The 110,535-nt window shown below is 43.1% G+C and overlaps 2 protein-coding genes and 1 pseudogene across 8 annotated transcripts; 2 read left to right on the forward strand and 1 right to left on the reverse strand.

Moving 5' to 3' along the window:
• The first annotated feature begins 3,879 nt into the window (after positions 1-3,879).
• SLC17A4 (solute carrier family 17 member 4) lies at positions 3,880-24,793 on the forward strand. Of its 2 annotated transcripts, none has more exons than XM_051855979.2 (12): positions 3,880-4,691; positions 11,984-12,174; positions 12,886-13,119; positions 13,210-13,297; positions 13,686-13,772; positions 15,922-16,040; positions 16,160-16,318; positions 19,139-19,271; positions 19,351-19,498; positions 20,322-20,412; positions 22,140-22,283; positions 22,382-24,793. In XM_051855979.2, the coding sequence occupies exons 1-11, from the start codon at positions 4,607-4,609 to the stop codon at positions 22,272-22,274; spliced, it is 1,470 nt and encodes a 489-aa protein (XP_051711939.1). In that variant the 5' UTR covers positions 3,880-4,606; the 3' UTR covers positions 22,275-22,283; positions 22,382-24,793. The 2 variants fall into 2 exon arrangements, with proteins under 2 accessions (XP_051711939.1, XP_069930445.1); XM_070074344.1 differs by having other exon boundaries at positions 12,055-12,174.
• SLC17A1 (solute carrier family 17 member 1) lies at positions 20,963-70,617 on the reverse strand. Of its 6 annotated transcripts, XR_011388412.1 has the most exons (14): positions 70,246-70,615; positions 68,591-68,674; positions 65,916-66,088; positions 59,649-59,882; positions 59,478-59,565; positions 59,072-59,158; positions 56,405-56,523; positions 56,150-56,311; positions 54,282-54,414; positions 54,043-54,190; positions 44,741-44,831; positions 43,656-43,792; positions 36,675-37,948; positions 35,932-36,193 (listed from the first exon to the last, which is right to left on the reverse strand). XR_011388412.1 is itself a non-coding variant. In XM_051854151.2 (13 exons), the coding sequence occupies exons 2-12, from the start codon at positions 68,616-68,618 to the stop codon at positions 43,658-43,660; spliced, it is 1,398 nt and encodes a 465-aa protein (XP_051710111.2). In that variant the 5' UTR covers positions 68,619-68,674; positions 70,246-70,615; the 3' UTR covers positions 20,963-20,981; positions 43,656-43,657.
• Positions 70,618-82,084: 11,467 nt separating this feature from the next.
• Positions 82,085-100,432, forward strand: LOC100349588 (cofilin-1 pseudogene; annotated as a pseudogene).
• The last annotated feature ends 10,103 nt before the right edge of the window (positions 100,433-110,535 follow it).

Here is a 110,535-nt window from a genome sequence, read left to right on the forward strand (position 1 = left end):
TTTTTTTTTAAATGGATTTGATTTATTTGACAGAGAGTTATGGACAGAGAGAGGGAGTGACAGAGAGAAAGGTCTTCATCTACTGGTTCACTCCTGGTTCACTCCCCAAATGACCAAAACGGCAGAAACTGGATTGATTCGAAGCCAGGAACTTCTTCTGGGTCTTTCACGTGGATACAGGGGCGCAAGCACTTGGGCCATCTTCCACTGCTTTCCCAGGCCATAGCAGAGAGCTGGATCAAAACACGAGCAGCTGGGACTCGAACCAGCATCCAAATGGAATGCCAGCACCACAGGCAGAGGCTTAGTCTACTACGCCACAGCACCAGACCCCAAAAAACAGCTTCTTGCTCAGTCTCTTGGATCGGGTCTTGTCCTTTCTAGGCCATGGACCACATGGCTGCCGAAGTAAATCCAGTCTCCTTGTAGACTGGTGTAGTTCTTTGATTTCATCTCCTACCATCAGTCTCCTCACTCACTCTGCACTGGCCACCCTGGGCTACCTTCTGCTGCAAAACCCATCAAAATCATCCCGGTTGCTTTTGCTTTGCCTGGAATGCTCTTGCCCTACAGCTTCCTTCAGCTCGCTCCCATTTTCAATTGATGCCAGTGACATTCAGTGCTATTCTTATATTTTCTTTGTAGAAAATAGCATTCTTCCTCCATTCTTTTCTTTTTAAAATTTTTTAAAGATTTATTTATTTATTTACTTATTTGAAATGGAGAGAGAGAGAGAGATCTTTCATCACTGGTTCACTTCCCAAATGATTACAATGGTTGGAGCTGTATCAGAAGTGGGGCAGCCGGGACTTGAACTGGTGCCCATCTGGGATGCTGACACTACAAGCGGCAGCCTAACTCACTATGCACAGCACCGGCTCCCAGTCTTCCTTGGTTCTTTTCATGATGTGTGCCTCCTGGCACTGTGACCATGGGAGCACGTATTTCAGGGAGTCCTCCACTGCCAACTTCCACTGCTCTCATTAACTCCAGAGAAACCGTCGTTTCTGGTCACCAGAAGAGCCGCCAAGTGCTTCTCTTGTAATTACAGTCATGTGTCGCTTAACCCTGGAGATAAGTTCTGAGAAATGCATCACAAAGTGATTCTGTCCTGTGGGAACATCACAGGAGCACACTGACACAAGCTCAGATGGCTCCATCACCAGGCTGTGGGACCACCGTCAGGTGCGGCGTCTGTTATTGGCCCTGGTGTTGCTATGCGACTGTATGGAGGCCGGGCGGGGGTGGGGGAAATGCCATTTAATGAGAACTGGGACCTCAGTCACCAGAACAAAGAGCTATGAAAACAGAACATTTCATTCATTGAGACAACAAATGTTTCCAGGTTCTGTGAATGAACCTGTAGTCCCTGAACTCAGGTAGTGGCACACAGGAAGGTGCTACATGGTCCAGCTCCTGGATACAAGGTTACCTTGAAAGCTCACTTTTCATTCTTGGGACTGGTATAATATTTTGAACTCAACTGATTGTCCTGAGATATGGACATAAGTAACCAAATTATTTTATAGCAGAAAATTCAGTCCCTTCCTTCTACAGCTTTCTTCTCAGAGTTACCAGAACTGCCCTATTTCAATAAACATTGGTTTTGGATTTTAATTCAAATTTCAGTTTATTTATTTATTTTAAAATATCTATTTATTTGAAAGGCAGAGTGACAGAGAGGGGGGAGAGACAGGAAAGAGGGGGGGGGAGAGAGAGAGAGAGAGAGAGAGAGAGAGAATATGAATCTTCCATCTGCTGTTCACTCTCCAAATGGCCAAAGGGGCTTGACTGCAATTTCATCTGGGTCATTTTCCACTTCTTTCCCAAGCACGCTAGCCGGGAGCTGGATCAGAAGCAGCGCAGCCAGGACTTGAACTGGCTGTGCCACAGTGTCAGCCCCTCAGTTTATTTTCTGACTTTGATGCAGACTGAAGGGTTCCATGGTCTAGCATCTGTGTTTGCAGCGTGTCAGTGAGGCTACTTGTCTGTTCGGTGGTAACATACCGATATTAGTGCCGGCTGCACGAGACACTATGCACTGTTTCCCTGAAGAATCGACGTACATCTTCTTCCATAGTAGTAGAAGTAGTACTACACAGAAAACAAGTGGAAAACGATTTTGTTTCCCCAGCCACTCCTGCCCCATCCTCACTTCTCTTACATCTGCTTGGCCCCATAACTTCTCCCATCCTGAATCAGAAGCTGGAAGTCTACGGGTCACTTTTCAGTCGCGGAATGATCTCATTGTGTGATGAATGGGTCCAGTGTGATGAAGGGTCCAGTGTGATGAAGAGTCCCGAGCTCCAACTTTTCGTCAGCGCAAACTTCTCTGCTTCCCCAGCTCGGATTGAGGCAGGGAACGTGGCTTGGTCTGGCCTCTGGTTCCTCTCCCTGCCAGTTCCACGGCCATCCTCTTGCCAAGGCCACTGCCCCTTCCAGGCCTGGTGCTAATGGGGGTGGGAGACAGAGCGGCAGTAAGAGGCAGCAGGTGGCTCTCCTTGGTTGGAACGCTAGTCACCTGGCCCTGGAGCAAGCTGGGCTGCGTAGGTGCTCAATGCTGAGTCCTTTCAAGTCTCCTCCTGGGGATGTCACCTGTCGTTCCCATGTCCCCAGTGCTGTGTTTACTGACCCCCTCCTGTCCTCCCTCGGCTGTAGGGCACCAGGACCAACGTGGCCCCGCCAGTTATTGTGGGAAGGATTTTTTTTAAGATTTACTTAATTGTTTATTCTTTGAAAGGCAGGGCAACACAGAGAGGGGAGGGGAGACAGAGAGACAGCAAGAGTGAGAGCAAGAAAGAGAGAGTGAGATCTGGGGACTCCATTCAGGTCTCCCACGGGAGTGCAGGGACCCAACTTCTCAAATAATCATCTGCTGTCTACCAGAGCCTGTGTCAGCAGGCAGCTGGAATTGGGAGCCCAGCCAGGCCCGAAACCCAAGCACTGTCACATGAGGTGTGGGTGTTGCAACCAGTGTCTTAACCACAGGCCTTCCACCCATCCCAGAGGCTTGCCACTTCCACCAGTGAAATTCCATGATATATTATTTTAGATGACTTTTGTGCTTTTTGTATCATTTAGTATTCTTATGATATGTCTAGGGGTAGCTTTCATTTCATTTCTCTGGCTTGAGACCCACTGGGATGCCTGAACCTGAGAAATCTTGTGTTTCATTTATTCTGAAAACTTTCTATATATTATTTCTTGAAATACCACCTCTCTTTAATTCTCTTTATTTTCTCTTCCTAGATGTCCCATTCAACACACACTGAACCTTTTCACTCCATTTCCAGGTTCTTGACCCTGCTATCATCCCTCATTGTCTCAGTGAGCTTTATTGTGAATGATTACTTAGTGCTACCTTCTATTTCGTCAGTTCTTCCATTAGCCACAGCTAGTCACTTAGTCTCAAACTTCAACGCATAATGTTTTCTCTTGTACTTCAGGTAATCTCTTTCTTAAATCTGCCAGTTTACTGAGATCCTCGGAGTGGTTCCTATGCTATTTTCCAGTCAATTTTAAGCTCACTTATGTAATGTCTTTATCACATTGTTCCTATTTCTGGAAGTGCTCCATAGTCTAATCGTGCTATGTGTTGAGTCTGGGGAATTGCTCTGCATGGATCTCTTCTTTGAGTGCTTGTAATTTGAGGTCTTGAGCTCAAGTTAAGGGGAGCGGGAATTTTGCGTGATCTGTGTTGAGCAAATCACTTGAGGCTTGATTCTTCAGCCAACTTTTCAGCCCAGGATGAGTTCTGAGTGGACAGTGTGATTTCCAGTCCTCAACACCCCATAACACAGTCATGAATTTCAGAATTTGGGGGAGGCTCTTTATTTTCACACTGGAGCTCAAGACAATGTGCACAGCTATCACTGTCTCGCTGCTGCAGTGGGCAGAGCCTCTGTAAGATCTGAACCCCTTCATGGCTTTTGGATCTGTATTAGGACCTCCCTTAAAGTCTCCTTGCTGGCACGAGCCTAAGGCTTCATCCCTCACACCCACAGAGCAATCAATCTCAGTGCCCTGCATCAATTTCATCCATAGCCCAACTCTGGTCAATGATGAGGTAGCACAAACCTCTAATTCTCATAACATCCGTGGAGGTATCTCTTATTCTCTTTGGGTTGAAAGGATCTTTTCTGTATTTTAACTGATACATTTAGGTACTTATAAGAGCAGTTTTTCAGGTAATTGAATCTATTGGAAACTTCCCAATAAAATTTCAAATAAGATTGTCAAATTTTCACATGCAGTTGATACTAATGTGAGTTTAGAGATATCTGAACACAGAACTAGGGGAATCTTGCAATTTATGAAGGCAATATAGACCAGGCCCCTCATTTTGGAGAAGCATGTAGAAGACCCAAGGTAACAACAGTGACCTGTCCCAGGCCACTCATTGATCAGCCAGGATGACAAATTGGATTTCCTGAATCCTAATCCAGCATTTTCTCCAATAAACAGCATTTCCTCCTAATTCGTAGAAAGAAGGATTGTGATGCTGTCATATGAGATAGAGGGTGCTTCACTCTGTGTATTTGCTTTTGCATTTTTAAAATGATTATTTCAGTAGGTAAATGCCAGTCCCCGGGAAGAGAGAACGAAAATGTGTCCTGAAGCAGCTGTCAAGACCACAGATGTTTCTAAGGAGAACAATCAACAAACGACTCAAGAGCAAATCCCCAGGAAAGGTAGTTATGCAAAAGAATCTGGTTGTGGTTAAAACCGGGATCCATATCACCTTGCCTTCCTTTTTGGATGCTACATAGCTTTCCTCTTCCTACTGCCAAATGCCAAGAATCCTATCTGCTGCAGCACATTTTCACTGATAACCATTTTATGCCTCACAAGACACCTTAAATGTATATAGGACAAGTATACATTATGATATTACTTAGAGATGAGAAAAGTTCAGAGCAGATTCTAAGTAGGAACATGGAGAGTGACCTTGGCTTGTCTGACTTCAAGTCCAGGGCATGTCTCATTAGATCTGTCTGCTCACGTTATACCCAGCCAACATGCCCCAGGAAGAACAGACTTTTCTTTTCTACCACAACATAGAAGTCACTCCTCTTCTTCTCATCTATATCACATTTAGTTATTATCTATTACAAGCCATAGAAAACTATAGAAGACCTTATTTTACTCTAAGCCCTTACTGACTTAAACTACACTATTCATTAATTCTCTTGAGTATCTAACCTTTCAAAAGATAATGCCTTTAAAAAATGAAACGATAACCAAGATGGAAAGCTTTGAAATAGTCAACACTTTAGCCAGCTTCTCTAGGGATGTAGGGATGTAGGCATGCCTTTGAGGAAAAAGAGTTCTCCTTATGTCATCCACCAAAGAAGAAACCAGAAGACACCCACTCCAACATGCATTCTACAATTAACCAGAATTTGGCCTACAATCAAAATTTTTCTGGCGGCCACAGCTCAAAGTCTCATCCATCTCTAAGGATTTCAGAGTCTACTTTCTGTATCTGTTTCTCCATCTTTAAAAATGGGATGCTAGTAATGTAGGATAAGTTAGCTGATAACAGTAGCTAATGCTGGCATTAAACGAGTTGAAATACAAATACATAGAACAATAACTCACATAGAGCAAGCACCCTATAAACATTACCTATTATTGACACAACTCACTCCATACCTCTCACACCATACCACTCCTCAGCCCACTTTCTGGAACATTCATTTACAGTTTATCTAAAATGGGACTCCTATTGCTTCTTGGCCTTTTGGCTAAGATCAAGTATAAAATGGGACTCCCAAGTGGTCTTTCTGGTTTCTTCCACTGTCTTGTAGGACATCTGCCCCACCACTCTGTTCAGCACTCTGGTGACCACTCCAGGAGCTGAAGCAGACAATGCCTTTGTAAACCACTTTACCCAAGCCTGCTGTTAAAAATGACACCGGGGCCTGTGCCATGGCTCACTTGGTTAGTGCTCCGCCTGCAGCACTGGCATCCCAGATGAGTGCGGGGTTCTAGTCCCAGTTGCCCCTCTTCCAGTCCAGCTCTCTGCTGTGGCCTGGGAAGGCAGTGGAGGATGGCCCAAGTGCTTAGGCCCCTGCACCCGCATGGGAGGCCAGGAAGAAGCACCTGGCTCCCGGCTTCGGATCAGTGCAGCGCCGGCCGTAGCAGCCATTTGGGGAGTGAACCAACGGAAGGAAGACCTTTCTCTCTGTCTCTCTGTCTCTGTCTATAACTCTACCTGTTAAATAATAAAAAAAAAAATGGCATCATGCTAAAAGCAGTCACACATTTTTTGGCAAAGTTCATCCTATCTGATAGGACAGGACCACAGCTGCTCCTCAAAGTCTCACCAGATTACAGTGTTGCATCTCCAGGTATTACTTTCAAGTGCTTAAGAATAAACCCTGCTGTTTCATCAGTTGGTGTCCAACATCATTATTCCTCTCAGCTCTTTGGCTCATAGTCACTGGGCACTGGGATGTTCTCCACATAAGATCCCCTAAGGCACGCTGGGTTTTCTCAGGGTATAAGAGCCTCCCACCCCCACCCAATGGCTACTGTCATCTTTACTTGGTACAGCTATTTCAGAGATACTGAGAGAACCAAATTGTGGTGTCCTATGGAATGTGGGGGAAATGCCCCTCTGTCATTATAGTGAGTCACCTGGTCACATCATGGAGTTATTTCTGCCATCATATCCCAGAGACCCTGAATAAAAACAATTGCACCTTTGGGTTCTGCAGAGTGTCAGTGGCCTTTCTTGGGGGCTGGCACCACGGCTCACTAGGCTGATCCTCCACCTGCCACGCCAGCACCCTGGATTCTAGTCCCGGTTGGGGCGCCGGATTCTGTCCCAGTTGCTCCTCTTCCAGGCCAGCTCTCTGCTGTGGCCCGGGAGTGCAGTGGAGGATGGCCAAAGTGCTTGGGTCCTGCACCCGCATGGGAGACCAGGAGGAAGCACCTGGCTCCTGGCTTTGGATTGGTGCAGCGCGCTGGCTGCAGCGTGCCAGCTGTAGCAGCCATTTGTGGGGTGAACCAATGGAATAGGAAGACCTTTCTCTCTGTCTCTCTCTTGCTGTCTAACTCTGCCTGTCAAAAAAAAAAAAGAATTCATGGAGCTCATGAGCTTTCTCCCAGAGGCCCATGAGCTTCTGAATCTATCTAGGTTCAACCAGAAAACAAAACAGAACAAAACAAAACAAAGACAACCAGAAGCCAGAAGCCATTCTAGGTATGTCAACAAAGAAGGTATTTAATATAGAGACTGGAAGATTCCACAGGTCTGGGAAGCAAAATTCAGGTTGGTTACTTATGGGAAATCCATAAGTACAGGATGAGACATCACTAAAGCGGATGATTTTCAGGAGGGTGTTCCAATGTCACAGGCAAATATACCATGTACATGGTCATTGATTCAAACTTACCTGCCAGCAACTGCCTCTTGAGCATGATGCTTTCTCATTGTGTTCAGCCTTCTGAACAGATGTCCTCATTAGTAGAATCTGACAGTAGAATCTACTCACATGGTGATTGATCTGAGGATTGTAGCTTCCCAGGGCTTGCCCCTCTGATACTATGTGGGCTGTAGAAAGGTCGGTGAGACAGAGAATCAATAAACAGTTTCAAGGCAGCTTCCTTTCTTCCTATAAAAACCCTCAACAGCTTTTCAAAAAAGCACCTCCAACTGGGAAATTCTTCCCACTACACACTATGAACTCCAAGGGTTACTGACAGATTTCACACTCTGGTTGGACTTAGGAGAGGAGGCAAAACTCTCATCCTTAAAGCATGGTACAAAGTTAGAGAAAGAAAGAGAATGGTACTGTGAACCTTCAGTTCATGTCCCCAGCATGGAGTAGAAATATCTAGAAGCTGGACAGACCACAGATCAGGTGGTTCTACACTGCTGGGTAGTGCTTACCTGGTCTCATAGCTCATCAGCCTCTCTAAGCCAACTTGGTATTGTGTGTGTGTGTATGTGTGTGTATGTGTGTGTGTGTGTGTGTGTGTGGTGGGGAGTACAGTGCAATGGAGCAGAGGAAAGCATGTGTGCCTAAGAAATGAACTTGGAAATATGGAGGGCTTATCCCAGAATTCTAGGTCATTGCAGAATTAAAATGGAAGAGTAGTTAGCCACCCTTGAATTGATAACAGAATTCCATGACACCCTCTTGGCTCCCACCTGATGCTTCCTGCCAGCCACATGCAAACCATCAGCATCGCAGGGTAGCCTGGCCCTAAGCCACCAAGGGTGCCTCTGGACACAGGTTTCAGTAGGGGCAGAACAAAGTCACGCATGATTGGCTGATTAGCCCTTACAGGGGTAGACCCCAAAGGACCTACATAAACACCCATAGCGAAAAATAAAAGGGAAGGCATGTGTTAGACAAAAGGGAGATCAAGGAGCACACCTGCATTCATACATTGCAATAGCTGCTGCCTACAAGTGCATGCTCTATGACAGGCATTGTTTGCATTTTGTGTATAGCAATGCCATTGAATACTCAAAGGAATTCTTAAGGAAGGTACTGCTAGCCTTATCCTCATTGCACAGCAGCCAGACCTCAGGCACAGAACAATTAAGGAGCTCATCTAAGTCATCCAGGCAGAGAGGCAGCCCTTCCAAGATGCTTCCCTGGCTCATTATATGTGGGAGAATCTCCAATTTCTGAAATTTCTCAATAACAACAATAATATTAAAGCTCAGAGTGTATGAAGTAAATCATCAGGGAAAAGGAAGAACTTTATTTATATAGAGATGAGAAGGGGAACTAAAGAAGAATAAACGTCACCACTTAATTAAAATTGGAATTAGACGCAGCAAGGGGAGAAATTATTGCTATGAAGTCAAATCAGGGATGTAGAGCCAAATCTTGAAAAAGTCGTGGAAAATGCAGGCTTAAAAATACTGGATGAGGAAAACAAAGATTAGAGAATAAATGAAAACTGGTTAATGTAGCGTCCAATTCACTGAGTCTGCAATTTCAAGATAAGTGTGTAGAAGAACTAAATAGACAGCTTACATGTAGAAAATGCATGAATCGTATACAAGAATTGGTTCCTTAGGAAAGAAGATGCCACTCATAGCAATGAAACAACCTGCCATTCAGGTTAACCAGGCAGAGATTAAACACAACCAAACTTGACAAAATAAGAGACAGAAAGATTTAAAATGTATGCTAATTATAAGGAAACATAAAGGAAATGAATTTCTAGGAATGATGGCTTATAATAATGTAAATTTAATTAAAGTATGTAACATAATTTAATTAATGATTAGATATGTGATAGCTGATATAATTTGATTATAATACAATTTTCTAGGAATCATGACTTCTAGAATTTATAAATTTGAATAAAGAAAAATAAGAAAAATTTTATGGGTCTGAAAACATGTAAGAAATCAAAGAGGTTGTCAAAAAGTTGTCCCTTTCTAAACAGACAAATTATATCTTAGTAATTTAACTGGAAAAACTCTATGAGACTTTTAAGGAGCAGAAAATGCCTATGTATCTTGTGCAGAGGAATTTCAAATGATTTATGTAGATCCTTCACCTTAAGATTTGTCTGGGCCAGCGCCGTGGCTCACTAGGCTAATCCTCCGCCTTGCGGCGCTGGCATACCGGGTTCTAGTCCCAGTCAGGGCGCCGGATTCTGTCCCGGTTGCCCCTCTTCCAGGCCAGCTCTCTGCTGTGGCCAGGGAGTGCAGTGGAGGATGGCCCAAGTGCTTGGGCCCTGCACCCGCATGGGAGACCAGGATAAGCACCTGGCTCCTGCCTTTGGATCAGCATGGTGCGCTGGCCGCGGCGGCCATTGGAGGGTGAACCGACGGCAAAGGAAGACCTTTCTCTCTGTCTCTCTCTCTCACTGTCTACTCTGCCTGTCAAAACAACAACAACAACAACAAAAGAAGATTTTTCTGACGAGAAAAACACCAGGCAAATCCCCACTGAGGGGCCTTGTACAAAATACCTGTCTGTACTCTTCCAAACTGTCAAGGTTCATCAAAAACCAGGAAAGCCTGAGAAACTGTCACAGCCAGGAGGAGCCTATGGGGACTTGGCAACTAACTGCAATGCGATCCCAAAATGGAATTTTGGAACAGAAAAAAAGACACTAACTAAAAACTAAGAAAAAGCTGAATAAAATACTAACTTTAGTTAACCATAATGTCAATGTATTTGAGAATTCAATGATTCCATAAATCTAAAGCTGTTTTAAATGATAAAGTTGTTAAGAAAACAGGAAATGGTAATTGCCTAAAATATTTTGGGTCAGAGATTGAGGTGGCAAGCTGGTAACTTTCTATTTTTTCCAAAGCTCACATGGCAAGAACAGCACATGTACACACACATATAACACAAACTGTATGCTTATAATTCTAGCTAATGTCAGAGCAAAATAATTCACTTTTTTTTTCATTGAAAACAGCTAGTAAGACTAAGGCATCATTCTAAGGATGCCATGATAGGCAGATATCTATAATAATTGTTGCAATGAATTTGCATGAGCTGGATCAGTTGTGTCCTGAGACACAGGTCATGAACCTGTTTTTCGGGTGAGAAACAGAGGCAATGGAAGCTCAGAGACTTGCCCAAGAACACACAGCTGAAAATAAAGCACCTAGGATTGGAACACAGGAAACGGACTCTAGGACTGAAATGCATCTGGTAAAACTCATGTAATCTCCTCAGATATTTTAGAACAAGAGGATAATTTGATACGATTAAAGCGTGTCACACAAAAAAACAGTAGCATACCTAATGGTATAATGTGAGATGCCTTTCTAGTAAATTTCTGTACCTAAGGACTGTCACACTCATCATTCCTATTTAATATTGCTTTGAAAATGATAAAATTACTGAAGTGAATGAAATAAATGTTGCAAATGGAAAAAATTATTTTAAATCATTATTTAAATCATAATCATTCCATTATATGTAATTTTAAATTATTACTATTAGTCAAAATCCACAGGGGAAAAACCCAGTTACAGAAACAATACAAAATAACATAAAACTTGTGTGGAACTTAACTGAAGAGAATTATAAAATTTTACTGCGGGCAAAGCAAAAGCATTGAATATCTGGGTAGGCTAGGAGAAAGCAATACTATAAATGTGGCAATCCTTCTTAACTTAATTTGCCATAACAATAGACATTGATCAAAAATCCAGGGTAAATTTTTGTAGATGGGGTGCATGGGCTCCTAGAGTTAGATGCCCTTAGATTTAAACCCAAAGTGAGGGTTGGCCAATTCCTAGAACTCAGCAAGAACATCAATACACAGAAGGTGCAGGGCTGGCCCCTCCAAGTGTGACCAAGGACTCTGATCACATATTAGACATATTATCCATCTTCTCTGCAGGGACAGGCAAGTAAGCCTTGCAGCTGTTGTCAAACCAATGCGAATATGCTACTCAGTCACGAGGACAGCCCCAGAGCTCTGATGGCACACTGGCATGCTTTGTGCAAGCTTGGATTGCAGTATTATGACACTGAAATACTTCTACCATCTAACTCTAGCCTATCTTTCAAGTTTCCTCTCCTACAGGCCTCCAGCAAGTTAATCTTCCATGTTCTTGTGTTACAAATGCCACTTTGTTACATCCCAGCTGCCCCAGCAAGGCGCCTGGGAATCATTTTCAATCATCCTCTCTCTTTTGCCCTCTATATTCAATTAATCACTGTTTCAAGTCTTTTACATCTGTTTCTTCCCATTCCCATTCTCATCAGTTCATCCCTTGGCCCTGCTGGGACAGCACTGCCTTCATGCAGGCTCTGACCAATCACACAGTCTCTGTAGAGGAGTGCTTGCGGGGCGGGAGAGACTATCTGCCTCAGCTCCTCCCAGGGGGCAGGTCCACCAGACACTAGGGGGCGATATCTGCTCTCTCTATATTTCTGCTTCACACACAGACACCAGTCTTCTCCCTCTTCCAGACTGGGTAGGGATTGGGAAAAAGCATTCTGACTTAAAGACTTGTTGTGCCTTCTGGTTTCAGGTTTTTGTACAGTCCGACATGGCCTGGCCTTCATCTTGCATTTCTGTAATTTTTCAATCTACGCCCAACAGACGAACCTGAGCATCGCCATCACAGCCATGGTGAACAACACGGCCCTGCCCAGCCAGGCCAATGCCTCCTTGAGCTCCCAGGACAACTGGAATGAAACGCAGACGGAATTCCAGGCAACAGTAAGTTTAATGAGGCTGTGAACCCTTCCTCGGATTCAAATGATTTGACTTAAAGGATTGTTTTACAAAAGAGTGTGAATCATTTAACCAGTGAATATTTATGAAGAATAAACTATGTGTCAGGAGAGGCATGAGAACATGCTGTATATCTAAGGAGATTATAACCCGACTTGGTGTATATGAGTGTAACTGGGGCCTATGAGTGATGGAAGCAGGCCATTTCAAAGACATAAATTTTTCTCCTACAATGATGGAAATCACTCAACCTGGGTCTCCCATTTGGGTGGTAAGGACCCAGGTACTTGGGTTCTCACATGCTGCCTCCCAGGGTACACATTAGCTGAGAGCTGGAATTAGGAGTAGAATATCCTCAAACTCAGGCATTTCCATATGGAATGCGAGTATCACAAGAGACATCTTAATTGCTATACCAACTGCCTGCCCCCAACGATGTCTTTTCTTGATAGACTCTCTCTATTTTATGGTTTTATTATGTTTTAACTGGCTGATTATTTGTGTCAGGGTAGTGGAAAAGGTTGTGCATCGTTTAGAGTTTTTTCTTTTTTTAAATGAAACCCATAGATTAGAGGAATTTTAGAGAACTAAAAGGAAAGGAAATTGACCCTCCTCCTCTTTTTGCCTCTCAGGTCCTCACAATAAAAGCTGTCAGCTTCCCAACCACAGACCAGTGAGCTTCTCTTTGTTGTTTAGGCCCCTGCATATGACTGGAGTCCTGAAATCCAGGGGACCATCCTCAGCTCCCTCAACTATGGCTCGTTCTTGGCTCCCATTCCCACTGGCTATGTGGCTGGAGTATTTGGAGCCAAGTACGTGGTTGGTGTTGGCTTGATTGCTACCTCAGTCCTGGGCCTCCTCATTCCACTGGCCGCTGACGCTGGAGTGGCCTGGCTCATTGTTGTTCGCGTTTTTCAAGGCATAGCCCAGGTACCACACTATTTTCCAAGTATGAATGAAACATAGGTTTCGGAATGAGCTCATATTTCTAAGAATGGAATTTCCCTCCCCGCCACCCAGGTTATGGTTTTCACAGGTCAGTATGCACTTTGGGTCAGATGGGCTCCACCTGTGGAAAGGAATCAACTCATTAGCATTGCTGTATCAGGTAATTGACCCCTCACCCTCACCTAATACACACAGTCCAAGAGGATGCAACAAAGACCCACACTTGCTCTAAAGCCTTACCCCAAATGGAATACTTACTGTGTACTAGACATTCTTGTGTTTTGCACATATTAATTTCATTTGAGCCTCAGAACAATCTTTCAATTCAGCTATCTATAAAATTATTTCTGTTTCAAAGACAAGGAATTTGAGACACAAATAGAGTAAAAACGTGTTTCAGATCCCATAGCTGAAAGAAAGAACACGGCTTGAACCTAGGCAGTTGCACTGAAGCTCATACCTCAGTCATGTGTGGCTCAGCTTTGTAGGAAGCATGCAGAGTGCAACGCTGGCCCCTCACCCAAAACATCCTTGCATCTTCTGTTTAGGGGCGAAGCTGGGATCCTTTCTTGTGCTCCTTGTTGGCGGTCTCATCTGCCAGAACCTAGGGTGGCCTTATGTCTTCTATATTTTTGGTGAGTTTGTACTTTCTGAATCTCAGAATTTTATCTAATGATAGAAAATGGTGGGCGTAATTTCTGTGATTCAACTTAAATCCTAATAGATACAGGTGTTTATACTGTTAATGTTGAATGTTCAGAGCTCACCATGTTGTGAGTTTTATGTGTTATAAAATGGCATACAAGTTTTAGTAGCCTGAGTGTGCAGCTAGAATAACCTTATGACTTTGAAAGACATCATAACATTCCTTCTCACTTCTTAATTGCAATGAAAGGACCCTAGAGAAGTTTCTTTAGAAGAGGCTGAAAGTGCCATCTTGGTGGGACTGTAATGTCGGTCATGCTTATTTATTTAGCACAGTGTTTTAAATCTCTCCTATTATTACAACAACCAGCATATCAAGTGAATTAACCTAATCATAGGTTAGATTCTAATGGGTGTAGAGAATTAATCAGGAGAGACTGCAGAACAAGGCAGACCAGGTGAAGCTCAGGAGGGAATATGGTACACAGACAGATGCTGCAGAAAGATTCCAAAATCACTTGGAATATTCCAGAAGCAATATTTCACCACATCACAATTTGACCTTCATTGACCTCTAGTTGGGATCTGTCCAGCAGATTTGGTACAATTTTGAAATGTTTCCTGAAATCCCACCTGCAAATTGCCTGATTCCTGAAATTAAATCCCACTGATATTTTCATTAGGGAGTTGTCTTCTCACATCAATGGTCCCTGTAACATCAGGTCAATATATTCACTAGAAAAAAATCTTTGAAGATTGACTACTACAGTATATCAACCTTCAGAGATTACAAAAATTATTCAAGGAAAGGGCCTTACTGTGTTTAAGGTTTTGAGAAACAGTAAGAAGTACATACAAAATAGAAACTCATTAAGTATTTATTGAATCAATAGTAATGTCTTCCAATCCCAATGAGCACCTTAATGCTTCCCACTTGCTTAAGTTCCTTGATGGCACAACTGTGACTTTGTAGTGTCATATACTTAAAATTTAGCAAAATACATGGTGTATGGTGGCTTCTGGATCATGTTTGTGAAGGAATGTGTAAATGATAAGTTAGCCATATGAAGAGGCCTCTTAAACCTCTGTTAAGATTTTAAAAAGGGAATTTAAAAGAGATTTATTTATTTATTTGAAAGGCATAGTTACAGAAAGAGTGGGACATACATACATACACACACACACACACACACACACACACTTTTGTTGGCTCACTCTCCAGATGACTGCAACTGGGCCAAACCAAAGCCAGGAGGACTTGGGCCATCTTATGCTGCCTCCCCTCACATATTAGCAGGAAACTGCATTGGCAGTGGAGCAGCTGAGATTTGACCTGACACTCATATGGGATGCCAGTGTCAAAGGTGGCAGCTTAACCTGCTGTGCCAAAAAAACAATCCCATAAAAGGGAATTTTAAGGTGAGTCATATTTCTACTCAAAACTGCTAATGTTGACTTCCTCAATACTTCAATAATGTATATGTATTAGAGACAATTTCTTGGTTCAGTATTAATTTCATTTAATGTCTGGAAATGATCTGGGTAATCCATTTCACATAATAACATACTGCTTTGAACTCTTAAGTGTTTTTGGGAAAGGAAACAGATATCCAAAGTTTTAATGAGGAAAGAAACTGCAGAAGCATGGGTAGTGGTAGGGCTGCTGATAGGTACTTAAATGTGGTGGGTACATTCAAGCACTTGGGGCAGACACAGTAATAAGTAGTAACAGCGTGTTATGCCTCCAAGAAGGGCATTCCAGAAACTCAGTGGTTTAAGATAGCAATCATTCACTCGCATTGTTCTGTGTAGCAGCTGGGTGGTTCTGCCTTCGGAGTGTGGCATCTGCTTTGGACAATGGATTAGCTGGAGCATGTCCCTCCCAGGGCCAGAGCACTCCCTGTTCCCCTCAAAAAAGGCAATGCTACTTAATGCCTGGGCTTAGAACTGTCCCATTCCATTGGCACAAGCAAATTAGATGGCTGAGACCAAAGTCAAATGGTAGGGGTATCTGACCACCCACCATAGGGCCATGAAAAGATACTATTGCAGGGAGAGGTGGGGTGTAGGAGCCATTCTGTCAACCTCAGGGCCAGGGCTGACTGAAAGAAGAACTTCAACTGGATCCTCTTTTTCCAGGTGCAATTGGGTGTGTCTGTTGTCTTCTCTGGTTTCCTCTTGTTTATAATGACCCCAAGGATCATCCCTTTATCAGCGCGGGTGAGAAGAGTTACATCGCGTGTTCACTGGCTCAGCAGGTACCTGGGCACTTCCTCCCATTTCCCTATGTCTCTGTGTCTGCACATCTCAGTGAAGAGTCCATCGGAACAGAGCTCTTGTCGCTGATGGATGGATACTGATATGTGCTTTCTTCCAGGACTTGCCAAAGAAGTCTCTTCCTATTAAAGCTATGATCAAATGTCTACCACTTTGGGCCATCTTAGTATCTTATTTTTGTGAATACTGGACTGTTCATATAGTAACATCATACTCACCAACATACATCCGCTCTATACTTCAAACCAGCGTCACAACTGTAAGTACAGAGAAAGACAGTTTACTTTGCCCTTGTGTTTAAATGCTTCGTTATATAATCCTCTGTTTTCCCCACGGTCACAAAATCAAGGGATTAGGCCCAGGTCTCCAGGTGGGGCCTGCCACCTGGTTTACTTGGATTCTGGTTGCTCTTAATATGGTTTCCTACTTACTGGGTTGGGACAGTGTGGGTCTAGGCCAGCTTGGTATTCACAGAATGTCATACTTTTAAGGGACCTACACACAAAATTTTATCCTCATTTCAATCAACATTTGGACACAAGATACTGTGCAGATAGCATAACAACAAAAGAAATTCTGCCTTTGAGAAAACTAATGATGACTATCAACAATCTATATTGAAAATAAGACATTATTAATAGGACATAAAGTCCCAAATAGGACATATATAAAAATTGCAGATCATTTTAATATAAATGTTTTGTTCAAGTTTAACATAGAAAAGGTGACATATTTGTAGCTCTCTGAATTTTCATTTGGCTGACAGGAGCCTTTCAACTTCTGCTGGATGGATGTCTTTTTTTAAAAAATTAATTTTTATTTATTTGAAAAGCAGAGTGACAGAACATTTGCTGCTTCACTCCCCCAAAATGGCTGCAATAGCCAGGGCTAGGTCAGGCCAAAGCTGGGAGCCAGGAACACCATCCAGGCCTCTCACACTCTCACATGGTGGCAGCAGCCCAAGGAGTTGGGCCATCTTATACTACTTTTTCAAGTGCAATAATCAGGAAGCTGGATCAGAAGTGGAGCAGCTGGGACTTGAACTGGGACTCTGTTATAGTATGCTGGTGTTGCAAACAGTGGCTTAACTTGCTAGTGACAATGCCAGCCCCTAGATGGATATCTTAAAAGTGGCAAAAAATGGGTCTGGCACTGTGGCTCGGTAGGCTAATTCTCTGCCTGCTGTGCCTGCATCCCATATGGGTAGCCGGTTCTAGTCTCAGCTGCTCCTCTTCCAATCTAGGTCTCTGCTATGGCCTGGGAAAACAGTAGAAGATGGCCCAAGAACTCGGGTCTTTGCCCCAACATGGGGGACCTAGAGTAAGCTCCTGGCTCCTGGCTCTGATCCGCTCAGCTCCAGCTGTTGCAGCCATTTGGGGAGTAAACCAGCAGATAGAAGACCTTTCTCTCTCTTTCTCCCTCTCACTGTCTGTAACTCTACCTCTCAAAAAAAAAAAATAAATAAAATAAAGTGGCAAAAAGTGTATCAGGTGTCATGGCCTGCTAGCGACAGATCACAAAGCCCCCAACTACTACTCCACCCTTGTCTTCTGTACTCAAAGGTAGGCCTCTTACACTGATGGTAACAGAGGGCTGACCTTGGTGGTGGGCAGAGTCTGGGGAGTATGCATGCACAGAACTTTCTGAGCTGAGTTCAGAAAGTCCCAGAGGGAGTGGCTCTGTGTCTGCTCAAAAAGGGTCAGGGCCTGAGCCAGATTTGCCAACCAGGGACTCAGGGGACAAGCCGGCTGACAGGGCTGGACGACAGATATCCTGAATCTCACTGGGGCAAGTGATTTGTGGCTGGTGTGGCACCAGGAAGACCAAGCTGAGGAGGAGGAGGATGGGGGAAAAGGGCCTTAGACTAAGTTACATAAGCTTGATGACCTTGGTACTTACCTGTAGAATGATCCACCTGAACCGGGTGAGGCATTACTCCTTTTGACTATTTGGATTGTACACTGCACAGGATGATCTTTTCCTTGTAATTTAAGGCTAAAATTTTAATTTAGAAATTGAATTGGTAATAACAAGATTCAACATTTAGAAACTAGATTCATAGGTAAACCGTGAAAAAATCTTACTCTCATTCATGTTTTTAATGCTCCTGCTATCCTGGCCCACTCCATAAATCACTCTGAAAATTTCTTATTTTGATCCCTTTTGAGAATGCAAGCACCCATGAATGGTTATTTTTATTTTTCCAATGTGCTTTTTTACGTAGAATATTATATACTATATATACTGATATGTTTTATATATGTGGATACTTCAAAAAGTTCACAGACATGTATTGTGAAAAAACTACACTTGTATATAAAAAATGTTCTTTTACATCAAACTTACCTTTTAATTCTATTTTCCAAGAACTTTTTGAGTTCCTTGGTACTAAGTTTTTGCCATTAAATATGCCATGGAGATCTCTTTATACCCATGCACGAGAACCTTACTGATGAACATTTGCATTGTTTCCAGTCTCTGAGTAATGCCACAGTGAAAACCTTGCTCAGCTGTCATGCATTTGCATGAGCATTTCTGCGGCATAATTTTTGCATATCAGGTTGCTGAGTCAAAGGGTGACTGTCCTATCAATTGTCCCCATATAGATATTTGAGACCTGGCCACAGAACATGCCAAAAACCTCCCATTTTTTTTGCTAGTTTGGTCCTTGAAAAGGCATATCTTGCGATTGTGTTATTTTGCTTGTGTTTTATTTTAAGTGAGCTTATGATTATTTGGTAACTTTTAAATATGTTTAGGAGCCACTTATCTTTCTTTTATCTTCACTTGTGTATATCCTTTGACTATTTTTCTGCTGGTTTTGATCTTTTACATATCTATTTCCTGCTGAGTTTTGGACTTGTAGATAAAGACAACATTTATGTTTTGCAAAGTGAGCTGCACGTGTACGCTTTCTCAGGCACCACGGTTACACTGGCTCATTCCAGGAGCATGGGATTTGCATTAAAAGTGATTTGTATATAAAGAGAAGCCATAGATGTGGACAACCCATGAGAGGTCAGTGCGTGTCACAGTGGGCGGTGAGGGCACACGTATTCACCTCGTCTCTGGTCCTCAGAGTGGGATGCTGTCATCACTGCCACATATCTCTGGCTGTATCTGCATTATCCTTGGAGGTCTACTGGCTGATTTTCTCCTCTCCAGAAAAATTCTCAGACTCATCGTCGTCAGGAAACTCTTCACTACTATAGGTGAGGCTCCAACTGATACAGGGGCGGATGTGAGAAACGCAGGCGGCCCCCTATTCATTCTATTTTTCCTCTGCCTCAGGGGTCCTTGGCTCCTCTGTGGTCCTCGTGTCTCTGTACTGGGTCAAATCCAGCCCCGCGGCCACCATCACCTTCTTGATACTGACTACCGTCTTCACCAGCTTCAATCAGCCAGGCTCCCTCATAAACTTCTTGGATATTGCTCCTCGGTATGGACCCCTTTGCCTCATTCCTACCAGCTCAGTGCCGGTCCAGTAACCTTAAATCTGACATGCAGGCAACTTGAGACATTGTAACACAGGTCACAGGTAATGTCAACTCCAGTCCTACCTCCAAATAATTCCTGCAAGGGACCTGGAGCTGGTCAGTCATGCTGAACTTGGTGTTTCCAGGTATAAAAAGAGAACTCAGCAACCATGTTCACAGCTCAGCTGTGGGAAACACACACTTTCTGTTGAGGAATGTGGCAATCACACAGGACTTGGAGACAGAAAGTATTCATGAGAAGTCACAGGGTTAGCTCATATGAGGCTCCAGTGAAGGGTGAGAACACAGAATCAAAGCAGAAATAGTTACCTCTACTGGAGGTCCACAGAGTAGCCTAAGGCTTCTAACTGTAGCTCCAGGGACCTGTACAGTCTAACACAACATACTTCATCCTTGGAGAAGTAACCACTGAGACATGTGGGAGATACCTTGGTCTCAGCAAGCAAATTTCTCATGCAACAGAGGTTTCTTTATACCCCAAAACAAGGCTACAGAAGCAGGCTCAATTGTAGTAATCAACTATATAAAACAGGTGCAAACCATCATTCTGCATAAACAATACACAATATTGACCAGTTAGGACATATTACCCCTTGGAAGTCTTGAATTTTAGCACAGGATTAAACTAGTCATTAATCAGTACATTTCATTCAGGTTTAACCAAGGGTCCGCACCATCACAGGCTAGGCACAGAGCTGCAACAGAACAACCAAGAATAATCCTCTGCCCACGTGGGAATGTCTCTCTTTTCTCTCCCACCATCAGGTACGCCGGCTTTATCAAGGGACTAATGCAAGTGTTTGCAATCTTAGCTGGAGCCATCTCTCCCACCGTTGCTGGAGTTTTAGTCGGTCAGGTGAGCTTGACATTCGGATGAATATTCAAAAGAGAAACATATAGGAGTCACTTGGTAAGAGTTGGATTAATGATATTTTTGTTATCTCCTCAATGTGCTTCAATGACAACTCAAGAATCTTGAACACTTGACCATCAGCCCCACTTAGAGAAATCATCACATGTTTGGGTGTGGAGTAAGGGAAATGCTGACTGTAAGGAATCTGTGCTTTATGAGTTCTTAGAGGATAAGCTTCATGTGCTCAACACAAGATTTCTAGCAATATTCATGATGTTTCTCCTAGAGTGGACCACCACCCTGGTTTCCGGGGACTGAGGGATTTCCCAGGATTTGGACTTTCAATGTTAAAATATTGAATGTCCAGGCAAAATGAGATGATTTGGTCACCCCATACAGAAACCTGCAAATATTCACAGAGTGAATAAGCCATCCATGAGTGAGGGTGCTGAGCGCTCGCCAGGGTGAAGGAACAATGTGCACTCACATGGAGGCTCGTGAGTGGTCAGTGCGGAGGCTCTTCCGAACAGTGCTGCTTACACGGTGCTTTTCTATTGGCACAGTCTTCCATCCTAGGACATGTATTTTACATAGTCAAAACAAATAAACTCATTTGAGGACTTGAGCATTTCCTAAAAATATTACTGATACAGACTTGAAGAAAGATGTATGTTATAGCCACACATCATTCTTCAACTTTCCTGTGGTTTTCCATAAGTAAATCAGGAAAGGGAGTGTAGAATAACAAAGGAAGGGTATTTCTGAAAGAGTATTCAAGAATGTTTATTGTATTAATTTGAAAGAAGAGATGAGAGAGAGAGAGAGAGAGAGAGAGAAGAGAGAGAGAGACAATTGTCCACAATAGCCAGGGTTGGGCCAGGCCAAAGCCAGGAGCCAGGAATTCCATCTGGGTTTTTTATGTAGATGGCAGAGATTCAACCACTGGAAATATCACCTGCTACCCCCCAGGGTGTGCATTAGCAGGAAGCTGGAATGAGGAGAGAGCCAAGACTCAACCCCAACCACTCTGATACAGGATGTGGGCATTCCAAGTGGAGTCTTAATATTATACCAAATGCCAGTCCCAGAAATTATATTTTTAAATAAAATGAGTTTCCTTCTCTTTTTTGAAACTTTAATTCCCTTCCTGACATTGACTAACACACTGTCAGGAAATTATTGTTTGAAACAAAAATTCTCAAACTGATCTTGCTTTTCCTGCAACTTGTCCATTCATTCATTATGCATCCATTCATTCATGCCACAGTGTTGTGCACTGTTTAACTGAATAAGGAAAGCAAAAGTTCATTCTCTTGTGAAACCTATATTGTAGGAAAGAAATGGATAGCAAATGAGTGAAATAAGTAAAGTATATGGCATATTGAATGATGGTAAGTGGTAAGAGAAAAGAATAGGGCATGTCACAGGGATAGAATTTCAATTTAGATGAGTGATCAGTGTCATTGGAAAATGTCACAATCAAGCAGACTGGAAGGAAGGGAGGGAGTTGGGTAGGTGGGTGTCTTTGTGGGGAGCATTCGGCTAAGGGAACAGCCAGCCCACAGGCCTCATGGCAGAAAGGTACTTGCTCATTACAAGAGCAACCAGGAAGACCCTGGAGAGATAGCTAAGCTGGGGGAGGGCCAGAAGGCTGTGAAGCCACAGCCTTTTGTGAAGCAGAGGCACAGGAATTCGGTGACTCTGAGTAACCTGGAGTTTCCTGCCTCTAGGATTCAGAATTGGGTTGGAGGAATGTCTTCTTGCTTGCAGCTGCCATTGACATTTCTGGCTTGATCTTCTACCTCATCTTTGGCCGAGCACATGTGCAGGACTGGGCTAAAGAGGAGACATCCACCCATTTCTGAGAGAGCCAGGTGAGGGATAAGATCCCGGCACTTTTATTCCCACCCACACTTCCCTTTTGTGCTGCCTCACCAATTTATCACTTAACTGGAGCTGGTGTTGTTTCTAGTGTTTTCCAAGAGAACTTGGCCATGGAATACCAACGACATTGTCATGCCTGGAGATTTTAAAGGAAGAAAAAGGGCAACAGCTCCTGTGTCTGAGTTTCTGTGAGTTCTCCACTCTTTCCACTGTTCCTGTGGTGAAAACATCAGGGGCTGGAAGGACATTTTCTCAGCAAAGCAGAGGAGAAAGCTGGAACCATGGGAGTGGGGACTGAGAATCACAAGGAGAGTGGGGCCCAACCACCCTGAGAGCTGTCATCGAAGGAAAACCTGCAACAAGGGAAAGCATCGTAACTTCTGGAGGCCAAAACAGGCAAAGCTGCTGAGAGATCCCAGTGAGAAGCGATACAAGGCCACTCAGACTTGGCACGGAGAGGAGGCCTAAGTGAAAAATGACAAAGACAGACGGACGATAGCGTGAACTCATCACGACAAGCCAAGTCAGCATTCCTGCAGTTAAGGAGCAGGACCAGGCTCCCACTCTTGCAGATGACTGGCTTTCCACGGATGCTGCTGTGGAGCTGGAGCCACCTCCAGGATGCCTGAGCTACACAGGCACTCTCCCCCATCAGCTCCCTCACTCTGACCTTCCTTCTGGCCAGCTCGACCCCAGTCCCACATCTGGCTTGTGGATATGGGCACATCCTTTGCATCTCAGTGAGTGGACACTATCCAGTTTCTCTCTCCTCCCCTTCATGCTGTCACCCCCATCTTGGGTACCCGTTGCTCCTCTGACTTGGAATCCTACTCACCATCCCATGGGCCTAGTTCAATGTTCACCTCCTTCACCTGAAATGTCTTCCAAAATACATGCAAGACCCACACTGGCTTGAGCCTGTTCCAAATGTCTACAGAGTATGCATGGTGTGTCTGCTTCATTAAGTTCCCATACAGGTAGCATGGGGCAATGCTGAGACCAAACACTAAATGAGTATCAATGAACACGTACCATGGTGGCATGGCAGAAACTACAATCACACACAGCTTCCAGGAACGGAACGTCTCAGGAGGAGAGATGACTTTAATCAGAGGATCACACAAAGGAACGTGTGATGACAGCTGTGGGAAATGAAGTAATGAGGAGCCCTGGGCCAGGAAAGTGGACAGTGAAGGCACTAACCTGAGAGCGAGGGAGGACCACGACCACACAGAGCTGGGTTCTGAAGGACAGCAGTTTCCTGGTGCAGAACATTCTAGAAAGAACGCACAGCACAAGCCAAGGTTTGGTGGCAGGAGAGAGCATCAGATGCAGCCAGAGCACAGAGAGTCAGGGAAGCACGGTTGGTTTGGGAGGAGGCTATAGAAATATTAAGGTCAAGGACACGTAGAGCACCATGAACCAAGAGAAGTGCAGTGGCCTTTATCCCGCAACTAGAGCAGTGTTTCAGCGGGAAAGTACACAGTCAGGGTGTTGTGTTTCAAAATTGCTCTGCACGAGGCAACAGGTTAGAGCAGGAGTCCACAGTGTATTCCAGGAGAGGGATGGCTCCTGGCATGAGGGAGTGGACATGGTGAGGGGTAAACAGAATATCTGATTTATGAGAGAAACCTGACAAGGCTCCAACACTGAGAGAGTAGAAGCTGTCCAGGGCGACTCCTGGGTTTGCTCTCAGGTTATTCCTTTCTGTATCTGAAACTTTACATGGCATTTAAACAAATAGACATTCTCTGGGTTTTCAGTGGAAACACCCGCTTCCATTTCCTACTTAGTCTAATGTGTTTTCACAAGTTAGCTGCAAGTGAGCATTCCTTTACCTAGGCACATAAAATGCATCTTATTCCAGAGAGGGGAAATGCTATCCAACAGGTATTTGGCCAGCTACTGAGAGAAAATTCAACACCTCCAACCAATATGTTCTGCTTTGAGTGCACAGAGTCTATTTGAAGAAAAGATCGTTTGTTTTTCTTTCTTGTGATATGGTCTGTTTTTGGCAAAATCCTTCACAGAAATCTGTGGTTAAATAATTCCCTAGCAGGGTATATGATAATGTCACACTGGAAACTCTGGTCTAGGTAGAAAAAGAAAACAGATGTAAATTCCCAAGTGAGGTGTCAGGGCGCCTTTCAGAGCCTACTCAGAACATGATCTTATTCAGCCACAGGGGTCTAAGAGCTTGGGGTTCAATGAAAGTGAATTTGCCACAGTGTGCACATGGAGAAAGGCTCTGTAAGAATTGAAAAATGTGTGTTTTTTCCAAGAACCAGGAATGAGGCCAAGACATCTACTCTTGTCAGTTCCATTCAGAATTGTATTTGGAGTTCCAAGCAGGGCAACGAGGCAAGGAAAAGAAACAATGGCATCCAGATTGCAAAAGAAGTGTAACTCTACATACAGATGGCATAAGTTTGTATACAGAAATCCATGAAAAAATAATAAACTAGTAGCAATAAACAGGGCAGCAAAGCTGCAGGACACACGGTCAGTCTACAAGAATCAAGTGTATTTCTATGTACTTGCAGTGAGCAATCCAAAAATTGAGTTCAGAAAACACTTCCATTTAAAGTGGGACAAAAAAGCCCAAAGCACTTAGAAACAAACTTAACAAAAGAACTACAAAGTTTACACTCTGAAAACTGTAAAACATTGTTGAAAGAAATTAAAGTCTGCTCAGGCTTCTATAACAAAATACCATTACCTCACACCATTTACAAAAATTAACTCAAAATGAGCCAAAGACCTAAAAGTAAGAGGCAAAACAATAACAGAGAGATGCCCAAGCCATCCATGGCTGATTTAGGAGACATGGACCTCCTGAGACAGAAGCAAGGGCTATGAAAAATAAGACACCAATACCACAGAGGAAACCAAGCCAGTAAAGGCATCCAGAAAGCAAATAGCTAACCATCCCAAGTCGGTGATGGTGGGCTTGTTGAAACAGCTGCCAGTAGACAAGATTCCCACCAATCCCCCAAAGTAAAAAAGTGGAACAGGTGCAAGAGTTAGAGTGGACCCCTTCCAAGCCCTCACTGTAGATGCAGACTGTTCTGAGGGCTGGTGGGAAGACAAGGGGCGATCGTGACAGCACCTCTCCCAGTGGAACCCTCTCCCCTGCAGGCTGCCTAAGTGGACTGATGGCCACATGCTGAGCTTGCTGTTCACTGGGAGCCACCCTGGGACGTGATGAGTCAGCGAAGAGCCTGGAGCAGGAGTTGGAATCCTCATCAGACCTCACTGGGCGAGTTTCTCTGACTCTCACCTCTTTCATGCTTGAGAGCCGTGGTTTCTTTGCCTGGAGGATCTCCTCCTTGCTCCTAGTGCTCTCCGCTCTGTTTATGCCTTTTAAACTTCCCTTCAACGGGTAACTTTTAGGCAAGGTCATATCAGATCTCGGCAGGCTGACTGTGAAACACCAAGCAGGCTGCTGCTTGGCTGAGGTGTTACAGTTCAGACCTGACCAGTTCAGACCAGTTCCTGACCGACCCCATGCACTCCTGCGAAGGAGCCTGAGGACACCCAGGCGTCTCGGATCTGGTTGAGATCTGGAATGCCAGGTCTGAACCAATCCACCCTCTCCCTAGGTCACAAACGGGCTTCTCTGGCCATGGGTAACTCCCCATACATTCCCATGGACTCAACCTTAAAAAACTGGAAAAACGTCATGGAGAAACCTCTAGCTAAATCATAAGTTCAAGTAAAAGGCAGACCTGTGTTACTAGGTGAAGCAATGGGAGACAGACCCAGGGGGCTTCCACCTCTTTGAGGCTGCCCACCCACCACCGGGAAATGAGGAACAGAAGTGCAGGTCTGCTGCCGAGACCTCCGCGGTGGGGAGGAGCCCTTTCAGGAGCAAATTCCAGGAGTGCTCCCTGTTGGTGACATATACTGGCACTGTCCATGTGGTTACGGTGCTGAAGCATACAAAACACAAGAGTTAGGGGGTGTGGCAGCTTCCACTGAGATGTCAACAGGGGCCCTGCGAGGCCAGGCGGAACTGTGCTGCAGGGCTGGTGCCCTGGTGTGAAGCAATGTGTAGTGAGGCTGTGCTGGGGAGCTACAGAAGAAACCCAGCAAGGTGGGACGCCCACCAAGAAGAGCTACAAGCAGCAAGGCAGGACAGCCTGGAAAAAACACGGGCTGCCACTTAGCAGGTTCAGAGAACAGCTCTCACGCCCCAGCCTCTAGAACAAGCTATCGCTTATGGCCCAACTCGGGCTGAGGATGGCACTCGAGGCTACCTTCTAGCTTAGCCCTTTGGAGATGTTTGTTGGGAAGCCTTTCCTCGCCTCTGGTTTCCTCTTTGATCCTCAATATCAAAAAGGACTTTATCAGGTGCAGAAGGCTCTGAAAGAATACAGCAACAAGATTCTTCTGGTGCTAGAATCAAAAAATCATGAGCCAGTCAATCTCCCCCAGGAGATCTATCTTTGTATTGTTTTTTTAAAAACAAACAAAAATCTTCGAGAGAAAGATCTCTCTCTGACAAGTTGCATCCTGAGTGAAGGCCTTATCAGAATTCAATGGTTTCGTGTAAAAGTGCTATTCTTCTAGGGAGTCTAGCCATTGGCACAAGTTGTTGGTGAACCTCTAGCTCCTTGAACTGAATCTAGGGATCAGTTAGCAAGGGTTTTGCTTTCCCTGACTAGGAAAGGACAATGCCTTAACACAGCGGAAGCAGCCAGAGCAGACCCTCCTCTCCAGACCTTGCATAAAGATTATGGGATGGAGATCTCGGAGGGGGTGAAAAGAGGACCTGAGGACTGCCAGCACCCGTGCTGCAGCCCCTAGATGGCAGCAAATTAGAACCCAAAAAGCCAACATGGGACCTTCAGGGGATATAGACAACAATTTGCTCCTTCCAGCTCTGGTAGATACTGAACCAGGTAGACATACTCTCAGACAGGTGCAGGTGGAACCACGCTGATGCTCATCCCAACACCTTGGGACAAGAACATAACACACAACCGGCCTGTAAACCTTCAAGTTTTAGACACTTGGAATAAAGCTATATACTACCATCTCCCTGGTAGCACACTTATTCCGAAGGGAACCATGGTGATCTCTCCTGGCAATTCAGAATTCTACCTTTAGCGCAGTACATAATGGACTTGCTCAGGTTTGGCAACCTAAGAGCCTGTGACATCTGCCCAGGACACGTCCCTCCGCATCACTGTATCTTCTCAAGACCCTGTTAGTGCATGCATTCCACCTGGTAATCACAATTTGCCTCTACCAGTACCTATTCAACATCTTTGTTATCACCCCTAGAACTATTCTCAGTAACAGGAATTTTGTTTGTTTCTTTGTTTGCTTTTAGTGGCCAAGACCATGGTTCTGGTAAGTCTGCCTTGCTGGCTGTGCTCAGAATTTCCTTTGTCCTTGATCTCCAGCCAGAGCTGGTGTTGCTACAGTGAACACTACCAATTGGACCCTCTTCTGTCTTTGAAACAAGGGCAGTGTCCAGGGTGGCTGTCTGGACACTGTGAAAATAGAAAGCACATACTTTGTAAGGGAACTGATAAATAAGAGTTGGCCTTCTTTGGGCTATCTGTTGACAATGTTTGGGGTCTTAATTCAATTTGCTTAGAGCATCTCAGTGATGTGCCCTACATTGTAACTATGGGAGCTGGATGCAACGTGATTCACAGGCGCTTACCCTAGGGACTCTGCAGATGATTAATGAAGCACAAAGATGGTAAGGGTGGAAGGGTGCCATGGGGACGGAGTAAGCTCATAACACTGCCCTTCTGCCATGAGAAAGACCACTCCTTCCTTAGTGGTGGCCTGTGTTAGGCCTCTTGCTCCCACTGCAGGGTAAACATCTTAAGCAGAATCTGATGGGAGGGCAAATGTAAGCCAGATACAGCTGTGGCTTGTGTCCTTGCATTGATGGCCTTATGGAAGGAACACCAGGGAACGCATGTACTCACGAACCAATTGTGCTTGTTTACTGTTTAATGCTGTGCCCTCTAGCCAGGCGGTAAGGATTTCTGACCAGCTGTCTGCTCGTCATCCGTCACACCGGTAAGCAGAATCCAGAATCAATCCACGATTCTCTCCCAAATTTGGAGGTGGTTTCTCGGGCACTAATGAATGATATACACAAACCTTCTGAGACTTTGGGCTCCATAGCATGACAGAGGTTTATCTAACCCCCAGTTTTGGAGGCTGAAAGTCCAAACAGCATGGAGCTGGCTCTGGTGAGGGCCCTCCTGGCAGTATCATAGCACAGCAGAGGGCGTCACAGCAGGAACGCACGTTGAGAGTCGGCACATGGAGAAGAACGAGTGGGGAAGAAGGTGGATGGCTTTGCTCAGGGCCAGCTGATGCTAAGGGGTGCCCTAAAGACTCACAATGGGGTCTCCTTGGCCCCATAGAAGAGTTTAAGAGTCTCCTATAAGCATCAGCTGATGAATTCAACATGGATCATACTCATCCAGCTGTCAGGGAAGCAAGACTCTTTGGCCATGAGACAGAAACAAATGTTGTATTGAATGTCACATTCAAATCAAACTTTTCTTACTGTGCCAAAGAACACAGTTGATTAAGACAACTACAAAAACTTCCACTAAAGTTGAGTGTGAATAGTGGAACAGGTAAGGGCATGCTGCCCCTCTTCTCTTGGTGCTCCAACATAAGTTTATTATGCTTAGTGGCTCACCCAGGGCTGTCCCAACAGCCTAGAGTAAGGTGGCTGGGCTCACGCAGATGTGGTTGTACTTGTGCAGGAGGGCAGCCCAGGTCAGGTGCGGTCTGACCAAGGTGCAGAAGGTGCTGTGCTGGGTGACAGCCTGGAGTGCTGAAGTGGGTTAAAGAGAGCTTCTGAGCAGAGATGTACCTTCCAGTGTAGACATAAGTGCCCCACCAGAGCTGAGGAAGGCAGATGGGTGGAAAAGGATGGTGTCTGGAAGGGAGCACAGGTGAGGGGTGTGGGACTTGAGAGCAGAGACCCTGGGAGCCATGGACATACCCTGGCATTGAAATCTTGGTTTCTAAATGTGATTTTCAAACATTCAGAGCAAACAGAGCCTCTGAGGGAAATGGCTAGTGAAAAATACAAGATAATCCTATAATAATATATTTTGTCAGAAAGTAAGGAAATATTTAAAGAATATCCCAACCTGGGGCTGGCGCTGTGGCACAGCAGGTAAAGCCACCACCTGCAGTGCTGGCATCCCATATGGGCACCAATTCAAGTCCTGGCTGCTCCACTTCCGATCCGGCTCTCTGCTATGGCCTGGGAGAGCAGTAGAAGATGGCCCAAGTCCTTGGGCCCCTGCACCCGCGTGGGAGACCTGGAAGAAGCTCCTGGCTTCGGACTGGCACAGCTCTTGCTATTCAGCCAACTGGGGAGCAAACCAGCAGATGGAAGACCTCTCACTCTCTGCCTATCCTTCTCTGTAACTCTGCCTTTCAAATAAATAAATAAATCTTAAAATGAAAAAAAAAAAATGAATGGTCCATCCTGAGACAAACTGAGCATCAAATTAAATACCGATGGGAAAATATAAACCACTGAATAAAGTAGGAAACTGTGAGTCCATACTGAAATAAACAAGAAATTGAAAGTCTGATATGGATGGGAATATTTACACAGTCCCAAAGTAGCTTCCCACAAAGCACTTATAAATTTCAATGGAACAAGGAATAACTTTGCACAGGAAATACCTGATAGATACCACCCTACTCAAGAGTTAAGATTGCAAAGAGTCATATGAACCAGCACCATAGGCCTCTTGGGAACCCTGGCCTCAGGACACAGCCACACTTGCATGTACTTTGCCTGCCATGTCTAACCTGAATCTAATCATGTGAAAGTATCAGAAAAACCTATCCTGAAGAAGGTTCTACAACATTGCTGACCTGGAACCTTCAACATTCTTATCAAGGTCGAAGAAATACTGAGGAACAACTTCAGAATTAAGGAGACCAGAGACATGGCACCTAACTGCAACATGGGATTTGGAACTGAATGCTTTTGCCAATAAAGAACATAATGACACAGCTGTTGAAATGTGAATGAGCTCTAAGAATTGGGCTGTAGACATTGCCAACATTAACTACCTCAGATTTATGGCTGTTTTGTGGTTATGAAGGAGGACAGATTGTAGGAAACACATCCTAAAGCAACGGCAGGGCAGTAGGCGTGGGTGTCATCATGCTGGCAACAGACTCTGAAACGAGTGAGGGAAAAAAGTTCTTTGTTCTGTTTTTGCAATATTGCAATTTTTTTCAAGTTAAATTGGAATATAACAATAGAATTTCCTTTTGATTACATTCCTTATGCCACATTTCTTCAACTCATTGGCTACGATTTCAATAAGAGTCCATCTCGGGATCTGGTAAACATCTGATCTCTTATTTTAATACTCAGTGAAACCCAGGGTCACGGGTTGGAAGATGATGAAGTTCTCATTCTTATTTAAGTCCTGTCTACAACGTTAACCATTCAGGTGACTCAGCCCCAGGAAGCAAAGCGGTTGCTGTGTTTGTATTAGACAAAGAGCTGCACAAGTCACAAAATTGCATGTCCTGTTTTATCTTTGATACTAAAAGCTTGGAATGAAATATAATGTTCAGTTTTTATATTAAATTTCATCCCAATTTCCTTGTAAGATTAACTTTGTAGGGGCCGATGCTGTGGCGCAGTGGGTTAATGCCCTGGCCTGACGTGCCAGCATCCCATATGGGTGCTGGTTTGAGATCTGGCTTCTCCACTTCTGAAAGATCCAGCTCTCTGCTATTGTCTGGGAAAGCAGTGGAAGATGGCCCAAGTCCCTGGGCCCCTGCACCCACGTGGGAGACCAGGAAGAAGCTCCTGGCTCCTGCCTTTGGATTGGCATAGCTCAGGCTATTGAGGCCAACTGGGGAGTGAACCAGCAGATGGAAGATCTCTTCCTTCCTTCCTCTCTCTCTCTCTCTCTCTTTCTCTCTGCCTCTCCTCTCTCTGTGTAATTCTTTCAAATAAATAAATCTTAAAAAGAAAGATTAACATTGTCTTTGATCTAAAAAGGTTTAATGTTAAGAATGAAAGTCAGCTTTCAGTATTTAAAATATATTAATAAATCACAGAAGAGAAAAATATGAAATCATCTCAACAGAAGCTACTGAAGCAGTTAAAAGTATACCACTCTGGCCCATGAGCTATTTAAGTTAAAGGCTACTGAAAACAACAGGTGCAAGACCACTCTGACTTTGAGCTGTTTCTTAAAAACCGGAGAAGGGATTCTCATGAAAATTGTCCTTGTTCCTGTCATCAAGGAGAAGAAACCTGAGACCTGAGAAATTCTGTACAAATAAGCCTTGTTAAACTAACCCTTATCTTTTTTAGCCACTTCTCTATCCAATTAATTACCCTAACCCAAGCCCCTTTGCCTTATCACAGTTTCAGAGTTTGCTATTTTTGTGCTATCCAATATGTAAGCAACAGACTCTTAACTGCTTCTTTTGGTCTGCACTTCTTTATGAGGACTCCAGGGCCATGTAGAACTTGCACTATGCCTTCTCCTGTTAACCTATTTTATGTCAGTTTCATTCTCAGACTCAGAAACCTAAGGGGATGGAAATGGAGTTTTTCCTTCACTATACCACAAATGCATTTGACAAACCTAAATTTCCATTCTTGGTTTTAATTTTTCAAACTCAAAAGGAACAGAAAGTCAACTCGTTAACATCATAGCTATATTAAAACTGTAAGGCAAAAAGAAATACCAATGTTAACCAATTATTTAAAATTTTTTAAACTTTTATTTAGTAAAATAAATTTCCAAAGTACAGCTTATGGATTACAATGGCTTCCGCCCCCCCCCACCATAACTTCCCTCCCGCCCACACCCTTCCCATCTCCCGCTCCCTCTGCCATTCCATTCATATCAAGTTTCATTTTCAATTATCTTTATATACAGAAGATCAATTTAGTATAAATTAAGTAAAGATTTCATCAGTTTGCACCCACACAGAACATAAAGCGTAAAATACTGTTTCAGTACTAGTTACAGCATTACTTCACATTGGACAACACATTAAGGACAGAGATCCCACATGAGGAGTAAGTACACAGTGACTCCTGTTGTTGACTTAACAATTTGACACTCTTGTTTATGGCATCAGTAATCTCCCTAGGCTCTAGTCATGAGTTGCCAAGGCTATGGAAGCCTCTTGAGTTTGCCAACTTCGATCTTATTTAGAAAAGGTCATAGTCAAAGTGGAAGTACTCTCCTCCCTTCAGAGAAAGGTACCTCCTTCTTTGATGGCCCGTTCTTTCCACTGGGATCTTACTCACAGAGATCTTTCATCTAGGTCCTCTTTCTTTTTTGCCAGAGTATCTTGGCTTTCCATGCATAAAATACTCTCATGGGCTCTTCAGCCAGATCCGAATGCCTTAAGGGCTGATTCTGGCCAGAGTGATGTTTAGGACATCTGCCATTCTATGAGTCTGCTGTGTATCCCGCTTCCCAGGTTGGATCGTTCTCTCCCTTTTTTATTCTATCAGTTGGTATTAGCAGACACTAGTCTTGTTTGTGTGATCCCTTTGACTCTTAGACCTATCAGTGTGATCAACTGTGAACTGAAATTGACTTGGACTAGTGAGATGGCATTGGTACATGCCACCTTGATGGGATTGTATTGGAATCCCCTGGCACATTTCTAACTCTACCATTTGGGGCAAGTCCGATTGAGCATGTCCCAAATTGTACATCTCCTCCCTCTCTTATTCCCACTCTTATATTTAACAGGGATCACTTTTCAGTTAAATTTAAACACCTAAGAATAATTGTGTGTTGATTACAGAGTTCAACCGATAGTATTAAGTAGAACAAAAAAAAATACTAAAAGGGATAAAGTATTAAATTGTACATCAACAGTCAGGACAAGGGCTGATCAAGTCACTGTTTCTCATAGTGTCCCTTTCACTTCAACAGGTTTCCTTTTTTGTGCCTGGTTAGTTGTCACTGATCAGGGAGAACATATGAAATTTGTCCCTTTGGGACTGGCTTAATTCACTCAGCATGATGTTTTCCAGATTCCTCCATTGGTTTTGACTGCCGTATAGCATTTTTTTTTTTTTGACAGGCAGAGTGGACAGTGAGAGAGAGAGACAGAGAGAAAGGTCTTCCTTTTGCCATTGGTTCACCCTCCAATGGCCGCCATGGCCGGCATGCTGCGGCAGGCGCACTGCGCTGATCTGAAGGCAGAAGCCAGGTGCTTCTCCTGGTCTCCCATGGGGTGCAGGGCCCAAGCACTTGGGCCATCCTCCACTGCCTTCCCTGGCCACAGCAGAGAGCTGGCCTAGAAGAGGGGTAACCAGGAAAGAATCCGGTGCCCCGACTGGGACTAGAACTTGGTGTGCTGGCGCCGCAAGGCGGAGGATTAGCCTATTGAGCTGCAGCACCAACAACTGCTGTATAGCATTCTATAGAATACATGTCCCATAACTTCTTTATTAAGTCTACTGTTGATGGGCATTTAGGTTGACTCAAGGTCTTAGCTATTGTGAATTGAGCTGCAATAAACATTAAGGTGCAGACAGCTTTTTTGTTTGCCAATTTAATTTCCTTTGGGTAAATTCCAAGGAATGGGATGGCTGGGTTGTATGGTAGGGTTATTTTCAGGTTTCTGAGGAATCTCCAGACTGACTTCCATAGTGGCTTTACGAGTTTGCATTCCCACAATGGGGAAAGGGGAAAAAAAAAGGAGACATAAATATCAAAAGAGAAATAGCAAAGTTGTAATTGTTTGCAGGTGAGGAGGCTCATCTACCTGCAAATCCAAGAATCAACTCACAGACTATCCTGACAAAGTAGCTTAGATATAGTGAAGTTTTCTGCTAAAAAAATAAATATTCAAACTATATCTTTCCCACATCACAACCCACAGTTGCAACAAAATATAATGGATAAATATCACATTAAGAAAATAAGTGAGTATGTGGCTCTGCAGCTAAGTCACTGCTCGGGATGCCTGCATCCCATACCAGAATGCCTGGTTAGAATCCCAGTTGCTTGGCTTCCAATCCAGCTTCCTGCTAATGCACACCCTGGAAGGCAGCAGGTGATGGTTCAGTACTTGGGTCTTGACCACCCACGTGGGAGACCTGCATGAAATTCTGGGCTCCTGGTTTCAGCCTAGCCCAGACCTGGCTGTTGAAGACATCTGGAGGGAGAGAACCAGAAGATGGAATCTCTCTCTCTCTCCTTCTCCATTTCAAATAATATGAAAATAAATAAAAATGTAGAAAAGAAAATATAAAATAAGAACTTTAGATGTTGTGAGAAAAACACAGGAAATACAGGAAGCATCTGTGACACTCAAAGCAGGAAAAATAAAAGCCAGTGCAGTGGTGCAATCTTAGAATGCTCTTAAAGTGAATTACACTTTGATACACATTTGAATTTCTCCTACACAGTTTTGGTACAATTTCATGCACTTCTCTGGAATAATATTTTCAAAAATGAAAATGACAAAGGTCACTTGAGCTGATATTTAAATATATTCAAAATTGATACCTATAAATATATTAGGTAACAGATCCCAGTAACAACAGACAGTAAATATTAAGTCCAGAAATAGACACAAGTATTTAAAGTGTATTTGATTATAACTTGGTATTTAAAAATTGAATTACTTTTCAAAAGCAATGTTGGAAAAACATCACCTGGACAACAACCCCAAATCTATATTTATGTCATTTAATAAAAGTCTAGAGAACTAAAAACACTAAAAAGAGACCACGGCAGAAAGAGAAAGGTCTTCCTTTGCCGTTGGTTCACCCTCCAATGGCCGCCGCCGGCCGGCGCACCGCGCTGATCCGATGGCAGGTGCTTATCCTGGTCTCCCATGGGGTGCAGGGCCCAAGCACTTGGGCCATCCTCCACTGCCTTCCCTGGCCACAGCAGAGAGCTGGCCTGGAAGAGGGGCAACCGGGACAGAATCCGGCGCCCCAACCGGGACTAGAACCCGGTGTGCTGGCGCCGCAAGGCGGAGGATTAGCCCAGTGAGCCACGGTGCCACACCCACTTTTTGTCTCTGATTTGTCTCTGCTTGAGTTCACATCTCTCGGATGACAGCAAGACTACCCACTGCTTTAATTGGTTGGCACACCCAGTTAAGAAGCCCGCAGGAGATTAAACTGTTGCACAGTCCTGGGTTTGTTCTCCGCCTTCAGGCCACAAGCCACAGGCTGTGATTCTGCCAGAGGGGAAGCCATAGCCCTGTGAAGTGACCAAGTTTACTCTGGTAAAAGAGGCAGAGGGAACATGTCCCCACCACCCATGGACTTTCATGAAACCAAGGAATGTCATTCTCTACTGCTCATTTTAAAGGTGGATTTATTTATTTTTTTGGAAGGCGGAGTGACAGAGATAGAGAGAAAAACACAGGGAGAAAGGGATCTTCCATATTCTAGTTCAAGCACTTGAGTCATCGTTTGCTGCTTCACAGGTGGACTAGCAGGGACCTGACACAGGATCCAGGCATCCCAAGAGGTGGCTTAATCCACTGCACTGCCGTGCTGGCCATTTGCTGCCCTTTCCAGACCCAAATCTGCTCATCAAATTTATACAATGAAATTTATTTATATCAGTGCAAAACAACACGCAATAATTTAAAAGACTTTAAGACCATGCAATTATATCTTTTAATTTACATTACTTCTAACCTGGTATTTTTTGAAAAAAAAATTATTTATTTTGTTTATTTGAAAGGCAGAGAGAGAGAGACCTTCCATCTACTGAGGGTTCACTCCCTCAGTGATGGCAACACCTGGGTCTGAGCCGGGCTGAAGCCAGGAGCTGGGAACGCCATCTGGATCTCTCCCATGTGTGGCAGATTCAAGTACTTGAGCCATTGTCTGCTGCTTCCCAGGTGCATCAGCAGGGAGCTGGAATGCAAACAGAGGAGCTGGGACTCCAACTGCACTCCAGGATGGGAAGTGGGCATCCCCAGCAGCGAGTTAACCAGCTGCTACACAACACAGCCCTGAGTAAGTTTCTTTAAATTCTGTTATTTATTTGCTTGAGAGGCAGAGAAACAAAGACATAGGCATTAACAGAGAGACAGAGCTCCTATCTGCTGGTTCCCTCCCAAAATGGCTGTATTGACTGGGGCTCGGGCTGGGGCTGGGGCTGGCCAAAGCTCGGGCCAAGAACTCAGTCCAGGTCTTGCAGACACCCAGCTACTTGAACCATCACCTTCTGCCTCCCAGTCTGTGTTAGCCAGAAGCTGGAAATGGGAGCAGAGCTGGGAGGGTGACCCAGTGCTCTGTTGTGGGCTCAGGCATCCCAAACAGGTGCTAACCACTAGGCCAGACATTGTCACCCCCCCTCAGATGTCTTTACATCCCCGTTACATAAAACACTGACCTGCCTCACTCCCGCACGACAGATACTCAGCAACACCACAATCCACCACGTCTTACGGCACTGCCGTGAAGAAAGACCATCTCCTCAGCAGTGGCGGTGATGACAACACGACCGGAAGTGGACCGCGGAGAAGTCTATGCGGTGCACGTGTGTAACTACGTCTCAGTCCCCCCGCGGTGCACTGACCACCGGAACCCACGTTCCCCTCCGCCTTCCAGCTCGTGCGCTATCTCAGGAGATTCTCGCACCGGCCACAGCTTGCTGCATCCTAGCACGGGCTCTGCTTAGGCTCCCCGAGGCTCCCGCTGTCCAGCTGACTTCCGGTTTGCCCACTTTCTAGCCTCCTTTTGCGTCTACCTTCTGTGTCATGTCTCTAAATGTCACCATGTCTGAGAGCTCCGTGACCAAATCACCCTTTTTGTGTGCAGGCTCCACCTTAGGTGTCCAGCTACACACCCGTCATCACCCGTCCTCTCTAAACCTGGACGCCTCCTCTGTGTTCCTGACTCGTTTGCCCAGAGAGCCCTGGCTCCTGGGGTGAGATTCCTGACAAGCATCTGCAACTCCACGTGGGCAAAACCCCAATGTCCTTGGCACCCTTTACCCTTGAACACCCTTTAGTTGCCCAAATCTGCATCACATTCTTGATTCTTCTCTTCCTGCACAGGGCACAGTCTCTCCGCCTTATCTGGGCAGCTCCACCTCCACAGTGTGTCTGAATGTGATTGCTTCTCACCGCCTACCTCCATCCTGGTTCACCCTAGTGGCGTCTTTCACTGGAACTCTTCAAATAGCTGCTGTCTGGGTCACCCAGCTTCCCCTTTGCCTGCCTGGAGTCCTTTTTCAGTGGACACAATGGATCCATTGCTTGGTGAGTTACCAAATGATCAACCTCAGACAGGCATTGCGCAGAGGAAAGCTTTATTTAAAGAAGACAGAGGGAAGACACAGCTCCAGAAGAGGAAGTACCTCTTGAGAAACAATTAGGGCTTTTATGCCAAGGGTTAGGGGTAGCAAAAGAGAAGGGAGGGGGGATCCCTTCTTGCTCAAACAACATAAGCAACATACAACTTCCTGCTTTGTCATACATTGTGTGTTCCGAAAATGGTGGCAGTCTCCTCCAAGAGGAGAATTTAGTATTGTAATGAGAAAAGTTCAGCTTAGGTAGCGAAGGTCTGACTCAGACTGCTTTCTTGTGGTGTTAGCTTTCCGTGTTTGGAGTGGTCTGGCCCCTCTGACTGCAATGCTGCAAGAGAAGCTTCCTGGAACATCCTCTGTAAAACAAGCTCAAGAGAATATGTGTTTACACAGTGTCTGAATGTTTACCCCCATGCCAGTGACCCCTTTTTGCCTGGATCTTACTCTTGGTTATGTTTTCACCCTTTCTCTGGGGGTGGCCAGTAGGAAAACAATCAGGCAAGTTACTCCCTACTCACAAGCATCCAGCAGATTCCATCATAAAAACGGAACTGACTTCAAACCCTCTCCTACCATATCCTGCAAGCCCTATAAATCTGTCCTCGACCACTTCCAAATCTCCTCACTCACTAGTCTCCAGCCACACCCCCTGTCATTACTCCCTCTCCAACATACTGAGCTCGCTCCAGTCACAGATTCCTTTCCTTGGTTACTTTTTATGCTTGGAACACTCTTTCTCCTGACTTTGATGAAGCCCTGCTTCTCACCCGTAAAGTCTCACACAGGTACTCTCCCTGAAGTCCTGCCCAAGTGCTCTCCTGAACTGCTCTACCACATAGTGCATTCCGTGTTCTTACTGCTATGTGAGGATACTTAATGCTTTTATTTGATACAGTGATTCATCTCCCCTGACCCACTTGTAAAGCTCTTTGAGGGGCAGAAGTTCTGACTGTGTGTTGCTCACTATTCTGTCCCAGCTTCAAATAAGTGGTTTAAAAATATTTATTTACTATCTGAATGAATATTAGAAAACAGGGTTCCTGGGGCCTGTGCTGTGGTGCAGTGGGTTAAAACCCCAGTCCGTAGCACCGGCATTCCATATGGGCACTGGATTAAGTCCCAGCAGCTCCACTTCCAATTCCAGCTCTCTGCTGTGGCCTGGGAAAGCAGTAGAAGATGTCCCAAGTCCTTGGGTCCCTGCACCCGTGTGGGAGACCCAGAAGAAGCTCCTGGCTCCTGGCTTCGGATCAGCCCAGCTGCAGCCATTTCGGCCATCTGGGGAGTGAACCAGCAGATGGAGGACCTAACTCTCTCTCTCTCTCTCTCTCTCTGCCTCTCTGTAACTCTGCTCTTCAAATAAATAAATAAATCTTAAAATAAAAAGGGGAGGGTTCTTAGTCTGGAATCTTTGAACCTATGTGGGGGCAAAACACCTACCTCTGTATTCCCCTAACCTCTGCCTGAATTTAACATTTCCTGTCATTATGAGTGCAGGCCCAGACCACAGCAGAGGTGGTACTGACAATCGACAGCAGTGGAAGTCACAGTGTTTTCTGATGACACAGCAATGATGACCAGCCCATATTTCAAAATATATTGTCTTCTGCAACACTAAATTTTGAAATTAATCCATTAACATAATAAATAACACATGCATGTGCCCTTTAGTATCTTGAACATGATTTCAGCATAACTAGTCTCCTTTAGAGTCCTCTGCATTATGTTCTGGGCAGTAGCCCTTTATACAGAAGAGGTTGAGAAGTCCTATTGTCCATTTTCACAACTACTGTCCCTGGAACTCTGAAGTAAGTGCAAGACACAAAAACAGGAAAGACTAAAAACTGAAAAACTGCCTCATCTCAAAACCAACAAGGACTATTTGCTAATTCAAAACACTGAGGAAAGGAGAAATTGGAAATCAACACACAGCTACCTGCCAAACTCAGGAGGGAGAAGTCAGCCAGGAGAGAGGTGGGAACGCTCAGGGTCAGTGCCTCCTATCTCGGTGAGTTGAGGCAGGAGGCAGGGAGACATTTGGGAACCAAGGGACCTTTGCAATGCTGGCATCCTAGGCTGGTTGGTAACAGCTCTGGGCTCCAGGAGAAACTCATGGCCGTGACTCAGACCTTTTTCATTTCCCCTTAGCCTCCTACACCAGAGTGGAAAGTTGTAAGGTAACCAACTGGCAACCAAGAGTGGGTGTGAGCATGTAGAGAAAAAATCCTGCTGAGGTGGCAAACTCAATGCCTGTGTCCTGTGGAATGACTGACAGCATGAAGATGTAAGTTGGGAAGCAACAAGCATCCATACACCCAACACAGAGCAATGCCAAGGAAAACCTCACTCACGGGGTTCCTACGTCACCTGCCCTAATTTCTGAGAGGCACATTTAAGGCTTCCTCACAGGTCCTCCAGCTCCAGCCTGATGAGAGGATGCAATTGGTGATCCAGTCAACAGAGGGGAACAAAGAAATTCTATCCACACCATGATGGGAAAATTACAGTGCAGTTGAGCTGGCCCTTGTCAAAGAAAGGTTAAGTAGGAAAATGGAATATGATCTATATTTTGGAAGGGAAAATAAAGCAGAAAAGGTATGCAGCATGTGAATGATAAAATGAACACATTTTCAAAGAGGCAGAGAGTGTATGTGCAATCAAAATTTAAAATATTCCATAACCCTCAGAATTGCCAGAGGGAGACATGAAGGCAAGATTAAGAGCATTTTTTCCTTTAGGGAACATGAAATAAAGTGACAGAAAATGAAGTATATCTGTAAAGATAATAAATGAGGTTGGATCAAACTCTTTTATACAAAGATGAAACAATCTCAAGTGGGTGGAACTCGACTATGTGCCCCTTGAAAGAAACATAAATTAAATGAGTGGGATTTAAGGACAATGCAGAATATTTCAGGGAATCCAAAGCACATACAGAATTCAAGATTACAGGATCAGTATCAGAAAGTGCATTGAAAATCATAAATTGGAAAAGGCTGATACATTTACAAATCAAAAGTCCATTTCCACCTAAAATAACTTGTGAAAAGGATTTTTTAAAATTATAACATCACAATATTCAATAATAAGTGCTTGGGCTTAAAGAGAAATAAATAGAAGGAACACTAATGAAAAACTCTGATGTAACTTTCAGGACTTGGGGCTGGCGCTGTGGCATAGTGGGTAACCCACCGCCTGCAATGCCAGCATCCCAAACGGGCTCCTGTTTGATTCCTGCTGCTCGACTTCCGATCCAGCTCTCTGCTATGGCCTGGGAAAGCAGTGGGAGATGGTCCAAGTCCTTAGGCCCCTGTACCCATGAGGGAGACCTGGAAGAAGCTCCTGGCTCCTGGCTTCAGATTGGTACAGCTCTGGCCATTGTGGCCATTTAGAGAGTGAACCAGTGGATGGAAGACCTCTCTCTCTCTGTCTGCCTTTCAAATAAATAAATAAATAAATCTTTTTTTTAAAATAATAACTTTCAGGACTTAATAGATCAAATATGTAAAGATAAATAAGATTCAGAGACTCTGAATAAAATAACATGATTGCTCAATAGCTGTGCTCAAGTTTGTACCTGGGAAATTGAAGACAAACCTTTGAAAATGCTCAGGGGATATTTTCTAGTGTGGCTTATTCATAAAGACCACTTCAGTAATTTCTACAGTAAAGTGTTCAGGTAAACTCCTGTACTTTTAAACTGTTAGTTACATTCCATTCACTTCAAGTCTACCTTGCTAAACATCATTGATTCCAGACTGAGATTTTTTTCTATTTCTAACCAGCATCCTTGAGTATGCATGCATGCTGGCAAGTTTTGTGAGTGTTCCATTTTGGACATTCTTCATGATGGTAATACTGAGTGGTTTATTTTTTGAGCAATACTAGCAAATTTTTCTCTAAGCATCATTTGGATCATTTCTAACAGTAAATTTTCTAACTGGTTATTTTTCCTTAAGATAAAAAAAATCTGTTTCTTTAATAAATAGGTTATCCAGAAAACTTATTGCATTCACTTATTTCTATGATTTTCTAGTCAACCCACTTGGATTTTGTAGGTGAACAATTGTTTTATCCACTCATGATGGTAATTCACCCTAGTTCCCATGTGTATTCTTCATTTCCTTTTCTTCCACCTCCTCCCTGTTAAGAGAAAACCTCATGGCTTATATTACAGATAAAATGCCACCCTAGGTGTTTACCCACTACACAAACCCTACCTTCTCTCAGCTCATTTTGGACAAACCCAGGTTTGCATCCCAGGCCAGCCCCTGCTCTGGTGCTTGGATTTCATCCCCTCTGCTGGCTGAAATCCTTCAGTTCTCCTCCTGTGCCTTCTCTCCTCTGCTGTGAAGCCTCACTACTGGGCCGAACCTACACAGCTCGTGTGGTGTTGCATTTATCTTCTGAAACAACCACCCACCCCATAACAGAGCTCCCCCTGATTCGACAACCCTCGATGGCTATCGCAGCATTCTCTGTTAATTGGTACAGCAGTGTGTATCCTGGTTGTCTACATTTACTCAGCTCATCTACTCCCTTTGTTTTTCCACTATAAAATAAAATGTAGACACAGAAAATGGCATAAAGTGAATATGTGGCTTAGAGAATTATTATAAGGTAAATACTCTTAATGAAAAGTAGAGTATTACCAAGACCCCAGAAGTTCTCCATGTAGCCCCCCCCAATAGTAACAACTACCCTGATGTTTATAATAATCTCTTCTTCTGTATTTCTTTGTAGATTTTTGTCTGCCTATCTGTCTATGTATCATCTTCCTCCCTGTATGGTTTAGTTTTACCAGTACTTAAAGATTTAGTATGTCTTTTAAGCCTCCCCACCCCACCCGGGATTCCTTTGTTTGTTAAAGAATCTGAATCCTTTGGCTGATAGAATCCTGACACTTTAGGTCTGGGGATGGTATCCTTTGGATCTAGTTCAGTATATTCTCTGCTCGCTGTACTTCTTGCCAAACAGTAGCTGTATCCAGCTGGATTTTCCGAGCAAGACATTGGTGGTGCTGTATTCTTTCACACGGTGCTTTTATGTCTCTCTGCTTGTGGTAGGAATAGCCATTCAACACTCGGGCCTCTTAATTCATGGGAGGTTACAAGAGAGGCATATTCCATGCCTATTCATTCTTATTTATTGTAGCTGAAATAATTCTAAAATGAATCGTTTCCCCTACTGTTTACTGGTCACTAATAGAGTTTGTGTAAGAAAGGCTCAATATCAGATTCTCTTTTGAATACACTTCAATAAACCTTTTTCATTTGACAAACGTGATGTCAGGGTCACCTTTAAGGTGCCTATTGCTCGGGGCCGGTGCTGTGGTGCAAAGGGTTAAAGCCCCTGCCTGTGGCACTGGCATTGCATATGGGCACTGGTTCGAGTCCCAGCTGTTCCACTTCTGATCCAGCTCCCTGCTAACGTGCCTAGGAAAACAGTGGAAGATGGCCCAAGTTCTTGGGCCCCTGCACCCAAGTGGGAGACCCAGAAGAAGCTCCTGGCTCCTGGCTTCAGATTGGCTCAGCTCTGGCCGTTGCGGCCATTTGAGGAGTGAACCAGCAGATGGAAGACCGCTCTGTCTCTACCTCTTTCTGTAACTCTACCTTTCAAGTAAATAAAAGTAATCTTAAAAAAAAAAATAGTCCTAATAAAAATCTTTCACGGTCTAGTTCCTTGGTAGTGCTTGCCAAATTCACTCACACTTTTTTTTTTTTCACTTCTCCTCACTAAGGCTCCCAACTCTTCCTTCTACCTCACTGGATTCCCGTCCCAGTCTTAGTTACAAACTTCTCCTCTTCCTCACCCTTTGATGGTAGGGTCCCAGCCTCCAAAATCTCTATCTCAAGCTCTCACATCTCCCCAGAATTCCAGAGCAGTGTGGGTATGTCCTGTGGGCTGCATGGCCTTTCCGTTAGGATGTCTCATGAGGCCAGCCTCAGCAGGGTCTCCTCCCCCTCTATCCTGCAACCCTGTTCTTCCCCATCCCAGGGCTCATCTTTACCTCCCCCTCTTACGTCGCCAGTTGCAAATATTTTCCTTAATGTGATCATTTCTCACCTTCAGAGCCGTGTATGTTGTTTTTCCTTAGCCCAGTCCTGGATTTCTGCTTTAGCAAATATAAGGTAGAAAATCACGCTTATCACATTAATGATGGACATCAGGAGGAAGATTTTAAACCAGGAAGATTCTGGATCCTGACGAATTAAAATGCAAAGTAATCATAGGTTACTGATCATGCTTTTGCATGTTGTAATATTTAAATATAATGTTAAAATAATACAGACTCAATGCAGATCATAGACATGGAAAATATATTTATAAATAGCTAAAAGGTATCATTTTACTTTACAAAAATAAGAACTTTTGTCTCTACTATATATGCCAACTAAAATTCTATTTTAATCAAATACGAAGTCTACTATACCAGTTTCTAGTAGCTCATAGCTAACTGCTGTACCTTCTTTTTCCATTCTGATTGACTACTGCCAAACTTTCTGCATCTTTTCTACCATTAGCACATGAAGACAGACAATAGGCAGAGGGAAGGTGTACTTTTGTGTTTTACTTGACAAGTTTAACGTATTTCTATATATCATAATTATTATTTTGTTAACGTTTATATTTTTAATGTATTATTTATATTTGACATTGTCATGTTCTCTTTTAAAGATTTATTTATTTATTTGAAAGTCAGAGTTATGCAGAGAAAGAAGGAAAGGCAGAGAGAGAGAGAGAGAGAGAGAGAGAGAGAGAGAGAAACGTCTTCCATGTGCTGGTTCACGCCCTAACTGGCCACAATGACTGGAGCTGCGCTGATCCAAAGCCAGGAACCAGGAGCCTCCTCCCTGGTCTCCCACATGGGTGCAGGGGCCCAAGGACTTGGGCCATCTTCTACTGCAGAAAGCTGGATGGGAAGTGGAGCAGCCGGGACTTGAACCGGTGCCCATATGGGATGCCAGCATGGCAGGCAGTGGCTTTACCCGCTATGCCACAGCACAGGACCCATTCATGCTCTCTTTTGTTTTGTAACTGTTGATTCACTTTGGAGAGATTTGCTGTTGTTTTCCTTTTGTGCCACATCATTACCACTCTTTGGTGTCACAGACCACCAACCAAGCAGATACGCAATCTCCGTTCCTTACCTGATTAAGGAACAATCCAGCCACGGTGGAAGAAGTCATTCCTCCTGTCATCCCAATTAAAGTTGTAACTCCTTTAATAAATACATAATACCTATACAAACAAGAATGATAATACACAGGTGTAAAGTAGTACAAATGATGCAGGAAAACAACCGAATCCATTGAGGTTTCAGAGAGACAACTGATGGTTTTGTGAATTGACCATTTCTGCTTCTCGAATTCCTTTTAAAAATGTCAGAAAATATATAAATATAAGCAACCTTTGAGTTGCACAAAAGAATGAGAAAACCTGACATTAATATAAATAAATCTTAGGAAAATGGGACCCTACTTAGAGTGAAACCTGGCAGAGTCAAGAAACTTATCGATATAGTGGAGAAATTCAGACAGTGGTGTGTTTTGGTAGTGGGAACTGGAATGGAGATAATAAATGTAAGAAATACACATAGCAGACAAATATATGAAAAAAGGTAAATACCGCTAGCCAGTAGGGAAATGCAAATCACAATAAGATATCGCCTCACTTCTGTCAGAATGGCTATTATCCAAAAGACAGAGAGACAAAAAGACAAATGTTGGTAAAGATGCAAAGAAAAGTGAACTGTTGTACATCATTGGTTGGAATATATACTAGTGCAACCACTGTGGAAAACAGTATGGAGATTTCTTGGAAAAACTAGAAATAGACTTGCCATATGATCCAGCAATCCCACTTCTGGGCGTTTGCTCAGAAGACACGAACACACTGTGTCCAAGTGTGTACCTGCACCGCCATGTATGTAACAGCACTACTCACAGCAGCCAAAATATGGAATCAACCAAGGTGTCCATCACCAGATGAATGAATAAAGAAAATGTCACACACACACACACACACACACACGACAATTATTCAGCTATAAAAAGAATGAAATTCTATGATTTGAAGAAAAACGGTTAGAATTGGAGGACATCAAGTTGAGTGAAATGACAGACACAGAAAGACAATATCACGTGTTCTTCATTTTATGTGGGAGCTCAAATTTAACAAAAAAGTTAAAAAACAGAAATGCCTGTATGTATCATTTTGCTGCAAATACACTTTTGTCAAACTTTGTTTCAAATCTTTGTCAAATATCTTTATAAGAATTTCATACTACTGGGGCTGGTGCTGTGGCATAGCGGGTAAAGTCGCCTCCTGCAATGCCGGTATCTCATATGGGCACCAGTTCGAGACCTGGCTGCTCCACTTCCAATCTAGATCTCTGCTATGGCTTGGGAAAGCAGTAGAAGATGGCCCAAGGCCACAAAAGATTCATTCCACCCATGTGGGAGACCTGGCTTCAGATTGGCACAGTTCCAGCCATTGAGGCCATTTGGGAAGTGAACTAGCAGATGGAAGACCTCTCTCTCTCTCTCTCTCTCCCTCTTCTCTCTTTGTGTAACTGTGACTTTCAAGTAAAATAAATAAATCTTAAAAAAAGAATTTCATACTACTATAATTATAATGATTTTGTGAATATTTAAAAATTTATGAGTGATGTTGAATAACATTCCATTTGATTACTGTTTATAGTCCTTGCCTATCATGAACTACAGTCTTTTCATTTTTTATTTGTTGAACACTTTAGTGTAGCATTAAGCCTTTGACTGTAACGTAAATTTAAATTGTGATCTTAAAAAAAGTAAAATATTAAGTGGAAAATTTATACATAGAAATGTCCAAAAACAATATCAAGGGGTCTGTTCATCTGATCTAGTCCCAAGGATTGCTCCCAACACTCAGACAAGGAAATCAGAAACCTCTTTTATAAGCAACTGTGATTGGCTAATCTTGGATGTTCAAGTCAACTCTAGCAGGAAGTGAATTTCAAAAGCAAGGAGGCCACTGGAAAGGATAGGAAAAGGAGCTAAATCCATCAGCCACAAAGAACAAGGGAGTGCTTTTTGGAGCGCAGAATCATAGTGTAATCAAGAAGTGAGTTTAGGGGCCAGCATTGTGGTGTAGTGGATCCCGCTGAGAATGTTCTTCACATCTACAAAAATAATGAGAGTTTGATTTGCCTGTTTCCAATAGATAGATACATAGGTAGGTAGATAGATATAGGTAGATTGATAGATAACGGAGCTGTATTGTACACATTTCTTTTGCCTGGTGTTGTCTTTCTCTCAATAACTTAGGTGTGAGATTCAACCATGATGAATCAAGTAGCTATAATGTATTCATTTTTATAGTTTATTTGAATGCTACAGTTTATATTTGCTGAAAATGTGATCATTTTAATTCTATAACAAAATGTAAAGATTTTAAACAATGCTGCCAAGAATATTCTTGCACATGCATCTAGGTACAGTGTGCAAGAATTTGTCTAGGTTTTGTATTGAGGAGTAAAATTCCTGGGTCATATAGCACATGTGTCTTCAACCTTACTAAAAGTGTCAGACTGCTCTCCAAAGTGATGATATCAGTCAACACTCTCATTAGCAATGTGTAAGCTCCATTTTATTTATAGGACACCAGGTATTGACAGAGTTCTTAATTTCTATCAATACAAATAATATATATAACATACTGTTATATGAGTGTGAGTTGTTTGAATTTCACTGAATTTGAGATAGTTTTATGTGTTTAGTAGTTGTTTAAATTTTATGTTAACTGTCCTTTCAAATCTTTTTCTTATCCTACTATTGCATCACCTCCTTTGAAGAATTCATTTGCGGACAGATGTTTGGCCCAGCAGTTAAGATGCCTCTTAAGACAACCATATCCCACATTGGACTGCCCGAGCCTGAGTCTCAGCCCTGCCCCTCACTTCAGCCTTCTGCAAATGTGCATTCTGGAGGGCTCACATGGGAGACCTGGATCAAATTCTGGACTGAGCTACAGCCTGGTCCACCCTACTATTGTGGGCATTTGGAGAGTGAACCAGCAGATGGCAGATTCTCTCTCTCTCTCTCTCTAATTAATTAATAAAAACACTAAAAAGTTGTTTTTACAGGTTCTTAATAAATTATGGATATCATCTTTTGCTAATGTTATGTACTGAAAATATCCTCTCAAGATATCAAACTCACCTTTTCTATCTCATAATGGTGTGTTTTAATTAAAAAAAGAAGGCTCTGGATGTAATCATTTAAATTTCTCAAACTTTAAGGAGTTATTTTTAATGAAGATGCTTTTTTATTTGAAATCTCCACAACACAGAAATCTTTTATCACATTGAATTGTTAGCTGTGCACATCAGCACATTCCAAGCAGACATTAAGAAATGCCACCTTCATTGTGATCAAAAAACATATTCTGAATGATTGCAATTATTTCATTTTAATTAATCACAGCCTGCTTTCCCACCATTGGCAACTGAAAGGAATGTGAATTCTTCTCTTATTGAGTATAGTATTCCATATTTGTCAATTAGATTATTTAAAATTTTTTTGTCCTAATCATCTATATCATTATCAACTTTTTGTCTACCTACCTTTGTGGAAAAGCTGTGCAATATGTCCCAAACTTTCTTACTTCCTTATGGCTTTATCTAGTTCTGTAAGTTCTCTCAACTCATGATGGCTATTAATTAAAGCTGATTACTGAGTAAAAACAGAAGTGGAATTCTGATATTTTATTTACCAGTATAAAATATCATCTTTTTCTGGCAATACTCCTTGCATTAAGGAGTATTTTTATCTGATATTAACATAGTAATTCCAGGCTTCTTTTGGTTAATTTCATTGTTTTTGTATCCTCACATTTAATGTGTCTATCTTATTGGATACATAGAGCTGCACTGCATTTTTGAATGAATTCAATAAGCTTAACTCTTGGTTGGGGTATTTAGTATGAACTAACATAATGAAATTACTGATATAATCATATTTCTGATTATATTTACCTATTCACTATTTTCTATTTCACCTCCACTTTTCTGTTCCATGTTTTCATTTTTACTTTATTTTAGTTTCATCCATTTTTGTTTCATTTCCTTCTACATTATGGGATGCTGGCACTGCAGGCAGTGGCTTTACCCACTATACCACAGTGCTGGCCTCTCTTCATTCATTCTTATACAACAGTGCTTCATCTTAAAAAAAAAAAAGGTGTATTTGTTTATTTTAAAGGCAGAATCATAAAGAAAGAGAGAGAGCGAGAGAGAATATCTTTCATCTGTTGGTTCACTTCCTAAATGGCCACTAGAGGCAAGTCTGGGCCAGGCTGACGCCAGCAGTGAGGCACTCCTGTACGTGGGCCAGTTTCTGTTGCTTTGCAGGGGCATCAGCAGGGAGCTGGATTGAAGGCAAAGCAGCTGGGACTTGAATATGGGAAGCTGGCATTGCCAGCTATGGCTTAACGCACAGCACCACAACAGAGGCCCCAATCTTTGATTATTTTATTTTTGCAATTCCCATTTATTAATTATTTTATTGGAGTTCTGTTACTAATGTATTCTTTCTGTTTGTTTTTAGATCTTTCTGTTTTATCTTAATTCTTTTTTTAATCTTTGTTTTTTTAAACTTTTATTTAGTAAATATAAATTTCCAAAGTACAGCTTATGAATTACAATGGCTTTCCCTCCCCATAACTTCCATCCCACCCGCAACCCTCCCATCTCCCACTCCCTCTCCCATTCCATTCACATCAAGATTCATTTTTTTTTTTTTTGACAGGCAGAGTGGACAGTGAGAGAGAGAGACAGAGAGAAAGGTCTTCCTTTGCCGTTGGTTCACCTTCCAATGGCCGCCGTGGCTGGCGCGCTGTGGCCAGCGCACCGCGCTGATCCGAAGGCAGGAGCCAGGTGCTTCTCCTGGTCTCCCATGGGGTGCAGGGCCCAAGCATTTGGGCCATCCTCCACTGCCTTCCCGGGCCACAGCAGAGAGCTGGCCTGGAAGAGGGGCAACCGGGACAGAATCCGGCGCCCCAACCGGGACTAGAACCCGGTGTGCTGGTGCCACTAGGTGGAAGATTAGCCTATTGAGCCACAGCGCTGGCCCAAGATTCATTTTCCATTATCTTTATATACAGAAGATCAATTTAGTATAAATTAAGTAAAGATTTCATCAGTTTGCACCCACACAGAACATAAGGTGTAAAATACTGTTTCAGTACTAGTTACAGCATTAATTCACGTTGGACAACACATTAAGGATAGAGATCCTACATGAGGAGTAAGTGCACAGTGACTCCTGTTGTTGACTTAACAAATTGACACTCTTGTTTATGGCATCAGTAATCTCCCTAGGCTCTTGTCATGAGTTTCCAAGGCTATGGAAGCCTTTTGAGTTTGCCAGCTCTGATCTTATTTAGACAAGGTCATAGTCAAAGCGGAAGCTCTCTCCTCCCTTCAGAGAAAGGTACCTCCTTCTTTGATGACCTGTTCTTTCCACTGGGATCTCACTCACAGAGATCTTTCATTTAAGTTTTTGTTTGTTTGTTTGTTTGTTTGTTTTGGCCAGAGTGTCTTGGCTTTCCATGCCTAAAATACTCTCATGGGTTCTTCAGCCAGATCCGAATGCCTTACGGGCTGATTCTGAATGAAATTTTTCTTGATAGGGACTTCTGGGTTAATAATGACTTTCTTTTCTGCATGTTAGAAATAGCAATTAGTTTGCTTCTGACTTATTTTGGTAGTAAAATAAATATTTACTGATAGATTGTCATTAGGATTAATAATATATAAAACACACAGACAATAGAAATAATGATGAAGTAGCTAACCCTGGTACAGAATTTACTATATGTATGTACCCTACATTAACCTGTTGAACCCTCTTAACAACTCTTGAGGTAATCATTCTCTTATTACACCTATTTATAGGTAAAGAAAATAGCACAGAGCAACTAAGTAATTTTCTTGATGTGAATAGCCATGCTGACTTGAGAATTTGTGCTTCTAATTGTTATGCTAATCTGCTTCACATAGGTTTTTGACAAGTGTGTCCATCTACATGTAGTGTAAGTGAATAACTGTTCCTTATGTGTCTGACTTGTGGAGGTCCTTCTCCAGAACCTTTGGCCTGCTGGCTACATACTGTAAAATAACTGAAATCTTTTTTTTTTTTTTTTGATAGGCAGAGTGGACAGTGAGAGAGAGAGACAGAGACAGAGAGAAAGGTCTTCCTTTGCCGTCGGTTCACCCTCCAATGGCCGCCGCAGCTGGCGCACTCTGGCCGGCACATTGCGCTGAGCTGAAGCCAGGAGCCAGGTGCTTCTCCTGGTCTCCCATGGGGTGCAGGGCCCAACCACTTGGGCCATCCTCCACTGCACTCCTGGGCCACAGCAGAGAGCTGGCCTGGAAGAGGGGCAACCTGGACAGAATCCGGTGCCCCGACCGGGATTAGAACCCGGTGTGCTGGGACTGCAAGGCGGAGGATTAGCCTATTGAGCCGCGATGCTGGCCAATAACTGAAATCTTAAAACACCCTTCAGAGCTTGTATTCAAGAAGGAAATGTTTTTAAAACCTTACCTGGTAATAGCAAACTATCCAAAAAAGAAATCAATAAAATAATCCCATTCACAATAGCTACAAAACAAATATATTTAGGGACAAATTTAATCAAGGAGATAAAATACTTGTGTACTGAAGGCTATAAAATATTGGTGAAATAAATTTAAGTAGTCCAAATAACTGGAAAGACTTCCTCTGTTCACAGATCTTTAGGATTAATATTGTTAAAATGTCCGTACTACCCAAAGCAATCTATAGATTCAGTACAATCCCTATCAAAATTCTAATGACATTTTCACAGAAATACAAATCCTAAAATCCAAAGACACTGTTAAAATTTTTCAAATAGCCAAAACAGTCTTGAGCAAGAAGCAAAAGGAAGTATCATATTATCTGAATTCTAAATATACTTCAAAGCTATGGTAATCAAAATGATACTGTAATGGCATAAAAACAGATACACAGACCAATGGAGAAGAACAGACAGCCTAGAAATAAACTCATGCATTTGTGGCAAATTGATTTCTAACAAAGGTGCTGACAGCAACAGTGGTAGAACGGACAGTCTCTCAATAATGTTGAGACAAGTGGATATTCATAGGCAGAAGAATGGAATTAGATCTTTACCTCATACCATACAATAAATCAACTAGAAATGATTTAGAGACTTAAGTGAGACCTGAAATCATAAACTAGAACTACTAGATGTACATAGGAGAGAAGGTTCATAATGCTGGTCTAGGCAGTGCCTTTTGGATATGATCCTAAAAGTATGTGTAACAAAAACAAAAACAGACAAATTGAATTAAATCAAGCATCTGCATAGCCAAGGAAATAATCAACAGAATGAGGAGACAACCTAGAGGATGACAGGAAATATATTTTCAAACCACAATTTGATAAGGGGTTAATGTTCAAAATATATGAAGAACTCAAACAACTCACTAGCAAGGAAACAATCTAATTAAAAATTGGCCAAAGGGCCTGATTAAATATTCCCTCCAAAAAAGATGCACAAATGATCAACAGGAGTATGAAAAAATGTCAAGTATTACTAATCATCGATAAATGTAAATTAAAACCGTAATGAGATATCACTTCATACCTGTTCAAATGGAAGCTATCAAAAATGAAAGCATGTTGAGAAGAATGTGGACAAAAGGGAACCATTGGGCAGTGTTGGTGGGAGTAGAAATTAATACAATGATTGTGGAAACAGTAAGGTGTTTCCCAGAAAATTAAAATGAGAACTACCACATGATCCAGCAATCCCACTGCTGCATATGTATCCAAAGGTAGTGAAATTGATATGTTAAAGAGAAATATGCTCACTGCAGCATTTTTTACAGTAGTCAAGAATCAACTAAAGAGATTCTTAGGAGCCAACTAAAAGTGAAATCCTGTCTTTTGCAACAAAATGGATGCAACTGGAAGTGAAATAAACCTTAAAAAGACAGACACCATATGTTTTTCCTGATCTGTAGTAACTAGTAAGAGTACCTAAAATGTAATGTATAGGTGTGAAATTGACATTGTGAGATTATTTTTTTTTGACAGGCAGAGTTAGTGAGAGAGAGAGACAGAGAGAAAGGTCTTCCTTCCGTTGGTTCATCCCCCAAAATGGCCACTATGGCTGGCGTGCTGTGCTGATCTGAAGCCAGGAGCCAGGTGCTTCCTCCTGGTCCCCCTTGTGGGTGCAGGGCCCAAGCACTTGGGCCATCCTCCACTGCCTTCCCGGGCCACAGCAGAGAGCTGGGTTGGAAGAGGAGCAATCGGGACAGAACTGGCGCCCCAACCAGGACTAGAACCTGGAGTACTGGCGCCGCAGGCAGAGGATTAGCTTAGTGAGCCGTGGCGCCAGCCAACATTGTGAAAATTTTTTTAAACTTTTATTTAGCAAATATAAATTTCCAAAGTACAGCTTATGGATTACAATGGCTTCCCCCCCTCCATAACTTCCCTCCTGCCCGCAACCCTCCCAACTCCCGCTCCCTCTCCCATTCCATTCACATCAAGATTCATTTTCAATTATCTTTATATACAGAATTTGATAATTGTCTACAGCCCTTGTCTCTACTGTTGAGAAAAGGTGTTTTTCTTGTCATACTATCTGTTGAACTCTTTACTTAATGTAGGGATAACCTTACAAGCATAAAGTAGACTGAAAGTAGCTCTTTGTAAAATTAAGAGTGGGAATAGAAGAAGGGGGAGGAAGAAAGGTTGAAGTGTGCGCACGAGGGAGGGTAGAGTGGGTAGTATCACTATGTTCCTAAACCTGCATATATGAAATACATGAAATTTGTATACCTTAGATAAAAATTTTTAAAAAATTTTAAAAAGGGGTAAACGGATAAAGAAAATGTGGTATATATTCTACTATGGAATATTGTTTAGCTCTAAAAAGAAGGAAATGCTGTCTTTTTTGACATCGTGGATAAAACTGGAGTACTTTACTTTAAAAGAAATAAAGGTGGCGCAAAAAGACAAATACCACATAATCTCACACACATATGGAATCTGAAAGAGTTGACTTCATAGAGATAGAGAGTACAGTGGTGGTTACCAGGGGCGGAGAGATAGGATTTAAGGGGTCTTTAGGGAGGTGTTGGTCAAATGAAACAAAATTTCAGCTATAAGGAATAAGTTAAGTAGTCTATTATACAATATGTTGACTAATTAATAATAGTGTATTACGTTCTTAAGACTTGCTAAGAGTAGATTTTACGTGTTCTCACCACAAAAAAGTATGTGAGTTAATATATATGCTAATTAGCTCCATTTAGCCATTGCACAATGCATCTGTATTTCAAAATATCATGTGTGCAGGATAAATATATGCAATTTTGTTAATTAACATTTTAAAAATTTTAAGAAAATCCTACCTGGGAGCAAGATCCAAGGCATTGATAAGTGCTCCTCCCAAACAGAAGCTGCTGCTTGCATTAGCAAGTATGAGAAAAGTGATGGTGCTGTAGAAGCCGGAACTCAGGTAGAGCAGGCACATGCTGAAGACTATAGGCAAGAGAAGTCCTAGGGGTGATGTAGATAACACAGTCAGGTGCATCTGGAAGATGTGGGGGACGTACTCCCCAAGTGCCCGCATAGCCTGGCTATTCCTTACCTATCGCCGTGAAGAGTTTCCGAATGGCAGTTAGGCTGAGCATGTTCCTGGACATGAGGAAGTCTGCTGTGTGACCTGCTATGACACCACAGATCCAGGCAAACAAGTAGGGGAGGCTGGACAGCAGCCCGTTCTGCGGAGGAAACGTTATTCTGAGAGTGTGATCAGTAAACCAATCCTGACACACACCATAGTCCTCACATGGAAATTCAGTAACAAACATGGGGACTTCCATACACACAGAAAACCATCAACATACAACACCAGGGCCGAAGCTGTGGTGTAGTGGGTAAAGCCACTGCCTGCAGTGTCAGCATCCTGTATGGATGCCGGTTCGAGTCCTGGCTGCTCTACTTCCGATCCAGCTCTCTGGTAGGGCCTGGGAAAACAGTAGAAGGAGGGCCCCTGCACCCACGTGGGAGACCTGGAAGAAGCTCCTAGCTCCTGGCTCTGGATTGGCCCAGCTGCAGCTGTTGTGGCCATCTGGGGAGTGAACCAGCGGATCTAAGACTCTCTCTCTCTCTGCCTCTGCCTCTCTGTAACTCTTTCAAATAAATAAATAAATACATCTTTTAAAAAAACATACGACACCAGAATTGCTGCTGCAGCCACACTACAGAGCAGATATCAAAAAATAAGTTTGAGGTTAGTAATACCCAGAGCTGTCACAATCTGTTTTTCTCCTTTTGGTATATGGGACCTGAAAGTGCTGTGGAACACAGAGGAAGACTATGTTAGAAACGAGAAACAGGGGCCCTGAGGAACCTGAGAGGGGGCAAAAATGGTAACAATCGCAAACACACAGAGAGTGCCCACTCTGGCCCATCCTCTGTTAATCCCTACAACAAATCCTTGGTTTCCCCAAAGATGAATCTGACTCATGGAGTACTTTTATGATTCTTACTGTAATGCCAGCCCCTAGGCTGGGCTTCTAGAAGTTTATTACGGAGTGCTCCAAAGTAGCATGCCCAGACTCCATTGCTAAAGGAATCCTGGCTCGTTATTATGGTATCAGAAAAGAGGAGCTTGGAACATCAATAATTCCCAAAATCAGATAATCTGCCATGGGGGCACCAGCCCTTTCAGAGCAAGACCAGGTGTGTGTTTATAGCCCAGGACTCATTGCCTTACTCCAGGAGAGAGAATTGATGGGAGCTGGGCATGGTGGTGGTGGCAGGGGCAGGCCTGGTAACATTCAGGGAAGGACTCCAGTCCCCACTGGGAATGGTGGTGCTGAACCCTCGGTGATACACAGGTGCAATCATTCACTGAATGGGAGGTGGGGAATGTGTGGGAACACGGGTGCACACGGAATGTTGCTGGAGTGTCAGAAACTATGTCTATACCAGCACCTTTTGTTCTGGGCAATATTCATATAAAAATACAAAATTGCAAATCTCCAGGTAAAGAGCACTAGCTAATGGGTGTGTGTTGTGGCGCAACAGGTTAGGTCAGTGCTTGCGACACCTGCGTCCTTATCAAAGTGTCAGTTCAAGCCCAGAAACCCTGATTTGGATCCAGCTTTGTGCTGATGCATCCTGGGAGGGAGTTCAAGTGCTTGGGCCCCTGCCACCCATATGGGAGACCCAGATGGATTTCCTTGCTCCTAGATTTGGTCTGGTCCAGCTTTGGGGTATTTGGGGAGTGAACCAGCAGATGAAAGATCTCTCTCTCTCTCTCTCTCTCTCTCCCCCACCCCATCTCTGTTGTGTGTGTGTGTCTGCCTTTCAAGTAGATGAAAATAAATATTTTTTTAAAAAAAGCATTAGCTAAATGGTATAGGAGGCAAGCAAGAGCTGAGCCTTGGGCCGCTAGAATCAGAGAAAGGAGTAGTGTCCTTTGTAAAGTTGAACAGACCATACACTCACCTCTCTTATGTCAACATGAAGCATGGAGTTGATCAACGTTGGGGTGTATACAATCAACATGCTGTATGTCCATAAATAAGCAAAACAGCAGAAAGAAATAGCCCAGAGTGGAAGAGACTTAACCATAGCCTTGATGGGCAGAGATTGTCTTGTTGAGCTGCCCTGGAAATGAATTCATTACTCATTAGCCAATTAGGACAAGCTGGAAATGTCTCATTTGCAGTAGAATCGGGGAGATGCAATTCTGTGTTCTACCTGCTGGATGAGGGAGGACGTGATGTATTCTTTCTCATGCAGGCTCACGCATGGGTGGTCCTTGGGATCATCATAATACAGAACGAACCAGAGAAGACACACAGCGCAGCCACAAGCACCTGTCAAAGCAGGAGAAGTTGGGGCTGGGAGTTTCTATCTCTGTTGGGTCTTTCTTCCACTCAGGTATTTTCAATGCATCAGTCTGAGAATCTGGACCTCCCCTTTCTTTTTTGAAACTTTGCAACAGGCTCATGGTTTTCATAGTCCTCGTGGTATCCAGTTGCCTCTCTATACGGACTGAATGCTTTAGAAATGGTGGCAGAGTCCTCTGACTCTCCAGATGCCCCAGACTCTGCAGCTTCCCATGATAACAGCTGGCCTCCTTGTTCTTGGACCCTTCTTCAAAGTCCAAATGTGGAGGCAGACACCTAAGTGTCTAAATCACTTTATTAAAATTCTTTTCCTCTTTTCTCAGTAATAAGCAATATGCGTATGAGACACTTCATAGCAACGTGACTGTAGTAGAAGGAGTAGTCCTTTGGGTTTCATGAAAATATGTATGGCACCTGCAATTGCCATGTCACTGTATAGAATGCTACAGTAGGAATACAACATGAACACTGCTGTGGGTTCAATCTTTGATCTGCAATGCTGGGCAGCATTAGTTATTGAGATTTTCTTACAAGGAGCTGAAACCTCACCATCCTGTAGTTTCTGTATATTTGATTTGGTTTGTAGCACAGTAGAAGTGTGCATTTCTCTTCCAGGATAGTTATAGAACATGTCAGCTGCCAAGCTTTCCTTTCCCCTTAGACAGCCCCGGCTTTTTCAGCCCCTGTCTTGATACAGGGCTTATCTCATGCCTATTCTTACCATTGCTTACTACTACTAATGACTGGAATGGTGATTAAGAGCAGTGGAATTTGAGGTTTTCAAATTATCGATCTGCCATTTTCTCACAGTGTGTACTAGATGTCTTCTGTTCGTCCCTCTGGTCCACTCTCCAACCCCCTTCATCCTGCTCTGCCCACTGATGGTTGACTTGAATGAACGTCACCAGCCCATACCCTCTGCTTTCCAGTTGGGTTTGGCCAACAGAAAGCCCAGGGCAGAGAGGGAAGGAAGAGAACTGAGACTGGGCTGTCTTTTAAAAAATAATCACCTCGCTGCTAGGGCAGCTTCCATGTATGCATCTTTTTATGGAAAACAACAGATGCTCTCAGGGAAGCCTGCTCTGTGAAGCTTTCCTTGTGGATTCTGATCATGACTCCCTCCACTGCCCGCTGCAGGGGTGGTACTTTGTCCTTAGGCCCAAGTTTCTTCACCATCCCTGTGGTTCCACCACATGTCAGACCTATCCCTGTAAGTAATCACTTTGTAAATAAATCCTTCTGAACCTACTGTAAGTATGACTTTGAGCAAATTATCTAAATCCTTACTCATTTCCTCACCTCATAAATGGGCATAGGGTCAGTGACGTGGCATTAACATGCAATGTGACATCCCATATGGGCACTGGTTGGAGTCCCAGCCACTCCACTTTTTCCACTCAGCTCTCAATGCATCTGGGAAAGTAGTGGAAGATGGCCCAAGTGATTGGGCCCCTGACACCCATGTGGGAGACCCAGATGGAGTTCCAGACTCCTGGTTTTGGCCTGGCTCAGCCCCGGCTATTGTAGCCATTTGGGGAGTGAACCAGTGGTTGGAAAAGCTGTCTTTCTGTCTCTTTCCTTTTCTCTCTTCATATCTCTCCCTCTCTCTCTGTAACTCTTTCAAATAAATTTTTAAAAATGGACATCATAGCACCCATCCAGCAGTCCCTTAACCTGAAATCTGAAATCAAGATCTGAAAATCAAAAGCGAATTTATAATTCAGTTGTCAATCTCAATTCTTCATAGTTTTTAGGTGCTCCAATTTTCACAAATTTCATTTTTCAATGCAGAAATTAATACATTTGGGGCCAGTGTTGTGGTGTAGTGGGTAAGACCACCAGTGGGTAAAATGCCAGCATCACAGATATGAGTTCCTGTCGTGGCTGCTCCACTTCTGATCCAGCTCCCTGCTACTGCACCTGGAAAGCAGTGAAGGATGCCTCAAGTACCTGGGCCCCTACATCCACATGAGAGACCTGGAAGAAGTTCTTGGATCCTGGCTTCAGCCTGGCCCAGTGCTGGCTATAGTGGCCATCTAGTGAGTAAACTAATAGATGGAATATCTCTCTGAGTCCCTCTCTTTCTCTGTAACTCTTTCAAAATAAATAAATAGATCTTTATTAAAAATTAATACATTTGATTATGGAATGCTGCTCCATATCATGCTTTGAGTATGATATATAATTAGTATACTTATCATATTATCTTCCTTGAGTCTGAAAAATTGTCTGTTTTGATCATCTCTTTCACTAAGCTTCAAATAAGGTATTTAGAGCTATAGTATTGGCATTGTAGAAATGGAAAATTATATACAAAATATGTGTGTAATTTTGAGCATGATCCTTGCCTGTAGAAAGAACTCTGTGAATGCTAACTTCTCTCGCTCCTTCAGTGGAATTTAAGATTTTTTGATATGAACTTCATATAAATTATTGTTAGGTTTTTATTTCTTAAATTGGGTTTTTTCTTCTTAAATTCTAAATCAAAACTGAAATTTTATAGGAAGAAACTCACCAAAAATGTAGAAGACCATGGGCCAGCCCAGAGATTCACAAATGATACCCGTTACAAGCAGGACGATGAACGGACCCAGCAGAAACCCTGATCCAAATGCACAAAGGACACTTTTCATTAATGCAGACGTCTGAAAGTAGAGAAAATGTGGCCTCAACCTGGTAATAGATAATCCCCTGTGATGGATATTTGTACACAGTAGTGCTGGTCAGAAGAAGGAAATAAAATATTTGCTTTTCTCTTTTTCTCTGTTATTGATCTTTCTAGATCATTTTTTCATCTTTAGAGTAGGAAGGCAGGAGGAAGGTGATGTCCGAAGCTCTTGACAATTTAAAACGTGTTTCTACAGCTCTAGAGAAGAAGACAATGCCATGAGATGAAAATGGGACTCAATCATCCATCTCACCTGATAGACTCATAGAGGTAAGGCGGCCTCGCTCCAGGGGAGGAGCCCATTTGACCCATATCTCATGCTGGGCTGTTGTGACTGTCCCCTGGAACAAGAAATATTAGGACGGTTTACCTCTGGTATTCTTTATGAATTTAAGATCTGTTCAGTTTGGCATTATTTTAATACCTGAGTTATTCCTTGGACTACTCTACATACAATGATCCAAGTTTCTCCGACTGCAGCAGCTTGCGGGATGAATATGCTGACCAGAGAACTCAGAAATAATGCAAAGCCAATCAATTTCTTTATAGAGTATATTCCAGAGATGTATCCAACAGGAATCTGAATGAGAAAAGCGCCATAGAAGATGGAGCTAAAGATGATACCCTGGACATCAGGGCTCCAATTATAGACGGGATTCTGAAAGATAAAAGGAGACATGTTGAACCACTTCATATATTCAGGCTTCACTATGATATTCAGAGACTTAGGGAGACTGATCTTACTGCTCACCCCATATAAAGTAGCTCTCCTCTATCTAATATTCTGTGTCAAAAAGCCTTCATTCATCTGTAACACCACTTACGTAGTTATTTTCCTTTTATCACTTGTATTTCCAACTATGGGTTGAGTATCCCTACCCAAAGTGCTTGGGGTGGACCAGTATTATAGATCTCAGATTTTATTTTTGGGGTTTGGAATATTTGCATGTATACATAATTGAATATCCTGCGGATAGAACTCAAGTCTAAACCTCAGATCCACTTATTTTTCTGTACACCTGATATACATAGGCTGAAGTTCATTTTATACAGTACTTTCAAGACAACCGTGTTGGGACTGTGACGAATCACTTAACATCAGGTGTGGAATTTTCCACCTGCAGCATCATGTCAGATTTGGAACATTTAGGATTTTGGCTTGGAGAGTCTTAATTTGTATAATGTAAAGTCCTCATAGCCAAGGCACCATTTGCACCTCCAGTCACTGTCACATCAGAGACATTTCATATTCATTTCTTGAATGTTCCGACCTGTGTGTAAACTCTGCTACAGAGCACTGCAGATACAGAGATGGTTAGTTCCTCTTCGCTTCCTGTAATGCCTCCATTCATTCAAGCTCATTACAAAATGAACTTTTCCTTTTGCCACATTGCTCTCAGAGAGCAAATAGTGGTAGAGGGAACCAAGAATTCCGTTTCTGAGTTGTGGAAATAACTGAACAGGACAGCAGAGAGTTAAGATCATTTCCCTTCCTTTCCTTGGCTCTGATATGGCTTGATTTTCCCCGGAGTGAATCCACTTGTCAATTCCATGTTAGAGGGCCTTCTGTCATTCTGATACATTATTAAAACTGATAGAAGAACTTCCGAACATTGAATTTATATCGGAGCCTGCATTTGTTTTTGGGCTCACTGAACAGGAGAAACCTTAATGGTAGTCAGTGAGGACAAGGTATAGCTTCTTTGGAAGTGTTCAAGATAGTCCCTTTCTCTGAATTTTCTCTGTTAGCTGCACAATTAGAAGGAACATAGTGACAAATGAAGGGCTTTGTTGAATGAGGAGTGACATTGCTGGGTAGTTTTCTGGTTGAATATTAAATGAGGAAATAGGTCATAATACATGTATTCTCTCATCATACTGCCTTATGTCCATTTCATGTCTCTGTCACCCTATCGCTGTGACCTGTAGACGATTGTTTTGAGGATGTAAAAGGATTTGCATAGAGCATTCTGGGAAGAGAGCTTCTCTAAGGATATTGAGCCATGTGCAGTGAGGCACTTCTACATGTAGCCAGGTGACAAGTGACACGCTGGCTCTTTCCCATTGTGACAGAAGGGACCACCCAGAGGATGAAGCAGAATGTTCTGCCAGGTTTTGTTGGTCAGTTTTGATGTTTACTTATTTATATTTGAAAGGACAAGAGAGACAGAGTAAGAGAGAGAGAGAGAGAGAGAGGAAGAGAAAGAGAAAGAAAGAGAAAGAGAAAGAGAAAGAGAAAGAGAAAGAGAAAGAGAGAGAGATCTTTCATCTGCTGACTCACTCCCCAGATGCTTGCAACAGCTGGGGCTGGGCCAGGCCAAAGCCGGAAGCCAGGAACTCAATCTGGGTCTCCCATGTGGGTGGCAGGGACCCAAGCACTTGAGTAATCACCTGCTGTCTCCCAGAGCGTGCATTAGCAGGAAGCTGGAATGGAGAGTGGAGCTGGGACTTAAACCCAGATACTCCAATATGGGGTGTGGACATGCCCAGCAGCAGCTTAACTACTGTGCTGGACGCCTCCCTCTGTTTGTTGTTGTTGTTTTCTGAATCACAGAAAGCACCAAGGGAATAATTATGCACCCTCACCCACATCAGGTGGGCCAGTAGACATTTGTTCAAGTCTACTTGTGCTGTGAACAGATCACTTAAAATCTCGGAACTGTTTTCACGGCATAAAACTATGAACATTCATGTACACATCTCTGTATGGGCATATGCTTTCGTTTTTCTTCAGTAAATGCATAGCAGTGGAATGGCTGCATCACATGGTAAGTCTATGCTTAATTGGGTACCTAATTGCCAAGCATTTTGCTAAGTGGATGTACCATTTTGCATTCCCACCAGCAGCATTGAGAGAGGAGAGAGTCTTGGCCTCTCCACATTCTCATCAATACTTGGTAAGTCTAGTCTTTGGAACTCCAGCCATTAGAAATTGTGTATACTAATGTATCTCTGGGTCTTAACTTGTTTTTCCCTAACTAATGATGTGGAGCATCTTTTTATGTATTTGTTGACTGTGTATATTCTTTGGTGAAGGATCTACTCACATCCTTTCTCTATTTCTGTATGGGGTCATCTGTTTTAATAGGTCATTGAGTTTTTTTTTTTTTTTTTTATTTTTTTTTTATTTTTTTTTTGACAGGCAGAGTGGACAGTGAGAGAGAGAGACAGAGAGAAAGGTCTTCCTTTGCCGTTGGTTCACCCTCCAATGGCCGCCGCGGCCGGCGCGCTGCGGCCGGCGCACCGCGCTGATCCGATGGCAGGAGCCAGGAGCCAGGTGCTTTTCCTGGTCTCCCATGGGGTGCAGGGCCCAAGCACCTGGGCCATCCTCCACTGCACCCCCAGGCCACAGCAGAGAGCTGGCCTGGAAGAGGGGCAACCGGGACAGAATCCGGAGCCCTGACCGGGACTAGAACCCGGTGTGCCGGCGCCGCTAGGCGGAGGATTAGCCCAGTGAGCCGCGGCGCCGGCCAGGTCATTGAGTTTTAATGGTTGTCCCTTGTTGATAGATTCGCATATATTTACCTGTGTCCCTGGATTGTTTTTTCTCTGTCTTATTAGTGTCATGAATTTTGATGAACTCCAATTTAATGTTTGTTCTTTTATGAATCTTGAAAAATCAATAGTTCACATATGTGTATTTGTGTTCCACTTCACTGATCTATTCTATTGTCTTTACACAGATATCACACTGCCTTATTTACTATAACTTTATAACACGTCTTAAAGTTAGATGGACCATGACAATCCTCCAACTACTGGTTTGTCAACAAACATGCAAAGGTCCTTCCCTGGAAAAAGAACAGTTTTGTCAACAAAGTATGCTGGAAAACTTGTATGTGATATGTAAGAAAAGATCTTCCATGTAACATATACAGATATTAAATAAATGAATCATAGATTTAAATGCAAAGCCAAAGGAACAAAACTTCTAAGAGAAAATGTAGACTGTTTTGCACCTTGTATTATTGCAAATATTTCTTAGATGCAACAGCAAAAGTAAAGCCCATGAGAAATGTGTTAAAAGATGTTTTTCATGAAGAAGGAAAGTGATATAGCTCAGAAATGCAAATTTACTGAGAATATTAGACAAGACTAACTGAACATGTAGCTCACTTTATTTAGAATTGGTCTAAAAGATAACTTTATATAAAGTTTATATTTGTGTAAAGTTTTTTATTTGTTTATATTTATTTAAAGTTTATATTTAAAGTGTATGGATAAGCAAAGTGAATAAGAACAATGTTATAAGAGATAAAAGAATTAGGAATATTCGGTGACAAGGTGTTTGCACTATGCATGATGCAATATACTGTTATTTGGAAGTGGATTTAGATTATCTTAAGATGTGTATTGTAAACCCTGTAGAAACTACTAAAATGGTGTGTTTTAAAGAGTGAATGACCAGGGGCTGGCACTCTGGCACAGCGGGTTAACGCCCTGGCCTGAGGGCTCCACTTCCGATCCAGCTCTTTGCTATGGCCTGGGAGAGCAGTGGAAGATGACCCAAGTCCTTGGGCCCCTGCACCCGAGTGGGAGACCTGGAAGAAGCTCCTGGCTCCTGGCTTCGTTTCAGCACAGCTCCGGCTGTTGTGGCCAATGGGGAGTGAACCATGGGAAGGAAGACCACTCTCTCTCTCTCTCTCTCTCTCTCTCCCCCTCTCTCTGCCTCTCCTCTCTCTGTGTAACTCTTTCAAATAAATAAATTAAAAAAGAAAGAGTAAATAACCTGCCAAGAGAGAAGATAAAATTGAATTATAAAATGCTCAGTTAAACTTAGGGAAAGAAAAAAAGAGAAAGAAAAAAAAAAAAACAAATGAGTATCGATTACCAATTGTGTCTTTGTCTATTCCTCTTTCCGTTTCCAGTTTTTGCTTCCTGTATTTTGTTATTCTGTTATTAGGGACATAGATGTTTAGAATTATGTCTTAGAGTGTGGACTTCTTTATGGTTAGATAGTGTTTTCTTTATCTCTGAAAATCTTCTTTGCTATAAATTCTACTTTGAAATTGATACATTTGCTCCAGTGTTCATTTGATTAATGTTTCATGGTTGCATATAGTTTACATCTATTTTTATACTTTTACTTTTAACCTATCCTTATATTGTGGGAGAATTTCAGGCGGCTAGCATATTTTGAGTTCTTTATTTCTTATCAAATCTGACCATCTCTGTCTTTTGATTTGTATTCTTAGAGACCGTTCACATTTTAAAAGGTTATCAGTATAATTAGATTAAAAAATCTACCATCTTTTAACATTTCTTGCACAGCAACCCTGTTGGTAGTGAATTCTCTTGGGTGATATGTGTGTGTGTGTGTGTGTTTGTGTTGGCCTGAAAAGTCTTTATTGTCTTACTTTTGAGGATAATTTCATTGGATTGAATTTTAGGTTCACAAGATTTTTTCTTTGAACACATTAAAGATTATTATTCTGTTTGCATGGTTTCTATTATGAAATATGCTGTAATTATTAGCCTTGTTCCTCTGGAGGTAAGAGACTCTTTTTTCCTAGGGTTTGATTCAAGGTGGTCCGTTTACCTTGGTTTTCTGCAGTTTACATAAGGTATGCCTATATATGTTTTCTTCTTGCTGGTTGCTTTTCTTTTTGCTTTTCATCCTGTTTATAGAGTTCTCTGAGCTTCCTAGATCTGTGGTTTGGTGTCTGCGATTAATTTTAGAAAGTTCTCAATGGCTACTTTTTAAATATTTCTTCTTCTGTTTTCTTTCTGGTATTCTGGTTGTTCATGTTTGAGACCTGGGATGATCTGTTAAGGTTTTTTCCTCGTCACTGTTTTTCTCTTTGCATTTCAGCTTTGGAAGTTCCCACTGCCCTGTCTTCCTGTTCCTTAACTCTTACTTCAGCTGTATTGAATCCACTAATGGACCTATCAAAGGCACTGGACTTCTGTCATAGTTTCCTGGATTTCTAGTATTTCTTTTTAATTCTTTCTTTACAGTTTTCATTTCTCTAGTCATATAACCCTACCTTTTATTGCATGCTGTCTTTTTTTCCCACCATGGCCCCTAACATATTAATAATCTATATTTGAAATTCCCTGTTTAGGATTTCCTACATCTGTGTCATATCTGGATCTGGTTTTAGTGATCACATTAAAATCAAGATGCAGTACATTTCATATAGAATGTTATCTTTAACAAAACAAGTGGTAAAAATAAAAAAAAGTTCATATTCCCCTGTATATTCATAAATGAACACAGGAACAGTACAGTGAAAAGTTATTCCTCCCACCTGTTTTCATTTTTTCCTGCATCTACATTTTCTGTCAGATACCAACACATTAATTAAACATTAAAATCATGACAGTTTTAAATAAGTATTTTAATTAATTAGGTAAATATTTAAATATATGGCATATTTTAAAGTTTAAACAAAAAAAGAGAATGTATCTTTGCCTTCCACTTCTAGTTTAAAATGCTTTCACTTTTTTTCTATTGTCCAAACTCTCTATTCTAAAGAAGCCTTGACTGTTGGGTTCAGTCAACAAGCCCTTAAGAAACATTGAGAGCTTTCATTCTTTCATCATGGGATGCGTTGATTTGGATCATTACTGCGTATGCAATGACAAGACTTGAACTTCTTGCCCTAGTTATTATTGTTTTACCAATAATATTCAATTTTTATACTAGTTAGTAAGCAAGACAGGGCTTATGGGTCATGTCTTGATGTACCTTTGTATTATCCAGGCGCTTCTCTGCGGAGGTGTTGGGCGAACCATGTAGATTCGTGTTGTTCACCATGGCTACCATCGTGAGGCTCAGACACATGCGCTGTGCGATTATCACAATGTTACAAAAATGCATAAAGAGTGCCAAGACATATCGGAAAGAACAGAAACATGGACCTGGGAAGTAAACAGAAAGTCTCAATTGTTAACAGAGCTGGGTAAAATCACACTTTAACTTTTAGGAAAGGCCCCTTGGAGATTTGGAGCCCTGGATACTCAAAGTTTCATTGAACCTACTGGCTTTTGAGACATTATCATACAATAGAAAGAAGTGTGATGACTATAGTAATCCCATAGCTTCTAAAATATAATTCCAACTATAATGCCCCAGAAAATTAAGCCAGTCTTCCAAAACTTGGACTCATGTCTATTCTAAAGGGATCCTTTCTTTACAAATGTATTTGGTTATTCTTGGAACCTAAGTCCCCTAATAACAACAAAGACATCTTTCAAGGAAACTGCTCTATTCTCTAAAAAGACCATGGTTTAAAAACTCATATTGTGCACATTGCAGAGAAAAATTACATTTTCTATACTAAAGGCTTATTGAGTTAGCATCATGTTAGAATAATTAGCATACTATTGGCATAAAGCTAAACAAATTCATTAATAGAAGAAACCAGGGAGTTAAGAAAGACACATTTATGGTCAAATATGTTTGCACAAACATACTAATGCAACTAAAAGTAGAGAAGTAAAGTCTTTTTCAACAAAGAGCATTTTCCTAAGAGAAATATAGACATATGTTTACCAAAACAACTGTTACAGAAGTGTTTATAGCAGCTTTATTCAAAACAACAGGATGCTTGGAAAGGATGAACATGTTGTGGTATTTTAGAACAATGTAAGCTATAAGGAATAAACCACTGATAACACTAACAGTCTGGATGAGTCGCACCAAAAACATGCTTACCTGAAGGAGTGAGACACTAAGAGTGTCTACTATAGGAATCTCTTCCTATGAAGTTCAAAAGCAGGAAATGTTAATCTTTATGGCCTCCTCACCTCCAAAGCCAGGATTGGGAACCTCCCTCATGTTGAATCTCTCTCCTACTTGGACTCCCTCTAACTTTTCTGGCTCTGGCCTCTGGAGCAAGAGTTAAAGGGCTTAGTCAATTAGATTGTCCCACTTGAATAATTTACCTATTTAAGATCAACTGATTTGGGCCAAATGACACCCTTCAGGCAGCACCTAACTATGTTGGCTTAAATAACTGTGAGAAGGTATGAATACACGGGTGGCAGCAATCTTAGGATTTTCCCAACTACCACCCTCTGGTGCCTGAGGATTCATGTTCACCTACATGAAAAACACATTCGTTGCCCCATCTCAAGGGTCCCACTCACTCACTACAGTATCAGTTCAAGTCCAAAACCTCATAGGAGTGCAAAGTCCAAAATCTCATAAACTAAATCATCTACATCAAATGCAGGTGAACCTCATAGGAGTCATCCATCCTGGGGCATAATTGCCAACTGTGGACTTGTCCCACCAGATAACAATTGGATAGGCATATGATAAGGCTATAGACATTCTGGCCTGGAAGGGGAAAAAAGGAAGCATTGATCCATAGAAGTTGTGAAGCTAAGGTAGGAAAATGTTGTATTTTTTTTTTTTTTTTGAGGCCTTCAAATTCATGGCTCTTGGCTCCTGACCCCTCTGGAGAGTACAAGAGAGACCAGGAACCTTGAGAGCTGTGTTAGAGTTCCATCTCCCATACATCCATGCTAACAGAGTTTCCACAGTGAATAAATGTTAACTCATTAAGAGATTGTTCTATGTCTATTAGATGGTGATGCACGTTTGCTCTCTATTTATGTTGAAAGACGTTTATATATATTTTTAAGGTTAAGCTACTCTTTCATTCCTAGGATAAACTTGACTTAGTTTTGGTAGATTTATTTCATGTTTTATAAATTCTTAGATTTCTTTTGCTAATGTGTTAATTTTGCATCTTTATTCATCATTGTATAGAATTATTTTGAGATGTACATATACATATATATTTGACCACAAATGAGATGAACAATTTCAAAATATCAAAATAAGTAAATAAGAGAATTGATTAAAGAAAAAGTACAAAATTTAATAAGCCAGTAACTTACATAAGTTGAAAAATTTTATCACCCATTGTCTATCTCCTCTTCTCTGGGATTTTGTTCCCTATGATATGGACACACTTCTAAGTCAGTAGTAGTAATTCCTTACTATCAATCTTCTACCTGACTTAAAATAGTTTCTGTTAGTATTTAGTGAACATCCAACTATGTACAAAGATGCTGGCTTAAGAACTCTCATCCTGCCTCCCTGCCTTCTACTGGTGCTTCTGCCGTTTGAGATGAAAGCAAAATGTTGCACCTTTTTGACATTCTCCACCAAGTACTTGGTAAGTATGCAAGAATGGAACTCATAACTCCAATGCGAGCAGCCAGGGCCCAAAGCGTCTTTTTGCTTAGGGATTTTCTCACGGAGAGCATAGGGTACTTGTTTTCACCTCCTTTCCTGAACCTTACCAAACCTCCTTACCTGTGTCCCAAGGCAATGCCCTCACCTAGACTCTGTGGGGTCATAATTAACAAGGAGAAAGCCTGTGGAACAGAAGTGAGAATAGAGGGTACCTTTTCTGGAAGGGAACTGGTTATCCATTTGCTTACGAGGCTGACTTTGCTCTTTGTCTTGCTGAGAGGTTTGGTCTCCATCCACTGTGAATGCAAAACACATGGATGTCAGCATAATGGGGGGAGGCAGCTGACCAATCACCACGCACTACTGCTCTCTGATTGAACACCTGCACCAACAGGGAATTTGCTGCGTCATCCCAGTGCTCATCTAACTCAGAACGTGCTCCTCTGATATTTCAGTTCCATGGCTTTCTTGGTTGATTAAAAATGTACAGAAAACCCAAAAACTATTGAAAACACACGGAAAACCTTATCAACCCAGAATTCCATATCTAGTGAAAATATCCCTCAACAGTGAAAGAGAGATAAAAGACTTTATTAAACAAACAATAGATGAAGGAACTCATGGCCAGTACACATACTCCACAAGAATTGTTAAAACAAACCCTTTGGGGACACGTTGCAGCATCCCATATGAGCAGCAGTTCAAGTCCTAGCTGCTCCACTTCTGATTCAACTCCCTGCTAATCTGCCTGGGAAAGCAGTAAAAAATGGCCTGAGTGCTTAGGCCCCTGCTACTCACTTGGGAGACCCAGACACAATTCCTGGCTCCTAGCTTTGGCCTGCCTTAGCCCTGGGTCATTACAACCATTTGGGGAATGAGCCAGCAGATGGAAGATTTTTTTTCTCTCTCTTATTCTCCCTCTCTGTAACTCTGCCTTTCAACTAAATAATACTTTTTTTAGAGAAGTCTTTAGTGGCAGGAATTGTGCTGCTGTGGGTTGATCTACTAATGCACAAATCGGAGTCCTGGGTTGAGTCCGGACTCCTCTCTTTCTGATCCAGCTTCCTGTAGCAAATGATGGCCCAAGTCCTTGGGTTCCTCCACCCTGATGGAGTTCCTGGCTCCTGGTTTTGGTCTAACCCCACCCTGGCTGTTGCAGGCATTGGGAAACCCCTACACACACACATACTCGCTCACTCATTCTCCCTGTCAAGGAAATAAATAAATCTTAAAAGAGAAAAAGATGTCCCTCGCACAAGAGGCCATTGTTATAGGTAGGAACCTTGAATGTACAAAAAGCAAGAAACAATGTTAGGACAAAAGCAAACTGTTTTCTTGTTCTGGATCTTATTAGAATTGTGAACTAAAGACCGGCTATCTAATGACGACCTCCCAGAGAGAGAGGCAGCTCGTTCTCCGTACCCCACACGTGCCCGTCCCACAGCCGTGGCTTCCATGGACAGAGCAGCCCTGAGCTGCATCTGCAGGGGACGCAGCAAGCAGAGGGACGGGGCTGGCTCGGCCTCAGGCCAGGCAACTCCTTACACCGGGCTCTGCCGCCGGCCCGCGCTGCCCATCCCACACCTCGGGATGTGATACCAGGTGCTCCCAAGACACCTAAGTCTTGTCTTTTTATGATTTATTTATTTGAAAGTCACAGTTACAGAGAGACAGAGGGAGAGATAGTGAGAGATAGTGAGAGAGAGAGAGAGAGAGAAAGAGAGAGAGAGAAATCTTCCTCCCAAACTCCTCCTTATTGCTACAGACCTTAATTAAGGTCTTCCTGAGAAGGCTCCCTTGTTGCCCTCTGGGAAATGAATCGGTTATTAATTTCATGTAATGAGCAGCTTAGAAAAGTGACACTCACCTGATTCAGGACCGAACAGGCATTCCTTCTTCTCTCGGAAGACTTTCTTGCAACTTTACACCGTGTTGAAGGTCTACATTTACTGGTATTAGTCCCATAAATCTTTCACCAAACCTTTTGACCTCTGTCAAGGTCAAAAGCTTAATCTTTAACTTTATTTTCTCTCTTGCCTTGAATCTTCTCAGCGATAGTGTGAGTCTTAAAATCATCCAGTGGACCAGAAACTTCCTGGGTATCTGTCAATCATTTCACGGCATAAGGCACAGACACCCTGAGTCCCTCTCCCTGCCCGGGAGGCAGAACAGGGCGCAACGCCTGCTCCCAAGATTTCTCTACTGGGGGTGGCTCTGGAGCCCCACACCTCTCACGGGACAGCTGCGGCTTGATAAGCCCTATTGGCTTTTTGTCTCTTCCCGCCCTCCCCCACTGCCCTCCCTTCCTGTCTCCTTTACTGTAACCCCCTCCCTCCATTCCTTCTCCCTCCCTGCCGCCGTTCCTTTCATTTCTCCTTCCTTCCCTCCTCTCCTTTCTGTCTTTCTCCCTCCCCCATCCTCCTCTCAAGAGTCGCATCTGCCTGACATCCAACAACTGAGCAAGAGGTACATTTTACCAAGGGACAGCCCCTGAAGGGTGACCCCTAGTGCCCCCCGCCGAGGCCTCCCACCACACACACACACACACACACACACACACAGCTTCTTCTGCTGTGGCTCTGTGACTTGTCCTGGTTCAGTGTCCTGGCTATAACTCTGCCTGGGGAGAACTTCTAACTCTTTGAAGGTCATCTGCTGATCTGTGAGTAACACCCAAGCTCCGAAATCAGCAGTTTTGCACTATAGATCAAACTGGTTACATACTTAACAAGGATTTTAAAGTCTGTTACACATTTGAAGTGCCTGTGAAATGTTTGGCACGTGGCAGGTAGTCTGTAAGTTGAACCAGTTATTTTTTTCCCTAAAGAAATGTTGGAAACCTTGAATGTCTTGTTATTCCTTTGAATTTCTTCTTCTTGGAAGCCTGGATTCTGGGTGTTCCAGGGTTTTGTAATGTCTGTTCTGGAAAAGGGGCTCTCCCGGTGATTGAAAGCGCTGAGTCAGCAGTTGCTTACTGCCCATGTTTTAGACAAACAACACTCCCATCTGGTGTCATCGTCCCAAGTTCTGGGTACTGATTACCTAGGAGGGAACCAGCTGCCTGTTTCATGTGTGACTCTTTCAAATGGTTTCTGCAGCTGGATTCTTTATTTTACTTCTTATGTTTATATTTTAGTATTTTATTATGGAAATTTTCAGATATACAAAAAAAGTAGAACAGTCTACTATAACCAAATGCTTATTGATGACCTTCAGAAGTTAACACCAATGTTTGTTTTCCAGAGTATTTTTTTTTTTTTTTTTGGACAGGCAGAGTGGACAGTGAGAGAGAGACAGAGAGAAAAGTCTTCCTTTGCCGTTGGTTCACCCTCCAATGGCCGCCATGGCCGGCACACCGCGCTGATCCGATGGCAGGAGCCAGGTGCTTCTCCTGGTCTCCCATGGGGTGCAGGGCCCAACCACTTGGGCCATCCTCCACTGTACTCCCTGGCCACAGCAGAGAGCTGGCCTGGAAGAGGGGCAACTGGGACAGAATCTGGCGCCCCGACCGGGACTAGAACCCGGTGTGCCAGCGCAAGGCAGAGGATTAGCCTATTGAGCCACAGCGCCGGCCCCCAGAGTATTCTAAAGCAAATCTCAGGTATGTGCATTTCTCCTATAAAAAGATCAGCATAGACATCTAATTCAATCGGACTTTTGAAAACATAGCTAACATACCATTATAAACCAGAAATCCTTAATATCATCTAATATCCAGTCACTATGATACTTTCATCAATGACTTCAAAATTGTTTCTTTTATGCTTCTTTGATATAAATGAGGTTCCAAAAAGGATCACTGCTTAATTGTTAGGGCTCTCACATCTCATGATTGATAACAGTCCTGTTCCTCATTTTATATTTGTTGTGTCTTGGAAACAGCAACGTCAAAAAAGCTGGGTCATCTGCAGAGTCTGTCATATCGATTATGGTGTCCATTGATGTATTTCTTTATTCCTTCTCATCCTATGCACTGTCAGCTATACACAGAGACTTGGTTAAACTCAGCACTAGAACACTTCACTGGGATTCTCTGTGCTTCCTGTGGCGACCATGTTGTTACTTTCAGTGATGGTAAAATGAACCAGTGGGTTTAGATGTGTTCAGTGTGATTTTTTTTTTTTTGACAAAGTTCTTTTAGCCACTGTTAGTAAATGCTGCCTAGATTCATTGTTTCATTAGAAGATGCGAAATGGTGATTTTTCCAATTCTATCGTACCTTCCGAATTTATGAACTGGAATTTACTTAGGAAAAAGGAAACTGATCTTACCAAATATTTGGTAACCTGGAAATACAGATTTAACAGAGAAGGTCTGATAAATTCTTCATAAAATTTCAGGATAATGACTTCGTGTCTTAGCAAAGATGACCAAGAACAATTACGACCTAATGGATTTTATTTGCTGTTTCAGTCCATCAAAGTCCTTATTGCCATTTGGTGCTCAAATTACCCCTTCTTTGGCATGAGGAGTCCCCTTGAGCTGGCTCCCACGTCGTTGTGACACAGTCCTATGGTCTTGGAGAGCTTACTTCTTTTCTAGCACAAAATTTTCTCCAGTCCAGGCAGCCAAGGGCTGCCTGATCTTGGACTGTGAAGCTCCACAACTGTGAGCTGTCATAAGCGTCCTACTTCCATAGGTAGTTCTTTCAGATGTAGTGATGAAAAGCTGACTAATACAGACTCATCTAAAGTCTTATATCACAAACTAAAGAATAAATAAGTGGTCAGCCACTAGAGCCAACAGTAGAGAAAATGGGACACTCAAGGATACCCTCCAGTTCGGCTGGGTGTGAGATCTTAACTCCTCTCTCCACCCCTTCTCCAACCACTGGGGAAGGTGCTTGTCTCCTGGCAAACCAGACTCTCGTTTTCTGAGAGTCCCTTGGTCTTGTCCACCTTGCTCCCTTCCCCACAGTGCCCCCTATCTTCTTTGGTCTGGGGCTTTCTGAGAGATCCACAGGCAGGGGAAGGTTGGAGGTCTGAAGAAGGGCAGAGTTGAAAATATGCACACTTGGTAAGAGCTCAGAACTCCCACCACTAACAGGGAAGGCTGGGGATTCAGGCGCTTGATCTTCCAGTTGACTCATACTGGGTCCCCCTCACCCAAACAGCCTTCCTAGCCCAGAGAAATCCTATTCATCTGCAGCACCTGCAGCATCCCAAATGTGAAATGATCCCCAGATATCTGTGCATTGTGGCTTACCAAGGCCCAGAGGACAGGTAGGAAGGTGTAAGAGGGGACTCAGAATTCTGATGCAGTCAGGGCTGGGCGTCGGTGAGGTACCTTTAAGGGTGTGGTCCTGTTGGGGCCACGCCTTCTGCTATCAGGTACTGAAGGACCAACATTTCTGATGCTACCAGTTTCCACAAGGCACAGGAGGAGCTTCATCTCTCCATTAAGAACTGCCTTTCATCTAGAATGCTTGGGGACAGCTTTCCCCTAGGCTTATAATCTGTCAGGTCTTAGAGAGGTGAGGATAGCACTTGAAGTAGCATTGTCTTGCCAGGCAGGTGTATCAACTCTGCTCTTTACTTTCCCAGCAGGGGGTAAGTGTCAGGCTTCCCTGGGGCTGGACAGTAGCTAGAGAGCTTTTCAGCGGCTCTGAGTCCAGCCTTTGTATTTTTGCTCCTCTGACAAATACTGAATCTGGTCTTAGAGCACTCCTGTGCTGTTGGAGATAAGGGTATGTGTAAATGTTGTCAGGGAGGGGTTCTGACTTCATTCCGTGCTCTGAGGCAGCTTACCATCTTGAGTACCAACCAAGAGCCAACTTCTAAGAAGTTACACCTGCCATTCCCCACATCTCTCAAATGCTGGATGTGTTGATGAAGCCAGTGCACTCCCTTTCACTTGTATACTATTTCCCCTTCTCATAGAGAGGAGGAGAGGGCCTTAGGGATTGTAGTGTTACAGTAGGCAGGGGGTTGGCTTTGAATTATCCAACTCTGGAAGTTACCCTGAGAATCATCATCCAAGGTCTCCTTGTGGAAACAATGGCTGAGATCAAGTTCTTTAGAAAGCGACCTTGACATGAGGGTTACTGGAGAAAATAAACAGGCTTACCAAGCCCACTGGTGGAGGAGGGTAGATATGTCCTGGAAGAGAGATCGAAGTCTGTTTCAAGTCTTAGGGAATTTGGTAGACAATGTGAGCTTTGCCTAAGATGTCCCAAGCAGGAGCAAGAGGAACCACTTGTATTTTTGTAGTGAACAGTTGTGAACCAAGAGCTCCCAGGGAGGCACGGATTCCTGAGCACGTGGGGCTCTGACAGCCTGAGGACAGCCCTCCACTAAGGCGAACTAGGCACCAGGTGTTATGAATGGGAGCTCCTTCAGGACACCGGCCACAAAATGGGAAAGAAAACTCAGGAGATCCCAAGGGAGGATGGAGAGTGTGTGCGCCCATTACTGAATGCTGAAGACGTTTTACCTTTGATGGGAAAGACCTCTCTACTGGGCACGTACTTCAGTTCTGCACATGCGCACGCATGCAGCGAAGGCGTGGATTGTCTCACAGCGAAGCTAAGCGGTTTCATTGCTAATATTCAGTAAAATCCGTAGATGCCTGGTACACACAGGAGCCCTCAAGGGTCGGACTCTCCCAAAGCTTTTCCATAAGTGACTGAAGACTTTCTGGAAATGAGGAAGGAAAAACACTTACTCATGTTAGGGTCTGAAAAAGCCCACCGCCCGAGGAACAACTCCAAGAGACTTACTCTCTCATGCAACCAGCAAAGGGTTAAATTTATTGATCCAACATGTTGGGGCCCTCTGACAAGGACAGAGGAGCAGTGAGGAACTACAGCATAGGGTTTATAAAGGCAAGAACTGCAAAATCGGGAGAGGGGAGAGAATACACGGTTGCTAAGCGGTTGCTAAAATCTTACAATCAGCAATTACGATTTTAAGACATTGACAAATCACATCTTCATTATTAGCCCAGGTAACCCAGGTGCAACATTTCTACTTTTAAGCTTGAGCAATCATGCTAGGGGGTTTTTGTACGTTGCCAAGGGTGATGTAGTGCACTGCTATTGTCCGATTATTTGAGATCATAGTTTCAGACCAGAGTCTCACGGTGGGGGGGTTGCTTTCCCAGAATGCAGTCTCAAGTGCTCCAAAATGGAGTCCCTACTGTCAAGGTGCTACTTTATTGTTTTATTTTTACAGCTGCACCAGGAAGGTTTAAACCTGTAAGCTTAAGCTTAACTTTTTACACCCGCATATATACAATTTTAACTCTTCACTCAGAGCCCAATTTCCGTATTAGTGATTCATGAACAATTGCACAGTAATTGGAGAAGATAAGCAATTAACAGAAGAGTAAAAACGAGCGTGGTTCGGTTCCTAAAATCTGATAAGAGGAGCCAGTGAATTAAGATTTTACCAAAATCGAAGACATGGGAGACAAGGCAGCCCTGACTGGAAACCCATGCATTCGAAGGTATTAAGTGCTTGTACTGAAGGCTCAAGGAAATATGGCCCAGCTTCAATCAACACATCAGCAGGGCCCGGTTCATGTTCTCGGGGACAGGAACGAGCAGCTCGCATTTCCAGAGGCCATTTCATAGGACCTGGGGAAAGAAAGGCACTAGCAATGTGTAGTCTTATCCTTCTGAAAATGTGTAAGTTATTTAACCCTGATGGTTTAAGCCCACAGTCTCCACTGTGTTGAACACTTGGGTGCTGGGTGATGGAGTGCTTGAGGGTGTTTTTTGCTATGGCTAAGGGAAAGCTGAAGTGGGAATGCATTTAGTTTGGGCTGAAATTTGGAACATTTACATCATTCAATTCACTGTGCCTGCTCACATGTGAGATGGAATACCAAATAATGGGAAAGGGTGAATCAAATGAACATATTAGCAAGGGTGTCACATTTCTTGTTGACTTGACAAAAAATGTTAACATTTTGAGAGCAAAACTCAAAGTAATAAGTCCCTCACTGGGATACTCAGAAGTAGTTGAGCTTTATTGGAAGCGGAGGCTTGGTAGGAGCAGGCAGTGGCTTGTCACATAAATGCAATTTTTCTCCTTGTAAGTGTAAATCTAATTCATTCTCTTCCCCTTCTGCCCCAGGTTGGTGTTGCCTGAGGAAACAAAGGTTTCACAATGCATGGCATTATTTCTTGGCTAGCATCTGGAAACTTCCAATTTTATTGATATACTTTAATGGGCTTACTCATAAACAGTTCCTTCCCCATACCATGTGGACCATGCCTATAAAAACTTCATTGTAAAACTACTGAAAGTATTTTTAAAACTACCTTAAAGTATTAGAGGTCATGTACATGACTAGTAACTAATTGCTTGCATGTAAGACTACGGAGAGGAAGGTCAGAGTGCATTGACTGAAGGCAAGCACACAGAGAAGGAAACCAGCAGAAATCCATTGTAAGTTGATGCACCCTGGTCACTTGTATGCTCTCACGGGACAGCCAAATGGCTGTATTCTTTACACAGGAAGCAAGTCACTTCTATTCAATGGCAAAACTCAGAATGAGGAAGACAAGCACATACAAGAGTGAGCAGAAGGGCTTGACTGGAACAATCCTGCAGTGAGATACACTTTCAGAAGAGAATGAACTAGATTTCTGTGGCTGATCTTTGCTTCTGCTGTCTTCCTTTATGACGCTACCCTCTGATGATAAAATAGTGATCAATGAAATACATGTGCTAGAAGGGACAGCTGTCTGGAATAAGTCTTAAGCTAATGGGGACCAGCAGGTGAAGCCTACAAAATATGGTGAGTGTATGTGCATTGACTGAAACCAAGCAGGAAAAGATAATGAGCTTCACAGTGCAATGTCAGTCCATAATGTATTTGGAAAGCGATAGAAATACCAACCTTGATTAATACTTTTTAAAGATTTTATTTATTCTTTATTTGAGAGGTAGTTACAGATAGTAAGAGGAAGAGACAAAAAGTCTTCCATCTGCTGGTTCACTCCCCAAATGGCCACAACAGGTAGGGTTGGGCCAAGTCGAAGCTAGGAGCCAGGAGCTTCTTCCACATCTTTTGTGTGAGTGCAGGGGCCCAAGCACTTGGGCCATCTTCTGCTTTCCCAGATCATAGCAGAGAGGCGGATTGGAAGAGGAGCAGCCAGGACTCGAACCAGTGACTATGTGGGATGTCGGCGCTGCAGGCAGAGGATTAACCTACTGTGCCACAGTGCTGGCCCCTGATTAATATTTATATTCATTTTTTGTACAATGGCATTTTTGACTGTTGTTAATTTCTTGCCCCTAACACAAATAGCATGACTTCGAAGAAGCAATTCTGGAACTTCAATTTCCCTGCAGTGAGGAAATAAAAGTAATATTTATTAATCCACAGTGTTGTGAAGATTTAATAGATCATATATAATTTTTGACTTCAGTCAGTGTTCCTGATCCAAGCACTATACACTTTTATGATGGAGAGAAGAGGTTCTAGACACAGACTCTTGGGTCAGACTGGCTGAGACTGAATCCCAGGTTTGCTAGTTGGCTGTGACCTAGAGGAAGCTACTGCGCAATTCTGTAGCTCTTAGTACCCAATGCTGTTATTACTCATTAGTTATTACCATTCCAAAAACATCTCTCTCGGCAAGGTTGCTGCAAATGCTGCCTGATGTAGATCAGCACATACCAGCTCTTACAAATGCGAGTTTCCCTAGTGCCAGGGAAGAAGGAAAATCGCTAAGTATCCTGAAATGACAAATTCTGTAGTGACTGTGCTGAAATACAGTCTCACCAGCCATCCGTGTGCTGTTGTGCAGGAAGTGGCACCCAGGATTCTCCAAATGAATAAAGCAGCACACAGTTTGCTCCTACATGGGCTTAGCCCTCACTGCACTGCCACACACATGAGGTAACACCACGTATGTTGTCATCTAGAGCTTCAAAGCCATCCGTGTGCTTGCTCTCATACCCAGTGTTGCTGCATATGGATTTACCGTGGAGCAGGCCTAGGAACCCCAGAGCACTGTCATGTGGACTCCCAGGCTAGCCCAGAATTCTGCTGTCACGTGGATCTTCTGCCCTGCCTAAGCTCTCATGTGGACACATCAACCTGTCTTCCTTTAGAAAAGCAAATCCGTGCCATGATCCAAATCAACTTCTTCCCTCACTCAAACGCACCTTGCTGGACCTGCTTTTAGAACCCTTTTCCTTCTTTATTAAGCAATACAAATATTTCTCCTCTATTTAAGAAAGATTACAGTTACAAAAAAAAAATGTGGGGCAAGGGTTTGGCATAGTGGTTAGGATGCTGCTTGGGATGTCCACATCTCATATTTAAGTCTAGCTCCATTCTCCATTCCAATTTCCTGTAGCCTGCATTCTTGGAGACAGCAGGTGACAGCTCAAATAGTTGCTTTATTGCCACCCATGTGGGAGACCTGCATTGAGTTCCTGGCTCCTGGCTTTGACCTAGCCCAGCCCTATTTATTTTGGGCATTTGGGGAATGAATCACCTAATAGGAAATCAATCAATCAATCAACCAATCAATTTATCTCTCTTTCTCTGCCTTTCAAATATAAAAACAAAAACAAAAGGCAAACAAAAAGATGTCTTGAGGTGTTTTGGATGTCAGAAAGGCAAACAAATCATTTTTAAAAACTTGGTTGTGATATGAAGAACAAAATTGCTGTCCTAAGGAGATTCATTGAGTGATTTATAACATTTAAAATGTAATACACTTCTATGCGAATTAATGGTAAAACTAGTATTCAAACAGTACTCTATACTTTGTGTGTCTGTGTGGGTGCAATCTGTTAAAATCTTTACTTAGTATATACTAAGTTGATCTTCTGTATATAAAGATAATTGAAAATGAATATTAATGAAGAATGGGATGGGAGAGGGAGTAGGAGATGGGATGGTTTGCGGGTGGGAGGGTGGTTATGGGGGGAAAAACCGCTAAAATCCAAAAGTTGTACTTTCGGAATTTATATTTATTAAATAAATGTTTTCTTAAAAAATTGATACACTTGAAGGTAGAATAATTTCAGTCAAGTGATTCAACTTGAAGCCATGTTTAATTTTCACAGTGGATATTTTAGTGACATTTAATACTCAAGATCTTGCAGCTAAGGGAAACATATAGAGCCTTTGGGACACACTGCCGAACAGGGAAAATTCACAGGTTTTACCTGTAAATTAGCAGGAGGAAAATTTGTTTTTCTTCTGCAACATCAGGATCAAATGGAACAAAGGCTATTCCTTACACAAAAATGTATCTACTTTGGAACACTTTAGTTAAATAAGTGTAGTGAGCAAATATTTTTCTTTTTTTTTTAACAGAGAAAGGACACAGTTCCAATTTTATATTTTATTTATATATATATATATATGATTTTATTCATTTGAAAGTGGAGTTACAGGATTCAAGAGGAAGAGACAGAGAGACAGAGATCTTCCATCTGCTGGTTCACTTCCCAAATGGCCACAATGGCTAAGGCTGAACCAGACTGAAGCCAGGAGCCAGGAGCTTCTTCCAGGTCTTCCACAGGAGCGCAGGGTCCTAGTACTTGGCCCATTTTCTACTGCTGTCCCAAGTGCATTAGCAGGGAGCTGGATCAGAAATGGAACAGCTGGGGCTTCAACAGGCATCCATATAAAATGCTGGTGTCGCAGGTGGTGGCTTTACCCACTATGCCACAATGCTAGCCCCATATTCATATATTTTTAAGGCAAACTCCTGCATCAGAATCCTTGTCATCTTCCAAACCCTTGATCCATCTCTGTCCCCCTCTCCTGTAACTCACTTTTGCTGTTTCCTCTCCCAGAGCCTGCCCTCTGCCTTGGGTCACTCTTCCTTACCTTGCAACACCTTGTGTTCTATTTTTATTTCCCTTTCTCAACTAAACTTGTGAGACTATTTCTTCTGTTTTCTATGCTCTCTCATTTCCATTCTTTCATTGCCTTAGTCCATTTACAGTTGCTAGAACAAAATAACTAAGAGCAGGTAGTTGATAGAGGTTTATTTAGCTCACAGCTCTAGAAGCTGGGAAGTCCAAGTGCATGGGGCCAGAATCTGATGTGGGCCCTACTGTTGAATCACAACATGGCAGAACCATCAGTTGTGGAGACAGAGCAAGTATGCTAGCTCCGGACCCCATTCTCATTACCTCGCCTAATCATGATAACCACACCAAAGCTCCATGTCAGATACCATTAACATCCGGGTTTGGGGGATAAGTATCCAACGCAAGAGCCCTGGGGATGCATTCGCAGCACTCACCCACGGACAGCACATTGCTGAGCTCATCCTTTCGTCTGCTAAATGTGCTGTGAAGAAACCACCAGTAAAGTCCTAATCACAAGGTGGTTTCCCTTCCTGGCCTCATCTAACTCAGCTTCTTCACTCCACTTTATTATTGATGACCATTGATCTTTCTTAAAAGGCCATGCCTGCGAGTTTCTATGAGAGCTGTGCTCTCCTACTGCTTTTAGCACTTACATGCCTGTTATGGGTAGACCTTTCTTGTCCTGCCCACCCCTTAATTGTTGACATTCTGCCTTGGCTTGGTGCTTTTCCATCCACAGACTCTTCTTGAGCAGTTTGCCCCACACTCAGATCTTGCACATTGAACATTTCTATTTTTCTCCTGTGTCGTGTCTCTAGCCCAGTTTCTTTCAGTTTCATAATCTAGCCCCTTGTTGAGCATGCTGTTATGGGTTGAGTTGTGTCCCCCTGAGAGATGTCAAATTCCTTATCTCCAATATCTGTGATTTTAGCTTCATGTGGAAGTAAGGTCTTTGCAGATAATTAGATTAATATGAAGCCCTTAGAGTGGCCCTATTAAAATAGGACTAATGTTCTTACAAAAAGAAAAAATTAGGGTTACAGAGAAAGAAACGTATAGGAGGAGATGATATGACGACTCAGGGAGCAGGCTGCCCACAAGCCAGGCATACTTGACGCTGTCAGAAGCATAGAACAGAGCCCTCCTCACAGCCTTTGGAAGGAGCCAACCCTGCAAACGCCTTGGTTTTGGACTCTTAGAAGTTTAAGACAATAAATGACTGGCGTTTGGGTTAAGGCAGCCGCAGGAAGCTAATATGCATGCCCACTTTACCCCACTAGCCCCACAGTCAGCTCCTTATTTTCCTCCCGAAAAGGGCTTGTCCTCTTGCATTCCCTGGCTTGGGTGTTCAAACCCCTCTGCATCCTGTCTCTCACACTGGAGACCCTTAGCCTCTTTCTTTCCTCTCCTGCACCCATCTAAGCAAATGCCATGACCTTCCAGTTCTAGCTCATAAATGTTTCACAGGTCTCTTTCCCCCATCCCAGCTCTCTCTGCCCTAGTTCAGTCCTCACTGTTACTGTGTAGACCACAGCAAAGATGTTCATTTAACTACGCTTCTGGAATTAGGCCAGAGTGTCCCATCTAGAGAGAAAACTATTGCTATGATCTCTACGTTATTGCTAGTGGAGTGAACTTCAGACTCTCAAACATAGAAAAGAAGATCTTCATACTTTGGCCATACCTACTTCCCCTACAGGTATGTGGTTTCTTTCAGAATATATCTTATTTATTTATTTTTTTAATGCTTTTGCACAAGCGGTGCTGTAGGATGGGCAATCTTATCATAGGACTCCCCATTACCACGTAGCCTGGGAGTTACTTGGTGAAGGTGTTCTCCCCTGTGCCCCTCATCTGGTCTCCAATCTTACCCTGTGTGTCCCTCTTCCTTTGTACCTATCACCCCGCACTGCGATGGCGGTTGTCCTGTGCATTGTTTCACAGAGTGGCCGTCTGATTGATTCCAGTGTCCCCAGGTTCTGGATAAGAAGATCTCAGGAATCACAGAGTTTATTCAAACTTAGCCTCCTCTATCCCTGCCCTGTAGCAGATCTTTCCAAGAGACAAGTTCTGTGCAGTCTTCCTGGGCGAAGCAGGGTGAGGCAGTGAATCTTCATGTAAGAGATGGAGATACAGTTGCTGGTCCTTTGATTACAGAATGTTCCTCTCAACTACTCCAGCTGTTGGTATAACAAATTATTACAGCCACTGTGATAGATGACCGTGCCTGGCGGATTACATGAAACCCACCCAGCTGGTAAATGAAAGAGCTGATATTTGCTCACAAGCCATTTTCATACCCAAATTCTTTTTTCATTTATTTTTATTTTTATATATTTTTTGACAGGTAGAGTTATAGACAGTGAGAGAGAGAGAGAGACAGAGAGAAAGGTCTTCCTTCCGTTGGTTCACTCCCCAAATGGCCGCCATGGCCGGCACTGTGCCAATCCGAAGCCAGGAGCCAGGAGCTTCTTCCTGGTCTCCCACGTGGGTGCAGGGACCCAAGCATTTGGGCCATCCTCCACTGCCCTCCTAGGCCATAGCAGAGGGCTGGACTGGAAGAGGAGCAGCTGGGACTAGAACCCGGTTGCCCATATGGGATGCCGGCACCGCAGGCTGAAGATTAACCAAGTGAGCCGTGGTGCTGGCCCCAAATTCTTTTTTTGAACCTCTCACTGGGTGCCTGTTTCTTGGAAACATCTTCCATCTCCATTAGCCAGCTTCAAAGTCTATAGATGAACAGGCAGAAGAGCTTCAACCTCCTATCTCCCCCTCTTTTTTGTCAGCTTTGTTAATAAGAGTTTTTGCATATTCTCCCAAATTTTTATCAATATGAAAAAAACTTGGGGTTGAGGGCGTACATTTAAGTGACAACTGTTACACAGAAAGGCTCCTGAGAGTCATTCCCAGTAACACTAACATAGGGACTGGCACTATGGTGTAACCAGTAAAACTGCTGCCTGCAGTGCCGGTATCCCATATGGACACTGGTTCGAGTCCCTGCTGCTCCACTTCTGATCTAGCTCTTTACTATGGCCTGGGAAAGCAGTGGGGGATGGCCTGGGTGCTGGGATCTTGCACCCACGCGGGAAACCTGGAAGAAGTGCTGCTCGTCATGGGGCAGCAGGTCCAATAGAGCTCCTCAGGGCCAGCCTGGGGAGCTCAGGGGCCGAGCGGGATGATGAGTGTCAGCGGCAAAGGAACCACACCAGAGCCAGGAGATCAGTCAATGCCCAGGGCACAGCCAGGTTCTCGACTTTATTGGGAGGGGAAGAGCTTTTATAAACACAGAAAGGGGGCTGTCCAGGGCACAAGGGAACTGAACCAACCAGCTGAAAGGTAAGGCAGGACATGAGCCGGGCACGCCCTCAAGAGCCTATCACAGCCGAGGACACAAACTGTCCACGAATACAGAAGTCTCCTCTCAGGTTAGGTACCTCCCCCAGGGGCCATCTTAGATTGTTGGAAACGCTGAGTCATTGAGATGTGGAAGTGCGGCAAACTCGAGCAAAGGCTTAAAGGCCTTGTCGAGGGAAGGCTTAGCAACTTTGTTTCCTTTTGTTGGAGCCCCCCCTCGCCCTCCCCCCTGCCCTGTAAAGAAGCTTCTGGTTTCAGCCTGGCCCAGCCCTGGTCATTGCAGCCATCTGGGGAGTGAACCAGAGGATGGAATACCTCTCTCTCTCTCTTTCTCTCTCTCTGCCTCTCTGTAACTCTGCCTTTCAAAGAAATAAATGAATCTTTAAAAAAAAAAAAAAAAAAACCACTAAGATGACTCATTACTGACTCAGGGAGGGCTTCCAGGTTAGGCTGCATTTCCTCCGTGCTTACCCCCTTCACCTTCCTGCCCGCTGAGGGTTCTTCGCCACCCCAGGGCTTGAGCTGCTAATCATTAATGAGATCCCTCAAATAGAAGTTGAAAGAGAGGGGCTTTTTGCCAGTCAGGCTGTAAGAATGTTTTCAGAAATGCATGCCTTCCCCATGATTTTTTGGGTTAATATAGTATAGCCAAAAAGTGTAGGCAACAAAATCAAAACTAGACCACTGGGATTATATCCAACGAAGAAGCTTCTGTGCAGCAAAGGAAGCAGTCAACAGACTGCAGCGACAACCACAGAAGGGAGAGACGCTTGCAAGCAATGTGTCTGACAAAAATTAATATCCACACTCTGAAAGGAACTCAAAGTACTCAACAACTAAATAACATCAGGAAACCGCATGACCAAATGAAACTCAATAACCAAATAAACTCAAGAAACTGAGTAACCCAATTAAAAGAGGGGAAAGTAATATGAATAAACCCTTCTCAAAGGAAGTAATTTATATGGCAAATGAATTTATAAAAAATACTCAGCATTATGAGCCATCAGGAAAACGCAATCAAAACAAGGAGACATCATCTCACCCCAGTCAGAATGGCTATTATAATAAATAAATAAATAAATGTGGGCAAGGATGTGGACAAAACAGAACCCTCATGCATTGATGGTGGAAATGTAAATTACTAAAGCTGATATAGAGAACAATTCAGGAATCCTTAAAAAAACTAAAAACTATATGATACAATCCAACTATCCTATTTCTGGATGCATTTCCAAAGGAAATGAAATCAGTACATCAAAGAGATGCCTGTATTCCCAAATGTATTACATAACTATTCACAAAAGCAAAGATATGAACTCAAACTACATGTCTATCATTGGGTAGATGAATGGTTTAGAAAATGGTATACATATCCTCTCTCTGATCTGTGGTAACTAATAGAGTACCTAAAAGGTTATCCAAAGAAGGGAAATTTATACTTCAAGATGGCAATGATTTTGAACAGACGTTGTCTTGACTGTTGAGGAATGGTGTTTTTTTAATTTCATACTATTTTTTGAGCTCTTTACTTAGTGTAGGCTTAATCTTATGTGTATAAAGTTAATTGAAAATAGATCTTTGTAAAAAAGAATGAGAATAGGAGAGGGAGGAGGAAGAAGGGTTGGAGTGCAGGTGGGAGGGAGCGTAGAGTGGGAAGAATCACTATGTCCCTAAATTTGTATATATGAAATGCATGCAGTTTGTATACCTTAAAAGGTTTCTAGGTAAAAACAAAACAAACAAAAAACACAGCATATGTACACAGCAGAGTATTATTCATCCCCCAAAAGAAAGATATCTTATCATTGGTGTAAAATGGATGAAACTAGAGAAAATCAGTTAAGTGAAAGAAGTCAGATTCAGAAAGGAAAATACCATGTTTTCTCTCATAGGTGGAACCTAGAATGAGTAAAAAGTTGATCCGAGCATGGAATAATGCTTACTAGGGTCTGGGAAGGGTTGGGGTTAGGGGAATACAGGGCAGGTGCAGATCAGATATGAAAACAGAGAGACAACAAATTCTAGTGTCCTGCAGCACGGTAGGTGACCCTAGTTCACAGCAGTGGATTGTATATTTTGTGAACAAATCAAAGAGAGGAGCTTGAAGACCCCAAAGATACAGTAATGACAGAGAGAGACATCAATTGCCCTGAGTTGTTCAGTACATATTGATACATTTAGCAAAATGTCACAATGTATCCCATAATTATTGTTAACCAAAATTTTTTTAACTTTAAAGAGATGGAAATGCTAACTAACCTGATTTGATTATCACGCACTGAATACATGCATCAAATCATCACATTCTAGCCCCTAAATATGTACAATTAGAATAATCAGTTTTTTTGCTTTTTTTAACTTTTATTTAACAAATATAAATTTCCAAAGTACAGCTTATGGATTACAGTGGCTTCTCCCCCCCATAACTTCCCTCCCACCCGCACCCCTCCCATCTCCTGCTCCCTCTGCCATTCCATTCACATCAAGTTTCATTTTCAATTATCTTTATATACAGAAGATCAATTTAGTATATATTAAGTAAAGATTTCAACTGTTTGCACCCACACAGAAACACAAAGAGTAAAGTACTGTTTCAGTACTAGTTATAGCATTACTTCACATTGGACAACACATTAAGGATAGAGATCCTACATGAGGAGTAAGTGCACAGTGACTCCTGTTGTTGACTTGACAATTTGACACTCTTGTTTACGGCATCAGTAATCTCCCTAGGTTCTTGTCATGAGTTGCCAAGGCTATGGAAGCCTTTTGAGTTCACTGATCTTATTTAGACAAGGTCATAGTCAAAGTGGAAGTTCTCTCCTCCCTTCAGAGAAAGGTACCTCCTTCTTTGATGGCCCGTTCTTTCCACTGGGATCTCACTCACAGAGATCTTTCATTTAGGGTTGTTTTTTTTTTTTTTTTTTTTCCAGAGTGTCTTGGCTTTCCATGCCTGAAATACTCTCATGGGCTCTTCAGCCAGATCCCAGTGCCTTAAGGTCTGATTCTGAGGCTGGAATGCTGTTTAGGACATCTGCCATTCTAGGAGTCTGCTCTGTGTATCCTGCTTCCCAGGTTGGATTGTTCTCTCCCTTTTTTATTCTATCAGTTAGTATTAGCAGACACTAGTCTTGTTTATGTGATCCCTTTGACTCTTAATCCTATCATGATCAATTGTGAACTGAAATTGATCACTTTGACTAGTGAGATGTCATTGGTACATACCACCTGGATGGTATTGAATTGGAATCCCCTGGTATGTTTCTAACTCTACCATTTGGGGCAAGTCCGATTGAGCATGTCCCAAATTGTACATCTCCTCCCTCTCTTATTCCCACTCTTATATTTAACAGGGATCACTTTTCAGTTAAATTTAAACACCTAAGAATAATTGTGTGTTAATTACAGAGTTCAACCTATAGTATTAAGTAGAATAATAAAAAAAAAAAGAACTAAAAGGGATAAAGTATTAAGTTGTTCATTAACAGTCAGGGCTATGCTGATCAAGTCACTGTTTCTCATAGTGTCCATTTCACTTCCACAGGTTTCCTTTTTGGTGCTCGGTTAGTTGTCACTGATCAGGGAGAACATATGATATTTGTCCCTTTGGGATTGGTTTAGTTCACTCAGCATGATGTTTTCCAGATTCCTCCATTTTGTTGCAAATGACCAGATTTCATTGTTTTTGACTGCTGTATAGTATTCTATGGAGTACATGTCCCATAATTTCTTTATCCAGTCTACTGTTGATGGGCATTTGGGTTGATTCCAGGTCTTAGCTATTGTGAATTGAGCTGCAATAAACATTAAAGTGCAGACAGCTTTTTTATTTGCCAATTTAATCAGTTTTTTAAAAAATATTGTCAAACAAAAAAGAAATGCTTGCCTTCCTCTTGGAGTCCTCATCCTCTCTGCAGTTTCTCCTGTTAATGTCAGCTTCTCCACTCGTCCCCTCGCCCCTTGTGGATCTCTCCTCAGAGACACAGGGGCATCCTCTCCTCCAGACATCTGCACGTCGTTGTTTTACTTTGCTCTGTGGATCTTTAATGTCTTTATTCTGTTTTGAGGAGGTAATAAAAAAGAGAGAGATTATAATTCAACAAAAATGCTTAGTTTGGGGGCTTGTGTCTTCTTTGTTGTTTTAGTTTCTTCTCCTTTGAAATTTTGTCAATGTTTTCATCTTGTGATTATATGCAATAGTATATTACAAGTAAACATGCACTTCATTTAATTTATTGCTTTCCCTTTTCCCTGGTCTCCTCCTTTTCCCCTCACCAAACCAAATTAAAAACAAACAAACAAACAAACAAAAAACCTGCCCACACATTTTGTCTGATTTCTCCACATTTTTCAATTTTTAGCACTGGTAGATGTGTTCACAAATGATATAAAATAATGCTTTTGTACTCTTTCTAAATGTACACACACAATCATGTAATATGGACCATTCTATGACTCACCTTGGAAAGTAAGTGACGTGAGTTGGGAAGCCCGCGTGGGGGTCGAGCTCTCTCACTTTCTCTTAGGAGCATGTCCACTGCTCTCCAAGCTTGTGTGCAGCTCTGCTTGTCCTTGTCCATTGGGCGAGATGATGCCTTCGGACTCCCTGCTTTTTGTAGATCATTTGTCTCCAGCTCCCTGAATACTCTGGACGTCTAACCCAGACCCTCACCATAAGCAAGAATCAGTTTCCAGCCATAGGACTTCTGAGCTCTCCCGGCTTCAACTCCTGCTCTTAACATTTTAGTTTAGGGCCCTGAGATGTTTAGTTCGGCTTCTTATTGCTGTTTGAGCTGTGATGTGAGAGAGTAAACCACTTCCCAGCACCATTGCTGGGGATGGGGAACCTACTACTGAGATTGGGAATTCTAGAAGGAAGACCCCAAACATAGAGAATTGGAACTACAGTTTGCTGAATGCTTCTTTTATGTTGTTTTCACAACCTTTCAGGTAAGTTGTATTACTTTCTTTGGAAGACAAAAGAAAAGAAAGATGTGGGGAGCAACTCGGACTAGACTAAGTTACTGGAATTAAGACTTATTCTATGTATCTGCTCTCCCACAATATGGCGCTGAGAAGGGAGTAACAGCTTCTACACAGCTGCCTCCAGTTCAACCAATAAACTGTAGGACCTGCTCCTGATTGGAGGAGAGCAGCGTACTCGGCGTGTGGGTAGCAGAGTTGGGATTGGTGGAAGAGGACTATAAAGGAGGAGAGAGACAACATGCACCAGGAACATCTATCTGAAGGAACACCTGTGCAGCCCCCGAGAGAGCCGGCCGGCGGTGTGCCGCTCCCCTGCGGAAGTGGGGAAAGTGGCAGGGGGAACCGCCCTTCCACGGAGGTGGAAGGGTCGGTAGCCAACCCGGGAAGAACCAGCAGCAAACCCGGGAAGGGCCGAGCAGACAAAAGAACAGCGCAGGGTCTTGTGTCGTTCCTCCGCGAAGAGGGGGAGCGACAGAAAGATAGTTTTATTCTAACTGCACTTGAGCAATATAAGTATGGAAAGTCGAAGTCCACTATGGGGGTAGATGAGATGTACCGTGTTCCTTCTTGTGTAAAGGATTTTTCCCTGAGTCATTTTGGAAGGACTCTGGACCTGGGATAAATAATCAACAGCTTCTGAAGTCAAATACTGCAAGAAATATTTCTGACCCTGAATTGTCCGAGTCAAAAACTGTGATCTGGTTTCGCAATATAATGTTTAACTTCATTTTAAAACGTTCATGAGTTGTTTGCTCTTGCATTCTAGTTGGTTTGATTTGGTAAGAATAGACTCAATTGCCTCTGTGTAGACAAACTCCAGCTTTGCTTTATCTTTATGATTAGTTTTTAAGCACCAATAAAGGCGGAAATATCTTTTGTCTTAGATCTTCATGTATGCCTTTAAACATTTTATATATTTATACATTTTGATAAAATTGACTTTTTAACTGCCTTGTTTCAGTCATGATAATCGTAGGAAAGGATGGAATTTCTTCTTTGATGTAGCCGGTATCCTCGGAGCTGTCTGCCCGAGACCGTGAGCGACTGTTCGTGATCAGCGAGGCAGCTCAGCAGGTTGTGACTCTGGTTCTGGGTGATGCCCCAGAGGCCCCCACTGCATGTGCTATGGTGATCATAGAAGGCCGCGGTGGGCCTGGCCGGGCAAGCACCTCTCCCCTCACTCCCTCCCACACACCTCACCACATCCAGCAGGGATTCGGTCATTCAAGAGCAGCTAAGTCTCACAGAGCGAGTCTGAGTCTTGAAACAGAAGGCAGCGGCCATTCTGGAGTGTGGCTGGCTTTTCACACTCACTCCACACCATGACCCCTGTGGCCCTGTCATGTCTGCTCAGAACTTTAGGTCCTCGCTAGGGTGCTGGTCAGTGCTTTTTCCTTCAAGTTCAAGTACAGCTCTTGCCTCCCGTCTCTGTTTGGCAAGTGGAAGCAATCTGTTCATGAATCTAGTACCATCTGGTTTTGTGCTCTGACCATGTCTTATTTTTCTATCAGGCGAGAGAAACACTGTGTCTCTAGTGTCTACACAACACATTCAACTATGTTCAGCCCTGCCCTAGATCGCCATACTGCAACATTCCTTGGCTTTCCCTTGGACATGGCTGTCTCCCAGTCTACTTCTCAGTTTCAATGTTGCTTATCCAGAAATTATACTACTGGGAATGTCCAGCTAAAACTATGAATTATACCACTGGGGACAATGGCCATGGAAAAGAAAAAAGAACAAGTGTCACAAATATAATATGTAGCACTGTGCAGTGCTGGCATCCCATATGGGTGCTGGTTCTAGTCTCTACTACTGCTCTTCTGATCCAGCTCTCTGCTATGCCCTGGGAAAGCAATGGAAGATGATCCAAGTGCTTGAGCCCCTGCACCCTCATGGGAGATCCGGAAGAAGCTCCTGGCTTCAAATTGGCACAGCTCCAGCCATTGTGGCCAACTGGGTAGTGAACCAGCAGATGGAAGACCTTTCTCTCTCTACCTCTCTCTCTCCCTCCCTCTGCCTCTCAGTAACTCTGCCTTTCAAACAAATAAAATAAATCTTTAGTAAAAAAGAATAGGTTACTAAATTAATTTCAACAAAATTTTCTGAGAACTGAGAGGAGAACAAAATTCATTTATTTAATTAAAGAGCTTCAGTAAAAACCTAAAACAAATGCTTTGCCCAAAGGTGCAACTTTCTTGTTGAAATCAGATACTGCATTTCTTCACCATCATATCAGAAGGTCTAATTGACATCATAACAAAAGAAAGAAATGTGAAATGATTGGAAACCAATTAAAACTATAATTATTGATGGGTGGTATTGTCTATAAACTCATATGAAAGCAAAAATTCTACACACAATAAAAGGGTTTACAAGTTTGACTTTTGTTAAAATTAGATTCAAAGGTCAATTGCATGTTTAATTGCCATCTCAAGAAAAAAATTGTAAAAAGAGAAGATACAATTAACAACAGCAACAAAAGAATGAAACAGCAAAAACAAAAGATATAAAACTTTAGGAATATATATAACAAGAAATACAAAAGGTTGTTATGCAGAAAATAGTAAAACTTCATTATAGAAGATATTAAAATAGAAGTAAATAGATATAACATTTTCATGAGCAGGGGCATTGAACAAATCCTCCAAACTAGCCCATAGACCTACTGCAATTTTAACCAATATTCCAAAATAGTTTTCCATAGAACTAGATGAGGTGTATATCCAGATAAAGATTGTCTTTCTAATTTGTCTCTTCTGCTGCAACCCCTTGCTAGGGTCTACTTTTGATGAGGCAAATTCTGCACTAAATGTGTGCTGGGCACTGTATGAGTGCTCTCCATTGAGTAACACTTGTGCTTCTCACAGCACACATGTATGGCAGGAACCATTAATGCCCATTCTACAGATGGGTTAAGACCCTGTAATTAAGTTGGACATTCAACTACCCAGGGAATCTCATTGCTATTTCCATTCTTTCATCTTTCAGACTATTCCATTTGTTAGGCAAACACTAAAACAGATTTCAATTTTCTTTTTTTTAAAAGATTTATTTATTTTATTGGAAAGGCAGAGTTACAGAGCAGTGGGGGATGGAGAGGGGATAGGGGGAGAGAGAGAGAGAGAGAGAGAGAGAGAGAGAGAGAGAGAAAGTCTTTCACCCTCTGATTCACTCCCCAGATGTCCACAATGGCTGGAGCTGTGCTGGTCTGAAGCCAGGAGCCAGGAGCTTCTTCTGGGTCTCCCATGAGTGTTTAGGGGCTCAAGGATTTGGGTCATTTTCTACTGCTTTTTCAGGCTGTAACAGAGAGCTGGATCAGAGTGGAGCAGCCGGGACTTGAACCGGTGCCCATATGGGATGTCGGCACTGCAGGTGATGGCTTTACCTGCTATACCACAGCACTGGCCCCCCAACTTCAATTTTCCTTAAAATTTCTCTTCTGTTTTCCTTCCTTTTGTATTTTGGGACTACTTTGAATTTAAGCTGTGCCAAATTCCCTTTTATCTCTTGAGACAGTTTCCCTCTCTTTCTTTCTTCTTTCCTTCTTTTTAAACTAAATTTAAAGTTTTAAATTCTGAAGATAATTGTCATTTCTGAAAAACTTTCTTCCTTATGTGTGTGGTACTTGTTTTAAGTATACAAGCAAATGTTCACTTATTTTAATTATTTATACTAATATTATTGTAATTTGGGGAGTTGTAAGTTTTCTGTTAACTTTTACACTCTATCTTTGAGAATACTGAATTGTACTTGCCTGTTGATTTTTGTTGCTGGCACTGGAAAGAAGTCTGTATTTCCATACCTTAAATGTGACTTACTATTTACATGAAGATTAATGAACTTTGTGATCCCAAAAGCCTGACTTTGGACAGGAGAGTGAAGCCTCTAGCAATTCACTTCTTGATTAGAGTTTTTAGTTTCATTTCATGCTGTTTGAAGCTTTTTTTCATGGTTTAATACCATCATCATAATATTCTCAGCCTCTTACGGTGTCTTATTTCCTAATATGGTAAGCATACTAGAATTGTAGAATTTTTTTCCAGTTTGCTGAGGTTTTTGACCAGTTCTGGAGGCACTGGTGTCTCAGCCCCTGTGCCAAGTACTCCAGGATCACTCTTCCTCCCCAGGGGAGAATCCTTGCTCTAGCCAAAGTTAGCTCAACAAGGCAGCTTCCAATAATATTTGACTGTGGGTGAGTAGATGTATAAACCAAACCTAACCACAGTTGTTACTCATGCGCTTAGGTCAAGGATGTCAACCTCATCCAAGTCGTTGAAGCTGAAATCTACAAAATATAGATGCTGCAGGGAGAATCTCTCCAAAGTGCTCTTGTACAGGCCACACTGAGGTACTTGGTTATCTGATTGCTTTCTGCTTTCTGTATGGTTCATGCCAAATGTAACATCCAAACAGACATTATTTTGTACAGATCATTGCCATATATTCTTTTTTATTTTTTATTTTTTTATTATTTATTTATTTATTTTTTTTTTTGACAGGCAGAGTAGACAGTGAGAGAGAGAGACAGAGAGAAAGGTCTTCCTTTTGCTGTTGGTTCACCCTCCAATGGCTGCCGTGGCCGGTGCGCTGCAGCCGGCGCACCACACTGATCTGATGGCAGGAGCCAGGTACTTATCCTGGTCTCCCATGGGGTGCAGGGCCCAACCACTTGGGCCATCTTCCACTGCACTCCCGGGCCACAGCAGAGAGCTGGCCTGGAGGAGGGGCAACTGGGACAGAATCCGGCGCCCTGACTGGGACTAGAACCCAGTGTGCCCGCGCCGCAAGGAGGAGGATTAGCCTAGTGAGCCGCGGCACCAGCTGCCATATATTCTTTCCTTAGTTTTCATCCAATCACAGATTGAATTGTCCCATGCTATGTTTGAAATCAGCAACCATAAATAGGTTCACCACATGAGTTAGTAAAAGTGTCATTGCTTTTGGAATGATCAACCTGAATGAATGTCTTTTTTTTTAAGATTTTATTTGTTTATTTGAAAGGCAGAATTACAGAGAAGCAGAGGCAGGGAGAGAGAGAGAGATTAAGAGAGAGAGAGGGAGTCCTCCATCCGCTGGTTCACTCTCCAGATGGCAGCAAAGGCCAGAGCTGGGCTGATCATAAGCTAGGAGCCAGTTGTTTTCTTGCAGATCTCCCACTGTGGGTGCAGGGGCCCAAGGACTTGGGCCATCTTCTACCGCTTTCCCAGGCCATAGCAGAGAGCTGGATTGGAAGTGGAGCAGCCAGGACTTAAATCGGCTCCCATATGGGATGCCAGCACTGCAGGCAGCAGCTTTACCTGCTACACCACAGTGCCAGTCCTGAATTAATGTCTTTAATTACTGAGGTTAACACAATTGCTGGATTTAATTTTTTTCTGGCCTAAGTCGCTATCCTATGTCTTAGTTTTAACCTAATTCTGGCCATGATATGGTAACTGCTCTTCCAAAGTCTTGAAATCATCTTTGTACCCAATTGAACTATGTAACATTGTTTTCCAAGTTCTGAAGAAACTTCTCCCAGGATTTCAGTGAATCTACAGATTAATAGTGATAATAGAAAATTGTAGCCGGCGCCGTGGCTCAATAGGCTAATCCTCCACCTTGCGGCGCCGGCACACCGGGTTCTAGTCCCGGTTGGGGCGCCGGATTCTGTCCCGGTTGCCCCTCTTCCAGGCCAGCTCTCTGCTATGGCCAGGGAGTGCAGTGGAGGATGGCCCAGGTGCTTGGGCCCTGCACCCCATGGGAGACCAGGAAAAGCACCTGGATCCTGGCTCCTGCCATCGGATCAGCACGGTGCGCCGGCTGCAGCGGCGGCCATTGGAGGGTGAACCAACGGCAAAGGAAGACCTTTCTCTCTCTGTCTCTCTCTCACTGTCCACTCTGCCTGTCAAAAATAAAAAAAAATAAAAAAAAATAAAAAAAAAAAAGAAAATTGTGTAAACTTCTCATTTGCTATTTAATAAAATAAATATTTTTTTAAAAAAAGAAAACCAGCTTGAGGTATTCAAGTTTTTATATACTTCTTATGATGTTTGTGGAGCTGTACACATGTTTTTTCATGGAATTTATCTTAAAGTAACTTGTTTGTTCATCTATATGAGTGTAAATACAATAAGATTTTTTTTCCCATTATATTTTCCAACTGATTTTCTATTTAGGAATGCTATTGATTTTCATACTGGCATATTGTATTGGGCTGCTTGGCTGACTTATATCATGTTAGTTTTCAAGCTACACAGCAAGCAATCACACAGTTAATTAGTTCCCCAGCAACAGGATGGAGGAAGCTGCTAGGCTGCCATATTTTCATGTTTGGCCAAGAAGGAGACTGCCGTCCAAATGGATTTAGACAGCTTGTCTTTGTTTACACTGCTAACACAAATTACCACAAGCTGAGCGGCTCAAACAATGGAAATTTATTTCTCACAGTTCTGGAAACTGGGAAACCCAAGATCAATGTGCTAGCAGATCCCTGTCTGGGTAAAGCCTGCTTCATGGGCAGAGGGAGGTCTCCTTGTATCCTCACAAGGTGGAGAGCAGAGAAAGAAAGAAAGCTCTCGTGTGTTTCAGTGGGAGCACTCATCCAGTTTAGGAGGGCTCGGTTTTCATGGCCTAACTATCTCCCAGTATTGAGGGTTAGGATTTCAACAGACAGATTTGGGCGACACAGATATTCAATCTACAGCAGAGTTTATACTCAAACAGCAAAAGCAAGAAAAACATGTGATGCAACACTCGGTTTCTCTAGGTCTTTAAAAGGACACAGAACTGGACGGAATGACAAGTGACGTAAGAACTGGGTCGGTCTGTCATGGAGGAGCCAACTTTAAACTATACCCTAGCAATTTGATAGCCTACACCTGTACCAAAGATAGTCGTAGAAAGTCCTGTTGCAGGGGGCTTGTGCTGTGATGTAGCAGGTAAAACCGCCGCCTGCAGTGACAGCATCCTATATGGGTACTGGTTCAAGTCCCAGCTGCTCCACTTCTGATCCAGCTCTCTGCTATGGCCTGGGAAAGCAGTGGAAGATGGCCCAAGTCCTTGGGCCCTTGCACCCACGTGGGAGACCCGGCAGAAGCTCCTGGTTCCTGGCTTCAGATCAGCACAGCTCCAGCCATTGTGGCCAACTGGGGAGTGAACCAGCAGATGGAAGACCTCTCTCTCTCTCTCTCTTTCTCTGCCTCTGCCTCTCTGTAGCTCTGCCTTTTAAATAAATAAATAAATCTTGAAAAAAAAGAAAAAGAAGTCCTGGTGCCTCACTGGAAGCAGAGATGATGGGTGAGAAGCTGCCTCCTGGCGGCCTCCTGTACTGCAGGTCATTTCCATTGAGATGTGGGGCAGGTGACAAATGGCTGCACGACAGTTTCTCACACGACATTATTCCCACCTTCCACAGGGGGTCACGGGACATTCTGCCAGGGTGGACCAAGTGCCGCTGAGCCCTGCCTGTGGGACCCACGTGCAGTTCTGCACCATTGCCGGGCTGCACGGCACAGCCACTCCCAGACACCACATGGTTGTCCTGCTGCACTCTTTTCTGTCATCATCTCTCTTCTATAAATGCATTATGTAATAGTCTGAGGCAATGACAGAAAACAGTGCGGAGAATGGACTTGAATTTCTCAAGGGCAATACTCAGCCTTATTTGACATATTATATCCATGGTAGTAACAGGCATTGATTTAAGTAACTATAAAATATTACTGCCTATGCATTTAGCATCTGCTAAGATGCATATGATTCTTTTCTCCTTTAATTAGTGTCATAATTTATATTTATGATGTGATGTTCAACAACAGTAGGAACCGTAACAAGGGAATAATATCTTGGAAGTGCTGAGGCAAAACACTTTCCAATCTCAAACTCTGTGTGCAGCTAAACTACAAAATTAAGGGTGAGAGTGAAAGATAAATGTTTAGACCAGGACTGGAAAATTTCATAACTCACAGAAAGATATTTAACTTAATGTGTAGCAAGAGAAAGTGGTAATGTTAGTTTCCATGTTTGGATTTCAGAAATCCGAGTTTTGTAACACACAACCAACACTGAGATAAATTACTGATAGACACATACATTGCTACAGCCCTCTGTAGAAGCATTTATTATCATTTAAAACAGATACTTTTGACCCAGAGAGTCAATGTCTTGGATTTTCACCCTAAGTTGCTTTGGCACACGTGTGTGCACTGACATATATGCAAAGATATTTATAGCTACATTGTCCATAGCAAAGAAAGAAACCAATAATATCAGACGTGTACCATTTAATATGGTGACAACCCCGTTCAGGATGCTCTCCATATAGCAATTCACTGATTAACTCTCTCTACAAACCTGGCGGAGAGCAGACTGAGCAAGAGTTGTTCGTTTTCAGGCCCTCTTCTACAGGTATTAAGAACTGTGGACAAGATGGTCTTCTGTGTTTGTGAGCCCATTTTACTCTTCCTGGTGTGGAGTTAACTCGTGAGTGCAGAGGCCCAAGTCAGCCAGGTGCTGCTGCAGCTGTGACAACACCTGCTGCTGGTTCCCATGCAACAGGCACTGTCCGAGAACCTCAGCGGTGACCAAGGAAATCTCAGTTATGACCAGGATGTGTCCAGTGTACCCTGAGAAGGAGGGAGCTTTATGTCTTAGAGCCACTGTGGACACAGTGATGAATGACCCCGGGTTTGCCTGTCCCTGCAGATAGGGAACGCACCATGGGTGAGAAGGAGTGTGAGGATGCGAGGTGCTGCCTCAGCCGGTAATCAAGTCTGTCACCCGTAACCAGGCGTTCTTCCCTGTCTGCAGTGCAGTATCATTGCTTTTCAGGGTGACTGATAACCACACATGAATCTGCATTGCTTAAACCTGGTTCAAGCATGTCCTTACCCTGTAAGACAAGTATAAAACCTGTACCCAAACTCAGTAATGTGGAACCAGCAACTTAAACCTGGTTGTCTCCATGTTTAAGTCCACCGTTCGATCGCCTGAGTAAACTTCAACTTGACGTTTCAGGCTTACTCTGATTTCTCCACTAACACCAACATATTCGACACTATTTGTTTCCCATCAACATCTGAAGTCACTTTTTGTGCCTCCCCTGAGCAACCTGCACTGGACAGTGGTGCCTTTCTTGATGCACTAAGATTTTGTAGTTTATTTGCTAGCATTTGATAGTTTGCCTTACTCTGACTAGTTCAGAAACTGGTACCAGATGGAGAGTGCTTCCATAGCAAAAGTAAAATAATGGCTCTCCTTGCTCCACCAGAAAATCAATCAGTGAAGATCCTGCAGTGAGAACGACACTTCAGTGAGCGTGGTGCCTGGACCACACACAGACAAGCAACAGCAGGTTGGTTTGCAAGGATAAGATAGTCTGAGCCAAACTCGGCTTTAACATTCTCACCTCTTCATTCATTCATATTTACTTTTACAAAGGCTCCAAATGGCCCACGTTGTGGGCATAGCAGGTAAAGCCACTGTCTGCAGCACCGGCATCCTATATGGGTGCCAATTTGAGTCCTGGTTGCTCCACTTCCAATCCAGCTCCCAGCTAATAAGCCTGGGAAAGCAGCAGAAGATGGCCCGAGTGCTTGAGTACCTGCTCCCATGTGGGAGACTGGAAGAAACTCCTGGCTCCTGGCTTTCTGACTGCCCCAGCTCTGGCTGTTGTGGCCATTTGGGGGAATGAACCAGCAGCTGGAAGATCTCTCTCTCCCTCCCTCTTTCTCTATAGCTCTGTCTTTCAAATAATTAAATAAATATTTTCTTTAAAAAAAGCCTCCAAAAGCTAAAAACTCAGTTTTCAAGCTTCCTTTGAAACTAATGGGGTTATGATAGACATTTCTGGGTACATAAGCATTTTCTTGCTTTGCGGGTGGATATGAGATCCAGATATGCATATGATGACTATCAGAAAAAAGAATGAGGAGGAAAACCAAGAGCGGGGATAGGTATATTAATCTGGTAGTGACAAATGAACTGAAACTCTCAATGCTGTACAAGACTAAAGGTCTGCTTATATCTTGCTCAGTACATACATATCTACATACATACACACACACACATACACACACACACATATGTATGTCCAATGAGATTGGATATTGGATATACTCTCATTTCATGGCACCCTCACCCCCCACCCCCGCAGGACCAGCTTGATGGGCAGATTCTATTGAGAATGTGGGTGTTGCCCTACAGAGAGAAAATAAAGACAATGATGAATCATGAAGTGGCTCTAAAAGCTTACTGTGGGTGTGCCTCATTTGACTTCTGTATACACTTCCAGCAGCCAAAGCAAGTCATGAATACGAGTGCGCCTGATGCCAACTGGTGGGAAAGTACCACCCATCCAAAGGGGAGGGCAGAGGTGGCTATCAAGAAAATTACAATCCAGCATAATTGGAACTTCAGCTCATAACTCTGCAGTGCACGCTCCTTTCAATTCAGAAAGCATATTCCATGCATACTCCCTCCCCTATCCCAAGAAAGAAAACCCAAGAGTTCCCTCCAAGCCCAGCACTAGGGTTAAAGGGAAAGATCTCTTGATAACACTTGCATCAGTCTGAATTTGGGTCCTTCTGTCCTGGAAACCAATAAAGTAAAACGACAAGCCTCCCCTAACCCCACTCACACCACCAAACATACAGCCGTGGAGAGGTAAGGAGGTAAGTGCACAGACAGGAAACAGACAAGTCACTTGCCCCAGGAAATTCTGAAATGATCCTGTGTAACCGCTGCTTTTGTTCTACCTGGAGGTGGGGAGCACACGCTGCACCCTAAGAAAGTCTCCACGGTTCACTGTCAGCCCTGGCCCTGGCCCTACTGTCTGGGAAATCTTTTCCTTTTCATCGTTATTTCCGGTTATGTTTGAAGAGGATATTGGAGGGTGGGCATCTCCCTGGAAGGCAAGTAGCTTTCCCAGTCTGTCTTCTGCCAGAAAAAAAAAAAAAAAAAAAAAAAAAAAAAAAAAAAAAGTCCCCCCAAATCCTAAATAATCAGAGTGCTCTTTCGTCCAGGTCGACTTGAATTCAGCTCTCACGAACTTTTCAGTGCCTTAATCATGACCGTGTGCTAACCTCGCCACTCCCCGACCTGTTCACTGGAGATTTGCTTTTCTCTAGCCAGCTCTTTCTGTGCACTTAATTTGGACAAGCTGTCCGCATTGCCTTGGCTTTGGTTCTCGTCACGATAAGTTTTAACTGGATTTTCATTTCTTAAACCATTTTACCTCCTTCTAACAAATCTATGAGTCTCAGTATTCTGAAACTGGAGACTAAGCAGAAGGGGCCGGGAGAGGCCGCGTTCATGGAGGATCCAGGCAGCAGCCACCGCCGCTCGGGTCCCTTTTGCTTCGGAAACATGACCTCTGGTGTGGCTGTCTCTGACATCATCGTTACATGACCTCTGGTGTGGCTGTCTCTGACGTCATCATTACAGATACCCAATGACATGAAGGTGCACAAGTCCTCCCCGCCAGAGGAGCTGAAGAAACGCAAAAAGGCCGAGCTGTCCTGCACCAGTGAGGGCAGAGGAGCTCCACCCTGCGGGAGGGCGTGAGGATCCTGGTGGGAGATGCAGGCCAGACTGTGGGCGACCCCCACGCCACCTTCGTCCAGACGCGGCCAGACAAGGACTGCCCTACCCCCTGCGAGACCAAGGAGAGCAAGAAGGAAGCCCCGGTGCTTATCTTCCGGGGCCCTGAGCGTGCTGCACCCCTTAAGAACAAAATGATCTATGCCAGTTCCCAGGCCGCCACCAAGAAGACGCTGATGGGAATCAAGCACGAACTACCATCAGGTCCAGGCCCGCTGCACCCTGGCAGAGGAGCTGGGGGCCAGCGCTGTCATCTCCCTGGAGGGCAACCCTTGCTGATCCTCCTCCAGCTCCAGACCTGCCCTTGGGGGTTGCAGGCTGCCTCCGTCTGCCAGACTGAGGGGCTGGGAACATCCCCGCAGCGGAAGGGTAATTCCTCCGCCCAGTTCCCTAGCAGCCCCCACGCCCCTGCCCTTGGACCTTTTTCCTCCCTCCATCCCTGACAGGTCTGGACTCCCGAGACCGCGCTTGCTCTTGTTTCTCCTGGATTGAGAGAGACTAAGCTTCCCCCAGGCCTCCCAGGTTTTTTTTTTTGGGGGGGGACGTGGCTATATTTTTCAACACCTCTATTCCCCACCTGTTCCTTTCCCTCCTCGTGCTGCCAACTTCTAATCCCAGTAGTGACTGAGCTTGTCTGTTCTGTGTGTATATGGGATGTTGTGGAGGTGACTCTTCCCCGTGCCACCTGCTTCCGCTCCCTTTTCGCCCTGGACTCTGCCAGTAAGGGACCCTCGATATACACGTGAAAAAAGACTGACTGGAAATGACACACGTCAGGTTGGCTCAAATGGCATTGGTCAAAATGAGCCACGTGAGCAATCTTCATGTTGGTGAGGCAGGAAGCGTCACCCTTCCTTGAAAGAGGAAGCAAATATTTGTGTGCAAATCATTGGTGGACTGGGAAAGTACAAACAGCCTGATGGTCGATGTCATTATTGCATCTCTGGGTGCGCTAAGCACACCTTTCATTAGTGAAGTCAGCTGTTGCAATCTGCTCCTAACTCACATATTAAAATGTGTTTTTTCAGTGACTCTCATTATCTGAGTTCTATTAATTCTATATAACTGTTGGGTCTACTATTATTTGCTTTTATTTCTATTAGTATATCCTTTTCTATTATTTCTTCTAATTTTTTTTATCTGGAAATCTAGGCAAGGGTGTTATTTGTGTTCTCTTGGGTCTTGCACATTGTGAATTGTTTCCATAGGTGCTTTGATTTTGAAATGGTGAGGACATAGGAAGACGGAACGTACTTGCAGGAATCCTAAGTAACCAGGAGTTGAATGATTATCTAGGAGTATTCCTACAAGCTTCTGCTGATTATCACCAAGCTGAGGCAGTCTGAGGTGCATTTTATGGCTATGTAGCTGTTTTAATCCAAAGCAGTGCAGACTGGCTTTTATTAGTTCTCACTCTGTGTCAATCAAGAAAAACTTTCTTGTTTCCCTGGTCAGTAGACAGACATTTTCTCATCTACTTGCTGTCACAACTGTGGCCTTTTGTGGGTCCTGACTTTAGGTGATGTGACAACGGGAAAAGAGACTCATTGCAGAAATCTTAATTTTGACATTAGATTGGTAAATATAGCTGAAAGGAAATAAATGTCTGACTCTGTAGTTGTTGGCATCACATTGCTCCAAGTAAGCTGATGCAGGATGGAAGTTGTATAGTACCAATATGGGACCCACTTGGCAATGTGGCTGGGTACAGTTCAGGAGAGGAAATATCATAGCCAGTTAGTTCTATCCCTGCTGTGTAGCATAGTCTTAGAAGTGGTGGTCATGACCAATTTTACAAAACTGGCATTGTGGTATAGAGGGTAAGACCACTGCCTGTGATGCTGACATCCCACATGGGCAGCTGTTTCAGTCCCAGCTGCTCCACTTCCAATCCAGCTTCCAGCTAATGCACCTGAGAAAGCAGCAGAGGATGGCACAAGTCCTTGGGTCCCTGTACCCATGTGGGAGACATGGAAGAAGCTGCTGGCTCCTGGCTTTCGTCTGGCACAGCCCTGGCCATTGTGGCCATTTGAGGAGTGAACCATGGATGGAAGATCTCTTTCTCTCTAACTGTGCTTTTCAAATAAAACAAATACAAGTGGTAGAATAAGAGTGAAAACTTGAGGGGCTGTCTCTCGGTCTAACGCCCCTCGGATCGGTTCACAGCAGCAGCGCCACCTACTGGAAAAGTGGGCCCATGAACCTGAGTCAGAAAAGCTCTGATGTTCTTCCACTCTTCAAGGAGGCCAGTCCTGCCTGTCTTTAACCATGAACTTGCCTTTTAATTTTGTTGCTATTGTTATGTAATCAAAGAGCAAAAATCCATCCATCAATTGGATTTAAACCTTCCTCTCTAGTGCTCCCTTATTTTTCGTGTATCTCCCAGTGACAGATCAAAACTGAGAACAAGGTGAATTTCTCTATAAGGAGGAGGAGAGCAATGACAGGTCAGGATTATGTTACTGACTACAGTGCAGGAAGTGGGGTTTTAATTGTATCAAGTTAAAGGCTCTGGCTCCAACGTCAGATTCACTCACTTCAGGCAGTAAGCCACATTGAAGAGGCTTCAGGGAAGAAAGCCGCTAGGGTAAGGGCGATTCCTGTGCAGAGAGAACAGTGAATAGAGCAAGCATAATAACCCCAGAGAGCTCAGGGTCTGGAGTTAAGGATTTGTATCCCATGCTCTTCCTCTCATATCTCCGCCCTCTCTCCCTTTTCTGTCTCTTTCCTTGCCCTAACCCCAGCTGCTCCTGTTTTTGTTGTCTTTTTATTTATCATTTTGTTTCTATTAACCTCCAAGAGAGAAAAATCGCTTTGTCTGTTTACCTGGTAGGCTGGGGTCCATCCTGTCTGCACTGTAGGAGAAAAATGTGTTTGTACTAAGGCTGCAGATCAGAGACTCTGTGAAGGATTCTTAACGTACTTCATCTTCTCAACGGTACTCAGCCAGGTTGTCAAGCCAAAGTCTTCCAGGCTACACAATGTCCACCCTGAATTCAGCTTGTCTTAGACCAGTCACTACAGGTGGCAGAGGTAGGGGTCCCTTCTTGGCCAAGCTTGTCTGATACGTGCCTTTGGTAACTGGAGAGTCCTGACTGGTTGTTACCTTAAAATCAGAGTTTCTCACAGTGTTAGGGAAGTCAAAATGGAGCTGTGAGCATTTTTGCAAAATTAGATATAATGTATAGACCAGGGCCTTATTCAATATAATTGCACATCTCAGCGTGTATCATATACAAAAAAGGAAAATGTCTCCCGATTATTTACTTCTAGCTTTGTGTGTTTGTCAGTATATCTTGAATTGAATTGCAATGCTTCTTTTTGGCAGTTATTTAAGACTTTTATTAACAGGTGCTTGCAGTTTGTGGATTTTTTTTTTCAATCAAGTTGTAAACTTTTACTACAAATGAAAAATGAAGTTCTTAAAAATCTCAACTGGAACCAAATATGAAAGTTTAAAAACCTTTAAAGGTGTATTGAGAAAAACCGGGCTTTTTAAAAACAAACACGTTTGTCATTACCAAAAAGAGACATCTTTAGGGTTAAATAATGAAAACCCCGTGCTGCAGAGATAATGCAGACCACCCTAGTAATCTGGTCAAGGGGCAAAGGCAAGCACTGCAGTCTTCAGCTCCCATCCTTTGTTCTTGCTGGAGTTCCAGATTCATGTCTCCCTGTTGGCAGATGATGGTAGAGCTGTAAGCGGCCCCGTCTCGGCCGCGCCCTGCTCCGCCTCTGGCGGAGTCTTCAGCGGTGGCCCGGCTGCTCCCGTCTCAGCCATCTGTGGTTCAGGGTTCTCCGGGCATCGTCAGCGGCGGCACCGACGCCGAGGAGGCTGCTGGCCCAGGGTCTCTGCCGAACAGTGTCCATAACCGGATGCATACTCCGTCTCACTGGTCTGCCTGTTCTCCTGCACCTGCCACCACCTCGGCCACACAGGCGGGTTGGAACACCGGGGTGGAGCCCACAGGGTCTCCGCGTGTAGCACCTGCGGTGGGGCCGGGGTGGTGGGCCTAGCCTTCGGAAGCGCTCTCCCATCCCGCCTCCTTTCCCCTACTCGCGCTGTTGTAGTTCTGGGGGTCACTGCGTGGAGGACCCCCACGGTGGCCGGCGGCTGCAATGGCTACGTCTGCTGCATGGTCCCTGCCGTGCACTGGCGCTGCACCAGGGCCCGGCACCTCGGCGGCCTCCGCACCCTCTTCTCCTTCAACAGCACCCCGCAGTCTCTCCTTCCTGGGTGCTGCTTCTTTATGGCAGTCTGGGGCGTTCCTGTGATGAACCATATCCGTTTCTTGGAGGGCTGAGGGCCAGGGCGGCCTCGCTGCCCCTGGTGGCCGTGACAGTGGCTGTGGCGGTGGCTATGGCTGTGGCCGGCTGCGGTGCGCTGGTAGCCAGGCCTCTGGCCGCGGTGGGGCTGCTTGGGGCCCGCTGGGGTCTGCTCTCGGCTCCTGCTACCGATGGAACTTACAATACCTCTCTACTCATATTTATTCTGTGTGATATTGTCAGAAAATCTCCAAGAAAAACACTTCTCTGAAACATATATTTTATGTTTTATTTATGTTGAGTTCCACATTTAATACACTCATAATTTATTCTTCATAGCAAAAGGCGGCATTTCTTGGTCTTTCAGAAAACTCATATTAGCATCTGGTTGCTCAAGCATTTAACTGTTTTGCTTCTTTTTTATGTATTGAGTTAATGGATCTATAGGAGGGTACTTCAAAAAGTTTGATGAAAACTGCCTTAAAGATAGGTTTATTTTGATGGAAAACTATTTTAAAATCCAGGCATAGTTTTTTCATAATATGCATTTTCATGAACTTTTGTATACCCCTTATATACAGGGATTTCAAAATTTTATGCACCAAAATAAACTTGTCTTTTTAAAAAGTTTACCTATTTATTTTCATTTTTATATGAAAGGTAGAGAGACAGAGATCTTCCACCTACTGCTTCATTCCCCAAGTGCCCCTGACAGCCAGGGCTGGACCAGCCCAAAGTCAGGAGCCTGGAACTCAATCTGGGTCTCTTACGTAAGTGACAGAGACCCAGGTACTTGAACCATCATCTGTGGCCTCCCAGGGTGTGCATTAGTGGGAACCTGGATCAGAAGCAGAGAGCTGGGACTTGAATCTAAAATTCACTCTAAAATGTGTCCCAAGCGGTGACTAAAGCCCTGAGTCAGACTCCTGCCCCTAAATGTACCCATTTCTTTTCCATGAACTTTTTGAAGCACTCTTGTATATTAGTTTTCCATTACTTATATTTTAAGCTTATTTTCCTTTTGAATTTAGTTATCTAGATTCCCATTTCTGTTTCCTTTATTCTACTACCAATCTCAACTTATTTTGTCATCAAAGTATGGAGAAATGCTATTAATAATGTGCGTTTCTCAGCAATGACTCCAACCAGTTTTCTGAGAAATTCAACTTCAAGAACTTTAGTTTGATATGGTCATAAGTATAATTTAGCCTACATCACTAAAATATTTCAAAGTGGGTTTTTGGTTCTTTCTTTGAAATACATGTAAATAGGCATGTTTATCTCCTGTAAAGCAACTTGTGTGATATTCTGGGGTACAATTAAGAGGATTCCTTAAGATACTTACCAATATTTAATTGATCCTAAATTATATATTATATTACATTTTATTATTCTGAAATCCATAGGCTAAGCTGACAGTGCGTTAGCATTTCCTTTGACTGTGGTCTGTCTACAATCACATTATTCTTGACTGAATGTCTAAAGCACCAGGCTCAAAACTTGCACAGAGTAATGATTTGGAAGAAAAACATCTAGGGCAATAGAGGCATTATTAACCCCCAGGAACTAAGTAAAAGATGGTTGAAACCAACATGCTTTGCAAGCATTCCCAAGCTATGAGTTTAGCTGGGCTATCTCGGGAGACGTAGGGAGAGAGGGAAGAAGAAAGGGAGGAATTTATTATTAACAGACAAATTACAAATCCAGGATCTGTTTTTATCTACTAAGTCTTTAGCAAAGTTTGAATAATCAAATGCTCTCCTAAAATTCTGCATAAAATCAGACTTCTCTGAGTAATGAGACAACCTGACCCACTAAATGGCAGTGGACAGATCTGCATCTGACAGAACCAACATCTCCCAAATCACATGAAAGGCGATCCCGATCGCTCACGAGAACAGGCTCCATCGAACCCTGCATGTCTGCATTTCTCCAAACACATCTCAGCCCATGGGTGCTTTCAAGGGTGGTCCTGTTTATCAAGCATCTCCCTTCTTTAGGAAAATTTAGGGCCAAATGTAGAGTAATAATAATAAAAAGTCATTACCAACTTTTTTAATGATTCAGGATGTTTTGGATGCAGGTAAAGAAAACCCTGACTTAATTAGTTTAAACAATAGATGAGTTATTCTTTCTCACGAAACAGGTTACCAAAGACAGGAGGGATCCAGGGCAGGGCGATCGCTGCCTTCAGTCTTTCTGTCTCTGCCCTCCTCCACTTGGCTGGACGTCATGCCACTCACAGTCCCAGCAGTCATGTAGGCAACACATTAAAGGCCAAAAGAACCAGTATGCATCTCTCAGAGAGCAAGCAGTGTCTTTCCAGAAGACTTCTACCTTTTCCGTATTGCTGGGACCATGCCTGGTCCTTGTGATGGAGAGATTCCGGCTGGGTAGACAGGGACCAGGGGGCCCCTTCCCCACCAACTGGAGATGAGCCTCCGAGGGCCCGGGAGAAGTCAAGTGGAAGATGCCGTTGCCATGTCCTTGTTATCAAGGTTTCTCTGTGCTGTTGGATCTGGCCTAGGTAATGAGAATTATATGCACCTTGGGGGAAAGTTTCATGTGTTTTCTGTTAACTTGCACCCATTAACCAATCAAAACCAACAATCTCCCACACCAATCATGAGACCGGTCCCTATAAAAACCCCCAATCAGCCCACAATGGCAAACTTCTCTGGGACCCCGCTCAGCACTGTTAGGAGTTTTTGTCTTGCACTTTTGCTTTCTTTCAATAAATCACTTCTGCTTTACATACTCTTTGTTGTCTGCCCTCCTCACTCTTTGTGGATGTGAGATACCAACCCACAGAGAAAAAGAATCTTGACAACCTCAGACTCCTGCAACACTAGGTGCTGACAGAGCCAATCAGCTACAGAGGAAGACATTGCACACTGGTGTGGCCCAATCAGAATCCATCCTATGAAGCATCCTGTGAAGCTAACGGTGTGACCATCCTCCCTCAGGGGTCCGGCCATGGCGAGGACTGGGGATTGCTGGACAGAATATTGACAGTGTCGGCATCAGAGTTAAGGTGAGAACTCCTGCCACACCTAATCTCACTCTTACTCTTTCCCTTCTTTATTTTTTTCCTATAGCATTTATCAGTCTCTGGCAAATTATATGATTTTATTTATTTATTGTTGATATCTCCTGAGTAGAATACAAACATTTATAATTTACTGTATTCTTCTCTATGTGAGGTTCTTTATAGCTAAGTCAGATTCTGTAAATTAAAGATTGATTTCTAGTGTTGACAACCATAAATACATTTTATTTTTGTTTAATTTTAAGGATTATTTATTTATTTGAGAGGCAGAGTCAGAGAGATAGAGAGATAGAGATGAGAGAGAGAGAGAGAGAGAGAGAGAGAGAGAGAGAGAGAAAGGTCATCCATCCACTGGTTCACTCCCCAAATGGCAGCAATGACCAGAGCTGGGCCAATCTGAAGCCAGGAGCCAGGAGCTTCTTCTGGGTCTCCCATGTGGGTGCAGGGGCCCAAGTTTTTGGGCCACTTCCACTGCTTTCCCAGGTGCATTAGCAGGGAGCTGGATTGGAAGTGGAGCAGCGGGGACACAAACTGATGCCCTTATGGGATGCCTGTGCTGCAGGCAGAAGCTTATCCTACTATGCCACAGCACCGGCCTCAAGTACATTTTAGATAGTAAAAAAGAAAGAAGTAGACACAGTCACAAATTTACAAGTATGAAAACATGTATAGATTTTATAGCTTCTTTTGCAAATGTTTCCATGACATAGTATCTATAGCATCCTTTACTACTCCTGATCTGCCGTCCCTTTGCCAGCTCTCAGCACCTCAGCTGGCCACATGTCTTGACTGGGTGAAGCAAAGCCCTGAACCATCTTGGGAATTAATGGTCCAGCTTGTATGAGGGCACTGCATTTTTTCATTAGCTTTCCCATTTGGACGTAAGAGTAGTAAAAACTCCCCGAGAATTCCTTTGGTGCTGAAAAGTATGTCTCCCCAGCCATTGTATATAAAGGTAACTCTGTGTTTGATAATCAGGAAGGATGGTTCCAACCTGGACAATTGTATAATGCCTATAAATTCCTTTTTCCTGGGAAGGAATTGGTGTGAAGTTATTTGCAGATACCGTGTCTCATTCATGAATGTATGAGATATTTTTAGCGATTCCCCAGTGCAGTTCTCTTTTCCTCAGCACACAGGAGTGTATCACCAATCCCTACCTCTGCCCTTAGGGGTAGCCAGTGGATTGTGAGTTGAAGTTAGACATGAAATGAAAGGAAATCTGCCTCTATTCAGCATTCCTATTTTACCTAAGGGCAGAAAGCCTTAATCTACGTCGGAGAGGGTCTGAAGGACGCAGACTGAGAACCCTGCGAGGCACTCAGTGCATTGTGGGAGGGAAGCAGCAGGCACAGGGTCAAGGTTCTCCCTGGGAGAGGATTGCACACACTTACAAAGCTAAGGCTCCCGAGACAGAAGCTCACTGTGCAGTGCAAGGGCTGAAGCCTAATCAGAAGAATAGAGGATGCCTCTCTCCTCCACACTCTACTGCCACTAACCTATCACTAGCACTCTGGTAATAGCTATAGGTTATATCTAGGAGAGCTGCAACAGACAAAATATCTTTTAGGAACAGCACAAATGAAAGACACCAAACCAAAGGAGGAGACGAAAACGAGGTCAACGCAAGAATTCGAAGCATCTGGTGTTTTTATATTTGAGATACAGCAAATCTCAAACATAGACTCCTGGGTGGATCAACATAAGTCCTCACAGTTGAGGCCTATTTACTTTCATATTTAGCATTTATACAGTGTGTCTGGATGTCAGCATCAACAAAATTACCATGAATTAAATGTCATTTCATTCTCATTTCACACACACACACACACAAACACACACACATACAAATGGTAACTAAGCAGGGGTGATGGATATGTTACGTAGCTTAAATATTAAAAATAAGCACTGCATAATTAATAAACATTGTTAAACACTCACATATTACATTTGTTTCAAATACAGATTTGCTTGGGCTAGGAAAAGAGGCTACAGCAGGATATAGCAAATTTTCTCATTGTTCAATTTTCTTTCAGCAATTTGTATGTCCATGTAAGCCTTAACTTTAAGAAGCCACACCCTTAAAAGTCCATGGTATATTCTAAAATTACTATACTAGTCAAGTTGATTACACTATCTCACAGGGCTAATAAATGTTTTGGAAACAATGGCTGTAGAAACATGTAGTTTAACAAAGACAAAGGAAGTTCTTTCTGATTCTGAGAGTCTGAATGAAAGAACATTAACAGAGCAGAAATGAAATGACTTCATAGCCTAGCACTGCAACATTCTTCTGTGACTACAGGTGACTGAGTTGCTCCACAGAATCTATTTTCCCCATCCCAAACTTGGAATAATAATATGTATTTTGTTTGTACTTTTGGAGGTTAAATGACATAATACTGATGTTAAAGGGTATTATAGGAATATTATGTTGCTAACAAGTAATATCACACACAACAGCTGGAAACTGTATTTGGTCTTTTTGGGCTGCCATGGAAAATACCAAAGACTTAGTGGCTTAAACAGCAGAAATGTATTTTTTCACAGTTCCGGAGGCTTGATGTTCAAGGTCCTGGCCAATTTGGCTTCTTGTAAGGGCTTTCTTTGTGGTTTGCAGAAGTTCTCCTTCTCGTTGGTGTCCATCCTTGGCGGGAAGAGAGCTCTAGTATCTCTTCCTCTTCTTATAAGACATCAGACCTGTGAAATCAGGGAGCCATCCTGTGACCTCATTTGACCTTAATAGTATTACCTCCTAAATGCCCTCCCTCTGAATATATGAAAATACATTTCTACTGGGGGTTAGGGTTTTCACATATGAATTGGGGGTAGGGCAAGTTAGTCCATTATAGATACTAAATGCTTTTCTCCTAAGGGCTAAAATAAAGTAAGAACAAGAAGACAAGACAATGTCTTCTTGGAATACTCCTACTCAATGTCATACTGGAAGACAATCTTATAAAGCAAGTAAAAGAAATAAAATGCACACAGATTGTAAAGAAAGACATAAACTTTCCTAATTTCCTAATTCCTACATAATATGGTTGTCTACGAAGAAAATCTGAACAAAAGAAGAAAAAAAATCTACCAGAAATAACCCTGCTGCAATGAATGTATGTAG

Source organism: Oryctolagus cuniculus, chromosome 5 (genome assembly GCF_964237555.1).
Source record: "Oryctolagus cuniculus chromosome 5, mOryCun1.1, whole genome shotgun sequence".
Taxonomy (NCBI): domain Eukaryota; kingdom Metazoa; phylum Chordata; class Mammalia; order Lagomorpha; family Leporidae; genus Oryctolagus; species Oryctolagus cuniculus.

Excerpts from the sequence above, each read along its gene's own strand:
- SLC17A4 (XM_051855979.2), top strand. The coding sequence starts at position 4,607 with ATGTGTCCTGAAGCAGCTGTCAAGACCACAGATGTTTCTAAGGAGAAC. Across the intron at positions 13,773-15,921 it reads TTATGTCTTCTATATTTTTG|GTGCAATTGGGTGTGTCTGT; the intron begins GTGAGTTTGTAC and ends CTCTTTTTCCAG. Across the intron at positions 19,272-19,350 it reads GAAACTCTTCACTACTATAG|GGGTCCTTGGCTCCTCTGTG; the intron begins GTGAGGCTCCAA and ends CCTCTGCCTCAG.
- SLC17A1 (XM_051854151.2), bottom strand. The coding sequence starts at position 68,618 with ATGGATAACCAGTTCCCTTCCAGAAAAG. Across the intron at positions 66,089-68,590 it reads CCAGTTCCCTTCCAGAAAAG|GTCCATGTTTCTGTTCTTTC; the intron begins GTACCCTCTATT and ends TTTACTTCCCAG. Across the intron at positions 59,566-59,648 it reads TAGTCCAAGGAATAACTCAG|GGGACAGTCACAACAGCCCA; the intron begins GTATTAAAATAA and ends TTCTTGTTCCAG.